Source organism: Aegilops tauschii, chromosome 5 (genome assembly GCF_002575655.3).
Source record: "Aegilops tauschii subsp. strangulata cultivar AL8/78 chromosome 5, Aet v6.0, whole genome shotgun sequence".
Lineage (NCBI taxonomy): Eukaryota > Viridiplantae > Streptophyta > Magnoliopsida > Poales > Poaceae > Aegilops > Aegilops tauschii.
Window position 1 is genome coordinate 546,460,565 of NC_053039.3, and position 135,733 is coordinate 546,596,297.

A 135,733-nucleotide genomic window follows, 5' to 3' on the forward strand; every position below is an offset into this window, starting at 1 on the left:
CAAATATTCTCCTCCACGATCAGATCGTAGAAATTTTATTTTCTTGTTACGATGATTTTCAACTTCACTCCGAAATTCTTTGAACTTTTCAAATGTTTCAGACTTATGTTTCATTAAGTAGATATACCCATATCTGCTCAAATCATCTGTGAAGGTGAGAAAATAATGATATCCGCCACGAGCCTCAATATTCATCGGACCACATACATCTGTATGTATGATTTCCAACAAATCTGTTGCTCTCTCCATAGTTCCGGAGAACGGTGTTTTAGTCATCTTGCCCATGAGGCACGGTTCGCAAGTACCAAGTGATTCATAATCAAGTGGTTCCAAAAGTCCATCAGTATGGAGTTTCTTCATGCGCTTTACACCGATATGACCTAAACGGCAGTGCCACAAATAAGTTGCACTATCATTATCAACTCTGCATCTTTTGGCTTCAATATTATGAATATGTGTATCACTACTATCGAGATTCAACAAAAATAGACCACTCTTCAAGGGTGCATGACCATAAAAGATATTACTCATATAAATAGAACAACCATTATTCTCTGATTTAAATGAATAACCGTCTCGCATCAAACAAGATCCAGATATAATGTTCATGCTTAACGCTGGCACCAAATAACAATTATTTAGGTCTAAAACTAATCCCGAAGGTAGATGTAGAGGTAGCGTGCCGACCGCGATCACATCGACTTTGGAACCATTTCCCACGCACATCGTCACCTCGTCCTTAGCCAATCTTCGCTTAATCCGTAGCCCCTGTTTCGAGTTGCAAATATTAGCAACAGAACCAGTATCAACTACCCAGGTGCTACTGCGAGCATTAGTAAGGTACACATCCATAACATGTATATCACATATACCTTTGTTCACCTTGCCATCCTTCTTATCCGCCAAATACTTGGGGCAGTTCCGCTTCCAGTGACCAGTTTGCTTGCGGTAGAAGCACTCAGTCTCAGGCTTAGGTCCAGACTTGGGTTTCTTCTCCTGAGCAGCAACTTGTTTTCTGTTCTTCTTGAAGTTCCCCTTCTTCTTCCCTTTACCCTTTTTCTTGAAACTAGTGGTCTTATTGACCATCAACACTTGATGCTCCTTTTTGATTTCTACCTCTGCAGCCTTTAGCATTGCGAAGAGCTCGGGAATCGTCTTATCCATCCCTTGCATATTATAGTTCATCACGAAGCTCTTGTAGCTTGGTGGCAGTGATTGAAGAATTCTGTCAATGACGCTATCATCCGGAAGATTAACTCCCAGTTGAATCAAGTGATTGTTATACCCAGACATTTTGAGTATATGCTCACTGACAGAACTATTCTCTTCCATCTTGCAGCTGTAGAACTTATTGGAGACTTCATATCTCTCAATCCGGGCATTTGCTTGAAATATTAACTTCAACTCCTGGAACATCTCATATGCTCCATGACGTTCAAAACGTCGTTGAAGACTCGGTTCTAAGCCGTAAAGCATGGAACACTGAACTATCGAGTAGTCATCAGCTTTGCTCTGCCAGACGTTCCTAACATCTGGTGTTGCTCCTGCAGCAGGCCTGGCACCCAGCGGTGCTTCCAGGACGTAATTCTTCTGTGCAGCAATGAGGATAATCCTCAAGTTACGGACCCAGTCCGTGTAATTGCTACCATCATCTTTCAACTTTGCTTTCTCAAGGAACGCATTAAAATTCAACGGAACAACAACACGGGCCATCTATCTACAATTAACATAGACAAGCAAAATACTATCAGGTACTAAGTTCATGATAAATTCAAGTTCAATTAATCATATTACTTAAGAACTCCCACTTAGATAGACATCCCTCTAATCCTCTAAGTGATCACGTGATCCATATCAACTAAACCATGTCCGATCATCACGTGAGATGGAGTAGTTTCAACGGTGAACATCACTATGTTGATCATATCTACTATATGATTCACGCTCGACCTTTCGGTCTCCGTGTTCCGAGGCCATATCTGTTATATGCTAGGCTCGTCAAGTTTAACCTGAGTATTCCGCGTGTGCAACTGTTTTGCACCCGTTGTATTTGAATGTAGAGCCTATCACACCCGATCATCACGTGGTGTCTCAGCACGAAGAACTTTCGCAACGGTGCATACTCAGGGAGAACACTTATACTTTGATAATTTAGTGAAGGATCATCTTATAATGCTACCGTCAATCAAAGCAAGATAGATGCATAAAAGATAAACATCACATGCAATCAATATAAGTGATATGATATGGCCATCATCATCTTGTGCTTGTGATCTCCATCTCCGAAGCACCGTCATGATCACCATCGTCATCGGCGTGACACCTTGATCTCCATCGTAGCATCGTTGTCGTCTCGCCAACTATTGCTTCTACGACTATCGCTACCGCTTAGTGATAAAGTAAAACAATTACATGGCGATTGCATTGCATACAATAAAGCGACAACCATATGGCTCCTGCCGGTTGCCGATAACTCGGTTACAAAACATGATCATCTCATACAATAAAATTTAGTATCATGTCTTGACCATATCACATCACAACATGCCCTGCAAAAACAAGTTAGACGTCCTCTACTCTGTTGTTGCAAGTTTTACGTGGCTGCTACGGGCTTAGCAAGAACCGTTCTTACCTATGCATCAAAACCACAACGATAGTTTGTCAAGTTGGTGTTGTTTTAACCTTCGCAAGGACCGGGCGTAGCCACACTCGGTTCAACAAAAGTGAGAGAGACAGACACCCGCCGGTCATCTTTAAGCAATGAGTGCTCGCAGCGGTGAAACTAGCCTCGCGTAAGCGTACGCGTAATGTCGGTCCGGGCCGCTTCATCTCACAATACCGTCGAACCAAAGTATGACATGCTGGTAAGCAGTATGACTTATATCGCCCACAACTCACTTGTGTTCTACTCGTGCATAACATCAACGCATAAAACCTGGCTCTGATACCACTGTTGGGGAACGTAGTAATTTCAAAAAAATTCCTACGAACACGCAAGATCATGGTGATGCATAGCAACGAGAGGGGAGAGTGTTGTCCACGTACCCTCGTAGACCGAAAGCGGAAGCGTTAACACAACGCGGTTGATGTAGTCGTACGTCTTCACGATCCGACCGATCAAGTACCGAACGTACGGCACCTCCGAGTTCAGCACACGTTCAGCTCGATGACGTCCCTCGAACTCCGATCCAGCCGAGTGTTGAGGGAGAGTTTCGTCAGCACGACGGCGTGGTGATGATGATGATGTTCTACCGACGCAGGGCTTCGCCTAAGCACCGCTACGATATTATCGAGGTGTAATATGGTGGAGGGGGGCACCGCACACGGCTAAGAGATCAATAGATCAATTGTTGTGTCTATGGAGTGCCCCCGTATATAAAGGAGCAAGGGGGAGGCCGGCCGGCCCTTGTTGGCGCGCCAGGAGGAGGAGTCCTCCTCCTAGTAGGAGTAGGACTCCCCTCTTTCCTACTCCTACTAGGAGGGGGAAAGGAAGGGGGAGAGGGAGAATGAAAGGGGGGCGCCGCCCCCCTCTCCTAGTCCAATTCGGACCAGAGGGGGAGGGGACGCGCGGCCCCTCCTGGCTGCCCCTCTCTCTCTCCACTAAGGCCCATAAGGCCCATTACTTCTCCCGGGGGGTTCCGGTAACCCTCCGGCACTCCGGTTTTCTCCGAAATCACCCGGAACACTTCCGGTGTTCGAATATAGTCGTCCAATATATCAATCTTTATGTCTCGACCATTTCGAGACTTCTCGTCATGTACGTGATCACATCCGGGACTCCGAACAACCTTCGGTACATCAAAACATATAAACTCATAATATAACTGTCATCGTAACGTTAAGCGTGCGGACCCTACGGGTTCGAGAACTATGTAGACATGACCGAGACACGTCTCCGGTCAATAACCAATAGCGGAACCTGGATGCTCATATTGGCTCCCACATATTCTACGAAGATCTTTATCGGTCAGACCGCATAACAACATACGTTGTTCCCTTTGTCATCGGTATGTTACTTGCCCAAGATTCGATCGTCGGTATCTCAATACCTAGTTCAATCTCGTTACCGGCAAGTCTCTTTACTCGTTCCGTAATACATCATCTTGCAACAAACTCTTTAGTTGCAATGCTTGCAAGGCTTAAGTGATGTGCATTACCGAGAGGGCCCAGAGATACCTCTCCGACAATCGGAGTGACAAATCCTAATCTCGAAATACGCCAACCCAACAAGTACCTTTGGAGACACCTGTAGAGCACCTTTATAATCACCCAGTTACGTTGTGACGTTTGGTAGCACACAAAGTGTCCCTCCGGTAAATGGGAGTTGCATAATCTCATAGTCATAGGAACATGTATAAGTCATGAAGAAAGCAATAGCAACATACTAAACGATCAAGTGCTAAGCTAACGGAATGGGTCAAGTCAATCACATCATTCTCCTAATAATGTGATCCCGTTAATCAAATGACAACTCATGTCTATGGCTAGGAAACATAACCATCTTTGATCAACGAGCTAGTCAAGTAGAGGCATACTAGTGACACTCTGTTTGTCTATGTATTCACGCAAGTATTATGTTTCCGGATAATAAAATTCTAGCATGAATAATAAACATTTATCATGAAATAAGGAAATAAATAATAACTTTATTATTGCCTCTAGGGCATATTTCCTTCAGCATGCTCTAACTTGAAGGAAATATGCCCTAGAGGCAATAATAAAGTTGTTATTTTATATTTCCTTATTCATGATAAAGGTTTATTATTCATGCTAGAATTGTATTGATCGGAAACTTAAATACATGTGTAAATACATAAACAAATACCGTGTCCCTAGTAAGCCTCTACTAGACGAGCTCGTTGATCAAAGATGGTTAAGGTTTCCTAACCATAGACATGTGTTGTCATTTGATAACGGGATCACATCATTAGAAGAATGATGTGATGGACAAGACACATCTTTTAGCTTAGCATATTGATCGTTCTGTTTATTGCTAAATACATATTCCTTTGACTATGAGATTATGCAACTCCCGGATACCGGAGGAATACCTTATGTGCTATCAAACATCACAACATAACCGGGTGATAATAAAGATGCTCTACAGGTATCTCCAAAAGTGTTTGTTGAGTTGGCATAGATCGAGATTAGGATTTGTCACTCCGAGTATCGAAGAGGTATCTCTGGGCCCTCTCGGTAATACACATCCTAAGAAGCCTTGCAAGAAAAGTGACTAATGAGTTAGTTGCAAGATGATGTATTACGGAACGAGTAAAGAGACTTGCCGGTAACGAGATTGAACTAGGTATGAAGATACCGACGATCGAGTCTCGGGCAAAGTAACATACCGATGGATAGAGGGAATTACGTATGTTGTCATAACGGATTGACCGATAAAGATCTTCGTAGAATATGTAGGAACCAATATGGGCATCTAGGTTCCGCTATTGGTTATTGACCGAAGAGGTGTCTCGGTCATGTCTACATAGTTCTCAAACCCATAGGGTCCGCATGCTTAACGTTCGTTGACGATATAGTGTTATATGAGTTATATGATTTGGTGACTGAATGTTCTTCGGAGTCCTGGATGAGATCACAGACATGACGAGGAGTCTCGAAATGGTCAAGAGGTAAAGACTGATATATAGGACGATGGTATTCGGACACCGGAATGGTATCGGAGTGCACCGGGTAGTCATCGGATCACCGGAAGAGGCTCCGGGAGGCCCCGAAAGGTCTATGGGCCTAATGGGCCAAGGAGAGGCACACACCAGCCCACAGATGGGCTGGCGCGCCCTCTCCCTGGCCGCCGGCCCTAGAAGAAGGAAAGGGGGCGCCACCTCCTCCTGCCTTTCCCCCCTTGTGGGAGAAAGGAAAGGGGGGGGCACCTCCCCTTTCCTTTCCCTTGGCACCAAAAGAAGGAAAGGGAGGCGGCCTAGGGCATGCCCAAGTAGGATTCAGACCTACCTGGGGCGCCACTTGGCCTCTCCCCTCTCCCTCCCACTTATATATATATGAGGGAGGGGGCGTCTAGCACAACACAACATTGTCTAATTGATGCGCCTTGAACTACGTCGGTATTTCCCCAAAGAGGAAGGGATGATGCAGCACAACTGCGGTAGGTATTTCCCTCAGTGATGAGACGAAGGTTATCGAACCAGTAGGAGAACCACGTAACACTATGTAAACGGTACCTGCACACAAAGAACAAATACTTGCAACCTGACGTGTAAGAGGGGTTGCCAATCCCTCTTGGGTAAAAAGATAGATAAATTTGTAGTAGATTGGATAAATAGATCTCGCGGAGACGCAAAATAAAATAAATAATAAAAATTGCAGCAAGGTATTTTTGGTATTTTTGATTAATAGATCTGAAAATAAAAGCGAATAAAAATAGATCTCGAAGGCAAATATGATTAAGAAGAGACCCGGAGGGTGTAGATTTCACTAGTGGCGTCTCTCGAGAAAAATAGCATACGGTGGGTAAACAAATTACTGTTGGGCAATTGATAGAACTTCAAATAATTATGATGATATCAAGGCAATGATCATTATATGGGCATCACGTCCAAGATTAGTAGACCGACTCTTGCCTGCATCTACTACTATTACTCCACAGATCGACCGCTATCCAGCACGCATCTAGTGTATTAAGTTCATGGAAAAACGGAGTAATGCAATAAGAACGATGACATGATGTAGACAAGATCTATTCATGTAGGAATAGACCCCATCTTGTTATCCTAAATAGCAACGATACATACGTGTCATGTACCCTTCTGTCACTGGGATTGAGCACCGTAAGATCGAACCCATCACAAAGCACCTCTTCCCGTGGCAAGAAAAATCGATCTAGTTGGCCTAACTAAACCAAAGATTTGAAGAAGAAATATGAGGCTATAAGTAATCATGCATAAAAGAGATCAAAACTCCAATAACTTTCATGGATAAAATAGAACTGATCATAAACTCAAAGCTCACCGGACCGCAAAAAGAGTTACATCAAATAGATCTCCAAGAGACCATTGTATTGAGAATCAAAAGAGAGAGAAGAAGCCATCTAGCTACTAACTACGGACCCGTAGGTCTACAATGAACTACTCACGCATCATCGGAGAGGCACCAATGAGGATGATGAACCCCTCCATGGTGGTGTCTAGATTGGATATGGTGTTTCTGGAACTTGCGGCGGCTGGAATTGTGTTTCGACGACTCCCCTATTTTTGGATTTTTGAGATATTTATAGAGCAAAGAGGCGGTGCGGGAGGCGGACGAGGTGGGCAGAACCCACCAGGGCACGCCTGGGGGCCCAGGCGCGCCCAGGTGGGTTGTGCTCCCCTTGGAGCCCCCCTCTGTGTTGGGAATCGTAGCATAATTTAAAATTTTCCTACGCTCACCAAGATGCATCTATGCAGTCTACTAGCAACGAGGGGAAAGGAGTGCATCTACATACCTTTGTAGATCGCGAGCGGAAGCGTTCCAATGAACGTGGATGACGGAGTCGTACTCGCCGTGATCCAAATCACCGATGACCGAGTGCCGAACGGACGGCACCTCCGCGTTCAACACACGTACGGTGCAGCGACGTCTCCTCCTTCTTGATCCAGCAAGGGGGGAGGAGAGGTTGATGGAGATCCAACAGCACGACGGTGTGGTGGTGGATGTAGCGGGTCTCCGGCAGGGCTTCGCCAAGCTTCTGCGAGAGAGAGAGAGAGGTGTTGCAGGGGAGGAGGGAGGCGCCCAAGGCTTAGATCTTGCTGCCCTCCCTTCCCCCCACTATGTATAGGGCCAAGGGAGAGGGGGGGCGCAGCCTTGCCCCTTCCTCCAAGGAAGGGTGCGGCCAGGGGGGAGTCCTTCCCCCCCCCCCAAGGCACCTCGGAGGTGCCTCCCCCCTTTAGGACTCTCCCTTCTTTCTTATCTCTTGCGCATGGGCCTCTTGGGGCTGCTGCCCTTGGCCCATATAGGCCAAGGCGCACCCCTTACAGCCCATGTGGCCCCCCGGGGCTAGTGAACCCCCTTGGTGGACCCCCGGACCCCTTTCGGCACTCCCGGTACAATACCGATAAAGCGCGAAACTTTTCCGGCGACCAAAATAAGACTTCCCATATATAAATCTTTACCTCCGGACCATTCCGGAACCTCTCGTGACATCCGGGATCTCATCCGGGACTCCGAACAACTTTCGGGTTTCCGCATACATATATCTCTACAACCCTAGCGTCACCGGACCTTAAGTGTGTAGACCCTATGGGTTCGGGAGACATGCAGACATGACCGAGACGCCTCTCCGGTCAATAACCAACAGCGGGATCTGGATACCCATGTTGGCTCCCACATGTTCCACGATGATATCATCGGATGAACCACGCTGTCGAGGATTCAATCAATCCGTATGCAATTCCCTTTGTCAATCGGTATGTTACTTGCCCGAGATTCGATCGTCGGTATCCCAATACCTTGTTCAATCTCGTTACCGGCAAGTCTCTTTACTCGTACCGCAATGCATGATCCCGTGACTAACGCCTTAGTCACATTGAGCTCATTATGATGATGCATTACCGAGTGGGCCCAGAGATACCTCTCCGTCAAACGGAGTGACAAATCCCAGTCTCGATCCGTGCCAACCCAACAGACACTTTCGGAGATACCCGTAATGCACCTTTATAGTCACCCAGTTACGTTGTGACGTTTGGCACACCCAAAGCAATCCTACGGTATCCGGCAGTTGCACGATCTCATGGTCTAAGGAAAAGATACTTGACATCGGAAAAGCTCTAGCAAACGAAACTACACGATCTTTTATGCTATGCTTAGGATTGGGTCTTGTCCATCACATCATTCTCCTAATGATGTGATCCCGTTATCAATGACATCCAATGTCCATAGTCAGGAAACCATGACTATCTATTGATCAACGAGCTAGTCAACTAGAGGCTTACTAGGGACAGGTTGTGGTCTATGTATTCACACATGTATTACGATTTCCGGACAATACAATTATAGCATGAATAATAGACAATTACCATGAACAAAGAAATATAATAATAACCATTTATTATTGCCTCTAGGGCATATTTCCAACAGTCTCCCACTTGCACTAGAGTCAATAATCTAGTTCACATCACCATGTGATTAACACTCACTGGTCACATCACCATGTGACCAACATCTAAAGAGTTTACTAGAGTCAACGATCTAGTTCACATCACTATGTGATTATCACTCAATGTGTTCTGGTTTAGTCATGTTATGCTTGTGAGAGAGGTTATTAGTCAACGGGTCTGAACCTTTCAGAACCGTGTGCTTTACGAATATCTATGTCATCTTGTGGATGCTACCACGCGCTATTTGGAGCCATTTCAAATAATTGCTCTACTATACGAATCCGGTTTACTACTCAGAGTCATCCGGATTAGTGTCAAAGTTCGCATCGACGTAACCCTTTACGACGAACTCCTTTCCACCTCCATAATCGAGAAAATTCCTTAATCCACTAGGTGCTAAGGATAAGTTCGACCGCTGTCATGAGATCCTTTCTCGGATCACCATTGTACCCTCTTGACCAACTCATGGCAAGGCACACTACATGTGCGGTACACAGCATAGCATACTATAGAGCCTATGTCTAAAGCATAGGGGACGACCTTCGTCCTTTCTCTATCTTCTGCTGTGGTCAGGTCTTGAGTCTCACTCAATACTCACACCTTGTAACACAGCCAAGAACTCCTTCTTTGCTGATCTATTTTGAACTCTTTCAAAATCATGTCAAGGTGTGCTGTCTTTTGAAAGTATCATCAGGCGTCTTGATCTATCTCTATGGATCTTGATGCCCAATATGTAAGTAGCTTTATCCAGGTCTTCCTTTGAAAAACTCCTTTCAAACAACCCTTTATGCTTTCCAGAAATTTTACATCATTTCGGATCATCAATATGTCATTCACATATACTTATCAGAAATGTTGTAGCGCTCCCACTCACTTTATTGTAAATACAAGTTTCTAACAAACTTTGTATAAACCCAAAAACTTTGATCACCCCATCAAAGCGTATATTTTGACTCCGAGATGCTTGCTCTGATCCATGGAAGGATCGCTGGAGCTAGCATACCTTTTAGCATCCTTAGGATCGACAAAACCTTTCTGATTGTATCACATACAACCTTTCCTTACGAAAACTGGTAAGGAAACTTGTTTTGACATCCATCTGCCAGATTTCATAAATGTAGCTAATGCTAACATGATTCCGACGGACCTAAGCATCGCTACGGATGAGAAAAACTCATCGTAGTCAACTCCTTGAACTTGTGAAAATACTCTTTGCCACAAGTCGAGCTTCATAGACGGTAACATTACCGTCCATGTCCGTCTTCTTCTTAAAGATCCATTTATCTCAATGGCTTGCCGATCATCGGGCAAGTTCACCAAAGTCCATGCTTTGTTCTGATACATGGATTCTATCTCAGATTTCATGGCCTCGAGCCATTCGTCGGAATATGGGCCCACCATCGCTTCTCCATAGCTCGTAGGTTCATTGTTGTCTAGCAACATGACTTCCAAGACAGGATCACGCATTACTCTAAAGTAGTGCGCATCCTCGTCGTCCTACGAGGTTTGGTAGTGACTTGATCCGAAGTTTCATGATCACTATCATAAGCTTTCCACTTCAATTGGTGTAGGTGCCACAGGAACAACTTCCTATGCCCTGCTACACACTAGTTGAAGCGACGGTTCAATAACCTTATCAAGTCTCCACCATCCTCCCACTCAATTCTTTCGAGAGAAACTTTTCCTCGAGAAAGGACTCGTTTCTAGAAGCAATTACTTTTGCTTCCAGATAGGAGGTATACCCAACTGTTTTTGGGTATTCTATGAAGATGCATTTATCCGCTTTGGGTTCGAGCTTATCAGCCTGAAACTTTTTCACATAAGCATCGCAGCCCCAAACTTTTAAGAAACGACAACTTAGGTTTCTATAAACGGTGTCGTCTCAACGGAATTGCGTGGTGCCCCTTTTAAAGTGAATGCGGTTGTCTCTAATGCCTAACCCATAAATGATAGTGGTAATTTGATAAGAAACATCATGGTATGCACCATATCCAATAGGCTGCAGTTATGATGTTCGGACACACCATCACACTATGGCGTTCCAGGCGGTATTAATTGTGAAACACTTTCCACAATGTCTCAATTGTGTGCCAAACTCGTATCTCAGATACTCATCTCTATGATCATATCACATTTTATCCTCTTGTCACGACGATCTTCAACTTCACTCTGAAATTGCTTGAACCTTTCAATAATTCAGACTAGTGTTTCATCAAGTAAATACACTCAGCATCTACTCAAATCATCTGTGAAGTAAGAACATAACGATATCCACTGCATGCCTCAGCATTCATTGGACTGCATACATCAAAATGTATTACTTCCAATAAATTGCTCTCTTGTTCCATCTTACTGAAAACGAGGCCTTTCAGTCATCTTGCCCATGTGGTATGATTTGCATGTCTCAAGCGATTCAAAATCAAGTGAGTACAAACGATCCATCTGCATGGAGTTTCTTCATGCATATATACCAATAGACATGGTTCGCATGTCTCAATCTTTTCAAAAACGAGTGAGTCCAAAGATCCATCTACATGGAGCTTCTTCATGCGTTCTACACCAATATGACTCAAGTTGCAGTGCCACAAGTATGTGGTACTATCATTACTATCTTATATCTTTTTGGCATGAACATGTGTATCACTACGATCGAGATTCATTTTAGGTGCAAGACCATTGAAGGTATTATTCAAATAAACAGAGTAACCATTATTCTCCTTAAATGAATAACCGTTTTGCGGTAAACATAATCCAATCATGTTCAACGCAAACACCAAATCTCGATGGTAGAGGGAGCATGCGATGCTTGATCATATCAACCTTGGAAACACTTCCAACACATATCGTCATCTCACCTTTAGCTAGTCTCCATTTATTCCGCAGCTTTTATTTCGAGTTACTAACACTTAGCAACCGAACCGGTATCTAATACCCTGGTGCTGCTAGGAGTACTAGTAAAGTACACATTAATATAATGTATATCCAATATACTTCTGTCGACCTTGCCTGCCTTCTCATCTACCAAGTATCTAGGGCAGTACTGCTTCAGTGACCGTTCCTCTCATTACAGAAGCACTTAGTCTCGGGTTTGGGTTCAACCTTGGGATTCTTCACTAGAGCAGCAAACGACTTGCTGTTTCATGAAGTATCCCTTTTGCCCTTGCCCTTCTTAAACTAGTGGTTTTACTAACCATCAACAATTGATGCTCCTTCTTGATTTCTACTCTCGCGGTGTCAAACATCGCGAATAGCTCAAGGATAACTATCCTTGATATGTTGTAGTTCATCACGAAGCTCTACTAGCTTGGTGGCAGTGACTCTGGAGAACTATCACTATCTCATCTGGGAGATTAACTCCCACTCGATTCAAGCGATTATGGCACTCAGACAATCTGAGCACATGCTCAACGATTGAGCTTTTCTCCCTTAGTTTGCAGTCTTAAGAAACTTGGCAGAGGTCTCATACCTCTTGACGTGGGCACTAGTCTGAAATCCCAATTTCAGTCTTCGGAACATCTCACATGTTCTGCGACGTTTCAAAAACGTCTTTGGTGCCACAATTCTAAACCGCACTGAACTATCATGTAGTCATCAAAACGTGTATGTCAGATGTTTCGTAACATCTACAGACGACGCTGAGGTTCAGCACACCGAGCGGTGCATTAAAGACATAAGCCTTCTGTGCAGCAATGAGGACAATCCTCAGTTTACGGACCCAGTCCGCATAATTGCTACTACCAACTTTCAACTAAATTTTCTCTAGGAACATATCTTAACCAGTAGAACTAAAGCGCAAGCCATGACATAATTTGCAAATACTTTTTGACTATGTTCATGATAATGAAGTTCATCTGATTATGAACTCCCACTCAGATAGACATCCCTCTAGTCATCTAAGTGAAACATGATCCGAGTTCAACTAGGCCGTGTCCGATCATCACGTGAGACGGACTAGTCAAGATCGGTGAACATCTCCATGTTGATCGTATCTTCTATACGACTCATGCTCGACCTTTCGGTCCTCCGTGTTCCGAGGCCATGTCTTTACATGTTAGGCTCGTCAAGTCAACCTAAGTGTATTGCGTGTGTTCCGAGGCCATGTCTGTACATGCTAGGCTCGTCAACACCCGTTGTATTCGAACGTAAGAATCTATCACACCCGATCATCACGTGGTGCTTCGAAACGACGAACCTTCGCAACGGTGCACAGTTAGGGTGAACACTTTCTTGAAATTATTATAAGGGATCATCCTACTTGCTACCGTCGTTCTAAGCAAATAAGATGCAGAAACATGATAAACATCACATGCAATCAAATAGTGACATGATATGGCCAATATCATCACGCTCCTTTGATCTCCATCTTCGGGGCACCATGATCATCTTTGTCACCGGCATGACACCATGATCTCCATCATCATGATCTCCATCATTGTGTCTTCATGAAGTCGTCACGCCAACGATTACTTCAACTTCTATGGCTAACGCATTTAGCAATAAAGTAAAGTAATTTACATGGCGTTATTCAATGACACGCAGGTCATACAAAATAATAAAGACAACTCCTATGGCTCCTGCCGGTTGTCATAATCATCGACATGCAAGTCGTGATTCCTATTACAAGAATATGATCAATCTCATACATCACATATATCATTCATCACATCTTCTGGCCATATCACATCACATAGCACTTGCTGCAAAAACAAGTTAGACGTCCTCTAATTGTTGTTGCAAGTTTTTTTACGTGGTTTGTAGGTTTCTAGCAAGAACGTTTCTTACCTACGTATGACCACAACGTGATTTGCCAATTTCTATTTACCCTTCATAAGGACCCTTTTCATCGAATCTGTTCCGACTAAAGTAGGAGAGACAGACACCCGCTAGCCACCTTATGCATCTAGTGCATGTCAGTCGGTGGAACCTGTCTCACGTAAGAGTACGTGTAAGGTCGGTCCGGGCCGCTTCATCCTACAAGGCCGCCGAAACAAGAAACGACTAGTAGCGGCAAGAAGAATTGGCAAACTCAACGCCCACAACTACTTTGTGTTCTACTCGTGCATAGTAACTACGCATAGACCTGGCTCATGATGCCACTGTTGGGAATCGTAGCATAATTTAAAATTTTCCTACGCTCACCAAGATGCATCTATGGAGTCTACTAGCAACGAGGGGAAAGGAGTGCATCTACATACCTTTGTAGATCGCGAGCGGAAGCGTTCCAATGAACGTGGATGACGGAGTCGTACTCGCCGTGATCCAAATCACCGATGACCGAGTGCCGAACGGACGGCACCTCCGCGTTCAACACACGTACGGTGCAGCGACGTCTCCTCCTTCTTGATCCAGCAAGGGGGAGGAGAGGTTGATGGAGATCCAACAGCACGACGGCGTGGTGGTGGATGTAGCGGGTCTCCGGCAGGGCTTCGCCAAGCTTCTGCGAGAGAGAGAGAGAGAGAGAGAGAGAGAGAGAGAGAGAGAGAGAGAGAGAGAGAGAGAGAGAGAGAGAGAGAGAGAGAGAGAGGTGTTACAGGGGAGGAGGATGGCGCCCAAGGCTTAGATCTTGCTGCCCTCCCTTCCCCCCACTATATATAGGGCCAAGGGAGAGGGGGGCGCAGCCTTGCCCCTTCCTCCAAGGAAGGGTGCGACCAGGGGGGAGTCCTTCCCCCCCAAGGCACCTCGGAGGTGCCTTCCCCCTTTAGGACTCTCCCTTCTTTCTTATCTCTTGCGCATGGGCCTCTTGGGGCTGGTGCCCTTGGCCCATATAGGCCAAGGCGCACCCCTTACAGCCCATGTGGCCCCCCGGGGCTAGTGAACCCCCTTGGTGGACCCCCGGACCCCTTTCGGCACTCCCGGTACAATACCGATAAAGCGCGAAACTTTTCCGGCGACCAAAATAAGACTTCCCATATATAAATCTTTACCTCCGGACCATTCCGGAACCTCTCGTGACGTCCGGGATCTCATCCGGGACTCCGAACAACTTTCGGGTTTCCGCATACATATATCTCTACAACCCTAGCGTCACCGGACCTTAAGTGTGTAGACCCTACGGGTTCGGGAGACATGCAGACATGACCGAGACGCCTCTCCGGTCAATAACCAACAGCGGGATCTGGATACCCATGTTGGCTCCCACATGTTCCACGATGATATCATCGGATGAACCACGGTGTCGAGGATTTAATCAATCGGTATGCAATTCCCTTTGTCAATCGGTATGTTACTTGCCCGAGATTCGATCGTCGGTATCCCAATACCTTGTTCAATCTCGTTACCGGCAAGTCTCTTTACTCGTACCGCAATGCATGATCCCGTGACTAACGCCTTAGTCACATTGAGCTCATTATGATGATGCATTACCGAGTGGGCCCAGAGATACCTCTCCGTCACACGGAGTGACAAATCCCAGTCTCGATCCGTGCCAACCCAACAGACACTTTCGGAGATACCCGTAATGCACCTTTATAGTCACCCAGTTACGTTGTGACGTTTGGCACACCCAAAGCACTCCTACGGTATCCGGGAGTTGCACGATCTCATGGTCTAAGGAAAAGATACTTGACATTGGAAAAGCTCTAGCAAACGAAACTACACGATCTTTTATGCTATGCTTAGGATTGGGTCTTGTCCATCACATCATTCTCCTAATGATGTGATCCCGTTATCAATGACATCCAATGTCCATAGTCAGGAAACCATGACTATCTGTTGATCAACGAGCTAGTCAACTAGAGGCTTACTAGGGACAGGTTGTGGTCTATGTATTCACACATGTATTACGATTTTCGGACAATACAATTATAGCATGAATAATAGACAATTACCATGAACAAAGAAATATAATAATTACCATTTATTATTGCCTCTAGGGCATATTTCCAACGTACCCTTCTGTCACTGGGATTGAGCACCGTAAGATCGAACCCATCACAAAGCACCTCTTCCCGTGGCAAGAAAAGTCGATCTAGTTGGCCTAACTAAACCAAAGATTTGAAGAAGAAATATGAGGCTATAAGTAATCATGCATAAAAGAGATCAAAACTCAAATAACTTTCATGGATAAAATAGAACTGATCATAAACTCAAAGCTCACCGGACCGCAAAAAGAGTTACATCAAATAGATCTCCAAGAGACCATTGTATTGAGAATCAAAAGAGAGAGAAGAAGCCATCTAGCTACTAACTACGGACCCGTAGGTCTACAATGAACTACTCACGCATCATCGGAGAGGCACCAATGAGGATGATGAACCCCTCCATGGTGGTGTCTAGATTGGATATGGTGTTTCTGGAACTTGCGGCGGCTGGAATTGTGTTTCGACGACTCCCCTATTTTTGGATTTTTTGAGATATTTATAGAGCAAAGAGGCGGTGCGGGAGGCGGACGAGGTGGGAAGAACCCACCAGGGCACGCCTGGGGGCCCAGGCGCGCCCAGGTGGGTTGTGCTCCCCTTGGAGGAATAGACCCCATCTTGTTATCCTTAATAGCAACGATACATACGTGTCATGTACCCTTCTGTCACTGGGATTGAGCACCGTAAGATCGAACCCATCACAAAGCACCTCTTCCCGTGGCAAGAAAAGTCGATCTAGTTGGCCTAACTAAACCAAAGATTTGAAGAAGAAATATGAGGCTATAAGTAATCATGCATAAAAGAGATCAAAACTCAAATAACTTTCATGGATAAAATAGAACTGATCATAAACTCAAAGCTCACCGGACCGCAAAAAGAGTTACATCAAATAGATCTCCAAGAGACCATTGTATTGAGAATCAAAAGAGAGAGAAGAAGCCATCTAGCTACTAACTACGGACCCGTAGGTCTACAATGAACTACTCACGCATCATGGGAGAGGCACCAATGAGGATGATGAACCCCTCCATGGTGGTGTCTAGATTGGACATGGTGTTTCTGGAACTTGCGGCGGCTGGAATTGTGTTTCGACGACTCCCCTATTTTTGGATTTTTGAGATATTTATAGAGCAAAGAGGCGGTGCGGGAGGCGGACGAGGTGGGCAGAACCCACTAGGGCACGCCTGGGGGCCCAGGCGCGCCCAGGTGGGTTGTGCTCCCCTTGGAGCCCCCCTCTGGTACTTCTTTGGACCAACAGGTGTCTTCTGGTCCAGAAAAAATCTCCAAAAAGTTTTGCTGCGTTTGGACTCCATTTGGTATTGATTTTCTGCGAAGTAAAAAACGAGAGAAAAACAGCAACTGGCACTGGGCACTATGTCAATAGGTTAGTCCCAAAAAATGATATAAAGTTGCTATACTATGATTGTAAAACATCCAAGATTGATAATATAATAGCATGGAACAATCAAAAATTATCGATACGTTGGAGACGTATCACTTAGCCGTGTGCGGTGCCCCCCTCCACCGTTTACACCCCCGGTCATATTTTCGTAGTGCTTAGGCGAAGCCCTATGGAGATAGCTTCACCATCACCGTCACCACGCCGTCGTGCTGCCGGAACTCATCTAGTACCTCGCCGTCTTGCTGGATCAAGAAGGCGGAGGGCGTCACCGAGCTGAACGTGTGCTGAACGCGGAGGTGCCGTACGTTTGGTACTTGATTGGTTGGAGCGCGAAGGAGTTCGACTACATCAACCGCATTGTTAAACGCTTCCGCTTATGGTCTACGAGTGTACGTAGACACACTCTCCCCTCTCGTTGCTATGCATCTCCTTGATAGATCTTGCGTGTGCGTAGAATTTTTTTGTTTTCCATGCAATGTTTCCCAACATAACTAGCATGGATTACCTCCCTGAGCTGAAAGTTATATCCTTTAAACCCTATGCATATTGTTTTGCTGGCAAACAACATAGGGTTGCATTTCGTACACCCCCTCCACACCGTGAAGGAAATGTCCGTGATATTGTTCCCATTGATGTTTGCTCCATGACTGAAAAATTCCATGGTGGAGCATTATACTTGGTGGCTTTTATTGATGACCATTCCAGAAAGGTTATTGTGTATGTGGTGAAACACAAATACCAGAAGATTGAAGCCTTCAAGGAGTTCTATGCCAAAGTTGAGAGAGAAACTGATAGGAAATTGAAGTGCGCAACATCGAACAACGGTGCTGAATACCGAGGTCCTTTTGAAAGGTATTGCAGAAAGTTTGGCATCAGGCTTGTGAAGAGTCCACCAAAGACACCTCAGCTCAATGGTCTTGCACAGAAAATGAACAAGACAGTCACAGAGAGGGTCACAACTATGCTCTCCCATGCTCATTTACCTAATTCATTTTTGGCTGAAGCATTACTGAATGCTATGTATGTAGTTAACCTATCTCCCTCAGTTCCTCTTGCAGGTGATATTCCTCAGAGAAAACTCAGGGAAGGAGGTATCATACAAGCAATTGAATGTCCTTGGTTTCTTGGCATTTGTACATGTTGCAAGGAATGGGAGATCCAAGCTTGATAGCAACACAAAGCATTGCATCTACCTCAGCCAACCAAGTGAAGAGTTCGACTACAGGTTGTGGGATCCAGCCAATAGGAAAATTTTGAGAAACCGAGATGTGGTGTTCATTGAAGATGAAACAATAATATATTGGAAAATCGGAGAAGCCAATGACCAACAAACCTCAGGTTGACATGGATTCAATTTGTCGTCCTCTTGTGCATGACAATCATGGGGGAGATGATGACAATGAAGGCAGTGGAGATGCAAGTGATCAAGGCAGTACAAGTCAAAGTGATGAGCAGCCATCAAGTGATAATGATGATGTTGGTTATGATGATGTCAATGATAATTCACCTGATTCACCACCAATGTAGCATCAAAGAAGAAGTGAAAGAGGTCGCATTCCTTCTTCTAAGTATCCACGACATCAATATGTGTTGATGACTAACGCAGGTGAGCCCTCATGTTATGAGGAGGCAATGTTTGATGAGAACAAGAATGAATGGTCAGAAGCCATGCTGGACGAGATGAAATCTCTGTATGAGAATGATACTTTTGAGTCGTGAATCTGCCAAAGGGCAAGAATGCACTCAAGAATAAGTGGGTGTATAGAGTGAAGACTAAAGAAACATCTCACATCCAAGGTACAAGGCCATATTAGTTTTGAAAGGTTTCAGTCATAAAAAAGGCATAGACTATGATGAGATATTCTCTCCAGTGAGCAAGATGCCTTTGATCCCAGTTGTGCTTGGCATGGCTGCCACCATGGACTTGAAAATTGAACAACTTGATGTGAAGACTGCATTCTTGCATGGTGACCTAGAGGAGGAGATATACATGGAGCAACCAGAAGGATTTGTGGTTGCAGGCAAGGAGCACTTAGTTTGCAAACTGAAGAAGAGCTTGCATGGCTTAAAGCAAGTTCCTCGATAGTGGAACAAGAAATTTGAGTCTTTTATGACTGGGCTTGCTTACCATAACGCACAACCTGATCACTTTATCTTTATGAAGAGGTACACTGAGGGTGATTTCATTTTTCTCTTGTTGTATGTTGATGATATGCTTATTGTTGGAAATGGCACGAAAGGATTACTCTCCTTAAGAAGGCATTGAGTAAATCATTTGCCATGAAGGATTTAGGACCAGCTAAGCAAATACTTGACATGAAGATATCCCGTGATAGATCAAAGAAACTTCTTTGGCTCTCATAGGAAAGATACATTGAGAAGGTACTTGAAAGGTTTAATATGAAAGATGCGAAATTATTTATCTCTCCGCTTGCAGGCCATCACAAGCTGAATTATAAACAATGTCCTACAAGCAAGGAAGAAGAAGAAATGAGGAAAGTACCTTACCAATCTGCTGTGGGCAGTTTGATGTATGACATGGTATGCACTAGGCCTGATATTGCCTATGCAGTTGGAGTTGTTAGCCAGTTCATGAAAAATCCAGGTAAAGCTTAATGGGAAGCCGTGAAGTGGGTTCTTAGATATCTCAAGGGAACTTCTACATCTTGTTTATGCTTGTGGTCTTGAGTTCGAATCATGTTCGGCCATCAATGTGTTTAGGGGGGGTGTACCGAAGCAGAAGTAACATAATAAACACTCTTTGTTTCTTCACAGCTTGAACCATCATTGAAGAGAGACAGAGACTTGTAGAGCTGTGGAATTTCAACATATCCCATGCACTACAAATATCATGTGCTAGAAAGACGGCAAACAACTTGCATGACATATCGTAGGTAGGAACTTTGACCAGCAAAGGCTCTACACAACACATTCAAAAGTACATTATATCATAGTACTACATCTCGCTTCTTTCATGATTCATGATCTAACTTATAAAGTAGCATTCCACTTATGGATAACACACCCTTGTCTGAGGAGAGCCTAATTGGAGGCCATCTGATGAGCCAAGAGTGTCTTATTCGAACAACTTAAGTTTGTACTAAAGGAGAAACCCAATATCTTTAATTTTACCTTAAGCTTATTTAGGTGAAACTGAAATTTGATCTAGACTGAACTTCAAGCTAAGCACATAACATTTGTGATCCTAAATCTGACAAACAAGAGCATTTGTGAAACTAAATCTGACAAACAAGAGCATGTTTATGAAGTATGGATCCAAAATTTTGTAGCATGGTAAATGTGTGTTATCTTCATACCAAAAAATAATTTCACAAATTTTGAAGACTTTTAGACCTGTTTTTCTATGACCTGGTGCACTGTTACACATGTGTGCTAGTGTATTCTATATGTCCATTCATATATCTGATTCTTCCCTACCAAATGAGGACATGATCATACTATGGGATTACACATGGAAATAAGCATGAATGTATGCTATCCAAATTTCGCCATCACTACATCAATTCCAATGTAAAACTAATTGTATAAAACGCAGGTAGAATGAATGAGAGAAAAAACATAGCTAATGTGGAATTTTGTTTTGTTGGAATAGCATTTTTTTTGCGGGTAAAAAAACATGAACAAAGTTTCCAAGTGCAAACCAGTACTGTGAGCCATCTTAACAAGACACCTGATCCTAACACATTTACAAATAGATAGAACATGTCTGACCAGGTAATATAAACATGATACAGGCACATATAGAAGCTGGCAACTTACTAAGCAAAACTATATCATCAATGCAGAGACACACATGCTGCAACGCATCAAAATCAAATTGATTCTCCAAGGGGCAATTACCAGAGAGGCACAACAACACAACCATGGTAATGAAAGCAAGGCTGCTGAAAGAATGCTGATCATGAGGACTGTTACCTCAATCTTAACAGGACTCGTAAGCCATAAACTACTGGTTGTCTCAGAAAAACGGAGCTCAAGTTAATAACAATGCTACTAAAACGATGAAATACTGGCATGGAAATAAGCATGAATGCGTAATATAATATCCTAATTTAACCATTACCACATCAGTTAAAATATGATCACTCAAATTATACACGGCTAGTTTTCCTATCTGATTTCATTGACACATAAGTAGAACCAATTGTATAGAACATCCGTAGAATGAATGAGAGACAAAAAATGAGCTAATGTGGATTTTTCTTTGCCCTGAATAGCACGACAATTGAAAAAACATGAACAGAGTTCCCAACTGCAAACCAGTACTGTGAGACATCTTTTAGAAGTCAGCTGATCCTAACACATTGACAAATGTCTAGAACATATGTCTGCCAGGTAAACATGATGATACAGGCATATGTAGAATCTGGCAACTTACTAAGCAAAAAAATATATCGTTAATGCAGAGACACTCACGGTGCAAGGCATCAAAATCAAATTGATTGTCCAGGGGATAATTATCAGAGGCGCACCAACACAACTAAGATATAAGCAAAAATATATCATTAATGTGCAGAGACAAACATGCTGCAATGCATCAAAATCATATTGATTCTCCAAAGGGGCAATTACCAGAAGCGCACCAACACAAGCTAGGTAATGAAAGCAAAGCTGTAACAAGCTGAATGTTGGTGGTCATGAGAAGTATCACCTCAATCTTAACAGGCCTCGATCGTAAGCCATATACTAGTGGTAGCAGTTTGAGAACAATGGAGCTCAAGCTAACAGCGATGCTACTTAAAATGATGGGATGGAATGCTAGCTAGTAGTCTGATCGAACTGAAATCTGGAATAAAACCAACGTCTGCTCTGCTCTTACGGGTAGTCGGTGAAATCGAAGACCTGCTCAGGGAGGAAAGGGTTGATAGCGCGTGACGCCATCATCATGGAGTAGAGTAGCAGCTCCATGAGCGTGCCAGCGAGCTTGCTCTTGCTAGGGAGGCGGTAATGCTCTTCGGTCCTGAGGAACCCCGGCAGGTAGTGGTGGGGCTTCAGACCCTCGACTGTGCCGGCCCAGGCGACGACGCGGAGGTGCAGCCCGACCATGCGGTGGGCGACGCGGCGGCCTCCTCCGGGGACGGGGACGCCCTGCATCTCGAGCTTGCGCATCTCCTCCTTGATCAGCTGCTGCGATTCCTTGAGGATGTTGAGGCCATGGAGCTTGTCGAGCGGCGGACGCGCCCGGTTCAGCAGCCGACCCGTCTCCTCGTGGCAGATCATCACCAGCTCGTACAGGGTCATCTGCAGGCATGCATACAGATTACTACAGTATTATTTACTCCAGTTCGTAACTGCACCCGCTGGATCGAGCGAGTCGATCCACCCGGCTGGCGGAGCCGCCGCGGGTGCATCGAGCCGTCAATCGATCATCCGCCAACCGTTGGACCTTGCATGTACCACGGGTGCAGTGCAGGTGGAGGTGGCCCGAGAGCTCGACGAAACGTACCTCTGGGATGAACACCTCCCGGTTGCCGAAGCGGTAGAGCTCGCCAGCTTTCTCCTCCTGGACGCCGGTGACGACGACGCGGTCCTTGTCCTCCTCGCCGCCGGTGAAGACCACCCGGTCCTTCTCCTCGTCGCCGCCGGTGACGACGACGCGGTCCTCCTCCTCCTGGCCGCCTGTGACGACCACCCGGTCCTTCTCCTCGTCGCCGCCGGTGAAGACCACGGCGTCGCTGCCGGCGGGGACGACGAAGATCATGGCGTCGGCGTCCTTGTCGTCGTTGCCTGCAGGGACGATGTGGCCGTCTTCGCGGGAGCCCTTGGCGGCGCGCACGACGAACGACGCCCGGAGCGCGAGCCCGCGGCCGCCTCCAGTGGCGGCCTTGAGCGCCACCGCGACGGCCTCGGCCCTGCGGCCAGCCGGGCAGACGACGAGGACCGAGCCGGCCGCCTTGAGCGCGGGGGTCGCAAGCGCTCCGACGGTGGCGCGGGGGGCGGAGAGGAGGGGGGCCATGCTTGTTCTCGGCCTCTGCGGCCGGTGAAGAGAAGAGAAGAGAAGAGCGGAAGGGAAATGGATGGGGGCAAGGGAGGAGGGGTGTGGGGTGTTTTATGGACGGAGCGGGCCCCGGCGTCCAGCCTCCGCAACCGCATGGACATGGCTGGGTTTTGCTCGTGCCCTGCGTCTGGAATGCTCTGCCTGGTCTGGTTTGTTTTGAATTTCGAATCGAAAATCCTCCTCGATCGCATTCGGCCAGCTGCATACACCGTGCACGGCGCTGACGTTGCATCTGATTGCTTTGGGGCGTTTAATTTGGTTGCAATTACGCATCTACAGCAGGTGAACTTCCATCCTAATTGTTTTTGCAGTCTGTTGCGGTTATGATCCATGGAAGAATCTTCCCGGTGAAGTGATTCCCGCATGCACTCTGCACATGGATGGATGATGGATCGAGCGGTAGCGGTGCGTGCATGGCGCCGGCCTTGCTCCATATATATCAGGTCCAGATCGATCGATGCTGGTGTCCCTCTCCAACCACTCGCCGGTCGAAACTCCTTCGCCATCGTCCGTCCGTCCCCGCCGATCGACGGCCACCCATCACATCCACACCGCGCGCGTCTACCGGAATCAACCATCCCTCCCACCCCCTCTCTCGCCCCGCACACAGGCGCCCAACCAGCCAGCCAGCAACCCACACACTACGCAGGAACAACGCATCAGTGCAGCTTTTGCTTTTGTACTTCCGGCCCTTGGCAGCACATGCATGCTAGACGCGCACACCTATGCCATCCTTTTGTACCTACCAACCGCCGGCCGGGGGAGCGACCGCGTGTGTGGCTTGGGCTCGTGTATCGTGTTACCGTCGGCGAGAGATCACGTACACATTGCTCCAACGGGAAACCGCTAGCTGCAGATCCCAACGTACGGACCCGCCCGGAGCTTGGGCTTCTCCAATCCATCCATGCAAACGTAACGAGAGAGAATCATTTGAATTCCTTCAATTTGTAACATAACAAGGAGTAGATACCGTGGAGTAAGAAAAATAGGTGGCTGCTATAAATCAGCCGCATGATTTCCTAGCCGCCTAACCAACCGTTGGATCTGGCACTGGTCGGCGTACAATTTGGCAGCAGCACCAGGAACCTCTGGTGCTGTCCATGGCAACATCGATCGCAGCCCCGACGACACCCCCAGCGAAGCTCCATTGAAACCCCCCGGCGACGAGACAAAGCTGCAGCGCAGCACCGCCGGCGCCCGCGAAGCTCCATTGCAGCACCAACGGCGCTCCGACGGAGCTCCATTGCAACCTAGCGACCGCGGCGGTGCTCCATTGCAGCTCCGAGCAACGCTTCATTGCAGCACCCGGCTCTCGCGGCGAAGCTCCAAAGCAGCACCGACGGCGCCCAATGAAACTCCATTGCAACCATGACGAGCGCCACATCGCAGCTCCCTGCAGTACCGAAGAGAGCCACCGGCCCCTGTGCCTCTCTGCAACGACGCCAGTGTTGCACCGCAGCGCCGGCAGCCACCGGCGACCGCCCACCACGCGTCGCCGACGAGCGCAGCAACGCAGCACCAGCGCATGGGTTTGGGCAGCGACGTGTTGAAGCTTGGGGGCAATGGTGCGTTGGGAGCTTGGGGGCAGCATCCGATTTGGAGCTTGGCGCCGTTGCTTGGAGCGCATCCGACGGGCGACAGGTGGCGTCGCACCGGACCCGGAGCTGCCGCCTGTATCAACCGCGAGCACTCGAGTGGGATATGGAGCGCCAGCTCCTGCTCGTCTTTGGAGCCGCCGTCGGAGTGGTTTGTCGGCGCTAGACATGTCACCGGCTCTAGGAATTGGATGGATTGGAGAAATGGGAGTGTCAGGGAGTGGAGCGGAGTGAGGTAGGGTTTCATCCAGACGGGGGATTTTGTGGGGTCGGGGTGGGCCAGCGGTGGGCCGGGTTGACGTGGCGGACGCGCCCGGGCGTGCTCGGGCCGCCTCATATCCGCCTTACATTTAGGACGGATATGATGGGTGCCGGTTAGCCTGGCCGTTTGAGGCCTGTTTGAAAGCTTCGGTTGGGTCTGTTTTTTGTTTGAGATGGATATAGGACGCCCGGTTGTAGATTCTCTAACAATCCAACAATGCAGACAATCCAAAAAAGATACCCTGATTTGGTTTGAAGAACATAGGGCACAGTTTGATCAAGGCGGCAGGGCGATCGAGCTGTGACCGTCCATATCTGTCCCGGGGCTGATCCCAACGTACCAAAGGCTGGCTAGCGAGGAGATGGTTTGTCTTGGTTCTTGGTTGGACTTAGAGCATCTCCAACAGCCGCGTTAAACAAGCGCCGCGTCATAAATTTGGCCATTTTAGCGCGGTAAAGTGGCAGAGGTATGACCTCGGGAAGAAAGAAAGATCGGGCGGGGAAAACGGGGTTCGAACCCGCGACTTCTGGCGTGACAGACCAGCACTCTAACCAACTGAGCTATTTCCCCCTTTCGTAACTACTGTCGGTTCACGCGGTGATCTTCTCTCTTTCCAAGAGTACTACCCTTTGCGCGGGTGTCTCCAGCGGGCGCGTAATAACCGCGCACGCGGTATAAGGAGTTGGGCGCGCTGTCCGATTCGCTATCTCGCGCGGTGTATTTGGGGCGCCCGCTTCCGCGCGCGGCACACTCGAGCGCTCGCGCCGCACTCTCTCCTCTCCGCCTCCTACGCCCCGCGCGCGCCGGCGCCGGCGAACTGCACCCCATGGACGCACGCGCCGGCACCCCGCTCACCCCATCCACCGCCGCCGGCGCAAACCCTAGCGCGGGGGGCGTTGGCCTCGCCTCCACCGGAGCTCCTCCGACCATTGGCCTCGCGCGCAGCCTCTTCATGCCGTCGCGGATGACCTCGGCGGCGGGTGGCGTCGCGCCGGCGCCGCCCCGAGCCGCCACCCCCCCCCCCCTCGAAGCTCCCCCATGCGGCGCGGCCGAAGCAGGGCAAGGCATCGGCGAAGAAGAACAAGACGGCGGACGGCTCCGGCACCTCGAAGGCGAGGAGAAAGAAGCTTGCAGGGCGTGTGACGGGCGCGGCGGCTACCGAAGCGCCGGCGAGCTCACTCGTAGAGCCGGCGGCCGACGCGCACAACGTGTTCGACGAAATGCCCCCAAGGTAGAATTTTTTTTCAACGTTTCTTTTCTTGTTATTTTTGAATGCATTCATATAGATAGCTTATTCGCATTGTTCAAAAAACTTTGTAGTCTCAACGATGATGCGTACATGTCAACTATGGGTGTTGGCTCCAACAATTCGCATTGGTCTCAAACCAATGACATGCATTTCGAAGACCATGAGTTCGAGGTGGACGAGGAGGGTGAGGGCATTGTCGACGCGCCGAAAGGAAGAGCGGGCAATTACACCAACGCCGATGACATCTTACTATGCAATACTTGGTTGCAAGTGTCGAGGGATCCATCCGTTGGAGGTGGTCAAAGTAGAGATGCTTATTGGGGGCGAATGAAAGAACACTATGATGTTCACAACGTGAGTGGAATTGACCGCTCCGAGAGATCACTTCGGGTCCCGGTGGTCGACAATCAACTCGGATTGTCAAAGGTGGGCGGCCTGTCAAAAGGCGGTAGACAAGTTGAACCCAAGTGGCACAAATGAGGACGATAGAGTAAGTGGCATTTCATACATGTTCATCATACTTGTTGTTGGTGTTCGAAGTGCTAACTTGCTTTGTTTTCATGTAGTACCACATTGCACAAAACTTGTTCAAAGAAGAGGAGAGGAAAACCAAGAAGGGGAAGATCAAGAAAGGAAGGGTCTTTACCTTGCCTCATTGCTATATCGTGTTGAAGGATGATGAGAAATGGAAGAAGCGTGAAGATTTGGATGATTTGCATTTGAGCAACAAACGCAAGCGAACAATTAAGTTGGATGATGATGATGAGGAGGAGGAGGAGGATGATGCATCAAGTGATGACGGTAAGAGAAGCCCCACACCCAACTCGGTTTCATACTCGAAGCCAAAACGACCGGATGGGTGCAAGAAAGCCAAAACAGAAAAGAAGAAGAGGAAAGGAGATGATGAGCTCAAAAATGCTATGGAAGCTATTGTGAAGGCAAGAAAAGAAGCCAACGAGGTGAGGAAAATGGCAAGGAACCAAGATGCCGCCGCCGAGGAGAGGAGGTTGGCGGCCGAGGAGAGGAGGGTGGCGGCCGAGGAGAGGAAGGTGGCTTTGGAGGAGAGGAAGGTGAGCAATGAGGAGCGAACAAGATTGTTGAAATGGGAGAAGCACTTGTTCTTCTTGGACACATCTAGCCTCAATGAGGCGCAAAAGGAGTTTGTCAACCTTTCACGTGAAGAAGTCTTGATCCAAAAAAGAGCCATGATTCGTGCAATGGGTGGCGGTGGCCTCGGCGCCATGGGTGGCATGGGTGGCTTCGGAGGTACCGTGGGCGGTTTAGGTGCCATGGGAGGCATGGTGGCTTTGGAGCACCCCCCGACGCTATGGCCGCCATGGGAGGCATGCGTTTTGCTTCTCTCATGGGAGGCATGGGTGCACCTCCGGCCGCCATGGGCGAAATGTCTTTCGATGTACCTCCTCACACACATTCCCATGAAGATGTCGTTGAAGATCTTGCCAACACCGTCGGAGCTTCACGTGATGCGGTGCGCAATGAGGAGAGGGAGGAAGAATCATCTTCGGAGAAGGCAGAATCGTCTTCCGAAGATGAGGACGAAGACGAGGACGAGGATTGATGCGTCTTTCGTTTGTGTCTTGAACTTGGTTTGCATTTTAAACTTGGTTGGATGAACTTGTGGGCATGAACTTTTATTCATCAACTTGTTTGTGTGAAATTTTATATGTCATGTTCATTGCATTTTGAATGTTTTCAAATCCATTTTGTGTCCAAAATGCCATATATGCAATGCCCCGGCGAGTCACGCGCGCTGCATTTTAGCGTGGCCGTTGGAGCCAGCGCTGGCGGCCGCGCAAAACCAGGCGAACGGCGCGCGGCAAGGAGATGGACCTGACCAGGTGAGGACAAGAGAAATGCAGTTAGTGGGACCCAGCCCAGCCCTTCCTTCCTTGGCTCCGGTTTGCTTTTCTCGGCGGGGAAGACAAGCTCTCCGTCCCCTCGCTCTCTGATGCTAGCTCAACATCGGATTCCCATGTCTCGCACGCACCAAACCAAACCACGGCCTCGCGCGGCCCACGTGCCTACGTCATCGCGCGCAGCGCAACAGAGAAGTTTTTGCTTTTGATGATCGAGAGCAGAAGGCAGGCAGCTTGACCGGATGGCCATGGATGGGATCAGGGAGATTTTGAAAAGCCATGGAGTAGAGCATATCCCAGACGGGACGCAGCGCAGGAGGAAAACCCACCCCTCTCCATGCGGAGGCTGGACGCCGGGGCCCGCCATCCCACCTCCAACTCCGTCCATAAAACCCCCCACCCCTCCTGCGTTGCCCCCATCCATTTCCCTTCCGCTCTTCTCTTCTCTTCTCTTCACCGACCGCAGAGAAGAGAAGAAGCATGGCCCACCTCCTCTCCGCCCCCCGCGCCACCGTCGGCCTCCCGACCGCCAGGCTGAAGGCGGCCGCCTCGCTCCTCGTCGTCTGCCCGGCTGGCCGCAGGGCCGAGGCCGTCGCGGCGGCGCTCAAGGCCGCCACAGGAGGCGCCCTGCACGCGGCCAACCGAGGCGGTCGCGGGCTCACGCGCCGCGCGTCGTTCGTCGTGCGCGCCGCCAAGGGCCCCGACGACGACGGCCACATCGTCCGCGCAGGCAACGAAGACGACAAGGCCGCCGACGCCGTGATCTTCGTCGTCCCCGCCGGCAGCGACGACATGGACGCCGACGCCGTGGTCTTCACCGCCAGCGACGAGTTCCATTGATGATGGCCTCACGCGCTATCACCCCTTCCCTTCCTGAGCAGGTCTTCGATTTCACTGACTGCCCTTAAGAGCAGAGCAGATGTTGGTTTTATTCCAGAGTTCAGTTCGATCAGACTACTAGCTAGCTATAGTATTCCATCCCATCGTTTTAAGTAGCATCGCTGTTAGCTTGAGCTCCATTGTTCTCAAACTGCTACCACTAGTATATGGCTTACGATCGAGCCCTGTTAAGATTGAGGTGATACTTGTCATGATCACCAACATTCAGCTTCTTACAGCTTTGCTTTCATTACCTAGCTTGTGTTTGGTGGGCCTCTGATAATTGCCCCTTTGGAGAATCAATATGATTTTGATGCATTGCAGCATGTTTGTCTCTGAACATTAATGATCTATTTTTGTTTATATCATAGTTGTGTTGGAGCGCCTCTGATATTTATTCCCTGGATAATCAATTTGATTTTGATGCCTTGCACCGTGAGTGTCTCTGTATTAACAAGCTATTTTTTCTTACTAATTTGCCAGATTCTATATATGCCTGTATCATCTGGTTTACCTGATCAGACATTTGTAAATGTGTTAGGATCAGCTGACTTCTAAAAGATGTCTGACAGTACTGATTTGCACTTCGAAACTCTGTTCATCTTTTTGAATCGTCATGCTATTAGGGGCAAAGAAAAATCCACATTAACTCTTTTTTTTGTCTCCAATTCATTCTACGGATGTTTTATACAATTGGTTTTACTTATGTGTCAATGAAATCAGATAGGGAAACTAGCTGTGTATAATTTGAGTGATCATATACTGATGTTTTATACAATTGGTTTTATACAATTTTTTTTGTATAAAACAGTAGCTGCAATTTTTTTTGTTTCTCACTCATTCTACTGATGTTTTATACAATTGGTTTTACTTATATGTCAGTGAAAAAGTCAGATAGGGAAGGTTGCAATGTATAATTTTAGAGATCATGTTTGAACTGTTGTGGTAATGGTGAAAGTAGGACATTATGCTATTTCCATGTGTATGCCCATATTATGATTATGTTCTCATTTTATAGGCTAGAATCCAGATACATGAAAAATGGGGACATGAAGAATGCATTAGCAATCTAGACCATAGAAAAAGAGGTCTAAGAGTCGCTAAATTTTGTGAAATTAATTTTTGGCATGCTACTAAACTTTTGGATCCAAACTTTATTTTTCTGCTCCATACTTGCTTCCTTGTTGCATCACTCATATCCAGTCATGGTGGTGCCATGCCATTGCTGAGGAACTTATAAACTTAAAATGTCATGTGAATCCCCTGTTCCTCAGTTCTTGCTCTTGGTTTAGACCGCGCATCTCAGGAGCTCTTGCCAAGATTCAGTGAACATGTATTGCCTTCGAATGATCTGATCTTCGTGATACATTCTCTAGACAAGAATTATATATATGACTAAATATCAATTGTGAAGTGCCTCACAAATGAGGTGGTAGTCAGGAACATTGCGCATTCATGTTTGATTCTTTCTGCCATATCAAAATAGTTGTGTAGTAGACTGCTCCTTGAAATTTCAAAAGGCCCGTTGGGCCAAAAATTTACTGTCACATGCATCGATCCTGTATGCAGTATATAGCAACAATACAATTTAGCTTCCACAAGCTACAAGGAAAGAAACTTGACTGCCTTCATAAATTACATAAGCTTTTTTCTTGAACCGAGCTATCCCCCCTTTCTTTTCTTTTTTTCTTTTTTGAGGGAGAAAGAGTAAACAACAGATTACTCTTTAGCCAACGCAGCGTCAGCTAACATCACTGCGATCAGTTCATCCGGAACTCCCGCCTCCAACTGCATGTTCTCCGGCCATCTTTGCCCGGCTTGCTAGCCCATGTGCCAGCTTGTTCTTGACACGGCAGGCGTGAGCGATCTGAACATCTTGAAATTTCTTGGCCTCCTTCTTGATGTGGTTGATCACCGGAAAACAGGCCGACAGATTCCGAGCACCAGGTTGGAGCTCATTCACTAGGAAGGCACAATCAGATTCTGTGATGACTGGGCCCTTATAAAGATCTGTCAGGGTCTGTAAACCAACCAGCATGGCTCAAGCTTCTGCTTCCTTCACTGCCCAACAAACTTCGGATTTCTTGGACAGTGAGAATAGGACAAGTCCTCTGTGGTCTCGTGCCACCGCACCAACACGAGATACGCCACTGTCGGGACGGAAGGAAGCGTCAGTGTTCAGCTTTACATTGTCATTTTAGGTATGCTCACAAATTGTTTCCTGTTTGCTGCATGTTCATAATATTATCATTTTCATGGATGTGTAGAAATGAGTAAAACTCAATGATCAAGATTATTGGCATGTGTGACCGAAGAAACAGAGCCAGGCCAGGGAGGACCACATGCTGTCTTTGGGTTGGATAGCCATTTTCGGTCGGATGGCATCCACCTTATTGCCTCCAACGAAACCAACAACAGGGAAACACTTCGTCACGCCACGCCCTCTCGTTACCAAATAGTTCGACCATCACTGCCCTCGCTACACTACGCCCGCCGGATCACGGCGAGCAAGCCAACTAGATCCACCTCCCAACCTTCTTGCCTCCAAAACCAATAGTCTATCCCCTCCAAGTCTTCAACCGGGCCAAATTGTGGACGTCTCCTCGAGCGTAGGCGCTCCTCGCGTCACCTCCTCCAGCGCGACCTGGGTCGCTAACCCTAGCCACCGCCACCTCCTCCATCCTCCCTCATTGTCCCTAGAGGAGGCCACCGAAAAAGCCCGTGTCATGTGGTCGTGGCGTGGCTACCTGGAGGACTTGTACATGGAGGCATTATATCTTCCTTCGGCGACTGCACCTCCGGTGGTCCGGCGATGCTCCAGTGACAACATGGGGACGACAAGCTCAGCTAGGGGGTTATCTACGGCGCAAGGGCCCCAGAGCGATGGTTCCGGTCACGACGGCGGCGGCGGCGGCCCCTCCGTCGGAGATGATGGGCTAGGAGCCGACGGCGTGCTCTTCCGTATGGATCCGGGTCGCGAGGCTTGCCAGTCCTCCAAGCAGTTGGAGCTGGAGGTGGGGATTCAGATAGGGAGAAATCCCTAGCTGGCACTAGTTCGCCACGACGGCGGCGACGCCCGTGGGCACTGTCTTTTCTCCATGGAGATGTTCGTCAAATCTTTTCATTTTTCATGTTTTTTCTTTGTGTTTGATCTAGTTTCCTCTTTGTTTTTCTTGGGTTTTTTTGGTTTGGTCTTCCACTTTTCTTTCATCATTTTCCTTTGACCTTATTCCTATTTCTTTTTTTTATATAAATAATTTTGACAAACACACAATTTTGAAAAGGTATGAGCACCTTTAAAAACTTGCATGGATATTTTTTTTGAAAGGTGAGAATACCTTCTCAAATAATACAAACATTTTATTAAAATACATGAAACCCTTTTATAATAGCATAAAATTTTTGCACATGAATATATTTTTATAACACACGAATATATTTTATTAAAGGTGAGAACACTTTAGAAGTACATGAATATATTTTTGTTTTCATATCTGTGAACAATTTCTATAACACACGAATATTTTTACTTATTTTATCATTATTAAAACGAAATAATACAAACGAAAAGGAGAGATAAAAATAAAAAGGAACAATTGTGTTTTTTCCTGGGTCGGCCTCTGTTGGCGATTGCTCCTTCGCGCTCGCTAGAGGCGATAGATATATAGCAGCGCCCGCTTTGCGTGTCTTCCATACAAAAGAACTCCAGCGAGTATACGCCAGGCGAACCACCACGATCGGCTCATCGCGGTTGCCCGCTCGTCCTCTAGCTAAGTACGTTCGGTCGTCGGCACCGCAGGTCTGCAGCAGCCTCGTCCCAAACTCCCCTGAACGCACTACACTAACCACTAGGGTTCTATCCGTGATACAATCTTTATTTATTTATTTATTGTTTTGGATTCTGCTTTTGTTTCATGTCAAACCAAGCGCAAATATGCAGTCCGTACTGGTACAGCACTACTACTCTGTCAGACATGTACTACTTTGTTCTAACCAAATATGATCGGATTAATGTGATACACACTAGTAGTACACTACCCGTAGGCAATAGGTGAATTTCTAGGATTTGGGGATTTCCTATGCAATTCAATCCAGCAAGCCGTTCTTATTACTAATCAAGGTTTTGGATCCTGAGTGAACCTTTTTTCTCGAGGGGCACCGAAATTCTACCGAAAAAAATTTGGACGAAATTTAAAATAAAACGCTGTTACTAATCCAATAATGTTTGTGGCGGTAACCGCTCGAGATCTCTAAATTTCAAGCAGTAACCAAAACGCTGTTACTAATCCAATAATGTTTGTGGTCCTACTACTGGCATACTCTGTATCTGAACTTTTGCAGTTAGTATTTCAATCACATGGCTCACAGCACCACCCTGACCCCATCGTACTCAGTTACATTTTCTTTTTTAGCGCGCGAGCCTCAACGGATGCAACAATAATCAATATTCCCCCTAGATTTGCGCGTGTGCATTAGATCTGAACTCATGTCGTAGTTCACCATTTGTATTGTTGTCCTAATAGCAAGTGTTGTCACATTGCAGGTTCATGATGAACGCGTCGACGTATCAGTTGCTGCGACCTGGCCTTGCTGTTCTGTGGGGTCAAGAAAAACCACAGGTTGCCGTCTTTGACAGGAGCAGCAGCCAACGAAGACGGCTCGCTGCACCCAAGGTCCAACAAACGACAGAAAGTGCAAACCATGATAAGTTTAAGGGTATTGTTAAGCCATGGTACAAGGAGTTCCCTGAAACCATGTGGAATATTTCCGAGGACGCCCTTGAGACTCTTAAAAAGAAGGTGTGTATTTTCATTATCTTTCCATAGTTAATATATACATGTTTGGTCCATGTTTCTTTATTATCTATGTGCTTGGCTTTGAATTATTAGACCATCATTGTTTTACCTTCGAATAATCGTCATTGTAAGGACCGTGAGCTGAATCAGAGTAGATGGAGCACCGACACGGACTTCGACAGTAGCTTTGCAGAGTCCATTGTGTTTGACAAGAACCTCTACAAGTATGGGATTTTAGGCTGCAAGACCAATGTGGATAAGATTATGAATGGGGTACTCTCTCACTGTCTTTTTTTTTTCTTTTTCATGTTCACATCTGTCATGTTCAAGAGTTTTGTGTGTTTCTTTTGGAATTTTTGCATTTAGTCTGTTCCAATCTTTATGAAGTCCAGTTTAAGAACGAATACTTTGGAATTTAATTAACCTGGTGAACTTTCTGATTGCACTCTGTTACTAGTTGTTTAGGGGCCTTCTCCATATGATAAGCACTAAATTTTTTTAACGGAGAACTGGTCAGTCTATTATGAATTTCTACACTATTTCTTACAGAAAACGTTGCATTCGTGTAGGGTGCCATATCTGCTTGTCACAGAGACAAAATTATCCGTTGTCTTGGAAATATAGAAGATGACATTAAGCTAGGAAAGTTTGAGTGGAATGATGGTGTGGATGTACATACAAATATTGTGAAAGCACTTGCTGATATGGTTGGACACATACCAAAGGATCTAGTCATAACAAATAAATATGACAATTGTCTCATGATCCTCGAAATGTGGTGCAAGACCTACATCGATCAAATTAGGACACAGATGAAACAATTTCAGGTTCTTCCTTTTTCTTGTTTCATGATCTAGGAGTACTTTCGATCCCAGATGTTTTGTTCAATTACGGTTTCAGCATGTTTTAACTCATATTCGAGCTTAAATTCTTGGTTATTTGAACATACTTAATTAGTATGTAAGGTTAGTTAAATTGTCTGACGATCTTGCAGGTTGCTCTAGTTCTCTTGGCACTAAGAAATGATTGCTTGGTCTTTCCGAGTGGAAGAGAAGTTTATGACAATACGTTGCTAGAGACTCTTGTTTTACCAAGTCTTAAAATGGTAATTATCTATTATATCTTCCGGTACTTAGCATTTTCAGCACAGGGACCATTTGCTAAAAAAATGTACCTTGTGTTTACAAAGTTGAAACCCTCCCATGGTAAAATGCACAAAATCTTATTTATTCCAAGACGCAAAGATAGACCATTGGATGTCCAAGAGGACGTATACTATTTGACTCTCTTTTTTCATGCATACAGCTAGAGCATGATGCATCAGATCTTTCTGCCTTCCTTGTTTTCATTTATTCATCAAGTGATGGTGTCATTAATCTCAGGAACAGGTTTACTCCCCATTTCACATTTTCTTTAATTATTTAGACAACTAGCTCTCTAATACGGATGTGCACTTCTACATTCTTTTGATCAATCAAATATTATGTTCGAATGTATTACTGTATTTTTTCTAGTCATGGAATGTTGATAATTGACATCTGATTGTACCTTTTTTTTATCTGTAACTATTACAGCCTAAAAAGATAAATATTCCTATTGGAGGAAAAGCAACTTGCTACGAGCTAATTCCAAAAAATAGTCAAACTAATGAGGCATGATTATCTTTTTTAGTATTTCAGCCTAATAGAAGTATTGATAGTTGATCATTTTACTTCGCCCCCTTTTCTAAACTGTGCAGACTTTCAGAGGATTTTTCGGTTTCCAAATGTTCTACCATCGCTGATTTTGCAAGATCAATCAATTATGGCATTCCTGGCCATCTACTACAATTGCTTGAGAAGTTTTTTTCATGGAGGAATTGGCCATTAGTCACACCACATGGTGAAGCAGCAACATATGAGAAAATGCTTAGAAAATTCACTATAGATGAACAAACGAGGGAAAACAGACACTTAGCTTTGTTAAAATGTCTAAACATTGGAATCAGTGAATCACCTCAAGATTGTGAAATCCAGGTATAGTGATAATATTGTCACGGTGCATCATCATACCTGGAGGCAGTATCTTGTTCGAAACATCAGACATGATGCATGGTAGCATTTGGTTCTAACAATGTGTTTTTTCATTGAACAGGATGCTAAGTACCATTTATTTTCTAGTGGTGAAGTTGTGCTAGAAATGATCAACGTGTTCATAAAATTTGTGGAAAATATGTCCGTTCGTCTGGAAAAGGTGCAAATTTCCCATCCAAGAGGCTACGATGATGTTCTGGGATTTGCGCATTTCCTGACTAGCAAGGTGAGCTCCTAATCTTAGTTTTATGTTCTCACCCTTTTAAGTAATTTCTAGGCTTTAGTAGGTTACATTAGAAGAGTTTTAATATTCGCCCTAGATACATCTCAGTTACTTTGTTTTAAGGGTTACTTTCTTATAAAAAGGTTGTGTTTTAGCCATTGGATCTATGCGAAGATGGGTGATCTAAGCCATCTTTGCTTAGTGTGTAGGAGATATGCCCTAGAGGCAATGATAAATGATATTATTTATCTCCAAGTTCATAATTATGTTTATGTTCCATGCTATACCTGCTATGGTTCTCGAGTCTGCAATAACGCGAGGCTCGGAGGAAGACTCATATGCACGTGTGGAATAATAAACGGTAAGAAGTATTCTTAGTCTGGCCTCTAAGACTAGCTCAAGTGTTGCATGATGGTTCTATTTTCCTGATCATGGGCATGTCAATGCCAGCAACTTTGAGGGCACAATGTTAAGAGAACATTTGTGTTGAATCGACCCGGATTGATGTTATGCTATGAGATACATTTGTCACAAGTTAATGGTTTATAACACAGAGATAGTTAATGTTTGCATAATTCCTTAGACCATGAGAGTATCGAGTTTCTTCATGCTTGCTTCATGAACTTTGGGGTTTGTTAAACGTCATCCGTAACTGGATGGCTATTACGGCGGCTTACGGGTTCATGGGAAAGTATGTTAATTAACTTGATAACTCGAGATTGGGATTTGCTCCTCCGACGATGGAGAGATATACTCGGGCCCTCTCGGTGTTACGGTGTCCATCATCGTCTGGCCAGACACTTTGTGATTTGATCACGGGGATGCCGGAACACGAAACGAGAAAAGAGAACAAAACCGGTAACGAGGTAACTAGCATAGTGGACAAGTTGTTGATCCACGGGAATGCCAACATGTCTCACCTCGGGAATTTATAACATATCGCGAAGCAACAGGAATAGCACACGGCAACTGGAGGTTCACTCAAATATTTATTCGTGTGGGTATAGGGGTCAATATGGGTGTCCACGGCTCCGATGTTGATCATTGATCGGAAGGGGTTCCGGGTCATGTCTATACTTCACCGAACCTATAGGGTCACACGCGTCAGGGTCATCTATCTGCTGAATACTAGACAGGGACTCTGAGAGAAAATCACCGAAAAAGTTTCGGACACCGAAAAGTTTCAGACAGCAGAATCGCACCGCAGAGAGAGGTCATCGGATAAGTTTCGATGATACCGAAAAGTTGTTTCGGGATACACCATTAAGTCAAATTGGTTTTGGCACATGCCTGATAATTCTTGGAGGATGCCAGAATCATTCTGGAAGCTTTTTGGAATTTTCTGAGATAAAAACCGGAAATGTTCCGGAGCTGCTAGAGCCACTTCAGATGCGTTTCGCAGATGAAAATCACTAAAACCGGAATTGTTTCGGAACGCGTTGAAAATTATTTTAGTGGGTACTGGAAATGTTCTTAGCCCACATAAATATTTTCAGTTCAATCAGACGCTGAAAAATGTCGTCGTGAATAGTGAAAATCAGCTTTATGGTTACTTTATGGAAAGCCACCTTTTGGGGCTTTGCTCCAAAAGATCTTGGGGATGACATGGATGGCCGGCCACATGGGGTATCCCCCCTTGGGGACCCTCTTGTTCATTGGTTTCACTCCTAGGTCCTTGTGGAAGGACTTCATTCATGTGCATTTTGGGTTTTTTGTGAAACTACCCTACCCCCTTGGGATTTCATATAAATAGAGGTGGAGGGCAGCCCTCCACACTCATCCCTTGCTCTCATACACATGCCATGCATTATCTGGCTTCTTCTCTCCCTCCCACGAAAAGAGTTTCGTAGAGCCGTAAGGCTGTCTGGGTTCCGGCAGGAACTAGTTCTGGACGGCGAAGCCCTGCCGGATAGATGACACCATATGTGTGCAACTCTGTAGAGAGATCGTAGTTTCGGTCTTAGTTCGTAAGTGCCTCCCGAAGGCTGTCCGTGTGACCGTCCGAGTTTCGAAGGTCCTCCCGAAGGGCTGTCCGAGTGACCGTTCGAGTTTCGAAGGTCCTCCCGAAGGGCTGTCCGCGGCACCGTCCGGGGGGGCTGTTCGACCGCCTCCCGGAGGGCTGTCTGAGGAGCAGATGAGGGTATACATCCTCGCGGTTGGGAGGTTGTAAATCCTAGCTGCGGGGATCTGCACCGCTGATCGTCATCGACTCTACTTCCCGCTGCGCTACGAGTCGGTAACGAAAAAGATCAAACCATGTATGCAGTCTCCATAGTGGTCCTGGGCTGGTGCGTAGGTCGGAAAATTTTTGTTTTCTACTGCGTTACCCTACAGTGGCATCATGAGCCGTGCTATGCGTAGATGCAGGTTGCGATCTAGAATACATAGAGATGTATGGGTGTTGCACAATATAATTAGGTAATAGATGAGTTCTATTACTAAAAATTATTTGTGCGGGTAGCAGATGAAATCTGTTACCCGATGTTCTTGTTGCTTCCCTGGGATTTGCATATTTCTGATCCTGATAACGGCATGGTGGATTTTCAATGTTCTGGCAATCCTTGATCCTGATTGATCAACGAAGTGCTAACAGTTTGTTGAAATCCACCATAGTTAGAAAGAAAGATGAAATTTCGCAGACAAAAGGGCAATGCAGATATGATCTGCACGGGGGTCATGCGTATGACGAAGTTCAGTATGGGGCTCGAGATTTTATTATCTCGTGTTACATACACCCAGCAAAGTTAATCTAGCGACTTGAATTATCATACTTGATGATGGACGTTGGTAGCTTCGGTTTGTTTCGAGACCTTAGAAGCCACGAAAAATAAAATTTTGCATAAACCGATTAGAGGTGTCTAACTTGGTTTTGCAGGATATGCATGTGATGTGGTATAGCAATGCTCATATTCAATTTGATTATGTATGAGATGACTATATGATGTAATTAACATGACCTGCGTGTCATGATTCGGCATGATGGCTGGAGCCATATGATTGTCACTTTAATGACCTGCGTGTCAACCTTAAGTAATGCACTTATTTTATTAGCTATAGAGATAGCAATATTATCTGGTGCATCAACAGGGTGGTGGCAATCTTCGTGAAGGTGAACACCGACGCGAATGCCGAAGACGAAGAAATGAAATACTTCTCCGTCAGAAAGGGCTATACCATATCATGCTATTATGAATTGCCTGAGATGTTTATCCCTTATGATACACCCTTCTTGATTGCGCAGTAGTCGCTTTTTATTAGGGTGATCTCTCACTTAAAATATCAAAGTAGTTAGTGTTCACCCAAGTGTAGCACCGTTTGAAATTCGTATCTTTTCGGGGTGCGCCATGTACACATGAGCATGAACGAATCGAGAGGAATGAGGCGGGTGAGGTCAGACCTCGCAGCAAGATCACTTGGTTATCTTTGACGTTCAGGCAGGAGAGTCCTGAGCTCGGAACACGCCCATCGAAAGATGAACAAGAATCACATAGAGATGTGATCGGCAAGTTGGCCTACCGATTGAAATTCGTGTCATCAGTGATGAACCCGTCAATGGCATCGAATAGAAATATGGATCTTGAATCACTCTAAATCAATTATGAGAGATATTGATTTAAGTGGGAGCGCACTATTGAATTAACATGTTTAATTCTCAGTGCAATTAATTATGAACACTGTCTAAGTGTTTCTTGCAAAATAGTTATAGAATAATGGCTCGCGTTTCCACCTTCCCTGTTAAAATTGGATAGCTGTTAAATATCTGGTTAAAACTTTACGATTGGTAACGTAATATGAGGATTGTCCTCAAAAGTGCCGAGAAGGACTTTGTCCTACCGCATGCTTTCCGTATCCTCCCGCGAATGCTATGGATCATGTGACTCTCGTCCTTCGATCCAAAAGCTAGAATTCTGTTATGGTCAAGTGGAATATGTTTGCTTCCATGAAACCCAAACTTCAAAAGTTGGGATAGTTATATGATATTCATGGAACTGGAAATTGTTGTCAGATACAAACAAAGCAATGTTTGTTTGCAAGTATTAGTAAAAGTGTTTACTAGCATTTGACTGTTGGGAAAGGGATCCAAAAGAACGCCTGTCATATAATGAAAGGTGAATAAAACAATAACTTAAAGAGAAAGGAAGTGTCCAAAGGGTGTTAGTATGACTTACACACCTAGGAAGTCCGGGGCTAACGCCACTCTTAAGTTGGGTGCTTCTTTTGCGAGTAGGAGAAATACTAAAAGTTAAACTGTTAGAAGTATAAAGGCAGAAAGAAAGATGACTGGAATATCCAGCTCATGTATGCATGTCATACAAGTTTTTGATGTATAGTAGGCTGGTCGAAGATATAGTTCTTGGGAATTATGGTTAAACATGTTAATCACTAATTCTTGGGTATTGTGAGTTAATCACAAAGATACCCGCTCGATTGCATTCAATTGCGAATCATTGTAAGAGCTACTATGGCCTAAAAAGACTAGCCAGAAATGAGGTTAAGGTATACACAGGGAAACATAGTAAATGTTACTATACCTTCCATCGGTGTATTGCCGTCTGTATTTATTTTCATAATTCATTTAGAGTTTTACAAACTCTAGCCCATTGCATAAGGTATCTTGCAAGAAGGTTGTTCATAAGAGAACTTTTTATGTTCGATGTTATGAATAACACAAGGGCCATACTTTCATTATGAATGAGATGTATGTTATGAATATTGATAATAATACAATACCTCTGGGTTTACTTTCATAATTCATTTTAGAGTTTCATACACTCTAGCCCATTGCACAATGTTTGTTGCAAAAGAGTTGTTCATAAAAACAACAATTGTTGTTAAGTATTATGAATAATGTGAAGGGCCATGCTTCCATCCAAGATGGGATGTATGTTATGAATATTGATGGTAATATGATACATCCATAACACCGACGCTAAATGTCGCAAGACTAAAAGAATACCACACAAGTGTGGCACTACATTTGGTTACATTGGAGAAACCCGCATGGAAAATTCCATTATGATGGATTTTGAAGTCTTTTTGATTTTGAATCATCTGACACTTGCAACTTTCCTCCGAAAAGTGAAGTGACTAAAATACCGTTCACAGGCCATAAGGAACGAACAACAAACTTATTAGTGATCATACATTTTATGTGTGTAGTCCGATAAGTGTTGTTAGTGGTGGATTTATTTATCTTCAGAAATGACTCAAGTAGATATATGGATATTTACTTGATGAGACGTAAGTCTGGATCTTTTGAAATCATTCGAAAGGTTTTCAAAAATGAAGTAGAAGTTATTGTAACAAGAAAATTATGTTTCTGCAATTTGATTGCACAAAGGAATATTTGAGTTACATGTTTAGCGAATGTCTGATGAGTTGTGAAAGGGGTTTCATAACTTGCACCTTCCGGAACACCACTGCAAGTGGAAAGTCCGTGGAGATGTAATCAAACCATTTATGACATGGTAAGGTCAAAGATGACATAAATAAATTTGCCATTATCCCTTTTAAAGTGATGCTTTAGAGACTGCGGCTTTTACACTGAAAAGAGCTACACCGGGTCTGTTGAAATTGAAGCCATGGTATGGTACGCCCAATCATGTTATATCTTTTCTTAACATTTGGAATATGGGGCTTGTGTAAAAGGTTACAAACCTATTCCAAATCACACAAGTGCTACTTTGTAGGTTATACCAAAATGTTGGGTATTCCTCCCTCACTATACCGAGGCAAATAGTTTTGCCGGGAAACGGTGTGCTTTTAAAGAGAATGGTTCTTTCAAAAAGGTGAGTGGGAGAATAGTGCAACTCGACGAGATAAACAGTATCTACGTCATCAGATCAAAGGAAAGAGACCTTGGAAGTAATTCCAGAGTTTCCTACTGCGACTGATACGGAAGTCTCTACAATAAAATGTATGAACTTCGGTCAAACTTGCAGCTGAACCACGTAGGCAAGGCTCGTGCAAACCTCTCAGGTGCGCAAACGAGATATTGTTGTTAGACAACATTATACCTACGATACACAAGGAAGCGTTGATGGGCCTTGACTCCGGAATTGGCTAAATGCCAATACAACCCGAGTTAGTTTCCATATAAGTGATTCAAGATTAAAACCTTGATACACCTTTCGGAAGACTTAGAGTCTAACGAATATTTGTGGAACTTAAAACTGATACAGATAAAAATGTTTTATCCATAAAGCTCGACTTGTTGAAATAACAAGTTCAAGAGTTGACTACGATGAGGTTGTTTTCATCGTAGCGATGCTTAAAGTCGGTTTGGGTTGAACTAGCAATTAATACATATTTCAATCATGAGATATGAAACATGGATGACAATAGGATTTCCATCTGATGGAAATGAAACCAAGGACTTGCATGTGTTACAGTCCAAAGCATTTTGTCTATCCAGAGGATGCTAGTAAGGGTGCAAACTTCAGAGTTCCAGCGATGGATAGAAGAGAGCAAAATGGAGTTGGAATCTTCGTGCTTTGATGAAATGGTCAAAGGGGTTTGACTTCATCAATGGGTAACGAAGATGCTTGTAATTCAAGAAAGTAAGTGGGAGCGTAATAATATTTCTAAAAACCTTGTGTGCTTGACACATTGTTAATTGGAAATAAATTTCTTGACACAAATTAGGACTTCATTTGAAAATAGTTTTTTTGATGAAGTGCTTAGGCTAAATAGCCTCATTATTAGGCATAATGATCTATGGAGATAGATTTACCTAATAGGGCTAAGCAATGAATACATATTGACAAGGTGCTAAAACCTTTTAGCATTTAAAACCGCCAGGGAGTGATTCTTGCCGGAGTCACATGGAAGAGTTTTTTGCAAGACTCGGTGTCCCAAAACACTGATGAGCAAAATACATGATGCAGATTCCACACACTTTTGTGTTTGGATTAATCATGTATTCCATGGTATGTAAAACAACCAGATATGTCCGATACTCCCAAGGTGTTGCGAGTATGGATACCAAAGTGATCAAATTACTGATCATGGGACAACAGTGAAAGATGTCACAGAGTACTAGAGTAAGTACTGATGACATGGTTTTCTCGCAAGTAGAGATCATGAAGAGTTCATTGTAAAATGTTACATCGATCCAGTCTTCATCTTTTCTCCATGCGATTTTCGATTTAAATTAAGGGTTTTGTGTAACACACAATGTGGTGGCACAGTTAGTTGAAATTTGTTCAAACTAGTTACTGTGGCGAATTCTATAACAAAGGGCTAAGTATGTTGACGCTTTAGAAGCGACAAAGAAGATGTTGAATCATATAGTTCATTCATGAACTTAGTATGGTTCCAAGATGGCTTCTGACAATGGGACACTACTGCAGGTAGTTGCTCCATAACTCAGTCTGAGGAATCCAGGTTCGACCTGTGATTCACATACATACAAAGCCAAGTCAACAAAAATATGAATTTTGTGAAAACGTGAAAACGCGAGGACATGCAAAGATACACACGGAGCTGAAGTCGTCAGATCCGTTGGACATCAGGCTATACCACAAGCGAAGCATATTTACACCGGTGTGCCACAGGTGTGAAGTGCATTAGCATTAACTAGATTATTGACTCTAGTGCTAGTGGGAGTCTGTAGGAGATATACCCTAAAGGCAATAATAAATGATATTATTTATCTCCAAGTTCATAATTATGTTTATGTTCCATGCTATAGCTGCTATGGTTCTCGAGTCTGCAATAACACGAGGCTCGGAGGAAGACTCATATGCACGTGTGGAATAATAAACGGTAAGAAGTATTCTTAGTCTGGCCTCTAAGACTAGCTCAAGTGTTGCATGATGGTTCTGTTTCCCTGATCATGGGCATGTCAATGCCAGCAACTTTGAGGGCACAATGTTAAGAGAACATTTGTGTTGAATCGACCCGGATTGATGTTATGCTATGAGATACATTCGTCACAAGTTAATGGTTTATAACACAGAGATAGTTAGTGTTTGCATAATTTCTTAGACCATGAGAGTATCGAGTTTCTTCATGCTTGCTTCATGAACTTTGGGGTTTGTTAAACGTCATTCGTAACTGGATGGCTATTACGGCGGCTTACGGGTTCATGGGAAAGTATGTTAATTAACTTGATAGCTCGAGATTGGGATTTGCTCCTCCGACGATGGAGAGATATACTCGGGCCCTCTCGGTGTTACGGTGTCCATCATCGTCTGGCCAGACACTTTGTGATTTGATCACGGGGATGCCGGAACACGAAACGAGAAAAGAGAACAAAACCGGTAACAAGGTAACTAGCATAGTGGATAAGTTGTTGATCCACGGGAATGCCAACATGTCTCACCTCGGGTATTTGTAACATATCGCGAAGCAACAGGAATAGCACACGGCAACTGGAGGTTCACTCGAATATTTATTCGTGTGGGTATAGGGGTCAATATGGGTGTCCACGGCTCCGATGTTGATCATTGATCGGAAGGGGTTCCAGGTCATGCCTATACTTCACCGAACCTATAGGGTCACACGCTTAAGGGTCATCTATCTGCTGAATACTAGACAGGGACTCTGAGAGAAAATCACCGAAAAAGTTTCGGACACCGAAAAGTTTCGGACAGCGGAATCGTACCGCAGAGAGAGGTCATCGGATAAGTTTCGATGATACTGAAAAGTTGTTTCGGGATACACCATTAAGTCAAATTGGTTTCGGCACATGCCTGATAATTCTTGGAGGATGCCAGAATCATTCTGGAAGCTTTTTGGAATTTTCTGAGATAAAAACCGGAAATGTTCCGGAGCTGCCAGAGCCACTTCAGATGTGTTTCGCAGATGAAAATCACTAAAATCGGAATTGTTTCGGAACGCGTTGAAAATTATTTTAGTGGGTACTGGAAATGTTCTTAGCCCACATAAATATTTTCAGTTCGATCAGACGCTGAAAAATGTCGTCGTGAATAGTGAAAATCAGCTTTATGGTTATTTTATGGAAAGCCACCTTTTGGGGCTTTGCTCCAAAAGATCTTGGGGATGGCATGGATGGATAGGAGCCATTTTTTGGGCCCCTCATGGGGTGTGGCCGGCCACATAGGGTATCCCCCTTGGGGACCCTCTTGTTCATTGGTTTCACTCCTAGGTCCTTGTGGAAGGACTTCATTCATGTGCATTTTGGGTTTTTTGTGAAACTACCCTACCCCCTTGGGATTTCATATAAATAGAGGTGGAGGGAAGCCCTCCACACTCATCCCTTGCTCTCATACACATGCCATGCATTATCTGGCTTCTTCTCTCCCTCCCACGAAAAGAGTTTCGTAGAGCCGTAAGGCTGTCTGGGTTCCGGCTGGAACTAGTTCTGGACGGCGAAGCCCTGCCGGATAGATGACACCGTATGTGTGCAACTCTGTAGAGAGATCGTAGTTTCGGTCTTAGTTCGTGAGTGCCTCCCGAAGGGCTGTCCGTGTGACCGTCCGAGTTTCGAAGGTCCTCCCGAAGGGCTGTCCGAGTGACTGTTCGAGTTTCGAAGGTCCTCCCGAAGGGCTGTCCGCGACACCGTCCGGGGGGGCTGTTCGACCGCCTCCCGGAGGGCTGTCTGAGGAGCAGATGAGGGTATACATCCTCGCGGTTAGGAGGTTGTAAATCCTAGCTGCGGGGATCTGCACCGCTGATCGTCATCGACTCTACTTCCCGCTGCGCTACGAGTCGGTAACGAAAAAGATCAAACCATGTATGCAGTCTCCATAGTGGTCCTGGGCTGGTGCGTAGGTCGGAAAATTTTTGTTTTCTGCTGCGTTACCCTACATAGTGCACTACCATTAGACTACATTCTGTTTTGTGTATATATAGTAAATCAGTTTTCAATTGTATTTGCAACAGTTTTGATTTTTTTGGTACATGTATATAATGTTTTGGAATATTGCATTGTGCATGCACACTTTTATGTGGCGCAGCTGCAACTTTTTTGTCCAACTAACAACCGGTGAATAGCACTTTAAATTTTCTTTGTGTTATTTTTTCTGTGAATTTCTAGGATTAGAAACAACGCTAGAATTATACATATTATGCGAATTTCTGGTTTAGAAGTGCAAAAGTAAGTATTTAAATTTAATTAATATTAGGAAAAGTGCTGGCTGTAAAGGGAAATTGGAAGAACCGATTGGTTTTTCACTTATTTTCAGCCACCTATTGTTTAGTGGTCCTACAAAAGTTCTTCCTTTCATTACACAGGAAGACTTGGAAGTGCTACAAATATTCAAGGGTTTATCACTTAATAAGTTTCAGTTAAGGACAGCTCACTAATTTGTAATCACATAACTAATATGACGATTGATCTTTGCAAATGATACAGGGTATTACTATGGAAACCGCATACGGCGTGGTTCAATTGTGCCTGGAGAACCAAGTCCAACCTTCGGAGCTCAACCTAGAGGAACTGGCACGAATCGATTGCCCTTGCGAGCGTGCTCATGTCCTATTGCATGTTAAGGTGAACGTCTTTGGCAAATTCACCAGGCGAGATCAAGATGATTCTAAGGAGATGATCAAATGGTGTTGCAAGCTTCATATTAGTCCAAAAACTATTTTCCAGCGTTATATTATTTATTTTTAATTAGTCATGCTTGATCATTAGTGTTGAATAGTCCAAGCCAAAGATTTAGGTAAGTGTTCCTAGCTGGTTGTATTTGCTTTTTGAGATAAGAAGCCTACAGATCGATTGTATGGAAAATGATTATAGTTGTTACCTTAGATTTCTCTGTTGCCACCTCCTTTGCATATACGAAAGTACAAGTGTAAAAAACACTCTTATATTACGGGACGGAGGGAGTATTAACCATTGGCATGTCGCACATCTAGGAATAAGAGGGCGTTTCATCCACGGTAGGTGGCTTTTGACCATTTCATGTGAAAAAGAAAGTCATCAAGAAATTAGTCTTGGGTGCTTACTATGAAACATGTCAGTACCAATCTCAAATTCCATTTGATAGATATAAGAGAAACAAGGTGGGTAGAAAAAAAGAAATTGATATGATCATTTCCAATTATTATTTTTGCCTTTTGGCCATTGCTTTCTAAACGGGACAAGATTATCCTTCCACCTTCAGAAGCATACCTTGGGCTATGTATGTTTGGCAGTGCTTGCTCGGAGAGTTATGGAGTGATGGTTAGCCAAAAAAAGGTAGTCCGTTACAATACCAACATAAAATACATATGTGCAGTTGTGCATTCAAGGTCAATGTGCCACCGCTACTGCTAACAAACTCTACCAAAAGGCAAATTCCCTTCACTGGATGGGAGAAAGAAGAAGAAGAAATTGACTAGATTACCAGAGAAATTACAAGTACAACATAGTTGCTTTTGTATTACTGTACACGTGTGCATTAAACACTAGTATGTTTCGGGGGTCAGCCAGACCCTACAACACATCAATCCTGTCTAACAAACGAAAACAAACGAAACGGAGAATGGCATTCAGTTTCCTCTGTCAAAGATTTCTTTCTAGTGCTTGATGGCCCACAAGTATAGGGGATCAATCGTAGTCCTTTTGGTAAGTAAGAGTGTCGAACCCAATGAGGAGCAGAAAAAATGACAAGAGATTTTCAATAAGGTATTCTCTACAAGCACCAAAATTATCGGTAACAGATAGTTTGATAGCAACATAATTTTTAACAAGTAATGAGTAGCAATAGTAACAAAGGTGTAGCAAGGTAGCTCAATTCTTTTTATGGCAAAGGACAGACCAGAACGTTCTCTTATAATAAGCAAAGCATTCTCGGGGACACATGGGAATTCATCTAGTCCGTTTCATCATGTTTATTTGATTCACGTTCGCTACTTTGATAATTTCATATCTGGGTGGACCGGTGCTTGCGTGCTATTCTTACTTGAACAAGCCTCCTAAAAATGATCAATCGCACCTTCATATTTGTGCAAATATAACCATGTGAGTATCAGCGTCAACATTAATTATTATTATGTTAGAGAAACACGATTAAATCTCGGAAATCACATGAATGTTTCAACAAGACAAAGTGGTACCACTCTGAAGAGCCTGGCCTAACTATAGAGGTTCTTACAGCATCTATAGCCGGGCACCCCAAATCCGCCTCAAACGCCTGGGCGGACGGCCAGGTCAGTGACAGCTCACAAAAGACGACTCAAACGGGCGCCTCAAATGAGCCTCAAATGTTCGGGCTGGCTGACACCCCTTGTATCCAGCCCAAATGAAGGGCGGATATGGGATGACCGCCGGACGCGTTCGCCAGTCGGAGCCGACCCATGCTGGCTCACCCGACTCCACATATATCCTTCATCATCCGCTCGCCAGACCAAACCCTAGCCACTCCCCTTGGCCACCCAAGCTCCTGTCCGGCGATCTTCGGACTTCTCCGGCATGGCGGCCAGCGGATCCGACAACGACCAGTACAAATTCGTCGACTGGGGTGTCGTCCCGTGTGGTTTGGAAGAGGCAATGATTGTCCGATTTGCACTCATCCGCTCCAGGGAGGACAGCGCCCGACCGTCGGCGAAATCTGTCTGGCGCGAGTCTAATCTTCCTTTCTCCATCACCGGTTCGCCGGAGTATGAGTCCTACCGGGACCCGTGTGCCTGCCGTGGGAAGGAGGGGATGAGGGTCGACGAGGCCCGCCTTGCAGCCGAAACGGCGGCGGCTGATGCGGCAGCGCGGGCTGCCGCGGATGAGGAAGCCATTTGCGTTCGCATTGTAAAGACGCAGAAGCAAAGGAAACACGTGCGCCCTCGCTCGAGAGCAGAATTGGGCAGTCTGTGCCATGGTCAGACTGCCCCCTAAGGAGGAGAAGGGGGACGGTGATGGCTCGGACAGCTCCGGCGATGAGCAAATCCGGCTCGATCCATGTAACCTCTCGACAGCTACGTCCGCGAGAAGGACGGCAAGGGCGCCAGGAAAGGCAAGGGCAGCCGGATGATCTTTTCCATAGGTAGCATGTAGGTTCAACGTGTCAAATTTTGGTAGTCCGATGGCATGTAGAGATGTAGTAGCCGGGCAATGTGTCAATGCATGGTTTACGTAGTTGTATGAGTTTATATGAAGTTGAGGTATGCTAATTGAGGTGTCTGGTCATGAAATCGATTTTGAGGTATGATCATTTACTGTTTGCGGACGCGCCCGAACGCGTCCACGGTCATTTGAGGGGTCGATTGATTTGCCAAGTCCAGCCGTGGATGCTATAAGGGCACGAACACAAAGAGCAAGAAGGAAAATGAACCCCCTGTCATAATCCTCGCGTGAGGAAAGCTTCTTGCTGGAACCCCATTCACAATCGCTTTCATGCTTACCGAGTACAATAGGACAGCCATCCATCTTAACGAGCCAAAGCCTTCCACTCTGCGTGTTGACTGATGTGGGACAAGATCCTAAAAAATACTGTAGGAGACAGGGACATCACGCATACACTACACGCGCAGCACATGCTAACAAAACAATTCCAGGCGGGCCCCTAGGTTGCTTGGCTGCCACGCCTCACACACAATCACTCTCCAGAATACTGGCCCACCACCGCACAGCTGGCACTCGGCCGTTGCGCGTCGACCGGAAAGCGAACCCACCCCACCCCAGACCCCTCATCCCCACCGTCCACCGCGCATCCAACGCCGCACGCACCCCCACCATAGGCGGTTCGCCACACACCCGCTTTCCAGCCCCGTCACGATCCGTACCCCGAACCGCCTCCACCTGCCCCGCGGCCCACGGCAGCGCGTCCGGCGCACGCCACCACTATAAAAACAGCCCCACCCACGCTCCCCTCTCCTCTTTTCCCAGACGCGCCCCTCCTCCCCTCTCTCCTCTCCCCTCTCTCCTCTCGCGGAGGAGACCGGATAAGATCGAGATCCCCTCCGCCTCCGGCGAGGTCGACCGAAAACCCGAGGGGCGAGATGGACGCGCGGTTCGCGCACTCGCCGGCGGAGGCGGCCAAGGTGCAGCTGGTGCAGTTCGGCATCCTCAGCCCCGACGAAATCGTAATGCCCCGACCCTCCCGCCGCCGCCTTGCTCTGTTTCGTTTCTCTTCTCTCTCTGCTTTCGGGTGGAGTCGGAAGTAGCAACTAACTCGAGCGGGTTTGGTTTGTGTGGTTGGGCTAGTTTCCGGTCGAGTTCGAAATCTGAGATGGACGAACGAACCCGTGCTGGTTGTTAGCTTCAAATCTGCGGCGTCAGTTTGGGGAGGGGACTGGTTTCCGGTCGAACTCGAACTCTGGATGGATGAACGAACTGGTTGTTGGATTTAATGTGTGGTGCCGAGTTAGATGAAGCAGAATCACTGTAACTTAACCAAGTTCAAAATTACGAAAGAGGTTAAAAAGTAAATTACCAAGGGACGGTGGTGGTTAATTCTGACGGAGGGAACAGTGCCTATGATTGCTGTTTGGCTGAATCGGTGTGCGTTTTGCTAACTCGAACAGGGAACTAGTAGTTGAACTCGAGCAGGATTAATTGTAATTGGTACTTGGTTTTAACTCGTCACATTCATGGTTCGTTTTGAGTTACAAGTTGTGCTCGCTGTGTCAATATCAATACCACTGAAGTGGGGTCGAAATTTGGTCAAGTTGAACTTTGCATGCAGTTGTATCACATACGGCTACGGGACACATAAAAAAGTTTTGACCCATCTAACAAAATGCTAATAAATGTTCTTATTAACTGCTGTCAGTTATTTGGTAACTCTGAGCTTGGCAGTTTGCACGGTTTTGTGTAGTACCAGCACTACACATGATTTTATTACAGTATGCTAGCTCTTTATTGGGCCATGCTCAATACAAGTTTGAATAAAAGCTACACAGGTCTGGTTGTTACTTGCAGAGTACATGTAATAAGACGGATTTGGCAGGGTTTAACAATTTATTGGCTGGGTTTGAATGAACATTGACCGTTGTAATGATGGCAGGTGGTCAGTACTGTGTAGGTATCACAAATTTTAGGATGAATCGAATTTGACAGATTCTGTGTTGAACTGCTTGCTTGCAGAGGCAAATGTCGGTGGCGGTGATAGAGCATGCAGAGACCATGGAGAAGGGGAAGCCCAAGCCCGGTGGTCTGAGCGACCCTCGTCTGGGCACCATTGACCGGAGGACCAAGTGCGAGACATGCATGGCCGGGATGGCCGAATGCCCGGGCCACTTCGGCCACCTCGAGCTCGCAAAGCCCATGTTCCACATCGGCTTCATCAAGACCGTGCTCTCCATCATGCGCTGCGTCTGCTTCAACTGCTCCAAGATCCTCGCCGATGAGGATGATGAGGTCTCCTTTCCTTTTAAGACGTGTACCTGCGCATTAAGTTTACCAGGTTAATTGTTGGTCGGTGCATATCATCATCTAGCTAAACTGACATCATAACAATCTTAGTTCTCACCATTCACTAGCTATATTTATGTTTGTCCAATTCTGCACCTGTTCACTGAACATGCATGGTAAATTTGAACTTTATAGAATCTTTCCAACGGTTTGGTGTGATGGACCTGTAGATGCAATTGCTTTAGATAGACTTCTTGCATCTTTGTTATGGACCTGCAACTCGACATCCGAAGCCAAGAATATTTTTGTGAATTTTCGGTCTCTTTGATAGAGCCTGCTATTGGTAGAACAAAATAAGAATGCATTGATGACGTGCCCCCCTAGCAGTGCATATTTCATCAGTTGTTGTCTTTGGTAAAATAATCAGTACCATGGAGCATAATTACAAACAACTTTACAGTTTCGTCTGAACCAATTCTGAAAAGGTTGTTCTTGCATGTTAGCTGCTAATTAAGCATTGTCATAGGGTGGGCATCTATATATGCTTGTGTGCCTGAGTGCCTCTCTTGATCTTGGCATGTTATTGACCAGTCTGGTATCTCTTGCAGAAGGGTAATAACAAGTTCAAGCAGGCTCTGAAAATCAAGAACCCAAAAAATAGATTACGAAAAATACAGGAGGCTTGCAAGAGCAAAAAGGTTTGTTCTGCGGGTGAGGATGATCTTGAGGGTCAGGACACCGATGAGCCAGTGAAGAAAAGAGGTGGCTGTGGTGCTCAGCAGCCAAAGATCACAGTTGATGGTATGAAGATGGTTGCAGAGTTTAAAGCAACAAACAAGAAGAATGGCGATCAAGATCAACTCCCTGAACCAGTGGAGCGAAAGCAAATTCTCTCTGCCGAGAGGGTATGTACACTATTATCTTTATTTACTCCATTAAATACTAGGTTATAAAAAAATCATCTAACCACCTCATGGTAAATTTCTTGGGGCAGGTTCTTAATGTTCTCAAGCGTATAAGTGATGAGGATTGTCTTTTGTTGGGCCTGGATCCTAAATATGCTCGTCCTGATTGGATGATACTGCAAGTCCTTCCAATTCCTCCGCCGCCTGTGAGACCATCTGTCATGATGGACACTTACTCCAGAAGTGAGGTTAGCCCAGTACTAGTAAATTATGACTACGAATCCAATGGTTTGTTGGTTGACATGGCAGATGGCACCCTTTCACTCACTGTTTGTTTATCTTGCCGGTTCCTACAGGATGATTTGACTCACCAATTAGCGATGATAATTCGGCATAATGAGAATCTGAGGAGGCAAGAGAGAAATGGAGCCCCAGCCCACATTATAGCAGAGTTTGCTCAGTTGTTGCAGTTTCACATTGCAACATACTTCGACAATGATCTTCCAGGGCAACCAAGGGTGAGTAGTCAGTCTACAAGTGCACTTTCCACATTAATTAATCACTAATGCTAAGTAGTTGACCTGATTATCTTCTGCCGAAATATTCAGGCCACTCAGCGTTCTGGAAGGCCTATCAAGTCAATCTGCAGCAGGCTGAAAGCAAAAGAAGGCCGGGTTAGAGGAAACTTAATGGGGAAGCGTGTTGATTTCTCAGCTCGTACCGTCATCACACCAGACCCGAATATCAACATTGATGAATTGGGGGTGCCATGGAGTATTGCTTTGAATCTGACATACCCAGAAACTGTTACTCCATATAACATCGAGAGGTACGTATTTTATTTGCCATTAACATGTAATCACTGTTCTTTCATTGATACTCCCTCTGTTCACAAATATAAGATGTTCTAACTTTTTTGTGAATCGGATGTATAGACACGTTTTAGTGTGTTTGTTCACTCATTTCAGTCCGTATGTAGTCCATATTGAAATATCCAAAACATCTTACATTTGTGAATGGAGGGAGTATTTGATAAGTCATGTCTAAATCTGATCTGATTATACCAGGTTGAAAGAACTGGTAGAATATGGGCCTCACCCTCCCCCAGGTAAGACAGGTGCCAAGTACATTATCAGGGAAGATGGCCAGAGGCTGGATCTTCGCTATCTGAAGAAAAGTAGTGATCAGCATTTGGAGCTGGGTTACAAGGTTAGTACTAACAGTCACAGTTGCAGCATCCACTGTTTTAACTAATGGTGACATCACAAAAAGTGCTCACCCATTTTGTGCTTGACTTCTCAGGTGGAAAGGCACCTTGTTGATGGAGATTTTGTTCTTTTCAACCGGCAGCCCAGTCTTCACAAAATGTCTATCATGGGGCATCGCATCAAAATCATGCCCTACTCTACTTTCCGCCTCAACTTGTCTGTCACATCACCATACAATGCAGATTTTGATGGGGATGAAATGAACATGCATGTTCCCCAGTCATTTGAAACCAGAGCTGAGGTTTTAGAGTTGATGATGGTGCCAAAGTGTATTGTGTCACCTCAGGCGAATAAACCTGTTATGGGTATTGTCCAGGACACACTTCTTGGCTGTCGAAAAATTACCAAAAGGGACACTCTCATCGAAAAGGTGAACTAACAATACTCCTTAAACAACACCTTCAATAGTCGTATTGTCTCTGTAGTTTTGTAGCTTATAACTAATGTTGTGAAATTTCTCCCAGGATGTATTTATGAACATCTTAATGTGGTGGGAAGATTTTGATGGGAAGGTCCCTACCCCTGCCATTTTGAAACCAAAGCCGATTTGGACTGGCAAACAAGTTTTCAACTTGATTATCCCCAAGCAAATCAATTTAATTAGATTTTCAGCCTGGCATGATGCTGATGCTGAAAAAGAAAGCGGATATATTACTCCCAGCGATACTATGGTACGGATAGAGAAGGGAGAGCTTCTGTCTGGTATACTTTGCAAAAAAACACTTGGGACATCAATGGGAAGTCTTATTCATGTTATTTGGTAAGTTATAAAAGTCGTACTGCAGTTTCTCTTTTTAGTACAGATGTTCTCCACTGCTAAATAATAATTTTGGTTTAACTGTTTGCAGGGAAGAGGTAGGGCCAGATGCTGCGCGCAAGTTCTTGGGTCATACACAGTGGCTGGTCAACTACTGGCTTCTGCAAAATGGTTTCAGTATTGGAATCGGGGATACAATTGCAGATGCAGGTACTATGGGTAAGATTAATGATACAATTGCAGATGCTAAGAAGGCTGTGAATGAGCTTATCAAGGAAGCGCGTGACAAGAAGTTGGAACCTGAGCCAGGACGCACAATGATGGAATCATTTGAAAATAGAGTGAATCAGGTACTACTGCTGAATGACATTGTTTGGTTATTTCATCTCAGTTTCTTTGGTAGACCTGTTTTGACATATCCGTTTTCCATGCTAGGTTCTTAACAAGGCTCGTGATGATGCTGGTAGTAGTGCTCAGAAGAGTTTGTCTGAGAGCAACAATTTGAAAGCTATGGTTACTGCAGGCTCAAAAGGCAGTTTCATTAATATTTCGCAGATGACTGCTTGCGTCGGACAGCAGAATGTTGAGGGCAAGAGGATCCCATTTGGATTTGCTGGTCGTACATTGCCCCACTTCTCACAAAATGACAACGGTCCCGAAAGCCGTGGATTCGTGCAGAACTCTTACCTTCGAGGCCTGACACCAGAGGAATTCTTCTTCCATGCTATGGGTGGTAGAGAAGGTTTGATCGATACTGCTGTAAAAACTTCTGAGACTGGATATATTCAGCGGAGGCTCGTGAAGGCCATGGAGGACATCATGGTGAAATATGATGGTACCGTGAGGAACTCCCTGGGTGATGTCATTCAGTTCTTGTATGGAGAAGATGGCATGGATGCTGTTTGGATTGAACGGCAGAAATTGGACACCCTGGGGATGAAAAAGGCCGAGTTTGACAACGTATTTCGTTACAAACTGGATGATGAGAACTGGAGGCCCACTTACATGTCGCCTGAACAAGCTGATGATTTGAAGACCATTCGTGATATCAGAATTGTGTTTGAGGCAGAGATTCAGAAATTAGAAGCTGACAGATTACAGCTTGGGACTGAAATTGCCACAACTGGTGACATTACATGGCCTATGCCTGTCAACCTCAAGCGGCTTATCTGGAATGCTCAAAAGACTTTCAAGATTGATTTGAGAAGACCTTCTGACATGCACCCGATGGAAATTGTGGAAGCAATGGATAAGTTGCAAGAAAGACTCAAGGTTGTCCCAGGAGACGATGCCATGAGCATCGAGGCTCAGAAGAATGCTACTCTGCTCTTCAATATCCTGCTCCGTAGCACATTTGCTAGTAAGAGGATATTGAAAGAATACAAGCTCACAAGGGAATCTTTCGAATGGGTCATCGGTGAGATAGAATCGAGATTCCACCAGTCTTTGGTAGCTCCTGGTGAGATGATTGGATGCGTAGCTGCACAGTCCATTGGAGAACCAGCAACTCAGATGACGCTGAATACTTTCCATTATGCTGGTGTTAGCGCCAAGAATGTCACCCTTGGCGTCCCCAGGTTAAGGGAGATCATTAACGTTGCCAAGAAGATAAAGACCCCGTCGTTGTCTGTTTTCCTAAAGCCTGAGGTGAGCAAGAAGAAAGAATTGGCCAAGAATGTCCAGTGTGCCTTGGAGTACACTACGCTACGTAGCGTGACCCATGCCACCGAGATATGGTATGATCCTGATCCTCTAGGAACCACCATTGAAGAGGATGTGGAATTTGTCAAGTCATATTATGAAATGCCTGATGAGGATATTGACCCGGATAAGCTGTCTCCTTGGCTGCTGCGTATCGAACTGAACCGTGAGATGATGGTAGATAAGAGGTTGAGCATGGCTGAAATTGCAGAGAAGATCAGACATGAATTTGATGATGACTTGTCATGCATATTCAATGATGATAACGCGGATAAGCTCATCCTCCGTATCCGCATTAAAAATGATGATGAAACTCCAAAACAGGATGAGGATGATGATGTCTTCCTCAAGAAGGTTGAGAGTAACATGTTGACTGAGATGGCCCTTGGAGGCATTGCAGATATTAACAAGGTCTTCATCAAAGAGAAGAAGGTGAATAGATTTGATGAAAATGATGGTTTCACTCAAAAAGAAGAGTGGATGCTTGATACAGAAGGTGTAAACCTCTTGGCAGTGATGTGCCATGAGGATGTTGACGCTACAAGGACAAGGAGTAACCATCTGATCGAAGTGATTGAGGTTCTTGGGATCGAGGCTGTCCGCAGGTCTCTCTTGGATGAGCTGAGGGTGGTGATATCTTTTGATGGGTCCTATGTGAACTACAGGCATCTGGCCATTCTCTGCGATACCATGACATACAGAGGTCACCTGATGGCTATTACTAGGCACGGTATCAATCGTAATGACACAGGACCTCTCATGAGATGTTCTTTTGAAGAAACAGTGGATATCTTGCTTGATGCTGCTGTGTATGCGGAGTCTGATTACCTGAGAGGTGTCACCGAGAACATTATGCTTGGCCAGCTCGCTCCTATTGGTACAGGAGGCTGTGGATTGTATCTGAATGAGGAGATGCTGAAGCAGGCCATTGAGCTTCAACTCCCGAGCTATGTTGAAGGTCTGGACTATGGCTATGGCATGGCATCAGCGCATTCATCCATCTCCGGGACACCGTACCATGATGGAGGAATGATGTCGCCAGTGCTGAGTCCAAATTTCCAGGCTTCCCCCGTTACAGGTGCTCAGTTCTCGCCATATGTTGGGGGCATGGCATTCTCTCCCGTCCCATCAAACTACAGCCAATCCTATACGTCTGGCCCTCCTTCCTACAGTCCGACCAGTCTATCATACTCGCCAACATCGCCAATCTATAGTCCGGTATCGCCGATCTGTAGTCCGGCATCGACAGTTTATAGTCCAACATCCCCAGTTTATAGCCCGACATCCCTTTCATATAGCCCAACATCGCCAGTTTATAGTCCAACATCGCCAGTTTATAGCCGGACATCTCTTGCATACAGCCCCACGTCACCATCCTATAGTCCAACATCGCCACTCTATAGCCCAACATCACCATCATACAGTCCTACATTGCCCTCATCATACAGCCCTACGTTGCCTGGTTACAGCCCGACATCACCGAACTACAGCCTGACATCACCGAGCTACAACCCTACTTCACCGAACTACTGCCCAACGTCACCGAGCTACAGCCCTACTTCACCGAACTACTGCCCGACGTCACCGAGCTACAGCCCTACTTCACCGAACTACTGCCCGACGTCACCGAGCTACAGCCCTACTTCACCAAACTACTGCCCGACGTCACCGGGCTACTGCCTGACGTCACCGAGCTACAGCCCTACCTCACCGAACTACTGCCCGAGGTCACCGAGCTACAGCCCTACGTCACCCTCGTACAGTCCTTCACATGCTTATTCTCCAAGCAGCCCAAAGATGATGAGCCCGTACAGTCAAGCTCCTCCAAACTACAGGTATTCTGTTGATAGCTTTGGCATCTGTTCATTCATCTGTTGATGCTTGGTCTGCTTACATCTCTGTTTCCCCAGCCCTGCCTCGCCGACTTACTCGCCCACCTCACCATCATATGCACAACCAAGCCCATCGTACAGCCCGACAAGGTGAGTCCATTTCAGTTGATCATCATGCATCCTTGTTTTTAACTTAAAAAAACACTAGCTGTTATTGTAACAATCAAGACATGGGTTTCCTAACGCATTGCCTGAGTGTTGCAGCCCGCACACTACCTCTGGAGGACCTAGCCCAGATTACAGCCCAACTTCCCCCAACTACAGGTAATGCACCAAGTCAACCTCATCTGTCCGGCCGTGATGAAAGTACACACCATCCATTTGCTATTCTGACCGCGATTGCAATTTTTTGATTTTTGCCATGCAGCCCCAGCGCAAGCTACTCCCCATCATCCACCGGGCCGCAAACTACTGACATGGATGACGAGACTGCTACTTGAAGCCGCTGACTTGTGAAAATGGCTGCTGGCTGATGCAGAACCACCACACAAGGAAACCTATTCGTGTTTGCTTGTATGTCTCTGGAACAGGCCTTTGTATTTTTAAAAGCAGCACTAGAGTGTATATATATATACAATCGATGTAATACGCCTCTTAGTTCCGGCTGTTCAGAACAGGCAAGCCTTTGATGTTGTGTTGTGGATCGGATTGTAATGCTAATGTTTCTCTTGGAGAGAAAAAATAATGTTTTCCGTTGTGGGGCTTTTGGCCTACAGTGTAGAGTAAAAATGTTTCAGTTGGAGCTTGGCCTTGTGCCCTTGTTATTTCGTTGAAGTTAATGCAATGACAAATTGTGGTGCCTAGCTTGCTAAGACAATGAATCATTCGTCGCTGCTAACTCAGTTGTTCAACAGTATATCGTAGTCAGGTAAGGGAGAATAAAAGGTTTATCTTGCAGGAAAGAGTAACTGACAGAAATGGTACCTCACTTCCAGCGTTGGCAGAAAAAAAGGGCATCACCCTTCTTGTCCAATCTATACTTGGACCTTTGCTCCAGTATGAATGGTTGGTAGTTGCTACTGCATACGCCGAGTTAACTTGCTTTTTGATGCAACAGAAAATTACATCCATCATATGCTACTCCCTGCATTTGCTGCATCAGAACATAAGATGAAAAATTAAAATCATGCACATACACCGAGTATATCCACTCTTGCAGAGAGAGTAAATCAAAGTGTTGGGCTGAATACCAGATTCATCCATAGACCACTTGGTCAATATCCGTGTACTTGCAGGCAACCATCATCCATCATCTTCCCCAATAACTCATACACAGTTGAGAAATCTCCTACTTAACCAGACAGCAAAGTATTATTGTAGGTGTACACGGTGTACAGTACACCAAGCCTCTTGTAAGTTGTGACCTATTCCTCCTGCTAAAGAATCCCAAGATCATGGTAAAATGCATGACTGCATCTCATGGAACAAAACCACATTTCTATTGTGGAGGAAAGCTCTCCTTCTCCATCCTCTCCGCCGCCTGGAAAGCCAAGCAGCAGTCACATTCCCCGCACGGCAGGATCCGTCGGCCGCAACGTCAGCCAAGCAGCAGTCCTCCATGAACGCAACGGCCGCCTGGATCCTCCCGCTCTCGCACACCCCATCCACGACCGTGTTCGGCATGAATGACGACATCCGAGCCGGGCGAACGCCCGAGTTTGGGCCGGGCATTCCGTCGAGCGCCCTGAGCGCGGCCGGCTTGGCAGAGCCCCATGACGAGTATGCGGGCGTGACAACGCCGGGCCGGACGGTGTCGTCCCGCATGGAGGAAAAGAGCTGGGTCATGCCAGGGAGGTCACGGACAGACGCGGGCGAGCGCGGCCAAGGGGGGAGTTGAACGCGGCGAGGGAGGCGAGGGAGGAGGCCAGGAGAGAGTCCGGCTGCCTGGGCGGGGGAAGAGTGGGGGGCGCGAAAGAGGCTTGCTTGGCACGGAGGAGGGCGGGAGGCGGTGGCATTCAGGGAGGGAGAGGACAGAGGAGGGGTGCGGGCGTGGGCGGGCGCGGCGAGGAGAGGAGGGAGTCGAGCGGGCGGCAGGCGGCAGGCGGCAGGCGGCAAGGGAAGGCGTGGAGTGGGGGCGGGCGAGCAGAGGAGGGAGGCGATGATGGGGCCGGAGTCTGGTGACCACCGCTGCGAGACGCCGGACTGCGCTGGCAGCAGCCGGCGGCGAGGGGGCGGCCGGCCGTGGGGATGGAAGAATGTTTTTTTCTTTTAGACAAGGATGGAAGAAGGGATCCACCGGCAACTCTGCCATTCGGCCTGCGTGATGACACAAATGGGCTGGCTACTGTAACAATTCAATGGGCTTATTGATGGATCTCTGGGTACTGCAGTTGAGGTGTGGCAGACAAGCAGCTGATCATAAGGCCCATAGTTTTTTTAGTTGCATATAAGGCCCATAGTTGGATGTAATGGATCACTGGGTACTGCAGTTTCAAAGGTCTTGTTCTCAAAATGTTCAAATTCATATACCGACGGTTTTTTTTTTGAGCGATAGCTCAAAATAAATACCGACGGCTGAAACAGACCAACAGTTTCCACTGATAAGCTGCTATATTTGACCCATATTTGTTGATCCTTTAATTCTGACCTTTCGGTTTTCCCGCCCGTCAGTGTTGTTGTTTATGAAGCATGTTAATACTTTAATTTGTTGCCTGTCTTCATTCCAAATACTCTCACTATACCGCGAGCCCTTATCGGGTTAGTTTTCACCATCCCAAACCCAACAACACAGTGTTGTCGCACCGTCCTGATGCTCCCGCGGCCACCAGCACGCCGTCATGAGCGGCTTCTCTTGTTGTGCTTCGTGTCGAGAGTTTGATACATCACCAATGTATCCATAATTTTTAAAGTATCAGTGCTATATTTACATCATTTATTTATGTTTTTGGCATAATACTGGACTAATATATTAATCCAATGATGAGGGTCAGTTCCTATTTTTTATTGTTTTGAAAATATATGCCAAAAATTCACGGAGTCGAAACGGGCTGAATTTTTTTGTGAGATTTTTATGGAAAATATCAGATTTTTGGACGAAGGGACCGTCGTAAGGCGGTGCCCGGGGGTTCCACACGGTCTCCCGGCACGACCTAAGCCCCACCCGCGTGAGGGGCCCGCGTGGGGGTTTTGAAGGTCGGTTGGGGCTCTTCTTTCGTCGCAAGAAAACTAATTTATTAAAAAAAAGACGTGTTAAAATTTCAACATAATCAAAATTATGGATCTCTTCAGAAGTAATTCCAAAATAGAGAGAAACATAGGAGGAGAGATCCAATCTCGCGGGGGGGGGGGGGGGGGGGGGGGGGCTCTAGCCCCTCCGGGCGCCATGGAGGCCAATGACCAGAAGGGGAAACCTCTCCCCATCTAGGGGAGGTGCAGGAAGAAGGAGGGAGGCTTCTCTCCCCCTCTCTCCCATATGTGTTGATCTTTAATTCTGACCTTTCGGTTTTCCCGCCGGTTAGTATTGTTGTTCATGAAGCATGTTTATAATTCAATTTGTTGCCTGTCTCCATTCCAAATACTCTCACTACACCGCGAGCCCTTATTGGGTTAGTTTACACCATCCCAAAGCCAGCCACACAGTGTTTCGCACCGTCCTGATGCTCCCGTGGCCGCCAGCACACCGTCATGAGCGGCTTCTCTCGTTGTGCTTCGTGTCGACAGTTTGATACATCACCAATGTATCTATAATTTTTAAAGTATTAGTGCTATATTTACATCATTTATTTATGTTTTTGGCATAATACTGGACTAATATATTAATCCAATGCTGAGGGTCAGTTCCTATTTTCTATTGTTTTGAAAATATATGCCAAAAATTTACCGAGCCGAAATGGGCTGAAATTTTTTGTGAGATTTTTATGGAAAATATCAGATTTTTGGATGAAGGGACTGTCGTAAGGCGGTGCCCGGGGGTTCCACACGGCCTCCCGGCGTGACCTAAGCCCCACCCGCTTGGGGGTTTTGAAGGTCGGTGGGGCTCTTCTTTCGTCGCAAGAAAGCTAATTTATTAAAAAAAATATGTTAAAATTTCAGCATAATCAAAATTATGGATCTCTTCAGAAGTAATTCCAAAATAGAGAGAAACAGGGGAGGAGAGATCCAATCTCGGAGGGGCTCTAGCCCCTCCGGGCGCCATGGAGGCCAAGGACCAGAAGTGGAAACCTCTCCCCATCTAGGGGGAGGTGCAGGAAGAAGGAGGGAGGCTTCTCTCCCCCTCTCTCCCGGCGGCGTCGAAGTGCCGCAGGGGGAACCACCATCACGGCGATCATCTCCAATAACTTCTCCGTCTTCACCGACATCTCCATCACCTTCCCTCCTCTCTATTAAGCGGTCCACTCTCCCGCAATTCGCTATAATCCCCTACTTGAACATGGCGTTGAATGCTATTAATTATTATATGATGATTTATTGCATCTTCTTTATGTCCGAGTAAATTATTTTTGTCCTATGGATTCATTGTTGAATTGTTATGATTGATTTGAGTTGCATATGATCATGCTACTGTCCTGTGGTGCCCATGTTTCATCCAGCATGACTGCCATAACTTTGCATTCCAACGTGATTTAAATGTTAGTCTGGAAAAGAGCCCTCTTGGCAACATCATCACTAAGGCTTCCAGCTTCAGCCAATGGCAAAGCCACACTTGAGCTGGGTTGTCAATTGACTACATAGCTTTTTGCAAAAATAAAATACAACAAGCAAAATCATGCAAAAAATCTTGTAAAATGTATCCATCTGACTGCACAAGGTTTAATTGATTACACATGATTGGATTCCTAGCGCCGCCACTGGCCTTCTGCCATCGGACCTAGGATTACCTAAGAAATTTTACCTAGTTCGCATGTAAAATATGTTTTAATTCCTGTTCAAAACATGCCACTGATGGGTTTCAGCTCTAACCTATCCCAACTTGTTTTGGACTAAAAGCTTTTTTTTAGCCGCACACATTATATTAATCAATTGCACGCATATATGCGGAAACTACCAGAAAGACTTGGTTGTTTTTGTTGTTGGTAGATGGTATAACAGTAGAAGCACATACAGAGGAGTTTTTGCATTATTACTCTTACATGGTTTCCTATATTACTCATAGTATGCAGGAGTGGTATTAATCGGCTTGCTTCAAGCATTTTGCACCCAGGATTAGCTTACAGCGAGTTTAAATGTTGTACAGCTCAGTGTATCACACAACTGAAAGTTTGATCGGGAAGGACACAAGCTGGTCGCTGATGGCAAACGCTGACCATTTGGTCGCTGCCTACATCTCTTTGCCCATGTTTCAACTAGCATACTCTAAACAGGATACTTGGTGACAGGGTTATACTATCCTCTCCCTCTCAAGCGTCCATGTTTTGCATCCAAGGTACCAGCTTAGAATGTTGAGACAAAGTTTAAACGTTCGGTATAGTGCAGTGTTAAATACGTAGATACTCCAGATAGCATCATCAGCGGTTCAACAAGATGCACAGCTGAAAGATTGATCAGGAACGAGCTACGCATTTTTCGTTTTATTGATGACCCAATATACATTCAGAAACTATCAAGACACCTCTCTATTTTCTCATAACAGTTTACACCGAGATCTGCAGGATTCAGAACTCGGAGGCACAAAAAATCATCAGGGAGGACAACAGCATTCACATCGCAAGAAGCTACTTCCCTAGAGGCGAGGACTAATCAATCGTGTGTCGTTTCCGTTCTCTCTTCAGAAGCATGGATCAGAAGGAGGGGAAGAACTTGTTGAGGTTGAAGGGCAGGGAGTAGAACTCCTCGCTTCGCGGGTCTGTCTTGAAAGACCTGAACCTGTCCCAGAAATGGTGGCCCCGGTCCTTCCTGGCGGTGCTGTCGTGCCTGTGCAGGGTGCTGTCCAGGAGAAGGGCGGTGGCGCCTCCGACGAACGCTTTCGACGAGAAGACCACGTTGATCATGTCATTGAACTGGCAGTGAGCAAATGAGAAACATCAGGTGTCACTTGGGACATATTCAGCATGTGAAAGGAGGATATATCCAGGAAGAGGAGTTAAGCAACACAAAAACAAATAGGTACTATAAGTGAGTGTAAAGAACCTGTAGAAAGAGTATCACCACCAAGATGTTTGGAATATCAGTCAGATTACGATCTCTACAAGTGCTACGTGGACTGTGGTATGCTGTTATAATTGAGCCAATTATATGCTAGCACCTGATTACTGCAGTAGATATTTATGCACTATTGTTGTTCTGAGCATCGCATTTCACAGAGCAAACTACTAAATCGAATGGTCTTTGACACAAGCGTGTCAACTGGTAGCTACTATGACTGAAGATATTGGCACTTGATTTGTGCTGGAGCTTACCCATCTTGCGTGCGTGTGTACCGGGCCAAAGCCTGCGACGGAGGTGTACTCATTGAAATACTGTGGAACTGATATGCCCATGAACAAGGAGAATCCCAGGATGAATTTTGTTCGGAAGCTGTTGAGGTTGCAAAACTGAAGGAACCCAACCCCTGCCATACCTGTTTGCACAGAAACAACATATCGAATTTATTTAATCCAACCATCATGAACAAAGCAGGATATATTCTTTACTAGTAGCTTCAGAATACATACCAACATATGCAAAGAGAAGACAGTATATAGCTGCGATTATTGGGCCCGGAATTGATGCGAAAACAGCTCCAAATTTCCCTGCAAATGCAGCACAAAAGCAGTGCCATCAGATACAGTTCATGGTTATTTTGTGTGAGGTGCAGGAGCTTAAAACTAGTGCAAAACAAAACGGAATCATGTGACAACACTTTCCTAGCAATATATGTATATAGGATACCGGGACCTAGTTTTGCTTTCAGTCATTTCTTTTGTCATTATAAAACCAGATTTCAAGGCTTTTGGCTTAACTGCTCCTGTGCTGGTTATTTATAAAATGAACTGCTTTATCTATTAATGTATTCCTCTTGCATTGTTTATGCAATATTGCAACAAAGAATAACTTTTCCTGGAAGAATACAGATAATATACTTGCTAAGAGCCTCAGACCATACATCTTTGAAACAAAATAGATATTCAGTTAACACGAGTATGTTGAACACGAATATATGAATTGCATCAAAGCATGAAGCTTACCGAGAATAGAGAAGAATAGCATAAACCCAGCAGAAATCTGCACTACACGCCGGCTACCAACACGTGTCAAACCTAGCAGCCCAGCATTTTCCCTGTTCCACAACAGTGTAAAAACAATCTTCAGTATTCAGATCACACTGTTATGAATAAAGTATATAAGCACTGCAAGGACCAATATTCTGCTATCCACTTACACAGATACAGAGCACCCATTAGCCGTTCCAAATAAGCCGGCCAGCAAAATGCCAACCCCCTACATAAGCAGACAAACAAATGAAGGTAAGAAGATGCTTACATGTCCTTCCAGTATTCAGATAGATGGACTAACTGCGGAGCAATGGAGGGGTTAAGTTGTCTGTTACCTGCCAACCGATGCCACGACTCATCACAGAAGGAGGGCATGGTGTTGCACTGGCGTACCGTGAAACCGCAATGAAAGCACCAGTAGACTGCATTGCAAAACAGGGAGTGTTATTCAGTCAATACTCGGCGCCTTCTGATGCGGAAATGCTGCGTAGTATATCTATCTAAGCATCATCAGTTAGTTGTCCACAATACCTCCACAAGAGCAACAAAAGCAGCTGCCATCATGGCAAAGCATTCACCAGCATCAAAAGTCGGTGCTCCCCACTGGAATGGGTATGGTACAGTTATCCTGCAGATTGTAAAGCAGTGATCTGCTCAATTGCTGAATTCTTCCAGTGTAAATTGCAGACACCATTCATAATATGAACACAGCTATTCAGTAACAATGGTCTTGAAATATTACCAGGGAGCACCCCCAACAAGGCCAGATCGATCAGTGCGGCAGTGGAATTGGGTTTTCGGAGCAGCATTCTTGTACGCCCCGCCAACGGTGAGGAAGAACGCGTACAGCCACACGATGGCCACCGACATTATGACGGCGAACCGCTCGAATGCAGTCCCCAGCAAAGGCACCAGATGAGGTATGTACTGCAGATAAAATTGCGTAACAATCATAAGCCTTCAGACATTGTTAGTGAAAGTCACAGAGCAGCATGGCCGTCCTGATGATGCAATGTAATACCTGGGAAAGAGCCACCAGCAGTATGATCTCTGGAAGACCGATCTCGATGCATTTGGCAACCTACATAGCAAATTCATACGGTTATGTTATCATCTTACTGGTGTCAGATTTGTGTATGCACAAGCAGAAGGCTTACACTTGGGAATCCAAGCTCGTAGAGCCCGAATCCGACGAGCGCGACGAGCGGCGCCGCCGACAGCGGGCTCAGCAGCCTGCGGCATCACAAAAAAGCACAGGGGTCAACACAAATTGGTACTACTAGTACACTGATGAAATCAAACGCTTGGAACCTGAACCCCTCCTCCGTGGGGACTGGCGAGAGGAGACAGAAGGGGAGACGAACCTGACGACAATGCGCCAGAGGCCGCTGAATCCCATGATGATCTGGAGCGTGGATGCGACGATGAGCGCGCCCTGCGTGCCCCGCATGGTGCGGAGGAACTTCTCGTGCGGGTCGGCGACGCCGCTGTAGCGCGCGGCGAGGACGATGGAGATGGTGGGGGCGACGAAGGTGTAGGAGCCCCCGATGACGGCGGGGAGGCGCGTGCCGAGGAAGCTCTGCAGCAGCGTGTTGATCCCGGCGACGAAGAGCAGCGTCTGCACCACCCGCGCCTTCTCCTCGTTGCCGCCGCCCATCTGCGGGACGAGCGCGGTGGGGATGATGACGGTGGTGCCCAGCATGACGAGGTAGTGCTGGAAGCCCAGCAGGATGGCCTCCGCTGCAGCAACGGCAGGGTTTCAGTTCCACAAAGTTGGTTGCGGGAGATCCGCGGCGAGTGAATAAATTTCGAAATAAAGCAACGGGCGGCGAGCGGGCAATGCGGGGGTACTCACGCCATGGCGGCGGGCTGGTGAGGCAGTAGGAGACGGCCGGCAGCTGGTCCCGGACGGCGTGCGGCTGCAGCTCCTCCTGCTTCGGCGGCGGCGCGGCCATGGCTGGCTGGGCGTCTGTCAGTCACGGCTCGTGCGTGGGTGTGGGTCGCCTCCTTGCTTGGTCCCTCGGGACTTGGGAGGTGGTAGGGCAGAGCAGGTGTGCAGGGCAAGCGAAGTGGAGTGGAAAGCGACTCTACTCAGGTGAGGTGAGAGGGATGGGAGGGGAGTGGCGTCCTCGAGATGGGGGTGGGGTGGTGATTTGTAGACCGACGGGGGTGGAGTGGAGTGGGGAGGCGCACCGCGCACGCGCTGCAGGCTTCAGGCAGGCACGAAGCAACGGTCGCCCACCCAGCCCCAGCCCCAACGCCAACGCCAGTCCACGGCGCTGCAGGAGCTTTTTAAAAATCGGTTATTTTTCTCGCTGGTGTTCGTACAGTGGTGGCATGTGCCGTGGTGGACGAGATCGGAATGGGAATTTACTCCCTCTGTCTGGAAGGCTGGAACGTGGAATTCATTGCGATCCTCCCCGTGAAACCTCCGTGAAATGGTCCAGCGCCTCCGTAGTGCGAATGGAACCGGGCTTGGCTCGCACCGGCAAGGCAAAAGCTCGGGTGACTCGGCGCCGACTCGACAGCGCCCTGGGCACACGTCGGACGCTCGGTGAAAGGGGTAGGAGAAAGGCATCTTTTCATCTGTCCCGCACATGCACGGAGACGCGGAGCCACCGACGCCGGCGACGACCGCTCAGGTCGACTCACCGCCGCCTTTACTTCACGCGCGCGAGGTACCCATGCTGCGCGGTGTTGCCCTGCCGGTTGGTGAAGCCGTACGTGACACTTACTACTACTGCGCGCGGTTCACTCGACGAGGGTGGAAACACAGCAGGCATCGCAGGCACCATTCCGCCCTCGCGACCAACTTCTTCGCATGCACGTTCCAAAACATAATTTAATTGCGTGTGCTGCGAAGCAGTAAAATCCGTGTGAAATTTAATTGCTGGCTGGTCGACGCGGGGTGCACGGGCCGCCCCGTCCCGGCACGCTGGGGTCATGCAAATTGATTGCTCCACGATGCTGCGCGTCCGTGCCCAGACGCGCGACCCCGCACATGTTTGTGGAGCCATTTCGTGTCCGTTTGTGCATGGGCCGGCGGTCTCTTCTGTTTGTTGCGGACGGCGCGGCGGCCTCGCGCTTTTCAAACACAATCATACCTGCTCTACTCATGAGGCACACACCTTTGTTCTTACTCACTCCCTAAACTAACCTCAAGGGCAGTGCAAGAAGCCCGAGTGAGGTAAACTAACCGTGACCGACCACGCACTCTGCCCTCACGTAAATTCCTGTCAAAATACTACTCCAAGCATTGAAGCAATTGGTCATTCGATCATGATAGCTGTCAAAAAAGACATGTTAGTCTTTGTGGCCAAAAAGCGAGGACGGTTAAGGGCATGCATGGCCAATGCATAGCCCCAAGGTGATGCCTCACATGCCATGTAGGATCGGATAACAGAAAAAATAGGTTCGGATGGGGAAGCGGGATCCTCTTCAGGAGGCGGGTGATTAGAGACAAAAAGTGTGGTCCAGTGCATAAAGTTTAAAAGTTGAAATGGAGAGGAGGGATGCATGTGTAGTGAAAGTTACTTTCTATTTTTTTGATGAGGTCCACTAGTAGTAGCTTGCATTGGAAAGAAAAAATCAACACATATACTTCAAATTACTTTTTGTCATGAGGCATCTGTATCCATATGCCACCATTGTACATGCCCCTACCTATGAGTCAGCGGGGACCCACACGGCGACTTGGACCCCATGGAAATGATCCCCTCCCCTCCCCCACATGAGCCTTTGATTAACTTAACCACAAAGAAAGGTACACGCACGCCACAAGCAAAGGATCTAGGGAACCTCCCTCCCCCCTCTTGTTTTCTCTCTTCCCCTCTCTCTCTCTCTCTCTCTCTCTCTCCCCCCCCACTTTATTCAATCTGCTGAGCTGCATCTCTCTAGGACGGACGGATGCACTTTCGCCGCAAAGAATCGTCAGACGCGCCGACACATCACCATACACAGTTTCAGCTCAATCTTCATCATATATATAATAATAATCCGAGTTTTCTTCTTTTTTGAGGGAATAATCCGAGTTTTCAATCAATTCTTAAACTTGGTTGGTCTTGTGGTGATTCGGCTTGGACAATCTCCATCATGGCATGTGTATGGTGCCTTCGTGGTGGAGTGGCAGGGGAATAAAGACGTTGGCACCTGCAAATACCGAACCTCTGTCTCTCTTGTTCTACCCCATCATCATAATTTTATACACTCCCTTTTCAGGATTGGCCATGGATCACTGGAGTGAGCACGTACGATCTGCAGGAGCAAGACATGCATCAACGCCACGGATGCATTATATTCTAATAAATCTTCCCCTAACGTCTCCGTCGAGCAACAGACTGAACCAAAGGTGGAGGCATCATGTGCAGGCAAGCACCTTTTGTTTAGAAAATCTACTACTATAAAATAGATGTACTGTTTGGTAGGATTGTTTGAACTTTATTAGGATATTCAGCGAGGTGTGCTTTGCGGGACGAGAGCAACAAAAGTGTCCGTTGCTGGCTGCTTAAATCCTTTAGAATATGAAGTTGAATTTTTACTTGGACGTGCAACATAGCTTTACCTGGTACAATTTGTATTGTTGCTTGTAGACTTTATTCACATTTGCGTGCCATATGCACGCGTGTTAGAGCATCTACAGCTGAACTGGTCAAATTTGACACCCCCCCCCCCCCCCAATTCCCCCATAAAGTCCGCGGATAGTCCCCCTGATCCCCCCCCCCCCCCATTCCCCCATAAAGTCCGCGGATAGTCCCCCTTGATATCCCCCCCCCCCTAAATTCATACAAGTCATGCAACGTGATGAACACTATGTAGATTAACATGATTCAAGTTTAGCACAATCAGACCCAAAAGAGCAATTTCCTCAACTTATATACATTGATTAACTAAAACACTAGCTAGATTGTCTAACTAAACGGAAAGGGGCGTCGGACTTCACAATTTCCTCGTCAGTCCCTTCCATTTGCGGTCAGCAGAGCGGCGGCTGTAGTCCTCCACATAGGTATCGCGGCCGGAGGGGTAACGTCGTCACTCATCGTGCCACTACCAGACAACGACGAGGATATGATGCCGGAGCTACCGGAGCTCGACATGGGAAGGGAGGGAGGAGACAGGGATGGGGTGGGTAGTGGACCAAGCGGAGAGTGAGTGTTTGGGACTAGGGTTTGGTCCGTGAGAGGGTTCTGTGGGGACGACGTGAGATCCGTGCGGGCCAGGGTGGGCCGGTCCGGTGAGGAGCAGCGTCCTAGCGTGTCCGGTCTGCCCCATATTTGCCCTAAATATGGGGGTGGATCCTATTTCTCGAAGAGGTCAGGGAATAATTAGGTACCGCGTACCCCAGGAGCGCTCGCCCAGTGTATGGGCCGACCCATATTCTGGCTATAGCGAGCCTTTCGTCCACCGGGTTTCTCTTGTTTTTTTGGTTTCTTTTATCCTTTCTTCCTTTTTTTAATTTTTTATTTCTTCAAGACTTTATAATTTTTTTGAATATTTTTTAAGTGTGGAAGCATTTTTCGAAATATATGAATATTTTTTACTTAAAGGAAAAAATTCAAATTCAAATTTTAAAATTTTTTCTAACATTTTCTTAAATACAAGAATTTTTCAAAATCATGAACATTTTTTTGAAATATAGGAACTTTTTAAAAATTTGTGAATATTGTGAAATGCCGGAAACAACTTTCATACTCGTGAACATTTTTTGAAATATGTGAACAATTTTCTAACTCATAAAAATTTCATGAAATTATTTAAGAATTTTCACATTTATGAACATTTCAATATCAGGGAACAATTTTCAAATTTATGAACATTTTTTGAAATGCAGGAACAACTTTTCAATTCATAAACATTTTTAAAATTCATACATTTTTTCATAGACAGAAGAATTTTCAAACACAAAACCAACCGGACTACAAAACTGCCGCCCACCTTCTCATGGGCCAGATAAACCCACTCAAACATATGCCTTCGATTTAGGCAGCAGCTGATATCATCAGATCCAACAATGTTGTAGAGCCTTAGTCTCTGTTGACAGGGCTTTGGGATGCAACCCTTATTCGTAAAAATGTTCACAGTTCTTTTTTGGTTAGAATCACCGGGGGTGGAGTTCGGGAGATCATGTCCTAACTGTCGCCTTCAACACCTGTTTTCTAATGAGCAATGGTGCACTATTAAAGTGGGCCAATGGCCCATAACGCTCGAATCTTCTCTCTCTCTCTCTCTCTCTCTTTGCTCGCACAAAGGACAAAATCTGGCACCAATGACCATTGGCAACGTTAACCGAAGCCTGTTGACCAATCAGTGTTAAACATGACCGTTGACTGTTGACAAACCAAAAAAAGTTTACAAATTTCAAAAAAGTTTGAAATTTTGAAAAGTTCATGATCAATTAGAGTTCTAGAATCTTTTTTCAAAATCACAATTTTGATGAAAAAGTTCACGGAATTGACAGAAAGTTCATGAATTCGAAAAAAGATCACGGGTTTTAATTTGGAAATTAGTTTAAGAATATGAAAAGAAATATTTGTGGATTTTACAAAACAATCATGGAATATGAAAGAAAACTTAATGAATTTGAAATGAAGTCAGCGCATCTGAAAATAAATTCACTAATTCTACAGTCATTCATGGCTAAAAAATCACTAATTTGAAAACTTGATTTTAAAAACGTTCACAAATTCGATTTTTTTTCTGAATTAAAGAAATCTCATGATTTTTTAAAATTCGTGATTTTTAAGAAGTTCACAATTTGAAAACAATGTAAAAAGCAAAAATAAAATAGAAAAAAAAAGGAAAAAAGATAAGTAATAGGAGAAAGAAAATCCGTCCAAACAAACACTTGAAACCAAAGAAAACATGTCAAACAAACAAAAGAAAAAACGGCCGAAAGCTACTAGAAGCTTCCCAAAAGCAGAAAGAAAAGAAACAAAACCGGGCACCTGCTTCCCCTTGATATTCTCGCTTGTGTAATGCTTTATATGGGCAGGCCCATATACAGTCTAGCGAATTGGAGGGTTTGCTCTATGTACCAGTAAGAGCATGTACAATGGTTGATAAGACAATCTTATCTTAAGATTTGCATATAATTTAGAGATGACAATAAAAATATGTCTACGATAGTTTATCTCTTAGCTTTATTTATAATAGTTAGTTATTCCCAAAAACACGGTGAGGCATACAGTGCTAAGAGATCACCTCTTAAATAAGAGAAATCAAGTCTTTTTCTTACGAATTCTCTCCTTCACTTCAGCATTTATCCTATGTGACAATCCGAAGATATTACCATTGTACATGCCCTAAGCCTTTAACTTGCGCTGTAAGCGCCAAATAGGAATTGGGAGCTCCTATGTGACGCATTTTGGGTCACGATTCACACAGGGAGCTTCTAGCTGGGCTGGCTCAATACTGCGCAACTGTAAGTATTGAGAAACAAAAGGCTGTAGCGATTGGGAGCTCGCGATTAATTGTGGTGATTTTTTATTGTACTGCATGCTTTTCTAAAAAATCAAATATTTTTTGAAACACGGACAATTTTTGAAAATGTGAAACATTTTTTGAAAAATGGAACATTTTTAAATATTCTGATTTTTTTTAAAAAGCGTGATCACTTTTTGATAACAAGAACATGTTTCTAAATAATAAATTTTTGGATTATTTTTTGAAAATAGTGAAAAACTTTTAAACCTGTTCATTTTATAAAAGTGTTTACAAAAATTGAGAATTTAGAACATTTTTTGTCATTTTTGATCAAAATTTGAATATTTGATCTTTTTTGAAAAACTAAACAAGTTTAACTATTTAAAGTATTTTTAAATAAAATTATATTTTTTGAAATTCCAAACTTTTTACAAAAATGAAAGATTTAAAATTCTGAATAAAATTTGAAGATTTGAACAATTTTTTCAAACTGTGGATTCATGAGAAAAAAGAAACAATAAGAAACAAATTAAAAAAGAAACAAATATGCCCTAGAGGCAATAATAAAATGGTTATTATTATATTTCCTTGTTCATGATAATTGTCTATTGTTCATGCTATAATTGTATTAACCGGAAACCGTAATACATGTGTGAATACATAGAGCACAGCATGTCCCTAGTGAGCCTCTAATTGACTAACTCGTTGATAAATAGATGGTTGTGGTTTCCTGACCATGGACATTGGATGTCACTGATAACGGGATCACATCATTAGGAGAATGATGTGATGGACAAGACCCAATCCTAAGCATAGCACAAGATCATGTAGTTCGTTTGCTAGAGCTTTTCTAGAGGGAGGGGGGGGGGGGATGGGAGGGCAGCCGCACCTCAGCCCCTGGCGCAGCCCTACCCCTACACCTCCTCCTCCTCCGTTGAGCTTGGCGAAGCTCTGCCGGAGAACCACGAGCTCCACCACCACCACGCCGTCGTGCTGTCGGAGTTCTCCCTCAACTTCTCCTCCCCCTTGCTGGATGAAGAAGAAGGAGACGTCCCCGGGCTATACGTGTGTTGAACGCGGAGGCGTCGTCCGTTCGGCGCTAGATCGGATCTTCCGTGATTTAAATCGCCGCGAGTATGACTCCATCAACCGTGTTCCTTGCAACGCTTCCGCTTAGCGATCTTCAAGGGTATGAAGATGCACTCCCTCTCTCTCGTTGCTAGCATCTCTTAAATTGATCTTGGTGACACGTAGAATTTTTTTGAATTATTACTACGTTCCCCAATAAAAACAAGTAAAAGAAATAAACCTGGTTCAGGTTTTTTTTAGAAGGTTTCCAAATGCGTACAAATGAGATGGCTGGCGCAATTGCTCAATAGATCGAGAATGCCTGTGCTATGTGTCGACAATTTGTCACAGCGTGCGACAAATAGAAAAACACAAGTTGGCCTCCTAAATATTATATTACTGAAAGTGGTTGATGTGGCAGGAGTTTATAAGAAAAATCGAATAAAAAACTTTAGCAAGTTTGCCCACCTGAGTTGTGATTTTTTGGAACGAATCCATGTTAAAAGCTTCATTCATTTTACAATGAAGGGGTAAAGCACGAGGGAAAAAAATGTGTACACGAGATATAATACGTAATAAATACGTGACACTTTCTTTTGACGAAAAGGCAGCCAGTGCTGCTTTCCATTGATCAATAGAGGGGAAACAACTTACAGTGGCGAAAAAGAAGATAAACGAAAGAAAAAGGCTACAACGACGAACAGCAGGAGCAGGACATGTGAACACCGCAGGAGTTGAGCCAGGCAGGCTGCGTGGGACGGTTGAGGAGCGAGCCGGCTCCGATGCGGCCGACCGAGTCCACGATTCATTCATGGAGGGACAACGTCGCGGAAGGATCGAGCGACAGAGGCAAGGCGGCTTTGTTCAGAATCCCCGACCACACTTGCTTCGCAAAAGTACAACGAACCAATCTGATTGAGTAGCATCTTCAGTGACAGTAGTAGTTTTTTTTAGAGCCAGTGATAGTAGATAAGTTGAAAAGTTGGGTTGTGAGGCCAACCTCTCTTTGCCAAGTTATGTCAGACACTTGCCCTGCACTGCGATCCATGAGTAGATTTTGCGGTGCATCGGACGACCAAGTCAGGTGCCTGAAGTTTAAAGCGTTGTGACTTGAGAGCCTTGGAAGTTCTAACTGAGCCGCGTAAGCGGAGGCGCTACAGTACTTGACACTTTAAGAGACAACGAATGTCTCACAAGAGTACAAAATAATTGTTTTTACATTATGTAGTAGTACTGCATGTTCCTGCACTGTAATTATGCCTGTCACTTTGGAGTAACATGTTTGTTTGATGGGAATTTGTAATTTCCAAACGTTCTCATGTGTAAATTGCATGGTACTATACGCACAACAGACATGATAACTGTTTGGTCTGAAAGAAAGAAGTTATTGAAAAAACATCCTTTGATAACTCATGTGCAATTGACATGATAATATATGCACAATGAAGCTGATAACTTACTTAGCCTAGGCGTGATAATTTTTTAACCCGAGAAAAGAAGTTGTTGAAAAACATACCCTTGATACTTTCTGTGCAAATAACACGGTCTTATACACACAACAAAGTTGACAACTCGCTACAAACCCCACGATAACTTTTGACCCCGGGATAAAAGTTTGCTGAAAAACATACCATGATAACTTCTGTGTTAATAGCATGGTAATATACATACAACAGAGATGATAACTTACTCAATCCAGCCGTGGTAACTTTTTGACTAGGGAAAAAAAGTTGTTGAAAAATATCCCCGAGTAACTCATGTGTAAACAACATGATAATACATGCACAGGAGAGCTGATAACTCATATACAAACATCACGGTAATTTTTTGACCGAGTAGATGAAAATGGTTGAAAAACATGCCTCGATAACTTTTATGCAACATGGTAATATACACAACAAAGCTGATAACTCACTATAAACACCACAATCACTTTTGACCTCGGGATAAAAGTTTGTTGAAAAAACTTACCCCGGTAACTTCTGTGTAAATAACATGGTAACTTATGTATGACAAATGTGATAACTTACGTAGACCAGATGTGGTAACTTTTGGTCCGAAAAAAAGTCATTAGAACATATCAACATGGGATCTAGTTTCGAAGATCTCATCAAGACGTTTTTTTGTGAAGACGGTTTTTCAATCGGAGCTACGGTTTGAGCTACAAAACATTTTTAAGTTTGAAAAAAGAAAGAATCTAGGATGACATCAGCTTTTCGTCCTTTAGTGTTTATATGCATGTAATTAGAGAGAGGAGTGCACATGAAAGGAAAATTAGTCATTCTAATGCATGCATGTATATAATTAGAGTGAATTAAGGATCGTTCTTGCCTATTGCTAAAATCCGAACGTTTGGTAGTTATAAAAGTCCTTGTTTGATTGTTTTTATCCTGGGTCTGCAGATAAGCACTGGAGACTTGGTCGACACTTGAAGCCTAGTGTTGCTTTTTCTATTTCGCGCCACCGGATGCTTAGCTGGCAGAGATTACATTAGTTCGTCCATGGTTGAGCCAACGCGTTGGTTTCGCTATTTTCTTCCTCCGACGTCTCACTCCCAACTGCTCTGATGACATTGACAACCACGATATGAGTAAGCTAATTAGCCAGTGCTATCGTAGGCCTTGATGACTGCAGCTAAACCGGCCACCAATAATGTAGAGACCATATGTGATGAATAATTACTTTATGCCTCCGATTATCATGGTTGCGTGGATAATTTGTACTCCCCTGTTCCCAAATATAAGTCTTTTTAGATATATTTCAATAAAGGACTACATATGGAACAAAATGAATGAATCGACACTCTAAAATATGTCTATATACATCCGTATGTAGTTTGTATTGAAATCTCTAAAAATACATATATTTATAGACGGAAGGGGTGGTCGTTTATTGATCTTTGTTTTATTAATATATCCATTGACCAATTTAGATAAACAAAAATTTGTGGAGTGATGTGCATTATATGAAGTAGATACCTAATTGCGTAGTATTTTTGGTGACATGAAACAAGAACAAAAAAAAGCTTAAACGGATTTGCCTCCTTAAGGATGAAAATATTGCTTGACTTGTTGTCACATGTACCGCGTGTGGTGAGAGGAATATGGCTTTCAACTGTATGTCATTGTGCTTCACACATGTTTTTTACTTAATACTTGATGGTGTTTATGATGGTTTCCATCACAGAGTATTATCCATTAGATTTGGCATGTGTCGATTCCAGTGGATTTATGGACATACTGTCTATAAAACTTGATCCCAACCATGTAATAATATGCGTGATTGTTTGATTGATCAATTACACATGCATTTTTAGAAACATGGTAAAAATTACACATGCATATGCTTATATTTATATGTCACTCTTTCATGAGAGATGCTACTAGTGGACGTAAGAACCACAGTTCACTATCTCCATAAAAAACTCTCAAAAACCTTTTTATATGAACTTTTATGTTTTAGTTATTATTTATTCCAAAACACACAAAATACTTCATACCACATTATCTTTTGATTAGTTGTTGCAACTAGCAAAGCTATTGAGATTGACTATCTGATTAGAGGTGTTGAAACACAAGTAAACTTTTAATTGTATTGTAGTGCTACTCGAGTGAGCTTTAGGGTGTTATCTCTACGAATTGATACATTGGTTTCTCAACCGAGGGAAGAAATTTCTACCATTAGAAAATCTTCCACTTGGGTGGCCAACATCTAGCTACCAATCTATAAGTATTGGAGCAAGCAATGATGTTGCACCGTTGAACTATCGGGTTAATGAGAAACAACATGACAAAGGTATTCTATCTTGCAGATGACATATATCTGTCATGGTCCACATTTGAAAACAATATCAAACCATCAAGGTAACATGAGACAACACTTAGGCAAAGTCAAGAAGTAGCGAGGAAGGAAGAATGTTAAGCGGACATTTGGAGTGTTGCAAGATTGCTTTGCAACTGTTCGTCAACCTACAAGTTTTTGGGATGAAAAGATGTTGCGGGACATCATGACAACATGTGTAATCATGCAAAACATGATAGTTTATGATAAATGAGGTTAAGGCAGAAGGCTTTGAGTATGAGAATGTGGGAACGACTATGATGGATGAGCACAATCCTGGTTGTGTGCAATTATTTCTTGAAGTGCATAGAGAGATTGAAAGCACACACATCATGAGCAGCTTCAAGTTGGTCCCACTGAGCATCCGTGACATATCCATGCGCAATAGTTTGTCCATGTTTATCATGATTTCTTTAGATCATTTTGTGCATTTGGCAGCATATGTTGTTCTTGAATTTAAATTAAATTTAAGAAAATAATGAGTTTCAAATATTGTTGAACTATGTGTGGCAGAAAAAGACTCCAATTTTATATGATATAAAAATATATCTAGCGTAGGTCATATATGCACAGTGGAAGGAATTGCGAGCAAAAGAAAATATGGGAAATAGATATTAGGGAAAATCTTCCCATTTATCTACCGATTGTAAGTGTTGCGTAGGACTAGCACCCAACCGTGTGAAAGTGCATCTAAGAACATACCCCTAGTGGCTTTGATGACTTTTAATAAACCCATTGAGAGGACTAGTGTTTCAATGAGTTAATTTCAGGTGTAACATGCTAACTAAATGTATATCATGCTTGGCTATAAATAGAACGATATTGGTGAAATTTTCAAGTTGATTTCTATCTCAAGATTATAGCATGTATTTTGTAGGCTTTTGGTGAACTCAAGATTCACACTGAGTTTAGCACAACCATACTATGAAGAGGGGCAGAAGAAAATTATGTTGGTTTGAACTCCAAGAATAGGCCATAGACCAAAGTTTTCAAAATCCACTACCCGGTCATTCCTTTCTATGAATTTTTAAAGTCCCAGTACATCTAAATATTTTATCTTCCAGTACTACCGAGTCAAATACAGTTCATCATGTCCGGAGAACAAACCCAAATTCAATAGTTTGGAACCACCGTCTAATTTGTTCTGGAACTGTTGAGCCAATCCCAGTTGACATGTTCTCCGTTTGCACTGGCACCTACAAGCATAACATTAAATTATCAACACTTCAAGCTAAAACTTATAAATATGGTTAGAACATATCAAGTAGTAGCATTAGAGGAAAAATGTACATGACAACACACCAAAACAAATTCTAGTAACAGTGGAAGCAAGTTCAATAGTCTAATGGGACGAATTTGATTGTGAATTGAAATAAATAGTGAAAAAGTTCCAACTATTTTAGAAGTACATTAATTACTATTGGAAACACAAAATTGTTTAGTTGGAAGCAAATATTATCACACACACGGGTCATATTACATTGACAAAATATTATTTGCATATGAAGCAAAAATTATTAACATTAGAAGCAAATTTGCGTTCAATAGGTTTTTCACAAAAAATAAGAGACATTGTGAATGGGTGAAGCACTTACCGACTTAAAGGAAACAACTATGAAAGTTGACGGGAACATGGTATATGAGCAGATGAAGCACGACAATTCCTGTCAACTAGTAAAATTAGAAAATGTGTATGTGGCACAAGCTTCTATCAGAACCAAACAAATTCTAGTTGTACTCGAAGGGAATGGAATAGTCGATGGAAGCAATTTTACTATGGTTTAGAATAAATAAAGTGTCAAAGTTCAGTTATTCTAGAACCAAATTTTAGTTTGTCTGATTTTATTGCGGTTTAGAATAAATTAAGTGTCAAAGTTCAGTTATTATAGAACCAAATTTTAGTTTGTCTGGTTTTAAGCAAACATTATTGGGCATGTGGGACATATTACATCACTAGAAATCTCATTTGCATTAGAAGAATTAACACTTTGATAACATTGAAGCAATTTTTTACTTGATATATTTTCACAAAGTAAGAGAATATAAAACATAGGAGTGTAGAATAAATGGAGCTACAATTATGCGCTCACGAGATTTTGCGATGCAATTATTGTAGGAAGCAAACTGGAATCACAAGAACTGGTTAGATGTAAAGAAGATACTCCCGCCATCCAGAAACGTAGGGCATAATGTGCATTTCAACATTTATTTTGACCATCACCAAGACCAGTAATATATCACCGAGTTCGTATTTGAAATGTGTTTCTAACAGTATATTTTTTAAGTATACATATCATATATTATTGATCTTATCAAAGATTATCCAAATGCCGGAATACTTATTAGGTCTTATACATCTGGACAGAGGGAGTAGTACCATACAAGCCTATGTTCTAAGTTCTAATTAACTCTCGGATCTAACGATGCTACGCTGGTCCGACAAGACTAGGCATGCGGACGCGAGTCCGTGAGCGTCCGCGAGATGAAAATTAAGCCTAGCACGCTTACTAAAGTAGCAAAGTTTAGTGTGTTTTCGGCTTCGCGGACGTTCATGGACACCGTCCGTATCCCTAGACAAGAAGCTAGGGATCGTAGTTGGTTCCCACTTCCCAGTAGATTATAGGCAGTCTGCAGGGTTCAAAAAAGTAGCATCCCTATAGGGCGTAGAGCATCTTTTTTGTTGTTTTGAACTGAACAGAGCATCTACGTAAGTAAAGAAACTCGACCCGATGAAAGCCTTTTGTAATTGTCTCATGGTAATGATATTCTGGTGTAGCTTGCTTCCGTTGGCTAGCAAGCTAACGATCGACTTGGCACCCACCAACCTGCACTACTTTATTCTTAGTGATAGGCACTTGTTGACGGTAGACTTGGCGCAACCTCCAATCCGCGTGATAAGACCCTATCGATCGTCCACACCAGGAGCTCGTCTACCTCACACCCACTTCCTCTGCAGCCATCAGCCCATTGAAGAGTTGAGAGAGGTGAGCAGCCATGGCGCATGTCGGGGGCGTCATCGCTTCTGCCATCCTCGCTGTTGTGAGCAAGCAGATCATGTCCGCCATCAAAGGCCAGATCAAGCTGCAGTGGAACTTCGTAAGCGACCTACAGAAGATGAGATCGTCGCTGCAGACGGTGGAGGCCCTGCTCGAAGACGCTGAGAGGCGGTCCATCACGGATCAGGCGGTGCGTCTGTGGCTGGGGCGGCTCAAGGACACTATGTATGAGATCTCTGACATGATCGATGATTTCGAAGTCAACACTGAACCTGCTACACAAAAGGTATGTGCCGACTGAATCAAATGAAATTTGTCCAGTGCTTGAGCAGTTGAACTCTAACTATTCTAGGTAAATTCTGTCGAAAAATATAGACCTTAGGGTAAAAATGGAATGAACTCTTAAGTTGATCTAGGAATATATGAAATATATTATGCTCATAATTCCTGTAAGTGTATTCATCACAATATTTTCTATTAGCAACCCAGATGCGCAAAATTCTACAAAGTATAATATATCTATTTTGCGATATATACAAGGCAAAATATATCCCAAACAATAGGGATAGAATTATTGGCATATGCAGCACTGACAGGGAACAAGGCATTTGCGGTGTTCTTGTTGGCTTTGAGGTTGAAGTATTCGTTCACATGAGCAGTCATACATATGTTCTCCCCAAAAATCATATTAGACTTCCTCTGGTGTAGGATACTACGATCTCGACCCGAAGGTGGCGATTTCACAGACCTATTCTCCCAAACGACGATGCATTCAACTAGGATGGGATGGCCTTGATAGGAGGGGAGTTTCTGGATCATTATGGCCTATGCTCAATATGGTTGGTTCTTACCTGAGTTAAGCTAGGGATTTATACTGCGTGTATCGTAATACATCTAGTGTTCAATACTTGGTCTAGGACAAGTAGTGTTGTACTGTTCAATGTTATTTGCTACTATTAAAATAATTGTTGTTTTAGTGCAAACAACATGTGAGTTGGAGGTATCGTTAGCAACGTGGCCCAAACAAAGATTAGTGGGAGTGTCGCTAACCGACCAATCATGACAAATATTAATAGCGAGGGTGTGTGTGGTGACCTATAGCGAAGACCGTTGTACACCAACAAGATTTGGCACTTCAATGTTTTTGGAATGGGTTTAGTCATCTCGACGAAGCGCAGCCTAGTCATATGTTAGGAAGGTGTCGAGAGGGGCTTGGTCACAAACCCGAGTCATTCTCGACTCCTCAACACCCTCTACAAACTTTCCATTCTCAATGTCGGCCCAAGTCGTACGAGGCTCCTCAAACTCGACCTTAAATCTCCCCAATCTTTCTATACTAGCTCAAGTGCCCGCCCCTCCTCCCCATTTTATTCAAGGGGAGATCTAGTGCCTGCCCCTCCTTCCCATTTCATTCAAGTGATAGTGACTGTTTACCCATGGATGTGGTCAAATTTGGTCCACTAGTCCATCTTTGGTGGACTAATCAAAGGTAGAGGGTCCATAGTCCATGGTGAGTTATTCCCTCTCATCCCTCCGCTATGATAGACCTTTGCTAGTTAGGGTTCCTTTGCTTCTTCCCTTCACCCTTGAATTTGTCTTTTATTTATTTCATCTCTTTGATTTATTGACCATGACAACATGCTTGGATTTACAAAAAAAAGGTTAGATCTAGAAACTAGTTATTCCTACAACTATAATGTTGCCATCTCACTTCATACCATCTAATCATTTACAAAAAGACAAATTCTCCTTTTGCAGATCAACACAACTTTTAGAATGAACTATCTCGAGAAAAGAATGCAATAAAAAACCTTTTTTGCACATGTTCATGTTGGTGCATGTGTTTATGTCAATTTTTATACAAAAGGAACATTTTTGTGTCCTCAATAAGAAAATAAACTCTGGTCTCTAAAAAAAGAAAGATTTCGAATGAAGTAATTTACATTGTTGGCCATCATGTACATGCCAACATATATTTATATTGTAAAGAGTGAAAATAGTTTCATTTTTTCGGGTGTTTGATTTCCAAATATCAATATATATTATCTTGTTCCTAGGTCTGTCAAATTGTGTTTCACTACTTTGAGTGTCAAAATGTACTAAAATCAAATTTATTGCCTTTGCAGTGTTGCCCTCCAATCAATGTTTCCAAGTTGAAAATGGCCAATAAGATGAAGAATATGAGAGAGCAGTTGAAGGGGATCGCAGAAGACCGTATTCCTTTCATTTTCATGCAAGAAAATGCCCCTAGTGTGCCGGAAATCCATGATAACCGGGAAACAACAGCGGCTGTGACAGAAACACAAGTCGCAGGGAGGGATAATGATAAACAGGAAATCATGGCTCGTTTATCTGGGAGCATCACAAAAGAAATCACCATCCTTCCCATATATGGTATTGGAGGCATTGGGAAGACAACCATGGCACAATTGGTTTTCAAGGATTCACACTTCAAAGAGTACTCTCGGGTGTGGGTCTATGTATCCCAGAAATTTGATTTGAACAAAATTGGAAATTCTATAATATCACAACTATCCAATTGCAATAGTCAGCATACTGACCCACAGATGGTAGAAAATAATGTTCAAAGGCTATTTTCTGGTAAAAAGATTCTAATCATCTTAGATGACCTGTGGGAGATGGAAGCAGAAAAGTTAGAAAGGTTGAAGACTATGCTAGAACTGGGTGAAGGGAGCAATGTGGTGGCGGTAGTAACCACACGAGAAGAATATATTGCACAGAAAATTCAGACATTGGAGCCATACAAGTTAACTCCCTTGGGAGATGACATTTGCTGGACCATCATAAAAGATAAAACTTCCTTTGATGCTAGAACTAACAACGCGCAATTAGAGCTGATAGGGAAGGACATTGCAAAGAAGTGTGGAGGTATGGCTTTAGCAGCCCAATCTATTGGGTATATGTTGTACTCTATGAAGTCAGTTGATCAATGGGTGTCGGTGAACAACAGTGAGTTCTGGCACGTGCTTGCCTCAGAAGAATCTTCATCTCATCAGGTGCATGCATCATTGCTGCTAAGCTATCGTAGTATGGGTTCATACTTGAAGCTATGCTTTGGCTATTGTGCAGTCTTTCCAAAAGGTCACAAGATATCTAAAGAAGAACTAGTTCACCAATGGATTGCTCTTGGACTTGTTAAGCCATCAAAGACATTTTCTGATATACAGACCAGTGAAAGTTATATTAACCACCTTTTAGGCATGTCCTTCCTTGAACATCCAAAGTCACAAGTGGTGAGTTTCTACTGCATATACCTTTGTGGTAATGTTCTGTTGTTTCCTTCAACTTGTGGCAATGTAGTTCATATGATACATATTCTCGTGAGAATGCTGACTAGACCACCATTATAATGTGTTTTATAACATTGGAGCTCTCCTAGTTACTCTAAACACCTCTCTCCTCATTAACTACATGCCACATAATCAAACTTCTCTTGAAATGCGCTATGTTACTAGCTAAGTTACTCCCACTAGGACCAGCCTTAGAAAAATAGATCGCAACTACTACCTCTGTCTGGGTTTATCAGTCTTCATCATATTTTGGGTCAATGTTTGACCACATATTTGACAAGAAAAATATTAATGCATGTCAAAAAAAATCGATTCATATTTAAATATAATTTTCAATGATATTATTTTTACTATATATAACTTAATTTCTATTAGTTAAAATCATGATCAAAATATGATTCAAAATACGAGGGGACTAAAAACCATGATGGCGGTAGTAGCTTGCTAAGAGAATCTCTAGTGGAACCTCTATCTTATGACCTCTCAAATGCTCTTTGAAACCTTAACTCCTTAAAAATAATGAGTTAAGAAAATGGTCGGACCTAAGCGAGCCCCTATATTTAACTTCCTAAAAAAATTGGACTAGTCTTTTTATATTTTGTCACATTCATTTTGAACAATTGCACGATATTTTATCAATCATTTGAATAATTCAAATTGACCATACATGACAATTCAACTACAAACATACATATAGTTCATCCAATCGAACAATTCAAACTAAAACATGCATATACTTAATCCAAAAGCCACCAAATCAATCAAGTTTATCCAAAAAACCACCACATAGCATGTCTAATATCGTGGACCAAGCCTACCAAATTCATACTATACGAACTCAAGCACTCCCATGCTCACCATCACCATCACCACAGCCACGACCATCACCCCCACCACTATGGCTGACCTCCGTTTGGGCCAAGATCTCTCAGCGAGGAGTTCCCAATACTTGCCATGGCATCCATCGAGCTCGGGTCCATGAACATGATACTACGCTCTTCGACATTCTTCTCTTTTGCAAGCCTCTCCCCCCTGAATGTAATCCTACGCTCTTCCGCTGCCACCTTTGCTCCCCACTTCTCGTCGTCTGTGAACTTGAGCTCGTTCCATCTCGCAACCTGCTCTTCATTGCATTTAGCCGCCAAGGCTTTCTTATCTCACTCATAACACAAAGCTCCTCTTAGTAGGCGCTGACACGTCAATGCTTCTTCCTCTCTTTCATCATCTTTTTCCCATCCGTCCTTTTGTGAGGGTTTTCATCCTCCTCGTCATTGGGTTCAACGGGCATGCTAATTCATGCCCTTTTCGGTGTGGTTTCGAAGTTATTCTGGACCCATTTCTCAATGCCAACTAGTTCTTGTAGCAATGGTGCAATATGAATGACTCACTGCTGCCCTTCTTGTTGCGTTGCTTTATAGCTCTTAGATGCGAGGCTCATAGTCCGGGATTTGCACTCTACCCGATGGTGCATGGTCGACTTGATCAACACAACCGGATAATCGGTTGCATTGCTCTTGTATCACAGTCCACCGGTGGGTGAGAGAGCCTTGAGTGCGGTAGGAATGATAGTCACGTTGTCGTAATAGTAGTCTTCAATCATACTGAAACTTATCCTTTGTTTGATCCATACCAACCGAGGCATCAAGCAATACATTCATCCAAGCAAGCCACAAAGAAATGTCCTCTTGGGAGTCGTACTTTGTTGTTCTTGTCTTCTGGATGCTTGCTTGTGTCTCCTTAGGATCATCGACCTCCTCCACTTCGGGATCATCCTCCTCACTCTCTTTTTACTGATCATTGCTTGCACCATCAATGGACAACTCTAAATCGTCGAGGTCGAGTGTGTGTGCGTGCGCGCGCGCGTGTGCGTGTGTGCTTCATCCAATTGAGACATGAAATTTGCAACATCATACTCGTCCACATTACAATTACCAACAAAAAACACATCACAAGATCATCGCCGCATTGTATTGCCAATATCCGTAGCGAAAGAGGAAATTTCAAATATTTTACCTCTCGGGCATTTTTTCGGACACTCAACAGCCATGGACCTCATCTGCGGTTGCGGTGGACGTAGGTGCCGAAGGAGGAGGTGATGTGGTTGCTGAAGATGGAGGAGAAGGCCTATGTGGCACCGGACATGGAGAAGGTGTCGATGTGGACACCTTCTTCCTCTTCTTCGTTGCCGCCTTGGTGAGGGCCTTGGCGGCCGTCGTCGGCTTCCTCGCCCACTTGCCATCAACTGGATCAAGCGGAGGGCAACCTATTGTCTTCGCGAGCAGCGAGGCGGTCCGCACACGCTCTTCGTCTCGAGCCGTTTCTTTGGCACGGATGGCGGTGCATCCGTCGACTCTGGCGGTGTAGCGCCGTCGGGAGTGGTCGACAGAGTTGTGGAGGCACCCGACGTTTCTTTCCCGTCGGAATCGGGGCCTTTGGTGGCTGCAGCGATGACATTGTGTTGCAGAGGCGCCACCAACGGAAGTTGGGAGGAGGAAAGCTTTGATTAAGAATGGTAGGCGTCCGGTCAAAATTTAGAGAGTTGGGCAAGTTGTAGGGCTTAAATCTGCAAAAATTAAGGAAGTTAACCATTTGAGAGGTCTTTAGGTGCCTCTTAACTTGTCAAAACATAATATTTTGAGGAGTTAGCCCTTTTTGAGGATTAGATAGAGATGCTCTAAGGGGGGCGCAGCTGTTCTGATCCCGAGCTCACATGAGCTCGGGTGAACAGTAAAATAAAATAAAAATCTGATTTTTTTTGTGGTGAAACTTTGACATTCATAGCTTGCAAAATTTCATCACCAGATGACATTCGAGGAAAATGTGGCAAAAAAAAAATAGATGCTCCAAAATGTTATTTTTAAATGCATTTTGGAGCATCGATTTTGTTCCTTTTGCCACATTTTACACTAATGTCGTCTGGTGATGAACTTTGGCACCATATGATAACATTTGTCAAAGTTTCACACAAAAAGAATTGGATTTTTTTGATTTTGCTGTTCACCCGAGCTCATGTGAGCTCGGGATTAGAACATCACTTTCGCTCTAAGGGGCCCAATATACCCAGACAGAGGGTAATAACTCTCTATCTTCCACATCTATGAGCTGGTCCAGACGACCCCAAGATTATTCGATTTGTTGAGAAAATAAGTTTTGGAGAGGCCACTTGTTAAATTAAGTGCTATAATGAAGGTCATTTAGGATAAATTATACGTTTAGGCCCTTCTCAGTGCTCCACCGTGGACAGGTGCTAAGCATGCCACATAAGCGAAAAAATGACATGGCACAACAATTAAAGAGGAGGGAGAGCAATTTGGTGACCCCAGGAAGAACCAATGCCAAGCATGTGAACCTAGGCAAACCATTTAAATGAAAGAAGTTGACTAATGCATGAAAAAGTTTAGGTGCTAAATCATTAAATATAGTGAACTTAGCAACAAGAAGTTAAGCACCTATGCATCAGGGAGTTGAGTTGCTAAACTATTCAATGCACTTAGCACCTCATGTAAGCACCTTTGCATTGAAAGAGGTCTTAGAAGCTTACTTGTCAGCTAGGACCTGGGGCTCCCTAGTTTACAAGTTTACTTGTTAGATCGGGGCCCCGAGATTATTCAGTTTGTTGAGAAATCTAAAAAGCACCGCGAACTGCCTTAGGTGTGGATGTACTCCTTCCATTCTCGGCGGCTATCTGTGGACATGCTATTTCCATTACCATCTACTCCCTCCGTCCCATAATGTAAGCCGTTTTTTTGACACTACACTAGTGTAAAAAAACATCTTACATTATGGGACGGAGGGAGTATTTAGTTGTTAATGAACTCTATTTAGTGCGTAAAAACCTGAAGGTGTTTCGAATTATGAAGTGTAATACGATCTAAATTATTGATGCAGACTATGGACGTCCTAACTGAATTCTTCATCATGCATGACCTGGTGTATGATCTTGCAAGATCAGTCGTGGCTGATGAAATTGACATAGAGAGTCCTACCTGCCGATATGCTTGGCTGACAGATGGGAGAAAGCTATTTAATTCATCAGGGACTCCACTCTTGAAGATAAGGGCACTGCATTTTCATGATCCTGGCGACTTTCAGCTTCATGGTGATTTTTCACCAGCTAAATGCCTCCGTGTCTTAGATTTAAGAAGATGGTGTACACGAGAGTTGCCCGATTCTATTGGTCAACTGAGACAGTTGAGGTATCTTGATGCTTCATGGTATTTCAGGTCGCTGGAGTCTATAAGGATTCCCAAAGCTCTGGGTGCCCTTACCAAACTCCAATACTTGAATTTATCAGATCGCGGAACACCCATAGGGTTGCCAGAGGTCATCAGCAAACTCACGGAACTCCGGTACTTAAATATATCGTCCTGCAGGGGTTATTATTCATTGGACAACCCGTCAGCGAATCAAAGTTTCATAGACTGTATCGGTACTCTTCCCAATCTGGAGCACTTGGACTTGTCTCGCAATGACTATGGTTTTAGTGTACCTGAAAGTTTTAGCAGCCTCAAAAAGCTAAACCTTGAAAAATGCACGCGCATTTCTAGCCTTCCAGAAAATGTGGGGAAACTGGATATTCAGAACCTTTTTGGCTTGTTGAAACTGGGAAGACAAGGGTTTTATGTGCGTGCCGATGACAGTGAATCCAGCAGCAGTCTTGTCTGGCTTAAGCATACAAATCCTGATGAGTTGAGTATCGTCGGTCTTGAAAATGTGAAGTCCGTAGAAGAGGCACGCATTATAAGGTTGATGGAGAAACACAATATTGAAAAACTGACATTGAACTGGAGGGAAGGTGTTAGTTCTGTGGGACACATGGTGTTGCTAACAGAGCTAGTGCCACCACCCAGTGTAAAGGATTTGATGATAGTAGGTTACAAGGGTGTCATCTTTCCACACTGGTTAATGCCTATGAGCAGATATCTTCCTAATCTTGTGAGTTTGGCGTTGTGGAATCTGCCATGCAGCAGCCTACCAAGATTCGCCCAACTACCCAACCTACGGAGTATTGTTCTCGGCAACATGTATAACCTGAAAGAATTTGACACATCATGCCCTATGGGTGAGGACGGTGCGAATGAGTTCACGTTGCCTAAACTGGAGTATTTGAAACTGGACAACTGCCCCAAGTTGATGATTAAGCCATGTCCGCCTAGAGCTGTGTTCATGTTTATATCAAGAGGTAAAAATGTGCTATCGTCATGCGGAAATTGTGCCGCAAGCACAGTTGCTTCCTCCTCTTCCCCTCCTGTGAGTAAACTGAAAGTTGAATACTCGGAGTTGCCTTTGCGGCAGTGGAGATTGCTTCACCACCTTCCTGGCCTTAGTGATGTAAGTATCACCCATTGCGATGATCTGACTATCTCACCACAGATCAGCCAAGCCTTCGTCTCCCTTGAATCACTCTCCCTAGAATCCATTAGCCTGAAATGTTTGCCAGAATGGGTCGGTGAACTCCCATCTCTTCGGCAGTTGAGCTTAATATACATGAACTGCCTACAGGAATTGGACAAGAACCTGAAGCAACTTACACAGTTGCAATCACTGAGTCTGGATATGTGCAATGCATTGACATCACTACCGCAATGGTTAGGAGAACTCACCTTGCTCAAGACGCTTAAGATCAGAACTTGTGAGAGCATCACCTCTTTACCGGAGAGCATACTCACCAACCTCCAAGAACTACGTATTCAGTGCTGCCCTCAACTAGATGAATGGTGTAAGTTGAAGGAGAATCAGATGAAACTAGCTCACATCAAGGAAATGGTATACCCTACATTGCTCTTATGTTTTATTTGTCTTTTCTTGTACTCCCTCCGTTCCATATTACTTGTCCCTAATTTAGTACAAAGTTGTACTAAATCAGCGACAAGTAATATGGAACGGAGGGAGTACAAAATTTATCCTCTTTCACACGTATACTGCCTCCGTTCTTGACAAGTAACTTCATACATATCCTCTGATGTTTATGAGGCAGTATACATGTCTTGTTTCTTGTTTAATCCTACCTTTTTATTCAAAGAATAATAAACAACAGAGTTAACTCGGAGGTCAATAAGATTTGCTTCCCCAGAAAATGTGGTTTTTGACAAGAAAAACAATATCTACTTGGTTGCAGTTTTTCTACTGAAGCTATGGACAAGTACGAGGTGGTCCAGATGGCATGGTCATGGTTCAGGGTGCTGGCCCATGTGCTCTTCTTACGCCCATGGGTGGACCTAGGATCAAACGCTTTGATGATCTTTATTTACATATTCCGTAGTGTGGGTGGCTAAATAACCCTGTAATAATTTCATTCCCTCGAAAAATAACCTGTAATAATTTCATGTATGTGTGCAAATGCTCAGAATAAAAAAACTTTCTGTTTTTTAGAAAAAATATGTATAAAGTTATATTAAATCAGCAACAACTAATATGAAATGGAGGGAGGGGAGATTTGATGATAACCCCTCACGAACTAGGCCTCCAGAGAAGGGAAAATGGAGAGGGAATTGGGGATCGGAGGTAGACAGACAGAAGGTTAGGTTCAGGGAAGAAGATAGTTCATAAGACTTTTTCATCCCTTCTCTCCTCACTTGCCACGCCTTAAGAGGACGAGGCCACACACACACGCTCACCGCTCACTGAGTCATTACATGGGTCTGGCCCTAGTCGGGACGCAGCCCGGTACACCGGTGGGCCATGGCGTTCCCCCTGCCTTAGATTCGGCATGTCCCCATGCCGGTGCACGAGGAAAACGACGACGCAAGCTTCTATTAGAACGAAACAAGTTCTACTTGTACTTGAAGGGAATTCAATAGTCGATGGAAATAATTTTACTATGTTTTAGAATAAATGAAGTGTCAAAGTTCAATTATTCTAAAACCAAATCTTAGTTTGTCTGGTTTTACTGCGGTTTAGAATGAATAAAGTGCCAAAGTTCAGTTTTCTAGAACCAATTTTTAGTTTGTCTGGTTTTACTGCGAGTTAGAATAAATATAGTGGGAAAATACAAAAGAGAACCTAGGTACCAGGGCACCCTATATGCAAAAAAGAGTAATTCAAAAAAAGATTCGTCAGAGAATGACTTCTGTTGCATGGTGGGTCGAAGATTCGGCAAAAACCTGATGAATACAAGTACTATGCACGCTATATTGTCGTCATAAACTTGTCTTTTTTGCCCTGAAGTCAATAGAAATCATTTCTTGTCCAAACTTTTAATACGAGTACAATACCTGATCATGTTTGATTTCAAAAAGATTTAGAATTTTTTGAACTTTTTATGAATTACTATTTTTTTGCGCATATAGGGTGCACGGGTACCCGAGAGCACCAAGTTCTCGTCCAAATGTGCCAACGTTCAGTTATTGTAGACCCAAATTTTAGTTTGTCTGGTTGTAAGCAAAACATTATCGTGCATGTGAGACACATTACACCACCACAAATCTCATTTGCATTAGAAGAATTAACACTATAACATTGAAGCAAATTTTTACTTAATATATTTCCAGAAAGAATAAGAGAATATAAAACATAAGGGTTAGAGTAAACAAAACTGCAATTTTGTGCTCATGTGATTTTGTGGTGCAATTATTGTAGGAAGCAAACTTGAATCGCGCACGAGAACTGGTTTGTTGGAAAGAAGATACTCCCTCCATCCAGAAACATATGGCCTAATGCGCGTTTCAAGATTTATTTTGACCATCACTAAGACCAATATTATATGGTGTGTGTTTCACAAAGTATAGCGCCAAGTTCGTATTTGAAATGTGTTTCTAACAAAATATTTTCATAGTATACATACCATATATTATTGTTCTTATCAAAGATTACCGTAAATCTCAAAATACGTATACTAGGTCTTATATATCCGGATAGAGGGAGAAGTACCATACAGACCTATGTTCTAAGCCCTAATCAAGCTTCCTAATTATCTCTCTAATCTAACGATGCTACGCTGGTCCGACAGGATGCTAGGGATAGTAGTTGGTTCCATTAGGCTAGTCATAGTGGGGAGTAACTTAGACTAATGTCATGCATATGACACCAGTCTTTGTTACTACCTTCGTAGTGCAAAATATCATATAAGTAGTATCATAGAAGATAGCATTTATTACATTATAGACTCATTTTGCTTTGGGTTGCGTTATGTTACAGTAACATATTATGTTACTCCAAACACCTCTCTCCGCATTAACTATATGCCACATAAGCAAACTTGTCTTAGAATACGCTATGTTAGAGCATCTCCAGCCGTCCGCCCCCCCCCCCCCCCCCCCCCCCGCCCCCAGGGGCTAGAAAAAGCGCCGCTTGGGGGCGAACCGACGATATTTTCACCGTGGGGACGACCGGATTCCCAGCCGCCGCCCCCGGGTCACCCCCAAACACCCTTTTTGTAAATATTTTTAAAAAGACATTCGGCCAAAATTCGGCAAACACGACATAGATTTGGCAAACACGACATAGATTCGGCAAACACGACATAGAATAGGCGTTTCATAGTTTCTTTACATATAGAAAACATAATGGGCGTCGGCGGCGAGAAAGGGGGCTGCGGGCGGGTGCTTCCACCGGCGAGGGAGGGGGCGGCTTTTATAGCGGCCGGGGAGAGGGGGCAACGTGTGACGCATGACGGGAGGGGGCGCGTCGCCGCACTGCGCTGCCCATGAGGAATCAATGGAAGGCTGACCGGCGGCAGCCTTGGCATTAATTCCCCGCGGGAAACCGAGTCGATGAGGACGACGAGGCGCGGGGGTCGTTGACTCAGCGGGCCCGCCGTTCTTTCACGCCAAAAAAGATTGCCCCGGCGCCCCCGGGCGCCACCTAGCGCGTGGGGTTCGGCCTGAGTCCGCCGGCGCCAGTTTCGAGCCTAACCGGCGAAAAATGGGCTCCTGAGGGCGCGACTGGGTCGTTTTTTCAGCGCCGACGCTAAAAAATGGCCCTAGGGGGGGCTATTGGGGGCGCGGCTGGAGATGCTCTTACTTGCTAAGTTACTCCCACTGTGACCAGCCTTAGATTATAGGCCGTTTGCAACATTCAAAGAAGTACTATCTGTTAGAGTTGTGTCGAATATTGTGTACAAGGTAGGTTACAGTTGGACTAGGAGTTGTATTGTGTTTACATAGGATGTGGAGTCATGTCCTAGTAGGACACTTGTATCCTAGGCCTCTCTTATATAGCGAGAGTAGACACACGATTGTAACCTATGCCAACATAATAGCACAGAAACACAGGAGAAGCCGGCGGCATGTGCCGTCGTCCAGGGCGACCTGGTGCGGTATTGTGACGGTGTCACGGGAAGAAGCGCCCGTAGTCAAGCCCCGGGGATGTAGCCATATCGGTGAACCTTGTTAACAAATCTCGGTATCGTGCTTATTGGATTACTTGGTCCTCGGTAGATCGACGGAGCGCCTCGAATTTATTTTGACCAGTGGTATCAGAGCTAGGTTGTCCGAAGGTCATTGGTGGTTGTTCCAGAGGAAGTACCAAGTTTGAGATGCAGTCGTGGCTACGGCGTGGTTCTCGATGAGATCGGGAAAAGCAATCGGTGAAATAGCGGGGCGTAAAGCAAGCAAAGCTGGCGGCAATTTGTTTTGAGCCTTGACGAGACGCAAGGGGAATCAGAGGCGTCAGGCAAGTCCTGCGGCGGTCGATCGATGGATTGATCGGGCGAGCGTACTCGAGGCATGCGCTGAAATCGCTGGCGGGGTAGGGCCGAGCAAGCCCCAAGTGTGGGCTACAGCCCGTGCGAGGCCAAGGCAAGGCTGAGGCCTGACGAGGGCCCAGGTGGATCATGGTTGGCTGAAACCCGCAGGTGCAGCGCGTTGCATGCAGAGGCCTAAAAGCTAGTGAGATTTGTTTAAGAAAAAAAAGGATCGACACAAGGGCTAGCCAGGCCGTGATATGCTATCAAGAAAGAAAAAAATAAGTCCTAAAGCTACATACGTGTGATGAATCAGGAGTTTGAGCTAGCTTAGCTTTGTTGATCTGTGGCATGTTCACATGGGAAGGCTATGGAGGACTTTGATTTGGTTTCTTTGTCGGTACACGTGTGTGTATGGATGGCGAAGGTCACGGTGACAGCTTGTGTCTGGAATGTGTCTGCAGCCGGACAAATTCGGCTGGGTCGGACTGGTTAGTCTGACGGATCGACGCAAGTCGGTTGGTAGAGAAGACGGTGTGGAATCGGCGACAGCGACGTAGGAGCGTCATGCTGATGGTGACCGACTTCTGGGCGTGGAAACACGTGGCGCAGGCCCTGAGGGCTTGTGTGGCTTTGACAAGACTATGACGCAGGTTTGATTCAAGATGGTGCACATGAGAGCTTGAGTTGACGAGGCGTGAGGGTGGACTGATCATCTACCATGGAGTCATGTTGAAAGTGGAGCTGGATTGAGGGGCTACGGTGTAAGGATCCAGAGAATCGAAGCCTATTCAGCGGGAAAAGCGAGGGACACATAATTCGGACTGGAGTCCAGTGGTCTGATGGAAGCGTGAAGCTCGTCATCGGTCGGCGATGATTGATGGTACTCTGCAGTGGGGGTTGAGTGGTGCGGGTTTGCGACCCTTGAGACTCGACCGGGACAGCAGAGGCTCGACGCGGTAATAGCGGCGAGGCGTGCGGTATGCACGGGGCATGGAGACGGGCCAGGGCTCTGGTGGTCATACATGTGGTGAGACAACTGCGAATTTGACTCGAGATGACTACAAGCAACGGTAAATTCCTTCAAGTTTCAGACAGGCGGTCAAGAAAGGAGTGTTGATGTTGAGTTCAGGTAACTCTTATGTGTGACACCCAACATGTGAGTTGTTCACTTTCACGCAGGTTAGTGATCAGTGTGTGATGGCGTTGGACGGATACTCTGAAAATTGGGAGCACAAACTAGAGTAAGGGGAACTTAATTTCGCTCGAGCATTGATGGTGGTCAAGAAAAGAAGGGACTACAAGTTGCAGGTGGAGTCACATGAAGTCTTTGGAGTAGCAGCAGTACTCATGGGATAAGCTCAAGTCCAATGTACATGGAAGTTTATCGCAATGACGAATTCAAGGTGGTGGAGAATATTCGCCAAGGTGGAGTTTGTTAGAGTTGTGTCGAATATTGTGTAACAAGGTAGGTTACAGTTGGACTATGAGTTGTATTGTGTTTACATAGGATGTGGAGTCGTGTCCTAATAGGACACTTGTAACCTAGGCCTCTCTTATATAGCGAGGGTAGACACACGATGTGACCTATGCCAACATAATAGTACAGGAACGCAGGGGAAGCCAGCGGCATGTGCCGGCGTCCAGGACGACCTGATGCGGTATTGTGACGGTGTCACGGGAAGAAGCGCTTGTAGTCAAGCCCCAGGGATGTAGCCATATCGGTGAACCTCGTTAACAAATCTCGGTGTCGTGCTCGTTGGATTGCTTGGTCCTCGGTAGATCGACGGAACCCCTCGAATTTATTCTGACACTATCCCTATAGGGTGTAGAGCATCATTTCTTTTGTTTTGAACTGATGAACAGAGCATCCTTATAAGTAAATAAATACCACCAGACGAAGATGCTTTAAGGGCCTTTTGTAATTGTCTCATGGTAATGATATACTACTGGTTTAGGTTGCTTCCGTTGGCTAGCACAGCTGTTGGTACTTGGTACCCACCAACTTGTAGTAATTTATTCTTAGTGATAGGTTGTGGTTGACGCCTTTAGACTTGGCGAAACCAGAACTCCTACAGGCGTGATAAGACCTTATCGATCGTCCACACCAGGAGCTCGTCTACCTCGCACCAACTTTCTCTTTTTGGTTTCCGATTTTTCTATTTTTTCTGTTTTCCAGTGTGCTTTTCCTATTCTTCTTATTATTTCTTATTTCTATTTACTTTTTACTTTTAAAATTTATTTTTTTCTTCCATTTTACAAACACGTTTTCAAATTCATTAGCATTTTATCAAATCGTGACCATTTCTTGAAATTGTGAAAATTTTATATACTTGCGAATACATTTTTATGTAATCGTTAATTTTTTGAAATTTCTAAATATTTTTTAAAACCATACAATTTAAAATTCGTGAGCATTTTTTTGTAATCATGAAGGTTTTTTGAATTCGCTAACATTTTTATGAAATCTTGAACTTTTCTTAAATTCCCGAACATTTTTTACAAATTCACAAATACTTTTCTTCTCCGTCGCCGCCGGACTCACCGCCCTCATCTCACCCACTCTCCTTCTCCATCGCCGCTAGATCGTTTTTTTTGTTTGCAAAACCGCCACCTTTGGGGAATAATAGATTTTAGTAAATTGTCCCCTGGCGTTCCTCTCATTCCAAATAGCCCAAGTGACAAGCATAGCGAGAGTGGCTCTGGCCTTCCGACGCGTGATGTCGGACAAGACATACTAGTCCGTGAACTCTTGACAGTGCGCTCAGTCGCCCAACAGTCCATCTCCAGATCCCCTCAAATGAGCCAGTCCTTAACCATCCTCCAAACATGATGGGTAAATCGGCATTTTTTGTACTAAACAGAGTATTTTTTTAATTAAACAAAACGTCTTCATAAGTAAAGAAACTCCTCCCGATGAAGATGCTTTAAGGGCCTTTTTCATGGTAATGATATTCTGGCGTAGGTTGCTTCTGTTGGTAGCACAACTGTTGGTACCCACCAACTTGTACGAGTACTTTATTCTTACTGTCAATGATAGGCACTTGTTGACGGTAGACTTGGCGCAACCACCCCAATCTCCAACAGGCGTGATAAGACCTGATCGATCTTCCACACCAGGAGCTGGTCTACCTCTTCACCCACTTCCTCTGCAGCCATCAGCCCATCCAAGATTTGAGAGAGGTGAGCAGCCATGGCGCATCATGTCGGGGGCGTCATCGCCTCTGCCATCCTCGGTGTTGTGAGCAAGCAGATCATGTCCGCCATCAAAGGCCAGATCAAGCTGCAGTGGAACTTCGTAAGCGACCTACAGAAGATGAGATCGTCGCTGCAGACGGTGGAGGCCCTGCTCGAAGATGCTGAGAGGCGGTCCATCACGGATCAGGCGGTGCGTCTGTGGCTGGGGCGGCTCAAGGACACCATGTATGAGATCTCTGACATGATCGATGATTTCGAAGTCAACACCGAACCTGCGCCACAAAAGGTATCCGCACCCAGTTGACTTAACCAAGATGAAATTTCTCCAGTGCTTGAATATGTATTATCTTATTTCCAGGACTGTCAAATTATATTTCATTACTTTGAACATCAAAATGTACTAAAATAAAATTTGTTGCCTTTGTAGTGTTGCGCTCAAATCAGCGTTTCCAGGTTGAAAATGGCCAATAAGATGAAGAATATGAGAGAGCAGCTGAAGGGGATCACAGAAGACCGCATTCCTTTCACTTTCATGCAAGAAAATGTCCCTCGCCTGCAGGATAACCGGGAAACAACAGCGGCTGTGACAGAAGCACAAGTCATAGGGAGGGATAAGGAAAAACAGGAGGTGATGGTTCGTTTATCTGGGAGCATCACAGAAAAGATGACCATTCTTCCGATATATGGTATTGGAGGCATTGGGAAGACAACCATGGCACGATTGGTTTTCAATGATCCGCAGTTCAGAGAGTACTCTCGGGTCTGGGTATATGTGTCCCAGACGTTTGATTTGAAGAAAATTGGGAATTCTATAATATCACAACTATCCGTTAGTGATAGTCAGCCTACTGAACTTGAGATGATAGGAAATAGCCTTAAAAGGCTCCTTTTTGGTAAGAAGGTCCTAATCATCTTTGATGACCTGTGGGAAAGGGAACAAACTGAGTTGGAAAAATTGAAGAATATGCTAAAGCCGGGTGAAGGCAGCAAAGTGGTGGCGGTAGTAACCACACGAGAAGAAAATATTGCACAGAAAATTCAGACGGTGGAGCCGTACAAGCTAGCTCCCTTGACAGATGACATTTGTTGGGCTATCATAAAAGATAAGACTTCCTTTGATGCTAGAACTGACAGAGCACAGTTAGAGATGATCGGGAAGGACATTGCAAAGAAGTGTGGAGGCATGGCTTTAGCAGCCCAATCTATTGGGTATATGCTGGACTATATGAAGTCATCTGATGAATGGGTGTCGGTGAACAACAGTGAGTTCTGGGACGTGCTTGCCTCAAAAGAATTTTCACCTCATCAGGTGCATGCATCCTTGCTGCTAAGCTATCGCAGTATGGGTTCATATTTGAAGCTATGCTTTGTCTATTGTGCAATCTTTCCAAAAGGTCACTGGATAGCTAAAGAAGCTCTAGTTCACCAATGGGTTGCTCTTGGACTTGTTGAGCCACCAATGGCATCATCCTACAATCAACATAGCACTGATAGATATATTAATCAGCTTTTAGGCATGTGCTTCCTTGAACATCCAAAGTCGTCATGGGTGAGTTACTGATCTGATCTGGTGTTGATCTGGTGTGCACCTACACGTACCCTCTATTATTTTTAGATACTTCCAGTACACCAAAAATCCTGAAAAATTTATAACCATTGTGCCTACACGCTAGCTCATTCGCAACTTTCCCGATGATGGATTTCTCTTCTACTCCCTCCATTGTCCTTATATTTTTAGACAGCGCTCATCAGTGTACAAGGCTTTTCGATTACCTTATCTGTCTACTAGTTGTTAATATAAATATATCCAATACGTAATAGCATGAAGGTGTTCTTCTCAAGTCTGAAACTATGTATACTATTGATGCAGAGTATGCAAGTTGAAACTGAATTCTTGGTCATGCATGACCTAGTACATGATCTCGCAAGATCTGTTCTGGCCGATGAAATTGGTATAGAGGATCCAACCTGCCGATATGCGTGGCTGACAGATCACAGAAAGCTACTCAAGTCATCAATGACTCCGCTCGCCAAGATAAGGGCACTGCATTTTCATGATCGTAGCAACTATCAGCTTGATCGTGATGCATTTTCACCAGCTAAATGCCTCCGTGTTTTAGATTTAAGCAGATATTGTACGCAAGAGTTGCCTGATTCTATTGGTCAGCTGAAACAGTTGAGGCATCTCGATGCTTCTTCATGGAGCCGGAAGCTCGAACGGTGGGAGTCTACAAGGATACCAAAAGCTCTGGGTGCCCTTAACAAACTGCAGTATTTGAATTTATCACGACGTGGCAGGCTCGTAGGACTGCCAAAGGTCATGAGCAATCTCATGGAACTCCGGTATCTAAATATATCACACTGCCACGGTTATTATTTATCAGACAGCCCATCGGCAAATCAAAGTTTCATTGACTGTATCGGTACCCTTCCCAATCTGGAGCAGCTGGACCTGTCTTGGAATGACTATTGTTTTTGTGTACCAGAAAGTTTTAGCAGCCTCAACAAACTGAACCTCCGCGGCTGCATGCACATTGCTAGCCTTCCAGAAAATGTGGCCAAATTGGATATCCTCAGGCTTTTTGGATTGTTGCAATACGGGGGGTTTCCTGTGCGTGCAGATGATAGTGAATCTAGCAGCAGCAATCTTGTCTTTCTTAAGCATGCAAATCCTCAAGTGTTGAGTATCAAAGATCTTGTAAATGTGAGGTCTGTAGAAGAGGCATGCTGTATAAGGTTGATGGAAAAACAGAGCATCGAAGAATTGACATTGCGGTGGGGCGAAGGCGCGAGTTCTGTGGAACACATGGCGCTGCTAAAAGAGCTAGTGCCACCAACAAGTGTACAGAATTTGAATATATTTGGCTACAAGGGTGTCATATTTCCATACTGGGTTATGCATATAAGCAAATATCTTCCTAATCTTGTGAGCTTGAGGTTGTGGAATCTGTCGTGCAGCGGCCTACCAACACTCGTCCAACTACCCAACCTACGCAAGATTTTTCTTGGCTACATGTATAACCTGGAAGAATTTACCACAGGGTGCTCCATGAGTGGGGATGGTGCAAATGAGCTCACGTTGCCTAAACTTGAGCATCTGGAAATGTACAGGTGCCCCAAGTTGAGGATCAAACCGTGTCCTCCTAGAGCTGTGCACTGGTTTATATCAAGTAGTGATAACGCGCTATCGTCATGGGAAGAGTGTGCCTCGACCTCGAGCACACCTGCTTCCTCCTCTTCTCCTCCCGTGAATAAACTGAAAGTTGAGAAGTCCGAGTTGCCTTTGCACCAGTGGAGATTGCTTCACCACCTTCCTGGCCTTAGTGATGTAAGTATCACCCATTGCGATGATCTGACTATCTCACCACAGATCGGCCAAGCCTTCAAGTCCCTGGAATCACTCTCCCTCGAATGCATTGAAATGAAAATTCTGCCAGAATGGTTGGGTGAGCTCACATCTCTTCGACAACTCAACTTAATATGCATGAACTTCCTACAAGAATTGGACAAGAACATGAAGCAACTTACACAGTTGCAATCACTGAGTCTGGATATGTGCAATGCATTGACATCACTACCGCAATGGTTAGGAGAACTCACCTTGCTCAAGACGCTTATGTGTGTGCATATGTGTGTGCCAATAGTCCTTCCAACTAAATATCAATGTGTGTGTAACTAGACTACATTGCCGCACAGCATATGTGTGTTCAACTAGTGTCCTGTCAACTAAACATCAATGTGTGTGCAACTAGACTAGATTGCCGCGCCAATTGAGCATATGTGTGTGCCAAATAGTCATGCCAACTAAACATCAATGTGTGTGCAACTAGACTATATTGCCGCGCCAACTGAGCATATGTGTATGCAACTAGTGTCCTGCCAACTAAACATCAATGTGTGTGCAACTAAACTAAATTACAAGCCAACTGAGCACATATGTGTGCAACTAGTCTTCCTGCCAACTAAACATCAATGTGTGTGCAACTAGACTACACTACACGCCAACTAAACATCAATATGTGTGTGACTAGACTACATTACAAGAGGAGGTTGCACATCGACTTTCGTCAAGGTAATAGACTAGTTGCACATCAAAGTTGTCGTGGTTGCTAGGTTGCAACCTCATACGAAGGTGCAACTTCAAACATTAGTTTTGGAAAACAGTTGCACGATGTAGTACTAAAGTTGCACAATACAGTACTAAAGTTGCACAAATATATCATCAAAGTTGGCAAAAAAAAATTCATTGAAACATATCCATATGGGATCTAGTTTCAAAGATCTCGTAACGACGAACCCAATGGTGAAGACGGATCTGAATTCCGACACGTGGTTTGAAAGATATGACTTTTTAAAAATTGAAGAACCGGAATAAATATACGTGAATCTGCTTTATTGTCTACCGGATATAATAAATCTGAAAGCATTTAATGATCAATCACATGCACTAGCAGACAAAACCTCGCATGCATGTGTGTGACAGAGCCGGCCGCTCGTTCTCTCCGCTTAGCACGCGGCCACTTTTTAGATTTTGGGTTACCAAAAACACATTGCCGGTACATGCAGACTCGGCGATTTATGAGTGACTTCGGCGACACAAAACGCTTGAAGCTTACAGTATTCTACTACGTACTTCGAGCACATTGACACTGGTCACCTTTCGACGTTGCTGCCCCATGACTCGCCTTTTCTGGTCTTAAAAGATGAGCACGGCGGACGGTGCTTCTGTATACCGTCTCATGCGGCCACGAATCAGAACCGGAGATTTCCTTGGATGGAGAGTATGACGATAGCTGTATGTATGAGGTCTCTGACATCCCTGGTACGTTTAAGTGAGTATATTAGTTCAGTGTGGTATCGATTCCTCGCTGAGGACGCTTCGTGCTCTTATTTCCCCATGGAACATTGATAAGGAGAGTTCAAATTCAATATGGCGATGCGAGAAACTCAGTGTTCACTGACTTCTCTCTTTCTTTGATTGTGCAATCATGACACTGATCATCCCACCATGTGCCCAAATATAAGACATGTTTGTAGACTAATTTGATACGGAGGGAATTTTATTTTTCCTCTTTTGTTTTCCATTAGATGTACACTACATCGTGCTACTTTCTTAAAAAAAACACTCACGAATGTGACTACGGGGTTGCACTACAGCAAGGCAAGGTACCGTACATATTTTTGAAATGAGGCAAAAGACTTGCCATTTTCATTGATTAAGAAGATAGCGAACCGGGCTAAAACCAATACAACCAAACCCAGATAACATGGGTACCACCAGCCAACCTGACCACATGCCAACAGATGGCCACACACGTGAACAACCGACAGCTCCGACTTTCATGATGAGCTTCGCAAGGGAAATATGCAGGACTTGCGCCGATCGCGCCCTCCGCGAACGACCACCGAGTGTCTATCATTGTCACCACCTGGACTCGCTCCACCACACCCCCGACTTCAAATCAACTCAGCAACCAACGGAAGAGCACCTTGGACACGTCGGGAAGATCCACTACTGTTGAGGATATAACCATTAGAGTCACCCGCCCAGGAGGGGCCGGGTTACGTTATAATGATCATCATGCCAAGCCCAGTACCAAGCTTGCGGAAGGCGGATCAGTAATGGGCTTAAGACCCGGAGGCGGCTTAAGGCCCGTAGTGATGAACCGCCATTACGACAAGACTTGTAGTGTAAGGCAAGAATAGCTAAGAGTCCGAGCCGGACACTGTTATAAGCCGGCCGGAACTCTGAGAGCCGCCGGGGCGTCAACCTCTCTATATAAAGGGACGACCCGGCGGCGGTTCAGGACGAGAGACAACAGATCGATAGCCAGGCATAGCGATTAAGCTCCCTGGTCATCGAAACCTTAAGTAATACCACTTCAACTAGACGTAGGCTTTTACCTTCACCGTAAGGGGCCGAACCAGTATAATTCTCGTGTCGCTTGTCCCGTTTAACCCCTTTTAGCATCCTAGCTGCGATGGCTCCACGACTAAGTCCTTGCACGAGGACATCTGTCGTGACAATTCTACGACAGTTGGCGCCCACGGTGGGGCCAGCGCACGGTGGATTTGAGTTCTTGAAGGGCAGCTTCGAAGGGCTCAGGGGATACGCTGTGGGCCGGATGACCAAGAGTCATCGCGGCAAGCTCTACATTGACGATGCAAACTGGGGCCCCGACGCCGGCTCAATCGAGTACGGGTACCGGGTCCCCTTCGGCGGAATCCATGTCTTCATTGGCAAGATTGGTGAGCCGGACCTCTGCGCCGATCTCATCGAGACGGCTCAGCGTGCACGACCCGCCCGGACTCTGCCTGCCTTGAAGCATGCTTTCGTGGGATGCGTCCATGGAGGACTCTCTGAAGGATCTGGATCTGGCGATGAGACGGCCGCTCGCTCTAACGGCGAGTCATCCACAGAGGAGACCGACTCGTTATACCAACTTCAAGATGGCAGGCTCAGGGGTTGTTCCGATGGTGACAGTATTCCGGACCCCTTTGAGCCGCCGAGCTGGGTTGGAATCTTTATGGCCGGCGCACAACCTGTTCAAAACCCCGCCGCTGGGGCAGGAGGTCCTGTGCACTCGCCGGCTCAGGTGCTGATGGATCTCACAGACAAGATGACGGCCCTGTTAACCGCTACGGTCGCCCCAGCAGATCAAGCTCGGCATGATGCGGAGGTGGCACACTTAAAGCTGGATCTAGCAAAAGCCAAGGAGGATCTGGCGGCGGAAGGGATCAGGATGGCTGCAGAGAGGGCGGCTCTCGACGCCCAGACTCAGCTGATTCAGGCGCAGTCTTTCCGGCTCACGATGGATCAGAACGCGTCCAATGAGATCATGAGAAGGAGGCATCAAAAGGCTCAATCTCGACTCCCTCCGGTTTACGATCCTCGAAACCTCTTCAACACACCTGGTGCAGGGCCCAGTAACCCGCCAGAGATCACGGCGCCCGGGGCTGGAACGCCAATTCAGCCCCAAGTGATGGGGCCTCCCCGGGTGAACACTACCCCGCCTCAATACGTGCCGATACCACCGGGTCATTATGCCAACCCGTTGGAAAACATGGTCGCCGCGGCGGTGCGACTGGCGGCTCTCCCAATCGAGGGCGACTCTCCAACGGCGGTCGAAACCCGCCGGGTCAGAGAACTCCTTCAGACGGCTCTGGCGCAACAGGAGGCATATTCTTATAGCCGGGACAGGATTCATTCAACCCCTCGTCCAGGCCGGAGCCCGAGTTATAGCAGGCACATGGTCTCAGCGACCGGCTCAAGCAATGTCCCACGCCGTGACTTGCCTCCTGGCCACGGCCCGGTTCATAATGGAGCTTTCAACGCGGTGGACCAAGACAGAGCACGGCAAGAGGCGGAGCAGGCGCCTCAGTTGACGGCTTACCAGCCCCTCCCGGTTTATCCGACGGCTTCTATCGAAGCGGGTATACCTACGAGGACCGGAGGTGTCCCCTGTCTGGTGCCGGCTCTCCGTAATGAACGTCTGCCCGAGGATTTCAAAGGACCTAGGAAGGTACCTAATTACACGGCTGATTTACAGCCCGGGGCATGGATCGAGAGCTACGAGATGGCTATGGAGTTGCTGGAGGTCAGCGAAGCGGCAATGGCCAAATACTTCACCATGATGTTGGATGGAACTGCCCGCACTTGGTTGAAAGGACTGCCGCCTAATTCTATCGGGTCGTGGGGGGAGCTAAAAGCCCGGTTCATCCAAAACTTCAAAGATACATGTAGGCAATCTATGTCAATTGTGGATTTGACTAACTGCAAGCAGCAGGAGGGTGAGTCTACAACCCATTGGGTTCGCCGGGTCAAAGAGATAATACATTCATCTGATAAGATGGATGCCGGCTTTGCAGTCTTAATGTTGGAGCAGAATTGTCGCTTTGCGCCCCTGAAGATGAAGCTCGGGCGGCTCAAGCGCGATTGCAGTGATATGGGTACGCTGATGGCGGCTCTGGTCAAGTACGCCGACTCTGATAGTACCAAGGATCCCGCGTCGGATGATGAAAGGACAGGGAAGGGAAAACAGAATGGCAATGGCAAGGGCCCCCAGCATAACCCGGCGAACCAGGGAGGTAACAAGCGTAAGGCTGATGGCAGTATGGAGTTTGTAGCCAACGCCAATTCACAGGGTAACAACCACCGACGTAAGGGGAGACCACCTCCCCGGGCCGGCGGGTCAGGCCCGACGCTTGAGCAGTTGTTGAATGAGCCCTGTCCAAGGCATGGCTCTAGGGAAAAGCCGGCCACTCATCTATGGAAGGACTGCGCAATCATGAAGGCCTTTAAAAATTCCAATGCTTTTAATGGCAACAATGGCCCGGGCGGCGGCTCAGGCGCCGGCGGCTTTCACGGCCCGGGCGGCGGTTCAAATTCCAATTCTCAGAATGTTCAAGGGGGCTTTAATCAGCAGTCCGGCCAGGGTCATCAGCAGCAGCAGCAGGGGGGATACCAGACCAACCCAAAGCAGCTCAATGGCGGGCAGTATCATGTGTTTACTACCAGTCTGTGCAAGCGAGAGCAGAAGCTCCATAAAAGGGCCGTGAATGCTGTTGAGCCGGCGGTTCCACGCTATTTAAGATGGTCTGAGCAACCTATTGTGTGGAGTAGGGAAGATCATCCTCCCCGGGTTGATAATCCGGGTCACCTGGCCTTGGTGGTGGCTCCTCAGGTTGGGGGATATAAATTCACTAAAGTGCTCATGGACGGAGGCAGCAGCATCAACATCCTCTATTATGAGACCTTCCGTCGTATAGGTTTAACTGATAAAAACCTCAGCCAGTCCAATACTGTTTTCCATGGTGTGGTGCCCGGCAAGTCAGCATATCCAGTCGGTAAGATCGAGCTGGAACTGGCCTTTGGAGATGAGTACAACTACAGGGCGGAAAAACTAACCTTTGAGGTGGTTAAGATAAGAAGTCCGTATCATGCTTTATTTGGGCGGCCGGCTTACGCCAAGTTCATGGCACGGCCGTGTTACATGTATTTGCAGCTCAAGATGCCGGGCCACAATGGGACCATTACGGTTCATGGCAGCCGAAGGATAGCCTTGGAGTGTGAGGAAGGTGACGCGGCTTACGCTGAATCTGTTTGTGCAACAGAGGAGTTGAAGTTTTACAAGGACAATGTTGACCCAGCAGATATGACGTCTTTGAAAAAGCCAACCACGGAGCATGAGCCGGTAATGAAATTTAAATCAGCTGATGAGACTAAACTTGTTGATTTTGTTCCAGGTGACTCATCTCAACAGTTCAGCATCAGTGCCAATCTGCATCCGAAATAGGAAGGCGCGCTCATCGAGTTCATCCGTGAGAACAGGAACATTTTTGTTGGAAATATGCCCTAGAGGCAATAATAAAATGGTTATTATTATATTTCCTTGTTCATAATAATTGTCTATTGTTCATGCTATAATTGTATTAACTGGAAACCGTAATACATGTGTGAATACATAGACCACAACATGTCCCTAGTAAGCCTCTAGTTGACTAGCTCGTTGATCAATAGATGGTTATGGTTTCCTGACCATGGACATTGGATGTCATTGATAACGGGATCACATCATTAGGAGAATGATGTGATGGACAAGACCCAATCCTAAGCATAGCACAAGATCGTGTAGTTCGTTTGCTAGAGCTTTTCTAATGTCAAGTATCATTTCCTTAGACCATGAGATTGTGCAACTCCCGGATACCGTAGGAATGCTTTGGGTGTACCAAACGTCACAACGTAACTGGGTGGCTATAAAGGTGCACTACAGGTATCTCTGAAAGTGTCTGTTGGGTTGGCACGAATCGAGACTGGGATTTGTCACTCCGTATGACGGAGAGGTATCTCTGGGCCCACTCGGTAATGCATCATCATAATGAGCTCAATGTGACTAAGGAGTTAGCCACGGGATCATGCGTTACGGTACGAGTAAAGTGACTTGCCGGTAACGAGATTGAACAAGGTATTGGGATACCGACGATCGAATCTCGGGCAAGTAACGTACCGATTGACAAAGGGAATTGTATACGGGATTGATTGAATCCTCGACATCATGGTTCATCCGATGAGATCATCGTGGAACATGTGGGAGCCAACATGGGTATCCAGATCCCGTTGTTGGTTATTGACCGGAGAGTCGTCTCGGTCATGTCTACATGTCTCCCGAACCCGTAGGGTCTACACACTTAAGGTTCGGTGACGCTAGAGTTGTAGAGATATTAGTATGCGGTTAACCGAAAGTTGTTCGGAGTCCCGGATGAGATCCCGGACGTCATGAGGAGTTCCGGAATGGTCCGGAGGTAAAGATTTATATATGGTAACTCCTATTTTGGCCACCAGAAAATATTCGGGATTTTTCGGTATTGTACCGGGAAGGTTCTAGAAGGTTCTGAAGTGGGGCCCACCTGCATGGGGGGACCCACATGAACGTGGGTAGTGGGGGCAAGGCCCCACACCCCTGGTCAAGGCGCACCAAGATCCCACCTTAGAAGGAATAAGATCATATCCCGAAGGGATAAGATCAAGATCCCTAAAAAAGGGGGATAACAATCGGTGGGGAAGGGAAATGATGGGATTTCTTTTCACCACCTTTGCCAGCGCCCCAATGGACTTGGAGGGCAAGAAACCAGCCCCTCCACCCCTATATATAGTGGGGAGGCGCATGGGAGCAGCACCCCAAGCCCTGGCGCCTCCCTCCCTCCCGTGACACCTCTTCCTCCCCGCTTGCGCTTGGCGAAGCCCTGCCGGGATCCCGCTACTTCCACCACCACGCCGTCGTGCTGCTGGATCTCCATCAACTTCTCCTCCCCCCTTGCTGGATCAAGAAGGAGGAGACGTCCCCGCTCCGTACGTGTGTTGAACGCGGATGTGCCGTCCGTTCGGCGCTAGGATCATCGGTGATTTGGATCACGACGAGTACGACTCCATCAACCCCGTTCTCTTGAACGCTTCCGCTTAGCGATCTTCAAGGGTATGAAGATGCACTCAATCTCTCTCGTTGCTAGAATCTCCTAGATTGATCTTGGTGACACGTAGGAAAATTTTGAATTATTGCTACGTTCCCCAACAGTGGCATCATGAGCCAGGTCTATGCGTAGATTCTATGCACGAGTAGAACACAAAGTAGTTGTGGGCGATGATTTGTTCAATTTGCGTGCCGTTACTAGTCTTATCTTGATTCGGTGGCATTGTGGGATGAAGCGGCCCGGACCGACCTTACACGTACTCTTACGTGAGACAGGTTCCACCGACTGACATGCACTTGATGCATAAGGTGGCTAGCGGGTGTCTATCTCTCCCACTTTAGTTGGATCAGATTCGATGAAAAGGGTCCTTATGAAGGGTAAATAGCAATTGGCATATCACCGTTGTGGCTTTTGCGTAGGTAAGAAACGTTCTTGCTAGAAATCCATAGCAGCCACGTAAAACATGTAACAACAATTAGAAGACGTCTAACTTGTTTTTGCAGGGTATGCTATGTGATGTGATATGGCCAAAAGGATGTGATGAATTATATATGTGATGTATGAGATTGATCATGTTCTTGTAATAGGAATCACGACTTGCATGTCGATGAGTATGACAACCGGCAGGAGCCATAGGAGTTGTCTTAATTTCTTGTATGACCTGCGTGTCAATGAAAACGCCATGTAATTACTTTACTTTATTGCTAACCATTAGCCATAGTAGTAGAAGTAATAGTTGGCGAGAAAACTTCATGAAGACACGATGATGGAGATCATGGTGTCATGCCGGTGACGAAGGTGATCATGTCGCGCCTCGAAGATGGAGATCAAAGGCGCAAGATGATATTGGCCATATCATGTCACTTTATGATTTGCATGTGATGTTTGTCATGTTTACATCTTATTTGCTTAGAACGACGGTAGCATAAATAAGATGATCCCTCACTAAAATTTCAAGAGATGTGTTCCCCCTAACTGTGCACCGTTGCGAAGGTTCGTTGTTTCGAAGCACCACGTGATGGTCGGGTGTGATAGATTCTAACGTTCGCATACAACGGGTGTTGACGAGCCTAGCATGTACAGACATGGCCTCGGAACACAAGCAAAACACTTAGGTTGACTTGACGAGCCTAGCATGTACAGACATGGCCTCGGAACACAAGAGACCGAAAGGTCGAACATGAGTCGTATAGTAGATACGATCAACATGGAGATGTTCACCGATGATGACTAGTCCGTCTCACGTGATGATCGGACACGGCCTAGTCGATTCGGATCATGTATCACTTAGATGACTAGAGGGATGTCTATCTAAGTGGGAGTTCATTAAATAATCAGATGAACTTAATTATCATGAACATAGTCGAAAGGTCTTTGCAAATAATGTCGTAGCTTACGCTTTAGTTCTACTAAGATATGTTCCTAGAGAAAATTTAGTTGAAAGTTGATAGTAGCAATTATGCGGACTGGGTCCGTAAACTGAGGATTGTCCTCATTGCTGCACAGAAGGCTTATGTCCTTAATGCACCGCTCGGTGTGCTGAACCTCGAGCGTCGTCTGTAGATGTTACGAAACATCTGACATACACGTTTTGATGACTACGTGATAGTTCAGTGTGTGATGCTAACGGTTTAAAATTGTGGCACCAAAGACGGTTTTGAAACATCGCAGAACATATGAGATGTTCCAAAGACTGAAATTGGGATTTCAGACTAATGCCCACGTCAAGAGGTATGAGACCTCTGACAAGTTTCTTAAGCCTGCAAACTAAGGGAGAAAAGCTCAATCGTTGAGCATGTGCTCAGATTGTCTGAGTACTACAATCACTTGAATCGAGTGGGAGTTAATCTTCCAGATGAGATAGTGATGGTTCTCCATAGTCAGAGCCACCAAGCTATTAGAGCTTCGTGATGAACTATAACATATCAGGGATAGACATGATGATCCTTGAGCAACTCGCGATGTTTGACACCGCAAAAGTAGAAATCAAGAAGGAGCATCAATTGTTGATAGTTAGTAAAACCACTAGTTTCTAGAAGGGCAAGGGAAAGAAGGGATACTTCATGAAATGGCAAATCAGTTGCCGCTCTAGTGAAGAAACCCAAGGTTGAACCCAAACCCGAGACTAAGTGCTTCTGTAATGAGGGGAACGGTCACTGAAGCAGAACTACCCTAGATACTTGGTAGATGAGAAGGCAGGCAAGGTCGACAGAAGTATATTGGATATACATTATATTAATGTGTACTTTACTAGTACTCCTAGTAGCACCAGGGTATTAGATACCGGTTCGGTTGCTAAGTGTTGGTAACTCGAAATAAAAGGCTACGGAGACTAGCTAAAGGTGAGATGATGATATGTGTTGGAAGTATTTCCAAGGTTGATCTGATCAAACATCGCACGCTCCCTCTACCATCGAGATTGGTGTTAAACCTAAATAATCGTTATTTGGTGTTTGCGTTGAGCATAGACATGATTGGATTATGTTTATCGCAATACGGTAATTCATTTAAGGAGAATAATGGTTACTCTGTTTATTTGAGTAATACCTTCAATGGTCTTGCACCTAAAATGAATGGTTCATTGAATCTCGATCGTAGTGATACACATGTTCATGCCAGAAGATATAAAATAGTACCACATACTTGTGGCACTGCCATTTGAGTCATATTGGTATAAAACGCATGAAGAAGCTCCATGTAGATGGATCTTTGGACTCACTCGTTTTTGAAAAGATTGAGACATGCTAACCATGTCTATTGGTAGATATGCATGAAGAAACTCCATACAGATGGATCGTTTGGACTCACTTGATTTTGAATCACTTGAGACATGCAAATCATACCACATGGGCAAGATGACTGAAAGGCCTCGTTTCAGTAAGATGGAACAAGAAAGCAACTTGTTGGAAGTAATACATTTTGATGTGTGCAGTCCAATGAGTGCTGAGGCATGCAGTGGATATCGTTATGTTCTTGCTTCACAGATGATTTGAGTAGATGCTGAGTATGTTTACTTGATGAAACACAAGTCTGAATTATTGAAAGGTTCAAGTAATTTCAGAGTGAAGTTGAAGATCGTCGTGACAAGAGGATAAAATGTCTGTGATATGATCATAGAGATGAATATCTGAGTTACGAGTTTGGCACACAATTAAGAAATTGTGGAAATTGTTTCACGACTAATACCGCCTGGAACACCATAGTGTGATGGTGTGTCCGAACATCATAACACCCTATTGGATATGGTGCATACCATGATGTCTCTTTTCAAATTACCACTATCGTTTATGGGTTAGGCATTAGAGACAACCGCACTTACTTTAAATAGGGCACCACGCAATTCCGTTGAGACGACACCATATGAACTATGGTTTAGAGAAACCTAAGCTGTCGTTTCTTAAAAGTTTGGGGCTGCGACGCTTATGTGAAAAAGTTTCAGGCTGATAAGCTCGAACCCAAAGCGGATAAATGCATCTTCATAGAATACCCAAAACAGTTGGGTATACCTCCTGTTTCATATCTGGAAGCAAAAGTGATTGTTTCTAGAAACGGGTCCTTTCTCGAGGAAAAGTTTCTCTCGAAAGAATTGAGTGGGAGGATGGTGGAGACTTGATGAGGTCATTGAACCGTCACTTCAACTAATGTGTAGCAGGGCACCGGAAGTTGTTCCTGTGGCACCTACACCAATTGAAGTGGAAGCTTATGATAGTGATCATGAAACTTCAGATCAAGTCACTACCAAACCTCATAGGACGACAAGGATGCATACTACTTCAGAGTGGTACGTAATCCTGTCTTGGAAGTCATGTTGCTAGACAACAATGAACCTACGAGCTATGGAGAAGCGATGGTGGGCCCGAATTCCGACGAATGGCTCGAGGCCATAAAATCCGAGAGGATCCATGTATGAAAACAAAGTATAGACTTTGAAAGAACTACTTGATGGTCGTAAGGATGTTGGGTACAGATGGATTTTAAAGGGAAGACAGACAATGATGGTAAGTGTCACCATTAAGAAAGCTCGACTTGTCGTTAAGATGTTCCCCGGCAAGTTCAAGGAGTTGACTGCGATGAGACTTTCTCACTCGTAGCGATGCTAAGAGTCTGTTGGAATTATATTAGCAGTTACTGCATTATTTATGAAATGCAGATAGGATGTCAAAACATTGTTTCCTCGACGATTTTCTTGAGGAAAGGTTGTATGTGATACAACCAGAAGGTTTTGTCAATCCTGAAAGATGCTAACAAGTATGCAAAGCTCCAGCAATCCTTCTAAGGACTGGAGTAAGCATCTCGGAGTTGGAATGTACGCTTTGATGAGATGATCAAAGATTTTGGGTTTATACAAAGTTTATGAGAAACTTGTATTTCCGAAGAAGTGAGTGGGAGCACTATAGAATTTTTGATGAGTATATGTTGTTAACATATTGTTGATCAGAAATGATGTAGAATTTCTGGAAAGCATCCAGGGTTATTTGAAAAGTGTTTTTCAATGGAAAACCTGGATTAAGCTACTTGAACATTGAGCATCAAGATCTATAAGGATAGATCAAAAACGCTTAATAGTACTTTCAAATGAATACATACCGTGACAGGATTTTGAAGGAGTTCAAAATAGATTAGCAAAGAAGGAGTTCTTGGCTATGTTACAAGGTGTGAGTATTGAGTAAGACTCAAGACCTGACCACGGCAGAAGAGAGAGAAAGGACGAAGGCCGTCCCCTATGCTTTAGACGTAGGCTCTACAGTATGCTATGCGGTGTACCGCACCTGAAGTGTACCTTGCCATGAGTCAGTCAAGGGGTATAAGAGTGATCCAGGAATGGATCACATGACAGCGGTCGAACTTATCCTTAGTATCTAGTGGACTAAGGAATTTTCTCGATTATGGAGGTGGTAAAAGAGTTCGTCGTAAGGGGTTACGTCGATGCAAACTTTGACACTAATCCGGATGACTCTGAGTAGTAAACCGGATTCGTATAGTAGAGCAGTTATTTGGAATAGTTCCAAGTGGCGCGTGGTAGCTACATCTACAAGATGACATAGAGATTTGTAAAGCACACGGATCTGAATGTTGCAGACCCGTTGACTAAAACCTCCCTCGTAAGCATAACATGATCAAACCCTAGAACTCATTGAGTGTTAATCACATGGTGATGTGGACTAGATTATTGACTCTAGTAAACTCTTGGGTATTAGTCACATGGCGATGTGAACTTTGAGTGTTAATCACATGGTGATGTGAACTAGATTATTGACTCTAGTGCAAGTGGGAGACTGTTGGAAATATGCCCTGGAGGCAATAATAAAATGGTTATTATTATATTTCCTTGTTCATGATAATTGTCTATTGTTCATGCTATAATTGTATTAACTGGAAACCGTAATACATGTGTGAATACATAGACCACAACATGTCCCTAGTAAGCCTCTAGTTGACTAGCTCGTTGATCAATAGATGGTTATGGTTTCCTGACCATGGACATTGGATGTCATTGATAACGGGATCACATCATTAGGAGAATGATGTGATGGACAAGACCCAATCCTAAGCATAGCACAAGATCGTGTAGTTCGTTTGCTAGAGCTTTTCTAATGTCAAGTATCATTTCCTTAGACCATGAGATTGTGCAACTCCCAGATACTGTAGGAATGCTTTGGGTGTACCAAACGTCACAACGTAACTGGGTGGCTATAAAGGTGCACTACAGGTATCTCCGAAAGTGTCTGTTGGGCTGGCACGAATCGAGACTGGGATTTGTCACTCCGTATGACGGAGAGGTATCTCTGGGCCCACTCGGTAATGCATCATCATAATGAGCTCAATGTGACTAAGGAGTTAGCCACGGGATCATGCGTTACGGTACGAGTAAAGTGACTTGCCGGTAACGAGATTGAACAAGGTATTGGGATACCGACGATCGAATCTCGGGCAAGTAACGTATCGATTGACAAAGGGAATTGTATACGGGATTGATTGAATCCTCGACATCGTGGTTCATCCGATGAGATCATCATGGAACATGTGGGAGCCAACATGGGTATCCAGATCCCGCTGTTGGTTATTGACCGGAGAGTCGTCTCGGTCATGTCTACATGTCTCCCGAACCCGTAGGGTCTACACACTTAAGGTTCGGTGACGCTAGAGTTGTAGAGATATTAGTATGCGGTTAACCGAAAGTTGTTCGGAGTCCCGGATGAGATCCCGGACGTCATGAGGAGTTCCGGAATGGTCCGGAGGTAAAGATTTATATATGGGAAGTCCTATTTTGGCCACCGAAAAATGTTCGGGATTTTTCGGTATTGTACCGGGAAGGTTCTAGAAGGTTCTGAAGTGGGGCCCACCTGCATGGGGGGACCCACATGAACGTGGGTAGTGGGGGAAAGGCCCCACACCCCTGGTCAAGGCGCACCAAGATCCCACCTTAGAAGGAATAAGATCATATCCCGAAGGGATAAGATCAAGATCCCTAAAAAAGGGGGATAACAATCGGTGGGGAAGGGAAATGATGGGATTTCTTTTCCCCACCTTTGCCAGCGCCCCAATGGACTTGGAGGGCAAGAAACCAGCCCCCTCCACCCCTATATATAGTGGGGAGGCGCATGGGAGCAGCACCCCAAGCCCTGGCGCCTCCCTCCCTCCCGTGACACCTCTTCCTCCCCGCTTGCGCTTGGCGAAGCCCTGCCGGGATCCCGCTACTTCCACCACCACGCCGTCGTGCTGCTGGATCTCCATCAACTTCTCCTCCCCCCTTGCTGGATCAAGAAGGAGGAGACGTCCCCGCTCCGTACGTGTGTTGAACGCGGAGGTGCCGTCCGTTCGGCGCTAGGATCATCGGTGATTTGGATCACGACGAGTACGACTCCATCAACCCCGTTCTCTTGAACGCTTCCGCTTAGCGATCTTCAAGGGTATGAAGATGCACTCCCTCTCTCTCGTTGCTAGAATCTCCTAGATTGATCTTGGTGACACGTAGGAAAATTTTGAATTATTGCTACGTTCCCCAATAATTTTTGCATGGAAACCTTCTGACATGCCGGGTGTACCTAGAGAACTCACTGAGCACACTCTCAATATTGATCCGAAATTTAAGCCGGTCAGGCAATTCCTCCGGCGGTTTAATGAGGAGAGGCGGAAAGCCATTGCTGAGGAGGTAGCCCGGCTCTTGGCGGCCGGGTTTATTGTTGAAGTTTTTCATCCAGAATGGTTAGCTAACCCGGTGCTCGTGCCAAGAAGAACGGCACCTGGCGGATGTGTGTGGACTACACGGATTTAAACAAAGCTTGTCCGGCTGATCCTTTTGCTCTCCCCCGTATTGATCAAATTATTGATGCTACGGCGGGTTGTGAGTGCTTAAGCTTTTTGGATGCTTATTCTGGATACCATCAGATTAAAATGGCAGTTAAGGACCAGGAGAAGACGACGTTCATCACTCCCTTTGGAGCCTTCTGTTATGTGTCTATGCCTTTTGGGCTCAAGAGTGCACAGGCGACTTACCAGCGTTGCGTGCAGAATTGTCTTCATAACCAGATTGGGCGCAATGTCCATGCCTATGTGGATGATATCGTGGTTAAATCCAGGGAGAAGGAGACCTTGATAGATGATCTGAGAGAGACCTTTGATAATCTCCGGGTCTACAAGATGATGCTTAACCCGGCCAAGTGTGTTTTTGGCGTTCCTGCAGGCAAGCTCTTGGGTTTTCTGGTTTCTCACAGAGGCATTGAAGTTAACCCAGAAAAGATCAAGGCAATCACCTCTCTGGCTAAGCCGGCGTGCATAAACGATGTCCAGCGTCTGGCGGGTCGCATCGCTGCTTTGAGCCGGTTTATAAGCCGATTGGGCGGAAAGGCCATGCCACTGTACCAGATGATGAAGAAAACAAATGACTTTATCTGGAATGATGCTGCTAATACTGCTTTTGAGGATTTGAAAAGACAGCTAGCTGAGCCACCAGTCCTTGCTGCTCCCGTTGACAAGGAGCCCTTATTGCTGTATGTGGCCACTAACACACGAGCCGTCAGTGTGGCTGTGGTGGTGGAGCGTAAGGAAGCGGGTAAGGAGTATCCGGTTCAGCGGCCGGTTTACTACGTCAGCGAAGTACTCATTGAGTCCAAACAGCGGTATCCACATTGGCAGAAGCTTGTTTATGGTGTATTCATGGCAAGCCGGAAGCTTAAGCATTATTTCGAGGGTCACCCTATCACTGTGCTTAGTTCTGCTCCCCTAGGGGATATCATCCAAAACAGAGAAGCCACAGGAAGAGTTGCTAAGTGGGCTATAGAACTTGGACCTTATGGTCTAAAATACGTGCCGCGCACTGCTATCAAATCTCAAGCATTGGTGGATTTCATCAACGATTGGACAGAGCTGCAGGTGCCTGAAGAGAAACCGGATAATACATACTGGACTATTCACTTCGACGGGTCCAGGCAATTGGAGGGCTCGGGGGCTGGAGTTGTATTAGCTTCCCCTCGAGGTGACAAGTTTTGCTATGTGCTACGGTTGATGTTTCCCTGTACTAACAATGCAGCTGAGTACGAGGCCTTGCTCCATGGTCTTCGGATGGCTAAGGAGATGAGCTTAAGCCGGGTGAGGTGCTTTGGCGATTCAGATTTAGTGGCCCAACAAGTGTCAGGCAAGTGGGATTCCAAGGACCCCCTCATGGCGGCTTATCGCCGCGAAGTTGATGCCATTGCTGGACATTTTCAGGGTTACCAAGTAGAGCACATCGATCGCAGGAAGAACGAGGCGGCTGATGCATTAAGCCGGCTGGGCTCTCAGCGAAAGCCGGTGCCGCCTAATACTTTCTTGGACATTCTGCATAACCCTTCTGTTAAGTTGCCTACAGAGGAAGACTTGGCTGTTCCTGACCCGGAAGTGCAGTTGGTGGCGACTCTCCACATTATCCCAGATTGGACAGTACCATACTTGGCTTACATGACCCGGGGAGAATTGCCTGAAGATGAAACTTTGGCCAGACAAATAACCCGGCGGTCTAAGTCAATGATAATTATCAATGGCGAGCTGCATCGCCGCAGTGTCACTGGAACTTTCCAGCGTTGTGTTTCCCCTGGGGAAGGTCAATAAATTTTACGTGAGATCCACGAGGGGGATTGTGGCCATCACGCCGGCTCAAAATCCCTTGTGGCCAAGGCTTTTCGTCATGGTTTTTATTGGCTGATGGCTCATGCTGATGCAGAGGACTTGGTCAGTAAATGTGACGCTTGCCAGAGGTTCTCGCGACGGGCTCATGTGCCGGCTCAAGAATTGAGGATGATTCCAATCACTTGGCCATTTGCGGTCTGGGGGCTTGATATGGTTGGGCCTTTTAAAAGATCCAAGGATAAGAAGACCCACCTCTTGGTGGCGGTCGACAAGTTCACAAAGTGGGTTGAAGCAGAGCCAGTTAGTAAGTGTGACGCAGCCACAGCGGTTCAGTTCATGAAGAGGGTGATATTTCGCTTTGGTTTTCCACACAGTATTATAACTGACAATGGTACCAATCTGTCTAAAGGTGCCATGGAGGAGTTTTGTCAACGAGAGCATATTCGGCTTGATGTTTCATCAGTGGCTCACCCTCAATCCAATGGTCAAGCTGAGAGAGCCAATCAGGAAATCTTGAAGGGCATCAAGCCCCGGCTTTTGGTCCCTTTGCAACAGACGCCGGGTTGTTGGGTGGAGGAGTTACCCTCCGTGTTATGGAGCATCAATACTACTCCTAACAGGTCTACGGGTTACACGCCTTTCTTCATGGTTTATGGAGCGGAGGCGGTCCTCCCTAGCGACATCCATCATGACTCGCCTCGAGTGGCGGCTTATGTTGAGGCGGATAATGAGCAGGCGCGTCAAGATGCTCTTGACTTGTTGGACGAACAGCGTGATGTGGCAGCAGCTCGCTCGGCGATTTACCAACAAGACTTGCGCCGCTATCACAGCCACCGGGTTAAGTCCAGGGTCTTCCAGGAAGGTGATCTGGTGCTCCGGCTTATCCAAGATCAAACAGATGCACACAAGTTATCCCCGCCTTGGGAAGGGCCCTTTGTGGTCAGCAAGAACTTGCGCAACGGGTCATACTACCTTATCGATGTTCGGGAGCACAAAGATTCACGTAAGTCGGAGGAAGAAACCCGTCGGCCGTGGAACATAGCTCAACTTCGGCCTTATTACACTTGAGCCACCGGCTCTCATAATGTACATATTTCTATAGCCATGTATATATTATGATAAATAATAAAGCAGGACCTCTGTCCTTTCCTCCTCCAAAGGTAAATGTGTTATTGTTATTTCCATTACAACATTACATGATCACTTGGAGGTTGATCCGGCTTATGATCATATTCGAATCTAGCCATTAACAATATGATCACTTGGGGGCTTCCTGTTCAAACATAGGTCATATTCGAACCAAAGAGAACATAGCTGTCGATACCCGTTTGATTGGCAAATTGCCGAGCTCATTGGGGAGTTTTTCTTGATCATATTTGAATCATAGCTCAACCCCCTTTGGGAACCGACGTGGATCGTATTCGAATCAGCGTCGTTAAACAATTCTCAAGGTCATTTGGGGGCTTCCTGTTCAAACATAGGTCGTATTCGAACCAAAGAGAACATAGCTGTCGGTACCCTCTTGATCGGCAACGCCAAAGCCACTGGGGGCTATATGATCGCATTCGAATCTTAGCTTAACCCCTTTGGGACGATTCTCTGGTCGTATTCGAACCAGAAGTCCCTAAGTTTTGATCTTTTAGTTTGCAACAAGTTCTTTTGATCATATCAACAGTGTGCAAGGGAGGTTCTTACTCCGCCGGCTTAACTTTGATTAACAATTTTGATAGCACACAATAAGCGTTATCGATGCTGGTGAACCGGAGTTGAGTTCTCAACCTCATTATTTGGGTTACATAAACCGGAAGTGTACTTGAAGGCTTGCAGGCATGCTATTATGGTTACCTCGAGGATATAATAGAGAGCCGGTCTTTTATGGCTTTGGTTCATATTCTGGGTTATATGTAAAATATATGACTCTCAGTGCGGTAAGCCGCCTAGAGACTTGTGATTTGTTTTCTATGCAGGACAATTAAAGACAGCTCTTTAAGTTTAAGGAAAGCAAATGATCAAACATAACCCGGAGGAATATAAAAGAGCAGCTTCAACAAAGTTAAACGCCGCACACGTGCACTATGGCACGACAAAATTAAGTGTTTGTCCTACTCTATTACAGGACTCCCCGAGCCCAAAAGGTGAGGCATTGTTTTTAAAGCATACCATGAGCCGCCTAAGAATTTAAAGTGCTCGTTGGGTTGAAGCTTCCGGCTCATCCCTCTCCGCTCCTCCGGCTGTTTCCATGACCTGGAAGGTTGATGATTTCCAGTCAATGTCGCTCAAAGCTTCAAATTGAGCCTCATCATCAATTAACCCGGCCGGGTCAACTTCTGGGGCGAAGGTATGCTTACGAGTCGGAGGGATTAGGCTGACTGCTTCATAGCGTGGAGTTGGGATCCTCTGATTCTCCGCGTCATAGCCCGGCTGATACTTGGTAAGGTCTGTGTCATTCCCAATCAAGGTGGCCACCGGGCGCACGCTCTTCACACAGGCGGCGAAGTCTTTCTGGTCAAAGGGGGTGCCGTCTTCCTTCAGGCTGGGGTATCCAAGAGCGATGTCGGCCGGGTCTAGCTCCGGTAGAAACGCCTTGGCCCAGCTCAGAGCAGCTATAGCTCCGGCTCTTGCAGAAGCCCGTCTCAGCTCTTGGAAGCGTTGAGGAAGTACGGCAAGCCGCCTGAGTACGTCTGCCAGGTGAGTGGGAACCTCATTGGACAGAGCCACAACGGCTAAAGCACGCTGTGACCGGTGTAGAGTTGCTCCACCAAGGTGTAAACAACCTTCAGCTTGGTCAGCATGTTCTGATTGAGATTGGAGCTTCTGGGACCTGTATAATAAAGTCAGGTGAGCTGATGGCAATGGTGGGGCTTATGAGACATGAATGATGTAAACTTATTAAAAGCTTACATAGTAACTTACCGAAGATTGCGGAGACCATCTGTGATACATGGCGTTTTAAGCCGGAGAGTTCGGCGGTTCTTTTAGTAAGAGCAGCCTCCGCTTGTTCGGCCCGGCTGAGCAAGGCAGTCTTCTCATCGGCCCAGGCCTTTCTTTCTGTTTCAAATTTTTTCTTCAGTTTTTCTTGGGCAGAGACACTGAACTAAAATTTGGCATTGGCCTTCTGGGTCTCATTTTCCTGAGTCTTCAGGCGGTTCTTCAGATCAGAGATTTCCGATTCAAGTTTCTTGCAGGCAGCCTGTACAAATTCCGGATTACAGTTTGAGTGATTATCATGCAACATTAAAGTCCCAAGCACTTTGCAAGCAAAGACACTTGGCACTTGGGGGCTAATGTAGGCTGAGAAGCTCTATTTACAGTGCCGGTTCATGAAAATAAGTCCCAAGCACTTTGCAGGCAAAGGTACTTGGCACTTGGGGGCTAATGTGTCAAGTTACTCAACTACTTGGTTAAAGTAAGGAAAGAATCAGGTGAACTATGCTGTTTAAGCTGGCCCTTGAGTGGTACCAAGTAAGCCGGTTTTCTTGCAGTAGTTATTAAGCCGGCGTTAAGTCTACAACATATTTTATCATAAGTCATAGACTTGGGGGCTGACATGGTAAGGATAAATATGGAATAAGCAAGAGAGTTATACCTCAGATTTTTGCTGGATTTGCTTCACCATGTCAATTTCCAGGTCCCGGCTGTTGTGCACTTGGTTAACATAGCCGGAGACAATATCTCCAATGCTCAAGTTAGCATAGTCAGTAATATCCAGCCTGGCCCTGCGGCGCTCCAGCAGTTCTTCCTTGGCAGAGCATCTAGCCAGCACAGTGGGTCTTCCCGGCTCGACAAACTCTGTCCGGGTGATTACAACGTCTGGGTCATCGGCCGGTTGAGCTGGGCTGGGGATCTCCGGGTTATCAGAACCCTCCAGGGCTTGTTCTTCAGTTGGAGCGGTGGTTTCAGGAGCTGAGGCAGACGGCGGCTCATGAGCAGAAGCCTCCGGTTCAGTCAAGACCGGCTCTTCGACCGGTTTACTTTTCTTTGCCCTCTTGTTGGGCTTTGCTTGTGCACTGAAAGTCAAAAGGTTAGTACAAAAACATGAGTAAGATAAGCACAAAATAAGCTGATCATCATTACCCGGGTGCGGTCTTGAAAGCCGGCAAGTTAGATTGCATGGAGTCCCCGGAGGAAGGTGAAGTTTCCTGATAGTTTGAATCAGAAGAATTGAGTGGTTGACGGGTGACGCCCGCCAAAGGATGAAAAGGATATAAGTTGGAGATAACCTCGGTCCGGCGCTTCCGTGATGCTTCAGGTAGGCCGGAGGAGAGGTCTGCATCCTTGTTGGTCTGGGTTTGCCTCCGGTTCTCATGACTCTGTCGCTTCAAAAGAAATTGAGGATCTTGATAAGCTAAAGGATGTGAAAATCTTACTTTCCGGGTTACTCTTCGGACTTTCAGCCTTGGCAAGGGCTCCGAGTCGGAGGAAAGTATAGTTACCTCTTCAATCACCGGGTTACTCGCTCCAGTATCCTCCTGCTGATAATCAGTGCCAATAAGGTGGTTAACAACAAACAAAAAACAAAAGAAGAGCCTAAAGAATCAAGGGCTACCTCTGACTCGGAGGTGTCATCTAGCTGAAGCAGGTCTGAGGCGCTAGGCTTACTCCCCTTCTTGCGGGGAGCGGCTCTCCTGGCGGCTTTTTTAACCTTCCTGGCTTTTTTAGCAGCCTCATGGTCATACCTGACCTTCCAGAACTTATCATTAGCCTGAAAAATACAACAAAGGTTTCTTGAAGTTAAGACAAAAATTGTTAAAATGGAAAGTAAGGTGCTCAGATCAGTTGCTTACCGCCGGAGCCGGGTTAGCTTTGCAGAAGGGACTTAAGCCTGTCGTCCCGCAATCTGCTAAGCTCTCGTTCAGAAGGGACTTGGTCATGTCATCAACGACGTCTTCAGGTAAGTCGTTGGGGCTGTGCTGAAGAGGATCATCCTTCCGGCCCGTGTAATCACACATTAAGCCGGGGCGGCGACTTAGAGGAATCACCCGCCAAGCAATCCAGACCCGGACCAGATCAACGCCGTTAAGGCCGTTTCCCAGAAGAGCTTTGATTTTGTTGATGGTGGGGATAAGTGGTTGACGCTCAGCTTGAGATAATTTGTCTGGCAGGGGGTGATTTGACTCCAGACGCAGGGCACGAAAGCCGGGCAGAGGGTTCTCATCAGCCGGAGAAGTATCTTGGCAGTAGAACCATGTCTGGTTCTAGTCCTTTGGGTGGCTTGGCGGCTCAGCGTAAGGAAAGAGACAATCTCTCCGTCGTTGAATTGAGATTCCACCAAGTTCCAAGCTAGTCCCGTTGGCGCATTCATTCTGGCGGTTCAAGTAAAATAACTCCCTAAAGAGTAGCAGGCTGGGTTCTTCTCCAAGGTATACCTCACAGAACACTTGAAAGTTACAAATGTTCGACACGGAATTGGGTCCAATGTCTTGAGGTCGCAGATCGAAAAAGTTCAGAACATCTCTGAAGAATTTTGAGCCAGGAGGAGCAAAGCCCCGGCTCATGTGATCAGCAAATATAACAACCTCTCCGTCTCTTGGTTGAGGTCTTTCTTCGGACGGGTCAGGGGCACGATAGGACATGACCTCCTTCTTAGGCAGGTAACCCGTTTTCACGAAGTCATCTAAGGTATTATCAGTAACGTTGGATCTCACCCAGTTGCACGTAATGGGCGCCTTGGGAGCCTTGGGCGGCATTGTGAAAGACGGAAGCCTATGACAAAAGAAAATTTCCGGTTCAAATTTAAGCCGGAGGAAGATTTCAGTTCAGTATTCAAGATGGCGGCTTATGGAGGGGCCTAATGATATATGGCTAATTGTGTCGGGTTATCTAAGCCGCTGTGGATATCATAAGTAATTCAAGTGGTTTATAACTCTATTATGAATGAGCCGGAAATTTCACAAAGCATGGCCTCTTTTAAGCCGGCGATATGAGCCGCCATGGCTAGCAGATGCAGTTTTTTGTCTATGTGTTGCACAAACAAGTTTCACATATTGCAGGGATTATTTTGGATCAAACGATCGTCTAGAAAGGAAAAATTTCTAGACCTAAAAACTGATACAGAGAAGTTCATAAGCTCTAAATGAGGTCTTTTTGCGGACAAAAGGGATCTACTAGCATAAAAATGGGTGAGAAACTACTACCGCAGGGAGTCTGTACCGTTTTGGATCAAAAGGAACCTCGGTGGCGGAGCTGTGAAGAAATCGCGATGAACTACGAAGAACACAGAGAACTCGCAAGCCCTAATGCGGATCTAAGGTACGGGACTGCGAGGACTTACTAGTGCTGATGAGCAGCAGAGGTGCGCCGCAGGTCTCTGGTCAAAGACAGGTTGATGCAGCGGCCTTGGTCGGTGAAGACAAGGTGCACGGCGGTGGCGGCGGAGCTCGGGCTCTGGAGCGTCAGAGGAGGAAGACGATGGAGGAGAAGAGTGACGAAGGCTTATGGGCCGGGCCTATTTATAAGGGACGGCTGGTAAATGGGTGCGAGAAACGAGGAGGCTGAAGACGTGATTATCTTGCCGCAGAAACGCCTCGATTTTCCGGATGGTCATTAAAGATAGGATCCGTTGGGATATGACAGAATAAAGAAATGAATTTAATGGAAGATGACGTCATGGCGGGTTACCAAGAATCCAGAAGATGACGTCATGGCGGGTCATAACTTTTGCATAAGAAGAAGCCGGAAGATTTTGAAGATTGACGTGAACCGGTTCAAATCAATCTGGGGCCTAATGTTGAGGATATAACCATTAGAGTCACCCGCCCAGGAGGGGCCGGGTTACGTTATAATGATCATCACGCCAAGCTCAGTACCAAGCTTGCGGAAGGCGGATCAGTAATGGGCTTAAGACCCGGAGGCGGCTTAAGGCCCGTAGTGATGAACCGCCATTACGGCAAGACTTGTAGTGTAAGGCAAGAATAGCTAAGAGTCCGAGCCGGACACTGTTATAAGCCGGCCGAAACTCTGAGAGCCGCCGGGGTGTCAACCTCTCTATATAAAGGGACGACCCGGCGGCGGTTCAGGACGAGAGACAACAGATCGATAGCCAGGCATAGCGATTAAGCTCCCTGGTCATCGAAACCTTAAGTAATACCACTTCAACTGGACGTAGGCTTTTACCTTCACCGTAAGGGGCCGAACCAGTATAATTCTCGTGTCCCTTGTCCCGTTTAACCCCTTTTAGCTTCCTAGCTGCGATGGCTCCACGACTAAGTCCTTGCACGAGGACACCTGCCGTGACAATTCTACGACAACTACCGAAGCCCGAGCAGCGACCCAAGCTCTTCTCGACGTCATCTTCGTTGCCAAACAGAAATCAGCACCCCCGAAACAGCCGCCTCAACAAACCATGCAGCAAAGATGCCACCATCCATGCAGCGAAGATGCCGCCATCCGCTGGTCTCCAGGTTGTGGCCAGCTCCGAGACGATGCCCCCAAGGAGGAAGAAGATGTGAAAGCGCCTTGACCGCTCGATCCCTCGGATCTGAGGTTTCCCTCCAAAGCAATGCTGTGGGGAGAGGGGAGGAGCACTCCACAACAACGACACTTTCAAGAAAGAGCGCAATGCCCGCGGGCGTCGTCGTCGCCGGATCCGGAGAGGCTGCAGATAGGATTTCTCCCGGAGATGCTCAACCACGACCCACTCGTACATGCACAACCAACAATCACCACCCTTCCTGCTGGGGCCGACCCCGAATTGGCCATGGGATCCCACGACCCACCGGATGCAGACGCACGCCACCCCCCAGCCGAAGCTACTGGCACTAAATCCGGGGCACCGCCCCGGCACCCTCCACCATGCTGCCAGCCTTGCCGGGCTAGAAGCCGGCCAGATCTGCAGCACCAAGCCAAGAGGGGGTCGCCACACCTCGCCCCATCCTGTCGCGCAGAGCTGCCGGGCCGAAGCCCAGGCAGCCCGCAGCAACCGCTGCACCAACAAGAGGGTGCCACCGAACAGGCAGTAACCCCAACTGCTGGATCCACGCGGCAAGAGCCACCAAAATGCCGCCAACTGCCGGATCTATAGCGCCAGGAACCGCCGGAGCAACCACCAAGACGATGTTGGGTGAGCACCACCAGGCAACACGCAAACACTGCCCACCGTTGCTGCGCCAGATCCACACCTGGTCGCGCTCGCCCGCAGCTCCGCGACGCCAAGGAAAACAGTTGCCGCTCGAGAGCGGTCCCACCGCGGTCGGCACCGCGCGGGCTTTGCCCGACAGCGCACGCCGACAGCGGGTGAGGACAGGGGAGGTGGTGAGTGCTGGTTTCTAGGGTTGGGGTGCCACTCAAGAGTGGCACGGGAGCGAGGCTCTATCTTTTCCGTCATGCCCATGCATATTACCAACAAAATACCATCACCATTCAGCGATATTTACAGTCTCTATATTGTACAAATCAAGCTTCATTTGATTTTATCAATGGGAAACAGATGGTTCGGTTAGGTTGTTGAAGGCTTGATCCCTGTGACACCTTATACAGATCAGATCAGATCAATCCCAAACATGGACATGGACTCGGGAGCACATCCTTTAATTTGACGTGGTCATGGATTCACAACAGCTCTCGGAGCCGGAGTGCCATTTGCGTGCCAGGCTTAACACCAACTATCTGGGGCTCGCTTCGATGGAGCGCACCATGGCCCGTCAGCCATCGAGGATTGCCTGGTTGGGTAAGGGTGACACTAACACAATGATTCTTCCATGGGCACGCCTCCTACCGGAAGCAGAAGAAGGTGACTGTCAACACTACACCTTGCTATTGAGAATTCATGGCGGATTGCAAGCTATTCGAGCTACAATTTGAACCGAGGAAGGGGATCGGATCCTATCCAGCTACACACACAAGCCATGCCCCAACTTCTAGCCGTTCTGTCAGCCTGGCCCTACTCACGCACACACACTGGTTTAAGTATCAGTTATAGTGATATGAGCCTATTCAGGCCTAGCAAGCCTAGCAGGCCACTGCGGCTTGCGACGGGGACTGGCTGAAGGTTGAACCTATGTTTCCCGCGCCACATGTTCACCTGGAGGCTCTTGATCGTTGACAACCTCTCCTCCCTTAGAAACGGCTTGTCCCCAAGCCGGTGCCCGAGGAAACAACTGCTTGAGGGTTTCTTTGTCTTCCCACGTAGCCATGTCTTCGGTTGAATCACTCCACTGGATCAGAACTTGGACGACAGAATCATTGCCACGACGGACTACCCGTTGCTACAACACCTGTTCAGGGATTTTGCAAGTGGGCATCAGGGGATGGCAACTAAGGACAAACCTGACAGTCTGACGCCAAAACTCGCTTCAACAGGGAGACATGAAACATTGGGTGCACGCGGCTGGTAGCAGGCAATTCCAACTGATAAGTGACCTCTCTCACCCGAGCAACAATCTTGAAGGGGCCGTAGTACTTAAAAGCCAACTTGTGATTTGCCCGAGGAGCAACAGATGATTGGAGGTAGGGTTGGAGCTTCAAGAAAAAAGACTCACCAACAGCGAAAGTGCACTCCGTGTGGTGCTTGTCGGCATGAGCTTTCATGCGCTGTTGTGAACGCAAAAGGTGTTGGCAGATGGAATTGATGACTACCTGACGCTGCGAGAGCCATTGCCGAAGATCTTCAGACTGAATTGCATCATCAGTTGTCAAACCAAAGTGGCATGGGGGGTGCCCATAGATGATTTCAAACGGGGTAGAACCAGTAGCAGAATGCCAATTGGTGTTATACCAAAACTCACACAGCGGTATCCACTAAGTCCAATGAGAAGGATGAGCACTGACAAAGCAGCGAAGGAAGCATTCCACCTGTTGGTTTACATGCTCCGTTTGTCCGTCTGATTGAGGATGGCGAGCAGAACTCATCCGCAGCAAGATCCCGGACTTGTGAAAGAGTTCCTTCTGAAAAGACTAGTGAATATACGATCGCGATCGGACACAATAGACAGTGGCATCCCATGGAGCTTATAGACTGAATTCAAGAAGGCTTCAGCAAGTGTTTGAGCATTAAAAGGATGATGCAAGGGAAAAAATGGCCATACTTTGACAGCTTGTCAATGATCACGAGTAGACAATTATACCTGCCCGAAGTGGGCAATCCTTCCACAAAGTCCATGGTGACCATCTCCCATGGCATGTTGGGGACAGGTAATGGCTGGAGAAGCCCTAGATAGGGGGTACGTTCAGGCTTAACCTGCTGACAAGTCACACAATGGCGCACAAACTGTTTGATAAATCCTTGCATGCCTGCCCAACGAAAAAGCTTCCGAATTCTTCTGTAGGTAACTGGAAAACCAGAGTGGCCACCGACTAAGCTGTCATGGAAAGCACTGACAACTTTCTGGTGTAAAGATGGTGCATTGCTGATTCGTATACAATTATCCACACGAAGTAAACTAGCCTTTAATGAGAATTTCTTGTCAGCTTCAGAGTCAGTGGCAAGACGTTGCAGTAGTACAGTATAGAAAGAATCATTCGAGTAGCTGTTCAGGATTTCTTCAAGCCAAAGTGGTTGAGCTGAAGAGACAACCAAGACCTCACACAGAGTTTCATAAGGAGCATGTGGTCTGCGTGACAACGAGTCAGTTGCGCCATTGTCAGTGCCCTTTTTGTAATAGATAGTATAGCTGAGCCCCAAGAGCTTGGTAAGTGCTTTTTGCTGCCACACTGTATGTAATCTTTGTTTAGACAAGTTAGAAAGCTACGCTGGTCTGTCCGGATAACAAATTCAGACAACTGTAAATACCGACACCAATGGTCAACAGCAAGTAATATAGCTAGGTATTCCTTCTCGTAGACAGACAAAGTCTGGTTCCTGGGGCCCAAAGCCGTGCTTACATAAGCTAATGGATGTCCATCTTGCATGAGGACTGCTCCAATCCCCACATCACAGGCGTCTGTTTCAATCACAAACTTCCTAGAGAAATCAGGGAGAGCTAGGACAGGTGCCGAAACAAGAGCTTGCTTGAGGGCCTCAAAGGATTGCTGCTCAATGTTTGTCTAGTGAAAGATCACCCCCTTTTTTGAGAAGATTAGTGAGAGGCCTGTTGATCACCCCAAAAAGTCTGATGAACTTCCTGTAATACCCATCCAGACCTAGAAATCCTCTGACTTCCTTAACAGAAATAGGGACAGGCCAACTCTGAATAGTGTCAATTTTAGATGGATCTGTAGCAACCCCTTGTCCACTGATAACATGCCCCAAGTAATCAACTTGCTGTTGTGCAAAGGTACACTTAGACAACTTAACTTGCCACCGTTGTCTCTTGAGAAGCTGCAAAACTTCTTCCAGGTGTTGCAAATGCTGTGCATATGTTATACTAAAAACCAAAATATCATCAAAGAAAACAATAACAAATTTCTTTCCCTTATGACGTTTAAGGACTGGTTTTACGTCACTATTCATAGCAAACTGAAAGGTATTTGGAGCTCCAGTGAGACCAAAAGACATGACTAGGAACTCATAGTGGCCCATGTGTGTCCGGAATGCAGTTTTATACTCTTCTCCTGGTGCCATTCTAATTTGGTGGAAGCCAGCCCTAAGATCCAGTTTAGAGAACCAATGAGACCCAGCCAATTCATCCAAAAGCTCATCTATGACTGGTATAGGGTATTTGCTCTTAGCAGTGATAGCATTCAAGTGTCTGTAGTCAACTACTGGTCTCCAAGTGGTATCTTTCTTTTGCACCATTATCATAGGTGAGGAGAAAGGACTGTTACTGTGTCTGATAATGCCATTGTCCAACATCTCTTGTACTTGCCTCTCCATTTCATTTTTCAGTGCAGGAACAATTCTATATGACCTAAGTGACACCTGTTGTTCGGGAACGCAGTATTTAAAAAAACTTACCTACGATCACGCAAGATCTATCTAGGAGATGCATAGCAATGAGTGGGAGAGTGTGTCCACATACCCTCGTAGACCAAAACGGAAGCGTTTAGTAACGCGGTTGATGTAGTCGAATGTCTTCATGATCCAACCGATCCAAGTACCGAACGTACAGCACCTCCATGTCCAGCACACATTCAGCACGATGACGTCCCTCGAGCTCTTGATCCAGTTGAGAACGAAGGAGAGTTCCGTCAGCACGACGGCGTGGCGACGGTGATGATGAAGTTACCGGCGCAAGGCTTCGCCTAAGCACTACGATGATATGATAGAGGTGTGGAACTATGGAGGGGGGGTACCGCACACGGTTAAGAGAAACTTGTGTGTTCTAGGGTGCCCCTGCCTCCGTATATAAAGGAGGGGAGGGGAGGCCGGCCGGCCCTCCTAGGGCGCGCCAGGAGAGGGGAATCCTACTAGGACTCCAAGTCCTAGTAGGTTCCCACCTAAGAGGGGGAAGGGACGGGAAGGGGGGCGCCGCCCCCTTCCCCTAGTCCAATTCGGACCCAAGGGGGGGGGGGCGCGGCCAGCCCCTCTTGGCCCTTCCTATCTTCCCACTAAGGCCCATTGAGGCCCATTAGTTCCCCTGGGGGGTTCCGATAACCCTCCGGCACTCCGATTCCGGTACCTCTCGGAACTCATTCAGTGTCCGAATGACATCGTCCAATATATCAATCTTTATGTCTCGACCATTTTGAGACTCCTTGTCATGTCCGTGATCTTATCCGGGACTCTGAACAAACTTCGGTCATCAAATCATTACACTGCAGGAAACAAAAAGAGAGGAGTTTGACATATCATACATCAAAAAATTCTGTCCTAGGAGGTTCAATAAATTTCTGCATGTACCATCAATTGGCAGTTCTAGTGGTATTATCACAATATGGAATGGCAGTCATTTCACAGGTAAACTAATATCACAAAGCTTCTTTCAGATCACTGCGGAATTCACATCCACCATGGATAACTCTAAATGGCAGCTAACCAATATCTATGGACCAAACTGTGTTGAGGGCAAGAATGAATTCACACAGTGGCTTACCAATCTGCATATGAGCTCCTCTAAGTATTGGATGTTCCTTGGAGACTTCAATTTTATTAGAGGACCTAAGAATAGGAACAAGGCTGGTGGAGATCATAATAATATGATGATTTTCAACAATATTATTATCAACCATGATCTTGTGGAAATCCCATTAAAAGGGAGAGCTTTCACTTGGATAATATGCAGGATTCACCTCTACTGGAAAAACTGGATTGGATTTTCACCAGCTCTGAATGGACATCTGATCATCCAAACACTATGGCTTTTCCACTGGCTAAAATTTCATCTGATCATGTACCTATTAAGGTGCAAATTGACAGCAAAATCCCAAAAAGCCAACTTTTCAGGTTTGAGGAGTTTTGGACAGAATTTGAGGAGTTTATTGAAACTATGGAAAATCATTGGCAGAACAACACATTCTTCACAGACTCTGCAAAAAATATTGTGGCTAAATTCAAATCTATCAGAAAGGGTCTCAAAGTATGGAGCAGAAAACTTTCTCAGCTAAACAAAACAATAGAGTATTGTTGCTTCTATGTAAAACTTCTGGATGGTGTGGAAGATCAGAGATATCTTACCAGGATTGAATATAATTTCAAAAAGGCTTTGATCAAACACACTAATAAAATCCTAGAAGCAAAAAGAAAATACTGGAGAATCAGAGCCAACATCAGATGGGCTAATCTTGGAGATGAAAACACCAAAAAATTTCATGCTATTGCCACACAGGGTTTCAGGAACAACTACATATCCTTCATCAAGTCATCTGATAACATTGAGGTCCATGAACATGAACAGAAAGCTGCAATTCTATGTCAATCTTTTAAAGATAGAATTGGTAAGACAGAGGATACTGTCCAGCTTTTTGATATTCAAAATTTGGCTCTACATGAGATTGATGACAGCATTACAAATCCTTTCACAATAGAGGAAATTGCCAATGTCATCAAATACATGCCAAATGACAAATCACCTGGACCTGATGGGTTTAATGGACTCTTTATGAAAAAATGTTGGCACATTATTAAGGATTGTTTCTATAGTCTGATCAATGATTTCCATGATGATAAAATCAATCTTGAGCCCATCAACAGTGCTTTCATCACCCTTATTCCTAAAAATGATCATCCAGAGACACCCAATGATTTTAGGCCTATCTCACTGGTCAGCATGCCTGCTAAAATCATTAATAAACTTCTGGCTAACAGAGCACAGCAGATCATATTAGCTGTCATCAGCAAGAATCAATACGGTTTCATTAAAGGAAGGAGTATCCAGGACTGTTTGGCATGGAGCTTTGAATACATTCACATGTGCCACAAATCCAAAAACCAAACTATAATTTTCAAGATTGACTTTGAAAAGGCTTTTGACAAAGTGGATGACAATGTAATCTACTTCATGATGAAACACCTTGGTTTTTGTGATAAATGGATCAGATGGACTAAAATGCTACTAAGCACTGCCACATCATCTGGTATCCTTAATGGTGTACCTGGTAAAGTAATAAAATGTAGAAGAGGTGTTAGACAAGGTGATCCTTACTCCCCTTTACTATATGTGATGGTTGCTGAACTGCTTCAAATCCTGGTGAACAAAGCATGGCAGCAAGGAGAGATTAAACTACCTGTTGAATATCCTGGGGCCAAAAGATATCTCATTATCCAATATGCTGATGATACATTAATAATCATGCCAGCTGACCCAACTCAATTGATGAAACTGAGAGAAATCCTTGAGGTATTTTCATCTTTCACTGGCCTTAAGGTAAACTATAGCAAATCATCAATTGTCCCCATTAACATCAGTGACACCATAGCCTATGATTTGGCCAATATCATAGGATGCAAAAAAGAAAACATGCCATTTACATACTTGGGTCTCCCTATGGGATCAACTAGACCAAAAGTTTATGATCTCATGCCTATGGTGTCGAGGCTCGACAAAAGAATGTCTGGTATAGCAGGTATGATGTCATATTCAGGGAGATTGGTTCATTTGAAAGCAATTGTTGTAGCACTTCCTATCTTTGCCATGTGCTCTATCAGAGTCCCTTTCACAATTCTTGATCATTTTGAAAAATCTAGAAGAAGTTTTCTATGGTATGGAAATGAAATAAATAAACAAGGTAATTGTGTGGTTAATTGGGAGACTGTTTGCCTCCCAAAGAAATCAGGAGGATTGGGAGTTCTTGATCTCAGAAAGCAAAACATAAATTTGTTAGTTAAGTTCCTATATAATTTTCTCAATAAACAGGATATACCCTGGGTTGAAATGATATGGGATACTTACTACTCTGATGGTACTATTCCTACATACCCAACCAGAGTGGGGTCTTTCTGGTGGAGGGACTGTTGTGCTATACTAAATGATTTCAAAGAGATGACAATCTATAAACCAGCCAGGGGTAATTCTATTTTGCTATGGAAAGATGTATGGCAGGAAGATACTCTAGTTAACACCTTCCCTCCGTTTCATTCATATGCCAAAAATGATAACATCACCATAGCCACAGCAATCAATACTACTGAGAATGATTTCTACAGCATGTTTCACCTTCCAATGTCCTCGATTTCGGTGCAATAAAGCCAAGTTCTACATAACATTCTAAACAATGGTTTCAGCAGAGAAAATAGAGACATCTGGCAGTTCAAGTGGCAATGTAAGCACTACTCCAATAAAAGAATATATCAGCATCTTATTGGAAACCCACCTGAGGCTCCTAAACCCTTTCAATGGATTTGGAAATCATGCTGCCTGCCAAAGCAAAAGTTTTTCTTTTGGTTATTACTCCTGGATAGACTCAACACCAGAGACCTGTTGATGAGGAAAAAAATTTCATTGAAGAGAGTAGTTGTGTACTATGTGATGAGGAACCCAATGAATACCTCCAACACCTATTTTTCAGTTGTGATTTCAGCGAATTTTTTTGGATGAATTTGGGTCTAGAATGGAACACTGATCTGAATATCAATGACATGATGATAGAAGCCAAAAACAGAACCAAACAGATAGGTTTTAAAGAATGCATTATGCAGGATGTTGGAGCATATGGAAGCACAGAAATACTATCATCTTTGACAACAAGACCAAAGACATTGCATACTGCATATCATGCTTCAAGGAACACATCAACATCATCATTAAGAAGGCAAAACCAAGTCTAAAAGAGGGAATGCAAACTTGGCTGGACCCTTTGTAGTTTACCATTTACCTCTTGTAATGTATGTGTATAACCATCTGTAATTGCCCCATGAATTAATAGAAAATGAGTTACAGTGGGGGCCTTCCCCACTGTGTTTCCTCAAAAAAAATCACATAACTCATAAGACAAATCATCATCAAACGTTAAGCGTGCGGACCCTACGGGTTCGAGAACTATGTAGACATGACCGAGACACATCTCCGGTCAATAACCAATAGTGGAACCTGGATGCTCATATTGGCTCCTACATATTCTACGAAGATCTTTATCGGTCAAACCGCATAACAACATACGTTGTTTCCCTTTGTCATCGGTATATTACTTGCCCGAGATTCGATCGTCGGTATCATAACACCTAGTTCAATCTCGTTACCGGCAACTCTCTTTACTCGTTCCGTAATGCATCATCCCATGACTAACTCATTAGTCACATTGCTTGCAAGGCTTATAGTGATGTGCATTACCGAGAGGGCCCAAAGATACCTCTCCGATACACTGAGTGACAAATCCTAATCTCGATCTATGCCAACCCAACAAACACCTTCGGAGATATCTGTAGAGCATCTTTATAATCACCCAGTTACGTTGTGACGTTTGATAGCACACAAGGTGTTCCTCCGGTATTCGGGAGTTGCATAATCTCATAGTCAGAGGAACATGTATAAGTCATGATGAAAGCAATAGCAATAAAACTAAACGATCATTATGCTAAGCTAACGGATGGGTCTTGTCCATCACATCATTCTCTAATGATGTGATCCCATTCATCAAATGACAACACATGTCTATGGTCAGGAAATATAACCATCTTTGATTAACGAGCTAGTCAAGTAGAGGCATACTAGGGACACTCTGTTTTGTCTATGTATTCACACATGTACTAAGTTTCCGGTTAATACAATTCTAGCATGAATAATAAACATTTATCATGATATAAGGAAATATAAATAACAACTTTATTATTGCCTCTAGGGCATATTTCCTTCATGAGTAGCACCTGGAACAAGGGGAATAGTGTGATCATATTGTCTCCTGGGAGGTAGGCCGGAAGGAGCTTCAAATACTGAAGCAAATCTTTCCAACAGAGCTTGAACCTCAGGTGGTACTTCAGATGTTGTACTATATGCAACAGTAGTTACTGCATACATACTCAACAGTGTACAGATAGGAGGAATGGCATTTTCTCCCATCAGTGTAACTAGAGCACCATCATGCTGGAAAGCAAGCCAATGAGCAGACCAATCCACCTACATGGGGCTGTGTGCAGCTAACCAGTCAATGCCCAAAATTCCATCATAGGAGCCTAAAGGAAAATTCCTGAAGTTACTAACAAACTTATGGCCACCACAGGACCATTTACCCTGCAAGAGCTGCTTAGAACAAGGAATCATTTTGCCATTTGCAACACTGACCATGGAAACAGGCATGTCTGACACCCCAGACAACAACTCAGCTATAGCACAATTCAAGAAAGTGTTGGTTCTACTTGAATCCACCAAAAATGTCAGAGTGCGCCCCTGTAACTGAATTTTCATCTTCATTGTCATGGTTGGAGTTTCAGAAGTGTCACCCAGTGCTGCTGCAGACAGAAACATAGCATTGGCCTCACAAACAACATAAGTCTCGGGATAGTCTACAAAGTCGGATGGAAGATGTTGCACATAATCCAACATCTCTTGCACAACATGCAGCTGGACCTCTTGTTTACAAAATATGATCCTTGCCCCATCGCTCACCACAAACAAAGCATAACCCCTTGGCTCTCCTGTAAGCACGCAGTGCACCCCATTTATCATCAGTAGCAGTTCTTCTGAAAACCTCTGTTGTTTTCTTATCATCAACCAATCTAGCAGCTATTGTATTGGTAGATGAGGACAGTGGTGGAGGTGGCAACGGTAACGCAGAAGCTCAACGGCTGGTACTAGCTATGGAAGGACTGACAGAGATCGTGCCCAACTCTTCATGCAAAAGTGCCAACTGATAAGCTGTATCCAAATCTGCTGGTTTCTGGATGCCAATAGCCAACCTGTTAGCAGGTTTCAATCCTTCATGAAACGGGTAACGTAATGCACCGTATTGGGAAAACTCTCATAAGCAGACAACTGATCAAACAGCTCAGAGAAAGTTCAACATAATCTTCCACAGTTCCAGTATGAGAGATGTGAAAAAATCTCCGCAGAACGGTCTGATGCAAGTTGCGGCCAAACCTGTTTCGGAGCAGTCTGCAAAACTCATCCCAGGTAGCATTTGGTGCCCGACGACGAACAGACTCCAGCCATCTAGCAACAGATGCTTCAAACAGGGACGTGGCCAGAGAAATCCATTGATTCTACGGTGTGCCCCAAAACCTGAAACAGTCCTCACAGCGGGTCTGCCACAGTTTCGGGTTGGATCCATCGAAACGGGGCATCTCAATCCGAGGACCAACACCGTACACATCAGCAGAATTCTGCTTCGAATCCAGAGGTGCAAAGGGAACGCGCTGCAGCGCCTGTTCGAGATGCGTACCTCTGATCGGAGGTGGGACGTACGCCCGATGAGCAGGCCCCCGATTTTCAACATCAGAGCGGTGCACCTCGGGACCCGACGAATTGCTGCTCGGTGCTCGGGTGGGTGTTGCAGGTGCGCCGCGGGGATCAGCGGCTGGTGGCGTAGGCGGCGTGGGCTTGTCAAATCCTTGCCGCAGTTCATCGATGTCGACTCCAATCGAGACCTTAACCTCGTCGATGCAGCCAGAGAGGAGGTCGAGCTTGGCGTCGAGCTGCGTGAGGGCCTTCGCGGTGGAGTCATCATGCTTGCGGCTGACCTTGTCGAACTCAGCGCGCAGGAGGTCGTAGATGGCCTTCGTTTCCGGCCGGATGCAG

The 135,733-nt window shown here is 45.3% G+C and overlaps 6 protein-coding genes, 1 long non-coding RNA gene and 1 other non-coding gene across 9 annotated transcripts; 5 read left to right on the forward strand and 3 right to left on the reverse strand.

Annotated features, from left to right (window-relative positions):
- Positions 1 to 25,735: 25,735 nt before the first annotated feature.
- Positions 25,736 to 25,809, reverse strand: TRNAD-GUC (transfer RNA aspartic acid (anticodon GUC)). The gene has a single exon. It is a non-coding gene; the product is annotated as a tRNA-Asp (tRNA).
- Positions 25,810 to 33,601: 7,792 nt separating this feature from the next.
- Positions 33,602 to 48,533, forward strand: LOC109733984 (argininosuccinate lyase, chloroplastic-like). The gene is made up of 10 exons (XM_073499466.1): positions 33,602 to 33,630; positions 33,788 to 34,043; positions 34,134 to 34,313; positions 34,610 to 34,867; positions 35,035 to 35,145; positions 35,346 to 35,428; positions 35,764 to 36,055; positions 36,174 to 36,338; positions 46,657 to 46,794; positions 48,288 to 48,533. Exons 1-10 carry the CDS (start codon positions 33,602 to 33,604, stop codon positions 48,531 to 48,533), a joined length of 1,758 nt encoding a protein of 585 aa, XP_073355567.1.
- A 1,581-nt stretch (positions 48,534 to 50,114) lies between these two features.
- Positions 50,115 to 58,838, forward strand: LOC109733973 (DNA-directed RNA polymerase II subunit RPB1-like). Of its 2 annotated transcripts, XM_045229314.2 has the most exons (14): positions 50,115 to 50,303; positions 51,307 to 51,579; positions 52,182 to 52,478; positions 52,568 to 52,726; positions 52,835 to 52,996; positions 53,087 to 53,307; positions 53,546 to 53,687; positions 53,781 to 54,116; positions 54,211 to 54,506; positions 54,595 to 54,853; positions 54,939 to 58,039; positions 58,115 to 58,186; positions 58,301 to 58,360; positions 58,464 to 58,838. In XM_045229314.2, the coding sequence occupies exons 1-14, from the start codon at positions 50,220 to 50,222 to the stop codon at positions 58,534 to 58,536; spliced, it is 5,535 nt and encodes a 1,844-aa protein (XP_045085249.1). In that variant the 5' UTR covers positions 50,115 to 50,219; the 3' UTR covers positions 58,537 to 58,838. The 2 variants fall into 2 exon arrangements, with proteins under 2 accessions (XP_045085249.1, XP_073354492.1); XM_073498391.1 differs by having other exon boundaries at positions 52,568 to 52,996.
- LOC120965417 (uncharacterized) lies at positions 51,477 to 61,267 on the reverse strand. Its single transcript, XR_005758359.3, has 4 exons — positions 59,287 to 61,267; positions 59,021 to 59,189; positions 51,692 to 51,846; positions 51,477 to 51,605 (listed from the first exon to the last, which is right to left on the reverse strand). It is a non-coding gene; the product is annotated as an uncharacterized lncRNA (long non-coding RNA).
- Positions 61,268 to 63,572: 2,305 nt separating this feature from the next.
- Positions 63,573 to 67,370, reverse strand: LOC109733972 (nucleobase-ascorbate transporter 6). Its single transcript, XM_020293185.2, has 12 exons — positions 67,082 to 67,370; positions 66,591 to 66,966; positions 66,384 to 66,459; positions 66,248 to 66,307; positions 65,969 to 66,153; positions 65,758 to 65,854; positions 65,562 to 65,648; positions 65,394 to 65,452; positions 65,200 to 65,291; positions 64,687 to 64,764; positions 64,432 to 64,592; positions 63,573 to 64,032 (listed from the first exon to the last, which is right to left on the reverse strand). The coding sequence occupies exons 1-12, from the start codon at positions 67,179 to 67,181 to the stop codon at positions 63,814 to 63,816; spliced, it is 1,590 nt and encodes a 529-aa protein (XP_020148774.1). The 5' UTR covers positions 67,182 to 67,370; the 3' UTR covers positions 63,573 to 63,813.
- Positions 67,371 to 80,488: 13,118 nt separating this feature from the next.
- LOC109733971 (putative disease resistance protein RGA1) lies at positions 80,489 to 86,224 on the forward strand. Its single transcript, XM_045228799.2, has 3 exons — positions 80,489 to 80,835; positions 82,676 to 83,803; positions 85,904 to 86,224. Exons 1-3 carry the CDS (start codon positions 80,548 to 80,550, stop codon positions 86,222 to 86,224), a joined length of 1,737 nt encoding a protein of 578 aa, XP_045084734.2. The 5' UTR covers positions 80,489 to 80,547.
- Positions 86,225 to 87,754: 1,530 nt separating this feature from the next.
- LOC141022627 (uncharacterized) lies at positions 87,755 to 90,190 on the forward strand. The gene is made up of 2 exons (XM_073498892.1): positions 87,755 to 89,626; positions 89,979 to 90,190. Exons 1-2 carry the CDS (start codon positions 87,779 to 87,781, stop codon positions 89,988 to 89,990), a joined length of 1,860 nt encoding a protein of 619 aa, XP_073354993.1. The 5' UTR covers positions 87,755 to 87,778; the 3' UTR covers positions 89,991 to 90,190.
- A 5,452-nt stretch (positions 90,191 to 95,642) lies between these two features.
- Positions 95,643 to 100,675, forward strand: LOC109733982 (disease resistance protein RGA2-like). The gene is made up of 3 exons (XM_040391136.3): positions 95,643 to 96,966; positions 97,108 to 98,229; positions 98,551 to 100,675. Exons 1-3 carry the CDS (start codon positions 96,676 to 96,678, stop codon positions 100,357 to 100,359), a joined length of 3,222 nt encoding a protein of 1,073 aa, XP_040247070.1. The 5' UTR covers positions 95,643 to 96,675; the 3' UTR covers positions 100,360 to 100,675.
- The last annotated feature ends 35,058 nt before the right edge of the window (positions 100,676 to 135,733 follow it).

What these genes read in the sequence shown, in the direction of transcription:
- LOC109733984 (XM_073499466.1), top strand. Translation starts at nt 33,602, where the DNA reads ATGGCTCACAGCACCACCCTGACCCCATC. An exon ending in AGCACCACCCTGACCCCATC is followed by an intron (nt 33,631 to 33,787) that starts GTACTCAGTTAC and finishes GTCACATTGCAG; the next exon opens with GTTCATGATGAACGCGTCGA. An exon ending in TGGATAAGATTATGAATGGG is followed by an intron (nt 34,314 to 34,609) that starts GTACTCTCTCAC and finishes GCATTCGTGTAG; the next exon opens with GGTGCCATATCTGCTTGTCA.
- LOC109733973 (XM_073498391.1), top strand. Translation starts at nt 50,220, where the DNA reads ATGGACGCGCGGTTCGCGCACTCGCCGGCGGAGGCGGCCAAGGTGCAG. An exon ending in TCCTCAGCCCCGACGAAATC is followed by an intron (nt 50,304 to 51,306) that starts GTAATGCCCCGA and finishes GCTTGCTTGCAG; the next exon opens with AGGCAAATGTCGGTGGCGGT. An exon ending in ACTCCATATAACATCGAGAG is followed by an intron (nt 53,308 to 53,545) that starts GTACGTATTTTA and finishes TGATTATACCAG; the next exon opens with GTTGAAAGAACTGGTAGAAT.
- LOC109733972 (XM_020293185.2), bottom strand. Translation starts at nt 67,181, where the DNA reads ATGGCCGCGCCGCCGCCGAAGCAGGAGGAGCTGCAGCCGCACGCCGTC. An exon ending in TGCTGGTGGCTCTTTCCCAG is followed by an intron (nt 66,154 to 66,247) that starts GTATTACATTGC and finishes TTTTATCTGCAG; the next exon opens with TACATACCTCATCTGGTGCC. An exon ending in TCTTCTCTTTGCATATGTTG is followed by an intron (nt 64,593 to 64,686) that starts GTATGTATTCTG and finishes CTGTGCAAACAG; the next exon opens with GTATGGCAGGGGTTGGGTTC.
- LOC109733971 (XM_045228799.2), top strand. Translation starts at nt 80,548, where the DNA reads ATGGCGCATGTCGGGGGCGTCATCGCTTCTGCCATCCTCGCTGTTGTG. An exon ending in CTGAACCTGCTACACAAAAG is followed by an intron (nt 80,836 to 82,675) that starts GTATGTGCCGAC and finishes TTGCCTTTGCAG; the next exon opens with TGTTGCCCTCCAATCAATGT. An exon ending in AACATCCAAAGTCACAAGTG is followed by an intron (nt 83,804 to 85,903) that starts GTGAGTTTCTAC and finishes GACACTCAACAG; the next exon opens with CCATGGACCTCATCTGCGGT.
- LOC141022627 (XM_073498892.1), top strand. Translation starts at nt 87,779, where the DNA reads ATGCATGACCTGGTGTATGATCTTGCAAGATCAGTCGTGGCTGATGAA.
- LOC109733982 (XM_040391136.3), top strand. Translation starts at nt 96,676, where the DNA reads ATGGCGCATCATGTCGGGGGCGTCATCGCCTCTGCCATCCTCGGTGTT. An exon ending in CCGAACCTGCGCCACAAAAG is followed by an intron (nt 96,967 to 97,107) that starts GTATCCGCACCC and finishes TTGCCTTTGTAG; the next exon opens with TGTTGCGCTCAAATCAGCGT. An exon ending in AACATCCAAAGTCGTCATGG is followed by an intron (nt 98,230 to 98,550) that starts GTGAGTTACTGA and finishes CTATTGATGCAG; the next exon opens with AGTATGCAAGTTGAAACTGA.